Raw genomic sequence first — 144,179 nt, 5'->3', positions numbered from 1 at the left:
TTTAAATAACTGTTTTCTATTTAAATATATATTTTTAAAATGTAATTTATTTATGTGATTTCAAAGCTGAATTTTAGCATTATTCCTCCAGTCACATGATCCTTTAGAAATCATTCTAATATTCTTATTTGCTGCTTAAAATTTAGCTTTGATCATAGGAATAAATTACATTTTAAAATATATTCAAATAGAAAACAGTTATTTTAAATAGTACATATATTTCACTGTTTTTGCTGTACTTTGGATCAAATAAATGGAGGCTTGGTAAGAAGAAGAGACTAAAAAAACATTAAAAATCTTACTGTTCAAAAACTTTTGACTGATAGTGTAACAAATAATAAAAATGGATGATCTTACCAGTGACTTTGTAGGAAATCTCTCTGTAATGGGTGAGATCTTCTCCTTTCACTAGCACCAGCTGTGGGCATTTCTCCACTGCATCAGTGACTGACATCAGTTTATTCACGCCATGCTCTCTTGCCACATAATTACATGTCACAATAATATATTTCTGCTGTATCCCTAAGAAACCAAAGATACAGCCAGAGAGGAGTGTGTATTGTCTTTGCAACTGCATTAGGATATACTGTATTTGTTGTATATCTTATTCTACGTGAACAACGTTGTACAATTTATATTCTGTAGTGTTTTACCAAGAGGTTTGGTCCGGAGGGCTGGATTTCGGATCATCTCAACTTGTGCATAGAAGCAGTCCAGGTCAAAGTGCAGGATTACCCTCTGAGATACGGATGTAACTCTGTTAGTGGAACTTTTTTCTGGAAAAAAAAAAGACACAAAAGTTCAGTTACTGTAGATACTGTATAACGTTACCTGACAGGCTGTTCAACAAACCTTGTTGCAGTCTATTCATATTGAGCATTTGGACTAAGCAAATGTAAGTATCACGAGTCAGCAGTCGATAATATTCTCGAAATAATTAAAAATATATATTTTATATTCAAGTTCACATTGTCGTCCAGTTATAAACCCACCTGTCTCCAGCATGTCTGACTCTAAACTGCGATCCCAGTCATTGTCTCCCTCCTCGTCTGTGTCCATCTTTACTACAACGCAAGGGACAATTATATGGCTATACGATACGTACAAAGAAATAAAATAACACTTTTAATCAACAACAGCAAAACATGTCGCCACCAAAATCAAAACATAAACCCGCTGCTTACAAGCAACGTTTTACTGCCACCTAAAGGTCTGGAGCAAAATACACGGATAATATACACAATAGTAATAATAAATATTTTTTCTTTACTGAGTCGGTTAAATTGAATGATACAATACAGAAACAATTATATCAATCATAAAATAAATATATAATTAATTCAATATCTTTATATTAATTAATTGAATAAAATAAAAAGAATATTATAAAACTGCTGATGTTATACACACATATACCAGTCAAAAGCTTTTGAACAGTAAGATTTGTAATGGTTTTTAAAGAAGCCTCTTCTGCTCACCGAGCCTGCAATTATTTGATCCAAAGTACAGCAAAAAAAATAAAATTGTGAAATATTTTTACTATATAAAATAGCAGTTTTCCATTTGAATATTTTTTTTGTTTGTTTAATCGGCATATTCATCAAAATAGACACAAGCTTAGGGTAGAGTGGGGGAAAACGCCCCCCTTAAGGAAAATGTGACATTACAGTGAAACAAAACATAAATGTGACTAGAACTGCCATCCCGGTTTTGAGTGACTATGGCAGGAGTTATTCACCAAATATTAAAATTGCTCAGCCTTCATAATTAATTAGTATTTTGACTGAACATATTTTTGTAAAAAGGGGGCGTTTTGCCCCAGCTGAGGGGTAAAATGCCCCCTTTCTTACCAACCAGTTTGCTTCATAGATCAACAGCAAAATGAACAGACTATAGTTTTTAATCTCTAAAAGTAAAAGGCAAGTAATGTATCAACATGTATATATATTAATATTTATTTGAGGAATGTCCAAAATATCCAAATTTTTTAACATTTATATTTATACATATAACTAAGCCATGCAAACAAATATGTTGAGGTGATTTTTTTATTGTGTTCAAATATTTTGATTTTACCACCTAGTTATACTGCATTAAGTGTAAAACAAAGGATTTGATGGACAGAAATATGTTATTATAGTAATTTTAATAGAGAGAAACTATGCCCTCTGGGGGGCGTTTTACCCCACAATCTATGTCTTTTTTTTAAAAAATACAATTATATTCATTATAAATAACATATCCTCTCAAACTACAGACTTCACTATTCATCTATCATACATCACTGTGGCATCCTACAGAACAATATTCTCACACTTGTTTACTAATATCTGAAAATTATAGCATTTTCCATGAAATCCTCTTATCTTCAAACACGTCGCTGGTGTCAGCTTTTTCAAGGAGATTTGTTTATCCCCGTTGTCAACGTAGTGCATAGCAACAGTGAAAATGTATCTTGATTTTCTCTAGTGGTTATTTTGGGAAAAACAGGTAGGGGGGCATTTTCCCCCCACACGAGCCCGACGGGTGTCACGTATCTGGTCGATCCTGTCATCATGAACTCTTGCACAACACATATTGGACTTCATTCCCCACAAGCCACTGCAGACTGCACCAATCACTGCACACACCTGCTCCTCGTTTTCCACTGCACTGATTGCTGCACACACCTGTTTCACATTTACCCACATGCATTTAAGCCACAGACACACACACTTCCGGGCGATATTGTTCCATCTGGTCATTATTTCCGAGCGTTTCTTTCCGTGTTTGTTTTCCCTGTGTTTGATTCCTTGACTCCTTCCCGTGTTTTATTCTCGCTGCCAGCCCCGACCTTCTGCCTGCCCCTTTGTGTTTGTTTATTTTGTGTTACCTAATAAATGCTGCGAATGGATCCGCACGTTTCTGACCTTCCCTGTGACAACGGGCAGCATCGAGCTTGCCTTCAGCGCAGTTTGAAGAGTTGCGCGATCATGCGCACGCAATAAAGCTTGCCACAAAACAAACTCAGCCTTCCAGAGCCTCCGCTGGTTCAGCCCAGCCTTCCAGAGCCTCTGGTCAGTCGTCGCCCCACCTTCGCCTCTGGACTCTACTCCTCCGGCTGCGCCTCGTCACTCCGTCCTACCGGCTCTGTGGACCTCCTCCCTCCCGTGGGCACAGCCTCGATCCTCTGTCACTCCGGCTCCGCTGCGTACCTCCGGACCTCCATCTCCGCCGGGGTCGCCAGAGCCTTGGGTTCCGCCTTGGCCCTCCGGATCCTCTGTGTCACCTAGGACCGTCGACTCTCCGGTTCTCCCTCGGGCTCCACCTCCGTCGGTCGGCCCCATGCAGGAGCCAACCCTTCCTCCACCATGGCTTCTCCCTCCATCGGCTCTGCCTCAGTCCGTACTTCCAGTACCCCTACATGGACCTGGCCCTCCATCCCTCCCCCTGTTCCGCCTCCGCTCCACCCCCCTCCAGGTTGTATTAGGTGGTTAGAGCGTCTTGAAGCCGCTCCTTGGGGGGGGGGGGGGGGGGGGGCTCTGTCACGTATCTGGTCGATCCTGTCATCATGAACTCTTGCACAACACATATTGGACTTCATTCCCCACAAGCCACTTCACCAATCACTGCACACACCTGCTCCTCGTTTTCCACTGCACTGATTGCTGCACACACCTGTTTCACATTTACCCACATGCATTTAAGCCACAGACACACACACTTCCGGGGTGAAGTCTTATTGTTCCATCTGGTCATTATTTCCGAGCGTTTCTTTCCGTGTTTGTTTTCCCTGTGTTTGATTCCTGGACTCCTTCCCGTGTTTGATTCTCGCTGCCAGCCCCGACCTTCTGCCTGTTTTTTGACGACGATTTCTGCCTGCCCCTTTGTGTTTGTTTGTTTTGTGTTACCTAATAAATGCTGCGAATGGATCCGCACGTCTCTGACCTTCCCTGTGACAACGGGCAGCATCGAGCTTGCCTTCAGCGCAGTTTGAAGAGTTGCGCGATCATGCGCACGCAATAAAGCTTGCCACAAAACACAGGCAGAGGTAATTACCATGAATGTGTCGGGGGAAATAGTAAGGTAATATTAAAAAAAAAATTAAGCTTACGATCCTGACATGCCATTTCCTCATTGGACGCTCTTTAGAGAGAATTGCATTTTTAAGGATTTCATAGCCTAAAAGATTTTGCTTTTGGTTTCGGTTCATTATTGTAATACGCTTCTGTTCAAGACCAAGATGACAGAAGCTCATCTTCTATGCAAGTGTGTCGGACAGGGGGTAATAGTAGAACAGATTAAGGCCCCGATCACACCGAACGCGTCTTTTAATTCTAAAAACGCGAGGCGCACAGCACTGCCTTTTTTTGGTGACTTTTAATAAAAGAGCAGTGTGCTGCGGTTTTTTTATGTTGCTAAGCAACGACCAAAACAGCTGTCCTGTCAGTCAAATCAAAGGATTATAGCGCTAGCGCTCTAAAATCTTAGTTTTTTGCTGTTAAGTAAACTATCATATTAGCAGAAACCCTAAATAATACAGCTCCGGGTTACCCACGACAGACACCAAAGGTTTCTCCTCTAATTCTTGCAGTCTCCGGACTTTTTAAGCAACGGTAAACTTTCGTCACCACAACAGAAGGCCCGCCTCTCCATTCATTCGATTGGACAATGGAAAAGAACGCGAATGACGTTGGGCGTTTTTCCCATAGATATATATACACGTATATATATCTATGGTTTTTCCGCTCAGAGTTGATTTTTTTTCAACTTCAGGCGCTCAGAGCGCTCCTGCAAAAACGCGAGGCGCAGCAGGCGGCGAAAACGTGAGGCGCCGGGGGCGCATAAACAGCGCGCAGAACGCTCACTGCCAACAGAAAACCATTCAAAAGAGGCGCCTCCAACTGCAAAAACGCATTCGGTGTGATCGCGGCCTAACAGGGGCCCTTGGCGACGGGGAGCCCATCGCGAACCCCTCCCCTCCCACTGAACGTGGTCTTCTATGTTTTCTTTTTTTATAAAGTCACACAGTTTTGTTGATATTGTGAGTGCACACAAATAAACGTAGACCTAAGCTTTACAGGTCCGAATAATGTATTACTCTTACCTTTATGAGCAAAAATTATGCAGTATTTTAAGTTGTTTCCAGTGCAAGTGATCCTGTAAGCCCAAAATTAGCTTTCACTTTCCGCATGCACAAACGATTGGATATGGGTCTAACAGCGTACAATTATATAGGTTAGCCTAAATGTTTAAACTAACATGTATAATATGATTGAACAGTTTAATATCCAGAGATTTTATTTCAGACAAGTCGTGATTATTTGAGAAGGCTAAATTGATCAAACATAGGCTATGTTCGACTCGCTGGTCGTTTTGAAAATCAAAAACTAACATTTAACGAACAAACAAATGCTCCAAACACTTTTCTAAATTAACTTAAAATAATAACGAAACGAAATATAATATAATCTCTTTGTCATTGCATACAAAACTGAACTATTTATGCATGCTTCGCGTTGCGGCTGCGCTTGTGAGAGTGCTTGAAGTCGCCGCAACTCAAAGAGGTGGAGGGGTTGAGAGCGTATTCTACATTACACATCATAGAAGTTTATTATATTTATTTCTAATATTGTGTTTTGTCAATGTCCGTGTTAATTTATAAAATAAAATTATTATTATAAAAAACTCCACTCTTGCTGGTTGGGGGGGCCAATGGGGTGGCCAGTGTCATTTTAGGGGTGGCCGCGGCCCCCCCTGGCCCCCCCCTTGGAGGCGCCACTGGGGAGCATAACCAGAAAAAAAGTTCTCCATGAAATGTAACAACAAATGTATTCATTTGTTTTAAAGACTTTTTCAAAACTTTTATTTCTGATAAAAATAAATTACATTTTGATATGCATTTAGCAAATTTCTGTTTATGAATATAGCCTAATATTTGCCTTGCAAAATGTATCAAGGGCAGGGTCAATGCAGCTAGCTATCAGGAGATTTCGGAGCACTTCATGCTTCCATCTGCTGAAAAGCTTTATGGAGATGAAGATTTCATTTTTCAGCACGACCTGGCACCTGCTCACAGTGCCAAAACCACTTGGCCTGCCAACTCTCCTGACCTGAACCCCATAGAGAATCTGTGGGATATTGTGAAGAGAAAGTTGAGAGACGCAAGACCCAACACTCTGGATGAGCTTAAGGCTGCTATCGAAGCATCCTGGGCCTCCATAACACCTCAGCAGTGCCACAGGCTGATTGCCTCCATGCCACGCCGCATTGAAGCAGTCATTTCTGTAAAAGGATTCCCGACCAAGTATTGAGTGCATAACTGAACATAATTATTTGAAGGTTGACTTTTTTTGTATTAAAAACACTTTTCTTTTATTGGTCGGATGAAATATGCTAATTTTTTGAGATAGGAATTTTGGGTTTTCATGAGCTGTATGCCAAAATCATCAATATTAAAACAATAAAAGGCTAGAACTACTTTCAAATGTGTGTAATGAATCTAAAATATATTAAAATCTAATGGTTATCAGTACATTACAGAAAATGATGAACTTTATCACAATATGCTAATTTTTTGAGAAGGACCTGTACATTCTATTAATCTGTTGAAACGCATCGATGTGAAGGTTCGACAAAGACACGATCAGTGAACTGTCAGTGCGCACCTGATGCTCATAAACACCGATCCATGGGTGAGCATTCATTATAAAACACTCACAGGACAGTAATTTGGACAACTAGGCAAATGTTTTGAAATTTCATGCAAAAATACGAGAGCGCGCATAGCTTGTGAATCAATAGCGGACTTATGCGAGCAGCGTGCCTAATGTACGACTATGATATACACGAATGTTATACATTAGGCACGCGCAAGTTTGCTATTACCTTTAGATTAGCGCGACGGTTTACTTCATGCATGCAGCCGAGAGATGTAATTCTGCAAAACTGTGTCTTGTCCGTCTCCATCTTTGTGTTTGTTCTCCCACTCACCAAGCAATCAGTAGTTTCCGGTGCGCGATGGATTAGGCTATGGTTAGACGTCTATTAGACGTATATATGTAGTCGTTTAATAGCGGTCTAATTGATGACTAGTCTATTCTTGGGCTATGGTTAGACGTCTATTAGACATATACATATAGTCATTCAATAGCTGTCTGATTGTGTATTCTTGGGCTATAGTTAGACATCTATTAGACGTATATATGTAGTCGTTTAATAGCGGTCTAATTGACGACTAGTCTATTCTTGGGCTATGGTTAGACGTCTATTAGACGTATATATGTAGTCGTTTAATAGCGGTCTAATTGATGACTAGTCTATTCTTGGGCTATGGTTAGACGTCTATTAGACGTATATATGTAGTCGTTTAATAGCGGTCTAATTGATGACTACACTGTAAAAAAAAAGCCGTAAAATTTACGGGAAAAACCTGGCAGCTGTGGTTACCAGAGTTTTCCCGTAAAAAATAGTAGCAATGTTTACGGTAACATGTTTTACATTTTATGGTTTTCAGGTAAGTAAATTTACAGGTAAATACCGTCATTTCTAGAGTTGTGACGTTCGTCGTTCGCGAACGAACCGATTCTTTTGAACGGCTCATAAACATGAACGATGGGAGCCGGTTCGCGGCTGGGTGGGAGCCGTTCTTTCTGTCGTTCTTTTTTCCTATGCGTGTTTCACACAGATGCACACAAATTATTCCCGGATGGTCTACTACTTAATTTAAGATTACGAAGTGTGGATCAATGCACACTCTAACGGCTAATATTGCCCACAACACATTGCCCGGTGAACGAGGATCCGATTAGGACTACAAACACACATAAAAAGTGTTAAAAAACTACAAACATGGCGGATAAGCGCGACCAACTGACAGGTAGAGAAAGGGGTTTTAGTGATAAATATCAATGTGTAACCTAATGAAAAATATTTATTTAATGTTATCCATGGTATATTTCATGTGCAGCAACATTATGAACTTTTATAATGATAGGTTTGGTCATTAACTTTTAAATGCATCATTATGCATACACGAGCAAAGTTCTCGGCCTAAAAGACTCGTACAAGAATGTGCCTTTTAATTTCTCTCTAATACGGTAGGAAATCAAATTAAACGAAATGTAGATAATATTAACTGACAGGGCAGTTTAAACAGTGACAGGATTTAGGTAACTAAGCAACAGACGAAGTAGTATGTCCCAAAGCTTGCCTACTATTCTGCTACATACTCAAAAGTATGTACTTTTTCCTCACAAAAAGAGTACATACTTTAAGGGCATAGTATAATTATGCGAATTGGGGCGCAGCAACACACTTTGTACTAAAGGTAGATCCAAAATAGTGATGTCACTGTCTAAGCAGAGGGATGTTGTGCAACCCTATATAGTCCACACATGACAAATGAGGTAATAATCAATATTTCAGAATAATTCAAACTCAGATATTGGTGTGTGATATCTGAGTTTTAATTATTTGACTACAAATCTCACCTCATCATTCCTCCCAGTGATTATTTCAAGGATAAACTGAGATGCCCCCAAGCTGGCTTCATAAAACTGACTTAATATTTAAAAAGAGCCAAAAGAGCCGTTCTTTTGAACGGCTCTTTGAAAGGAACGGATCACAAAGATCCGGATCCCCTCAAAGAGCCATAAATCCCATCACTAGTCATTTCACTGATATAATGGTAACATACCAACTTTTTGAAATACTGAAATCTGTTTTGTACCTTTGTAATACACTGATAACCACCAAAAGCAGGTGGTGATGACAACATCACATGATGAACTAAAGCCCATCACAAGGAGGTTTTAAATAATAACTTATATAGAAGGTACACAGTGTCATTCACACAAACACTAAACACCATCATGGTAACACACATAAAACTGAAATAATGCAAAAAACATTAATTTAACAACATTAGATGTAACATACAACCCTAATGTACAAAACGGCCAAGAAAAAACTAAGAAGAAAAAGTTATTTCAACAAAAAACATCAAATAAAAAAAATTAAAAACAGGGAATTCTGGGAATGTCAATTTACGGTTATTCACTGTAAATTTTACGTTCTTTTTAATTTTCAAAAACGGTATACTCCCGTAAAATTACATGCAGTTTTTCACCGTATATACAAAGGGAACTTACCGTTAACCATTTCACAGGTTTTTACCGTAGCATTTTTACAGTTTTTTACCGTTAAATTCACAGTCATTTTTTACAGTGTAGTCTATTCTTGGGCTATGGTTAGACGTCTATTAGACGTATAAATATAGTCATTCAATAGCTGTCTGATTGTCTATTCTTGGGCTATGGTTAGACGTCTATTAGACGTATATATGTAGTCGTTTAATAGCGGTCTAATTGATGACTAGTCTATTCTTGGGCTATGGTTAGACGTCTATTAGACGTATAAATATAGTCATTCAATAGCTGTCTGATTGTCTATTCTTGGGCTATGGTTAGACGTCTATTAGACGTATATATGTAGTCGTTTAATAGCGGTCTAATTGATGACTAGTCTATTCTTGGGCTATGGTTAGACGTCTATTAGACGTATATATGTAGTCGTTTAATAGCGGTCTAATTGATGACTAGTCTATTCTTGGGCTATGGTTAGACGTCTATTAGACGTATATATGTAGTCGTTTAATAGCGGTCTAATTGATGACTAGTCTATTCTTGGGCTATGGTTAGACGTCTATTAGACGTATAAATATAGTCATTCAATAGCTGTCTGATTGTCTATTCTTGGGCTATGGTTAGACGTCTATTAGACGTATATATGTAGTCGTTTAATAGCGGTCTAATTGATGACTAGTCTATTCTTGGGCTATGGTTAGACGTCTATTAGACGTATAAATATAGTCATTCAATAGCTGTCTGATTGTCTATTCTTGGGCTATGGTTAGACGTCTATTAGACGTATATATGTAGTCGTTTAATAGCGGTCTAATTGATGACTAGTCTATTCTTGGGCTATGGTTAGACGTCTATTAGACATATAAATATAGTCATTCAATAGCTGTCTGATTGTGTATCCTTGGGCTATGGTTAGACGTCTATTAGACGTATATATGTAGTCGTTTAATAGCGGTCTAATTGATGATAGTCTATTCTTGGGCTATGGTTAGACGTCTACTAGACATAAATATAGTCATTCAATAGCTGTCTGATTGTGTATTCTTGGGCTATGGTTAGACGTCTATTAGACGTATATATGTAGTCGTTTAATAGCGGTCTAATTGACGACTAGTCTATCCTTGGGCTATGGTTAGACGTCTATTAGACGTATATATGTAGTCGTTTAATAGCGGTCTAATTGACGACTAGTCTATTCTTGGGCTATGGTTAGACGTCTATTAGACGTATATATGTAGTCGTTTAATAGCGGTCTAATTGACGACTAGTCTATTCTTGGGCTATGGTTAGACGTCTATTAGACGTATATATGTAGTCGTTTAATAGCGGTCTAATTGACGACTAGTCTATTCTTGGGCTATGGTTAGACGTCTATTAGACGTATATATGTAGTTGTTTAATAGCGGTCTAATTGATGACTAGTCTATTCTTGGGCTATGGTTAGCCGTCTATTAGACGTATAAATATAGTCATTCAATAGCTGTCTGATTGTATATTCTTGGGCTATGGTTAGACGTCTATTAGACGTATATATGTAGTCATTTAATAGCGGTCTAATTGATGACTAGTCTATTCTTGGGCTATGGTTAGACGTCTATTAGACGTATATATGTAGTCGTTTAATAGCGGTCTAATTGACGACTAGTCTATTCTTGGGCTATGGTTAGACGTCTATTAGACGTATATATGCAGTTGTTTAATAGCGGTCTAATTGATGACTAGTCTATTCTTGGGCTATGGTTAGACGTCTATTAGACGTATAAATATAGTCATTCAATAGCTGTCTGATTGTCTATTCTTGGGCAATGGTTAGACGTCTATTAGACGTATATATGTAGTCGTTTAATAGCGGTCTAATTGATGACTAGTCTATTCTTGGGCTATGGTTAGACGTCTATTAGACGTATATATGTAGTCGTTTAATAGCGGTCTAATTGATGACTAGTCTATTCTTGGGCTATGGTTAGACGTCTATTAGACGTATAAATATAGTCATTCAATAGCTGTCTGATTGTCTATTATTGGGCTATGGTTAGACGTCTATTAGATGTATATATGTAGTCGTTTAATAGCGGTCTAATTGATGACTAGTCTATTCTTGGGCTATGGTTAGACGTCTATTAGACGTATAAATATAGTTATTCAATAGCTGTCTGATTGTCTATTCTTGGGCTATGGTTAGACGTCTATTAGACGTATATATGTAGTTGTTTAATAGCGGTCTAATTGATGACTAGTCTATTCTTGGGCTATGGTTAGACGTCTATTAGACGTATATATGTAGTCGTTTAATAGCGGTCTAATTGATGACTAGTCTATTCTTGGGCTATGGTTAGACGTCTATTAGACGTATAAATATAGTCATTCAATAGCTGTCTGATTGTCTATTCTTGGGCTATGGTTAGACGTCTATTAGACGTATATATGTAGTCGTTTAATAGCGGTCTAATTGATGACTAGTCTATTCTTGGGCTATGGTTAGACGTCTATTAGACGTATAAATATAGTCATTCAATAGCTGTCTGATTGTCTATTCTTGGGCTATGGTTAGACGTCTATTAGACGTATATATGTAGTTGTTTAATAGCGGTCTAATTGATGACTAGTCTATTCTTGGGCTATGGTTAGACGTCTATTAGACGTATATATGTAGTCGTTTAATAGCGGTCTAATTGATGACTAGTCTATTCTTGGGCTATGGTTAGACGTCTATTAGACGTATATATGTAGTCGTTTAATAGCGGTCTAATTGATGACTAGTCTATTCTTGGGCTATGGTTAGACGTCTATTAGACGTATAAATATAGTCATTCAATAGCTGTCTGATTGTATATTCTTGGGCTATGGTTAGACGTCTATTAGACGTATATATGTAGTCATTTAATAGCGGTCTAATTGATGACTAGTCTATTCTTGGGCTATGGTTAGACGTCTATTAGACGTATATATGTAGTTGTTTAATAGCGGTCTAATTGATGACTAGTCTATTCTTGGGCTATGGTTAGACGTCTATTAGACGTATATATGTAGTCGTTTAATAGCGGTCTAATTGATGACTAGTCTATTCTTGGGCTATGGTTAGACGTCTATTAGACGTATATATGTAGTCGTTTAATAGCAGTCTAATTGATGACTAGTCTATTCTTGGGCTATGGTTAGACGTCTATTAGACGTATAAATATAGTCATTCAATAGCTGTCTGATTGTCTATTCTTGGGCTATGGTTAGACGTCTATTAGACGTATATATGTAGTCGTTTAATAGCGGTCTAATTGATGACTAGTCTATTCTTGGGCTATGGTTAGACGTCTATTAGACGTATAAATATAGTCATTCAATAGCTGTCTGATTGTCTATTCTTGGGCTATGGTTAGACGTCTATTAGACGTATATATGTAGTCGTTTAATAGCGGTCTAATTGACGACTAGTCTATTCTTGGGCTATGGTTAGACGTCTATTAGACGTATATATGTAGTTGTTTAATAGCGGTCTAATTGATGACTAGTCTATTCTTGGGCTATGGTTAGCCGTCTATTAGACGTATAAATATAGTCATTCAATAGCTGTCTGATTGTATATTCTTGGGCTATGGTTAGACGTCTATTAGACGTATATATGTAGTCATTTAATAGCGGTCTAATTGATGACTAGTCTATTCTTGGGCTATGGTTAGACGTCTATTAGACGTATATATGTAGTTGTTTAATAGCGGTCTAATTGATGACTAGTCTATTCTTGGGCTATGGTTAGACGTCTATTAGACGTATATATGTAGTCGTTTAATAGCGGTCTAATTGATGACTAGTCTATTCTTGGGCTATGGTTAGACGTCTATTAGACGTATAAATATAGTCATTCAATAGCTGTCTGATTGTCTATTATTGGGCTATGGTTAGACGTCTATTAGATGTATATATGTAGTCGTTTAATAGCGGTCTAATTGATGACTAGTCTATTCTTGGGCTATGGTTAGACGTCTATTAGACGTATATATGTAGTTGTTTAATAGCGGTCTAATTGATGACTAGTCTATTCTTGGGCTATGGTTAGACGTCTATTAGACGTATAAATATAGTCATTCAATAGCTGTCTGATTGTCTATTCTTGGGCTATGGTTAGACGTCTATTAGACGTATATATGTAGTCGTTTAATAGCGGTCTAATTGATGACTAGTCTATTCTTGGGCTATGGTTAGACGTCTATTAGACGTATAAATATAGTCATTCAATAGCTGTCTGATTGTCTATTCTTGGGCTATGGTTAGACGTCTATTAGACGTATATATGTAGTCGTTTAATAGCGGTCTAATTGATGACTAGTCTATTCTTGGGCTATGGTTAGACGTCTATTAGACGTATAAATATAGTCATTCAATAGCTGTCTGATTGTCTATTCTTGGGCTATGGTTAGACGTCTATTAGACGTATATATGTAGTTGTTTAATAGCGGTCTAATTGATGACTAGTCTATTCTTGGGCTATGGTTAGACGTCTATTAGACGTATAAATATAGTCATTCAATAGCTGTCTGATTGTCTATTCTTGGGCTATGGTTAGACGTCTATTAGACGTATATATGTAGTCGTTTAATAGCGGTCTAATTGACGACTAGTCTATTCTTGGGCTATGGTTAGACGTCTATTAGACGTATATATGTAGTTGTTTAATAGCGGTCTAATTGATGACTAGTCTATTCTTGGGCTATGGTTAGCCGTCTATTAGACGTATAAATATAGTCATTCAATAGCTGTCTGATTGTATATTCTTGGGCTATGGTTAGACGTCTATTAGACGTATATATGTAGTCATTTAATAGCGGTCTAATTGATGACTAGTCTATTCTTGGGCTATGGTTAGACGTCTATTAGACGTATATATGTAGTCGTTTAATAGCGGTCTAATTGACGACTAGTCTATTCTTGGGCTATGGTTAGACGTCTATTAGACGTATATATGTAGTTGTTTAATAGCGGTCTAATTGATGACTAGTCTATTCTTGGGCTATGGTTAGACGTCTATTAGACGTATATATGTAGTTGTTTAATAGCGGTCTAATTGATGACTAGTCTATTCTTGGGCTATGGTTAGACGTCTATTAGACGTATAAATATAGTCATTCAATAGCTGTCTGATTGTCTATTCTTGGGCAATGGTTAGACGTCTATTAGACGTATATATGTAGTCGTTTAATAGCGGTCTAATTGATGACTAGTCTATTCTTGGGCTATGGTTAGACGTCTATTAGACGTATATATGTAGTCGTTTAATAGCGGTCTAATTGATGACTAGTCTATTCTTGGGCTATGGTTAGACGTCTATTAGACGTATAAATATAGTTATTCAATAGCTGTCTGATTGTCTATTCTTGGGCTATGGTTAGACGTCTATTAGACGTATATATGTAGTCGTTTAATAGCGGTCTAATTGATGACTAGTCTATTCTTGGGCTATGGTTAGACGTCTATTAGACGTATAAATATAGTCATTCAATAGCTGTCTGATTGTCTATTATTGGGCTATGGTTAGACGTCTATTAGATGTATATATGTAGTCGTTTAATAGCGGTCTAATTGATGACTAGTCTATTCTTGGGCTATGGTTAGACGTCTATTAGACGTATATATGCAGTTGTTTAATAGCGGTCTAATTGATGACTAGTCTATTCTTGGGCTATGGTTAGACGTCTATTAGACGTATAAATATAGTCATTCAATAGCTGTCTGATTGTCTATTCTTGGGCTATGGTTAGACGTCTATTAGACGTATATATGTAGTCGTTTTAATAGCGGTCTAATTGATGACTAGTCTATTCTTGGGCTATGGTTAGACGTCTATTAGACGTATATATGTAGTCGTTTAATAGCGGTCTAATTGATGACTAGTCTATTCTTGGGCTATGGTTAGACGTCTATTAGACGTATATATGTAGTCGTTTAATAGCGGTCTAATTGATGACTAGTCTATTCTTGGGCTATGGTTAGACGTCTATTAGACGTATAAATATAGTCATTCAATAGCTGTCTGATTGTCTATTCTTGGGCTATGGTTAGACGTCTATTAGACGTATATATGTAGTCGTTTAATAGCGGTCTAATTGATGACTAGTCTATTCTTGGGCTATGGTTAGACGTCTATTAGACGTATATATGTAGTCATTCAATAGCTGTCTATTCTTGGGCTGTGTTTAGACGTCTATTAGATTTTCACTGACAGCCCAAAATTAGCCTCGATTTAGCTTAGACGTCTGGGCTGTGTTTAGACGGCTATTAGAGGTCTATTAGACACGAAATTTCTTGCTGGGGCTGCTTGTTCACTACGGAGGTGCTAAAATAAACACGTACGTATGTTAATAATGTTTACATGTATATCATTATTATAATTTTTAATGTATTAATTTATATATAATTATTAATTATAAATAATAAAAAATTTATATATAAAACACTGCATCACCGACGGTAGTAAAATTCTGCCACCGTCATAGCCATATTCAAACTGAGACGATTTCACCCGAGCTCCTCTTTCTCCTTACGGTTGTGGTACGTTTTCAACACATTATACAGACAGACAGTGTTAACTCCAGAAGCAGTTTCCTCCATTTCCACTATCCAACGGACCATATCAGCTGTTTTGCGGTCGCGCATTGGCTCTTGTGAAAGTACTCATCCCGATTTAACATCTTAATGTAATATTCATATAGTGTTTCTTCAACTTATTAAAATACCTTTACCGTCTCTATCTGTTTCTGCTTCTCTATCATATTTATAGTGTGTGATTTGCAAAATTCCTATCATAGCCTACACCGTTATGGTTGCGCTTTTGTCCAAAGTGACATAAATACAAAACAATATAGCTAATACTTAAATTTAACAGGGAACAGATTGAGATGTTGGTCAGATTATAGCTAATAAGGAGAATAGCAAAAATGAACAACGTCAATTCAGTCAATATAATGAAATAAACAATGAAAATGAAGGAAACAGCAATAAATAATGTCAATTCAAGCAAAATATAATAACAGCATGGTAAGACTAGATTAAGGAGAATATCAGCAATGAACAACAATGTCAAATTAATAAATAGCCAAATGAAAATAGAATAAAACTATACAAACCATAATGCATCAGAAGTGCTTAATGAACTAAGTCCATGTTGTAAGTCTTTAGTTTAGACCCTATTAAAAGACCCAATACTATCACAGGAACGGAGATATTACTGTTAAGCTCACTATCAGTATTAAAATATGCCAAACCATGTGTCATGTATCACAGCTACATTTATGACCTTTGCAGCAAAAAAAAAAAAAAAAAAAAAAAAAAAAAACAAACACGTGAAAATCAGTTCGGTATTCCGTGAGGTATAATTAATTAAATGCGTTGACAGCTCATTACACCTGCCAAACAGATTACACTGAGTGGAGCGGGTGACCGGTCCAAGATGGCGGCCCCACGTCTCGTCAGCGCCAGTAGGGAGTATCGGTCGATGGGGCGTCTTCTCTCTATATACAGGGTTCGTACGGGTGCTTGAATTCCTTGAAAATGCTTGAATTTTAATGTAGTGTTTTCAAGGTTTGAAAAATGCTTGGATTTTGGATGAAGTGCTTGAAAGTGCTTGAATATGCAGTTGCATCGGTTTAATATTAATTCGCTTTCATAATAAATAGTTATTTTTTGTTATGCTTATAATATGTAAAAGAAAGAAAAGAAAAAAAAAACAGCTCCGCTCGAGTGTGCACGTGTTGCTGTAGTCTATGAGTGTGATCCGCCGGTCTTTCTTGCTGCGCGCCCTCTGATGGAACAGAGCGGTAGATAAAACATGCCAGTTATCAGGAGGTTGTGGCATCAGTCCTCGATGGCTTGAAAACAACTAATAAGAATTATGTTTAAAACGAGAATTTGGGGATCGCAAAATTGCCAGCCCGATGTCCCGGGGCTATTGTGTTTTCCAGTCGGGCTACCAAAATGTTTCACCGGACTATCTTAAAGTAGAGGGCTCGTGCTGGTCATTACAAACTCATCAATTTAGCCTTATCAAAGTTAAGGCCATACAAAGTTTTAAATGTATTAAATAGTATAAAAAAAGGCTTAAGTTTAAGAGTAAGGGGCGGATATACGAGAATCGCGATAGGGCTGGATAAAACTTAAAAAGGCAATGATGTCATATTGAATAAATATGCATGCTGCAGGTTTCAAAGTCATAACGCGGCACGGATGTCTTTATATGAATGTATCTGAAGGGAACCGACTGTCCTCAGAAACGTGTCGTTGGTATTTTCATTTCATGTCTGATAAAACTGCGTCAATGCTGATTTGTGTACAGCCATTACCAGGAAACCGTAGAATTTCAGCACTCCTAAAGCGCCCCCTCGTGACAAAGAATGCATTTGCGAATATTCAGCTGTTTAGTAAGATTATTACCAATTTTGGCCCATGTTTTTATGCAGCAAACACATAAGAGTTGTAAATGTAAAAGTTATGTGCTTTCTAAAAATCTAAACAATTAAGACAGTAATATTTATGTTTTAAATAAATTATACTTGATATATCAATTTTAAAGGTATAAAGGCTGAAATGCCATTGTTTTAGATGTTTTGTTTTTGTGAAAATCTGAATTATAAATCATGTCATTTTATGGCTTAACGTTACTGTACATTGTTCAACCCCACTACGGCGTTCATTTTACTTGTGCAGCTCTTAAAATGGGTCATAAATTGCCTTAAATTGATATTTAAAAATTCTGCAGATACACTGTAAATAGTGAAAAAAATACCTTGATATTTGTTAATAGGAAATCAGATAGGAGTCTAAATGTCAATCAAAAATATTTTCAATGTTTAAAAAATTGTCTTTTTTCATTTGGGCCAGTTAAATTTTATTATTAATTTTATAGTGTATTTTTGACTACCTTTTAGTACTTTAAGGCTGGAATGTGAAATGTATTTGTGAAAATCCTTCAAGTTTTAGAAAGTTTTCAAGTTTTAGAATTTTAGTTTATCATATTTTTTTACAGTCATTTTATAGCAGTCATTAATGTGTTACCATAGACATTGCCCTACTCCACTCATACAGTATTACTTTTATTTGTGCAGGTCTTAAAAAGCCTTTAAATTTTATTTTTAAAATACTACAGATACTCAGTAAATTATATTAATTATATATTTTAAATTATATAATTTGTATACTGAATGTTGACTATTTATATGGGGCAATGTTATATGCAATCTAGACAGTTGTTTTTTTTAATTAGCACAATAACATCTGATTTAAAATTTAGAACTCATATGTAATTTACCACGGTGCTGGAAAATCTTGAAAATGCACCTTGAAAGTGCTTAAAAAGTGCTTGAATTTTACTTTGGAAAAGGTGTAAGAACCCTGTATATATGTCTATGGTATTTATACAGTAAAAAGTATTTACAGGATCATTTTATTTAGAAGAGATACTGCTTATTTTCTACGTTTAATATTTATTATTATTTTATAAATAATTTATTTTGTTTCCAAAAGTGCAAGTTATTTATTTTCACTAATTTAAGAAAAATGTGACTTTTCATTTTAAGCAATGTGTGCTTTAATTTCAGTTGTTCAACACTGATGTTCAATAAATAATCATAGATAGTAGATATAGTGTGTGCACCCTTTATTCAAAAATCTCTCACTTGTAATATGTGCGCATATTTACTGTACAAAACTTGTCAGTGAACTATGAGGGCAAAAAAATAAATATTATTAAAATATAATTAAATATAATTTTATTAATGAATAAAATAATCGTTCATTAATCGTAATCGGGTTAAAATGTTCAATTAATCGAGATTTTGATTTTAGGCCAAATCGCCCAGCCCTAATTTAAATTATTTAATAACTAATTTATTGAAGAATAATACTGACAACTTGTAAACTGTTATTTTGTATGCTGACTTTGCTGAGGGCTTTTATTTTCATAAATGATGTGAGTGTTTTTGTCGCTGTCTTCACACGTGTTGTCGTGACTCTGCTTTTGGAAGTTTATTTTGTATGAAAACCATATATTTCTGGAGTCCAAATACATTCTCTCACACATGGTTTAGAAAGAAAAGCATATTTGTCATGACAAGGCACCAGTGATGGTTTATTATTTCGCTTGACGTTGTGAGAAAGGAGGAAACAGTGGCACTTCCTCACTAAGAGTGACTCATTGTGCGTCATACAGCCGAAGAGCAGCCGTTACTCTCCATTGACTCCAGTCTTTTCGAGTCATGTCGTTTCGGAGAGCGATCAGTCTTGCGTGCGGGTTCGCCGGTGGATCCGCGGTGCTTGTGTGCGCGGCGGTCGCGGCAGATAAGCAAGGGTACTTTGGAGAACGATGCCGGTTGAAAGAGACTCTGGCTGCCGTGCACGCAGCGCAACCTGCGACATGGCCCACTGTGAACGGATGGGATAATAACTGGGACAAGTAAGCAATATAAACGTATTTCTGATTAACTTGCCATTCTATTTACATAGCAATACCTCGAGGAATACCATGGTACATGTTTAGAAAACCATTGGGGCTGCCATGGCACCATGTACAATAACCGTAATGTAGCCTGAGTTCTAATACCTTGATGAGTGCTGATAATTAATGGATCACCCAGTTTAAGGTTTGACCCTAAAACCCTGGATTCAATCCCACTAAGCCACACCACATTAGTCAGTGATTAAAATTATGGCAGGGATCTTTTTTTTGGCTCAGAAAGGTTTAGTATTGGACCTGGTTAAGCAATGTTGTCATCAGTTACTGAATTGAGTTCAGTCAGTGGGACTTCTTTGTGAATAGCCAGTTTGAACACTTTTTGATACTTTCAGGCGTGATCCCTCCTCTCTGGTGAACGGGAAGAGAAAGGAGAGTGCTGGTGACAGTGGAAGTCCAGATGCAGAGAACAACAAACCCAAAGCCACACGCTACATTTGCCTCATCAGACACTCTCAATACAACCTCAAGGGGGAAGGAGATAAAGAGAGGATCCTGACACCTTTAGGTACTGATCCATCAGCATACAGTTGAAGTCAAAAGTTTACTTACACCTTAGTTATTTTACCAAAATAAAAGGGATCATACAAAATGCATGTTGTTTTTTATTTAGTACTGACCTGAATAAGGTATTTCACATAAAAGACATTTACATATGTGACCCTGGAGCACAAAACCAGTCATAAGGTTAAATTTTTACAAAACTGAGATATATACATCATATGAAAGCTCAATAAATAAGCTTTCTATTGATGTATAGTTTGTTAGGATAGGACAATATTTGGCCGAGATACATCTATTTGAAAATCTGGAATCTGAGGGTGCAAAAAAATCAAAATACTGAGAAAATCATCTTTAAAGTTGTCCAAATTAAGTTCTTAACAATGCATATTACTAATCAAAAATTACATTTTGATAGGTTTACAGTAGGAATTTTACAAAAAATCTTAATGTAACATGATCTTTACTTAATTACCTAATGATTTTTGACATAAAAGAAAAATCAATAATTTTGACCCATACAATGTATTTTTGGCTATTGCTTCAAATATACCCCAGCGACTTAAGACTGGTTTTGTGGTCCAGGGTCACGTATAGTCCACATGAGACAATAATAGTTGAATTTATAAAAAGCGACCCTGTTCAAAAGTTTACATACACTTGATTTTTAGTACTGAGTTACAACCTAAATGATCCACAGCTGTGTTTTTTTTTTTTTTTGTTTAGTGATAGTTGTTCTTCATGAGTCCTTTGTTTGTCCTGAACAGTTAAACTGCCTGCTGTTCTTCAGAAAAAATGTCATGTCCCATATAATAAGGGTAAATTTAACTTGTTTTGTCTTCTGGGGAACATGGGGAACAAGTATCTTTATTTGCTTCTGAAGGGCAGTACTAAATGGAAAAAATATGATATTTAGGCAAAATAAGGAAAATGTACACCTCTTCATTCTGTTTAAAAGTTTACACCCCTGGCTCTTAATGCATTGATTTTCATTCTGGAGCAGCAGTGAGCATTTGAACCTTTTGTAATAGACAGTTGCATATGAGTTGAAAGGGTTTGAATACACAAATGCTGAAAAAACACTATTCAGTATTCACTATTAACTATTCAGGACAAACAATGGACTTCTAAACAACTATTACTAAACAAACAAAAAAAAAACAGCTGTGGATCATTCAGGTAACAACACAGTATTAAGAATCAAGTGTATGTAAACTTTTGAACGAATGTAAATGTCTTTTATGTGAAATATCTTATTTAGGTCAGTACTAAGTAAAAAATAACATGCATTTTTTATGAACCCTCGTATTTTGGTAAAATAATGAACATTTTGCTGATTCTGCGAGGTGTATGTAAACTTTTGACTTCAAATGCTGGTTTCTGTCTTCGCTGTAGGACGTGAACAAGCTGAGTATACAGGACAGAGATTAGCAGCGCTTGGACTGAAGTACAACGTTCTCATCCACTCCTCCATGACCAGAGCTACAGAGACAGCCAACATCATCAGCAAGTACCTGCCAGGTACAGACTTTTTCTAGAAAGAGTTGATCTAAGGATAAGTTGACGTCCAGAATAAAAATTTCCTGATCATTTTCTCACCCTCATGTAATCCAAAATGTTCATGTCTTTCTGTCTTCAGTCGCAAAGATATTAAGCTTTTTTTAAGGAAAACATTCCAGGATTTTCCTCCATATAGTAGACTATCCAACGCGTTAAAGTTCCAAACTGCAATTTCAGTGCAGCTTCAAAGGAATAAGGGTCTTATCTAGCAAAATGATCAGCCATTTTCTTAAAACAATAAACATGTATATACTTTTTAACCACAAATGCTTGTCTTACACTAGCTCAACTTCACATACGTTGGAAAAGTAACGCGTAACATAGGCGGCAATACCGACGGTGTACAAAGCGAACTTGCAAGAAAGTCAGACGCCCTAAAAGAATAATGTTAGACAATTTTGAAGTTTGAGGAGAAAATAAGATGGAGTTTTTCCTACCCTACCTTTTTGACCCCAAGTACACAGACAAAGAACAAACCACATAATCCATGAAGTCGTAGACGTGCATCGCAGAGCTAGTGCCAAACAAGCATTTGTGGTTAAAAAGTATATAAATGTAAATTTTTTAAAGAAAACAGCAGATTGTTTCAATAGAGAAGACCCCTATTCCTCGGCTGGGATCGTGTAGAGCCCTTTGAAGCTGCATTGAAACTGCAATTTGAACCTTCAACCCATTGATCCTCATTGAAGTCCACTATATAGAGAAAAATCCTGTAATGTTTTCTTTAAAAACCTTAATTTCTTTGCAACCAAAGATAGAATGACATAAACATTTTGGATGACATGGGGGTGAGTAAAATCGTAATTTAAAAAATTAAAAAAATCTCAATAGTAGTGTAAAAAACACTTTCAAACCTTCATTTTATTGCATGGGCCCTTTAAATGCAAATGAGCTCTGCTCGCCCCGCCCCTCTCTACTGTGGAATTATGAGATGTAATGTTTACTTTAGCCGCATTTAGCTGCGTTTATCGGCTAAACTTGCCAACAAGCACATTATTAAGAAAGGCCATTTGCAAAGATACGTAAAAAACCCTTATGCTCACTTCTGCTGTGGGTGAAGCTGCATCACGAATGATTCACACAAACATAGACGCATATGTAGATTAGGATCGGTGCTTTCCTTTTAACAAGATGTACAGTTAGTTTTGCATCCGGTGACCTCTTTAAACGTACTGGTTTACAGTGTTGGGCAAGTTACTTTCAAATGGTAATACATTATATATTACTAGTTACTGTCTTTAAAAGTAATTAGTTACATTACAATATTACTGTCTCTGAATTGTAATGAGTTACACTACTTCTAGTTACTTTTGAGTTACTTTCACGAAAATATCCACAGAAGTATGGGCAGACATTGTAAATGCCTAAAGTTGTTTGCTGCTCATTATAGATACAGTGGAGGGTAATTTGGTAGAATTAAATAATAAAATCATTAATAACATCGGTAAATAAAGCGAAATGTTATAATGTACAAACAATAAACACCTAGCATTTGAGCTATTTAAAACATTTTTTAACAGGAAAAGTATGAAGAATATAAGTTGCTAAACAAGCCAAAACTAATTAAGCTACTTTAAAGCGAAACTGAAAGCAAACGGTAATGTCCTCACGCAGCCTCTAAGTCGGCACGAAACCAATTGAATGTGACTATATTCGCGATGTATTAGAATGACAAACTAGTATGTAAACCAGGCTTTGCAATTAACATGCTTAAAAATATTCTCATCACAGGAGCAAATAATGTGTTTCCCAATGGCTCAGGCTGAATGGCACAGATTGTATTACGCAGTACGCACTATTTAAATGAACAAGTTGATCTACATTATATTTGGTTGTTTGCATTTAATCATCAAAATGATCAACAGGCTGCAATGTTTGCAATTCTGTATGTGTGTGTGTGACACGCCGGCGCGATCGCAAAACCGAAAACAACAACAACAAAATCATTTTTGGTCATACGGATCATTCGAAACTGCAATGTGTTTACTTTTATTTTCTGTCATCTTGGTTTCCTTTCCATTAACTTTCGTAGAGCACGCCACTCATAAATTATCCAAATAACTCCGCAGCATATGTGACTCATTTGTTTTTCTTTCGTTTGGTTAATCTGTTAATTAGGCTATTTAAGTCAAATATATTCCGTGTATTTATTCGTTTTATATATAGACGATGATAAAACACCTTTTGTTGTTGTTGTTGTTGTTTGTCTGTGCTCGTCCGCAGCTTTCTTTCTCTTCTCCGACCCCGCAGCACTCTCCTTTAGTTTAGTGTTAGTGGCACCAGTCCTGGTGTTTCCATGAGTTACTCGTGCTATTTGAGAGTTTGCTGTTGGAAGATTGCACCTATGCATTCTTGTCCTTTTCTCTGATGAACTGATAAGTGCCTCCATCTCACAAATGTAGCGTTCGCCTCCGTCATCTTAACCATCAAATTTCAGCAGCAGTTGATAAACTATTTTACACACAGATTTGTTTTGAAATGAAATAAGCAGAAATAAAAAAAAAAAATGGATCCTTTATTCGTTTTTTCATTTGTTCAGAAAACGAAAAAACGAGATTTCGGCTCGATTTTTCGTTTTTTTTTAGTTCATGGGTAGAAAACGAATTTTGAAGTCGTTTATCCGTTTTCTACCCGTGAACCAAAAAACGAAAAATCGAGCCGAAATCTCGTTTTTTCGTTTTCTGGACAAATGAAAAAAAAACGAATAAAGGAGCCGTTTTCTTATTTCTGCTTATTTCATTTTAAATTGAAAATCAAACGAATAAAACGTGCACGGACCGTTTCTCTGGTGCAGTTTTGCGGTGTTGGTAAATTGACCACATAATTTTGAGTTAAAATATGTCATTGTAACTTGCGTTACTCAGAATGTAACGAGTACAATATTACCCAAATTTTATTAGTAATGCGGTATATTACTGCATTACAGCAAAAAGTAATATACTACTGTAATATTATTACTTTTGTAATGCGTTACTCCCAACACTCCTGGTTTATCATGTCATTGCACACCCCAAAAACTGACTATGCAAATTTAATCTTTTAGTTTAGTTTGAACCTACATTGTATACTAATTATTATGAAGTGATATTTCATGTTGTAAATGTTGCCATTGCAGAGATTCAGAATGCCTATTTTCTTGTGTGTGCTGTAGGTGTGGAGCTAGTAAGCTGTGATCTACTGCGAGAGGGTGCGCCCATAGAGCCCGTCCCACCTGTCACTCACTGGAAACCTGAGGCAGTGGTCAGTGCAAGTCTCACTTAGCCAATCTGAAAGCACTGTCTGTTAGTCCCCACATTTAGCGCCACTTTTGATCATCTTTGTGTGTTGAGTTTCTGTTGATGACGCAAGTCATAACAGAACAAACTGTTACTGTTGCTGTTAGCGTACAAAACCCACCATGAAACCATCCCAAATCTCTTCAACAAACATCAAATGCTCTCATTTCAAATGAATTTTTTTTTTGTTTGCTGGAGAATGTTGAGTTTGGTTTTGTCGTGGGTGCGCTGTGGAGTCCTTCCTCTCCTTACGTGGGTGGTTGTGAAACTCTTGTGCTGGTTTCAGCAGTACCACGAGGACGGCGCACGGATCGAGGCAGCGTTCCGCCGCTACATCCACCGAGCTGACCCCAAGCAGAAGGAGGACAGCTACGAGATTATCGTCTGTCATGCTAATGTCATCCGCTATTTTGTGTGCAGGTTTGTGTTCACTTGCTACTCAGTGCAGTCTTTTATCTTCCTTTTTGTGCTCTTTGAAGCAGTCCGTCCGTGAAAAACAAATGTAATCGTAAGTATGCTCTGATCACTTCAAAATCTGTGTGTGGTTGCAAAAGTTTCATAGAAGCCCATTTCCACCACATAAGAAAAAATAATGCTTTGGTAATTCAGAATTATGACTATGATTCATAAGTCATAAGAGTAAATTGAAATTATGAGATACCAACAAGTCATAACTATGAGATAAAGACCTTTGTCTTATAATTATGAGTTTTATTTCAATTTAATTTTCTTATTGAATATATGGAATTCATGAAAACTGTTTGCAACCTTTTATCCGTGGTGCTTGCTGAGCCAAACATCACTATTGCTGTTGCTCATACCCCTCATGCAAGAGTTATAGTGTGTGCACACCAAAAACAAAGCGAATATTTGAATTGCATTACTTGATCTAGATTACTCAGGGTTTCACGTCACTCGCGTGAATAAAATACGCTTTCTGATTCAACTGGACATGTCTGCTTGGTTTGCACGACAATGTGGCATGCAAATTTTCCACTCGAGTTAGAAGACTTGCGTAGAAAACGTTGCCTAATTCTCGTCATTTGTTTCGCCTGATGCGAATTTGCGTCTGTGCATTGACCTAATGTACTTGTGCAAATAAATAGATCCGCTTACTGTATGCACACACAATTAAGCTTTAGAGAATAGACACATAAATAAATATATATATTTTTTTAATTAATTTAGTTTATTATTATATTGTGTGGCTCTGACTCAAAAATTGATTGTTGATTTTAACATTTACTAATGCATTAATAAAATCACAAGTTGTGTTTGTTAACATTAGTTAATGCACTGTGAACTAACATGAACTAACAATGAATGACTGACTGTATTTTTATGAACTAACATTAACAAATATTAATAGTGTAATAAATGTATTGTTCGTTCATGTTAGTACATTAACTAATGTTAACAAATGACACCTTATTGTAAAGTCGTACCATTAATTGTGTTATATTATTCATTTTTAGTCTTTTTAGTTAATAAATACTTAATATAATTGATTAATTTTGTGTTGTGGTTATGACCATTTTTTTTATTCTGGATTGTAAAATACACTACCAGATTATTAATGTTTTGTTGCTCACCAAGCCTGCATTTATTTGTTTTCTATTTTAATATATTTTAAAATGCGATTTATTCCTGTGATCAAAGCTAAATTGCCAGCACCATTACTCCAGTCTTCAGTGTCACATGATCCTTTAGAAATCAGTCTTATATGCTGATTTGCTGTTCAAGAAACATTTTAGTATTATTATTATTATTATTATCAATTATTATTATTATTATTAAAGCAGTTGAGTACTTTTTTCTGGATTTTTTGATGAATAGAGATCCAAAGATCAGCATTTATCTGAAATAAAAAGCTTTTGTAACATTATATGCAATACCATTCAAAAGCTTGGAGTCAGTAAAAAAATATTTGAAAGAAATTATAGAAATTAATACTTGTATTTTGCAAGGATGCTTTAAATTGATCAAAAGTGATGATAAAGACATGTATAATGTTACGAAATATTTCTATTTCAGATTCTTCTGAACTTTTGATTCATCATAGAAACCTGAAAAAATCTACTCTGTTGTTTTCAACAATAATAATAATGTTTTTTTGAGCAGCAAATCAGAATATTAGAATGATTTCTGAAGGATCATGTGACTGGAGTAATGATGCTAAAAATTCAGCTTTGTAATCACATTAATAAATTACATTTTATAATATATTCAAATAGAAATTTGTTATTTTAAATAGTAAAAATATTTCCAAATTGTACTGTTTTTGCTGTACTTTGAATCAAATAAATGCAGGTTTAGCAGAAGAGACTTCTTTAAAAAAACATTACCAATCTTACTGTTCAAAAACTTTTGACTGGTAGTGTATATTGAATATTTTAGACATGAGCAAACTTGACTTTTCAGACACATTCCAAGGTATTTGTTACACTCTTTCAAAGAAAGTGTGTCGGAAGTATGAAATAATTGAAATGTTTGTTCCAGGGCTCTGCAGTTTCCTCCAGAGGGCTGGCTGAGGATGGGCCTGAACAACGGGAGCATCACCTGGCTGACGATTCGGCCCAATGGCCGAGTGGCTCTGAGATCGCTGGGAGACTCAGGCTTCATGCCTCCAGATAAACTCAGCCGGACCTGACGTTCTCAAGCTAGACCAGCATGCCTCATTACAGCCTAGAACCGAAGGAACATTGAGATGGACAGATGTTAGAGTTGCAAAGGGTCGAAACATTTCCTTAAATGTTCATCCAAACATTTTCTGAAATGCAGTGAAATCCCCAAATACATAATGTGATTTCATACTCACCAACTCCTCTAGCTTGTTTAATAATAGTCATACATAGCTGCAATTTAGAAGAAGATTGCTGTGAGAAATTCATTTGCAACTCTACCATCTGTTGCGATCAGTTACTCCACAAGTGTCTTGTGTAATAATTTTGTATTTTTTAAATCAAGTTAAAAATGATTCATATTTCTTCAATTAGACACTCCTGTGCCATGCTTTGTCTGATCTATGATGGTAATGGAAAGGTGGAATTAACCAGCAAGCATACTTTTTTATGTTTATGACGAGGTGTCTTTTTCCAGGAGCTTTATGCAAACTCTGGAGGCCTTGTTGAGGCAGTTGGTGTGTGTTTGCACTGTTAACGTGGAATTGTTCATGACTGTTTTAGAGGCAAGATGTGAGTTTACTAAAATGTGAGAATCTTGCCATTGACAGGTTGAAGATGACTCTGTATTAATGTTTGTATGTCGTTTATGGCAGTAAAAAATACATTTGAGTTTAGTAGTGTCATTCATTGTTTCAGATAATTGTTAATATATATATACAGAAAGAGAGAGACAGAGAAATATATAGATCGATACACGGTGCCTTTTCACGTTGTAGCCTTATGTTAAACTGTTTTAAATAACTTTTTTCCACATTAATCTACACTCCATAGAACACCATAATAATAAAGCAAAAGACAACTTTGCAAAACACTTAAATTAAAAAACTGAAATAAGTACATTGCATAAGTATTCATACCCTTAACGCATACTCACCCTTACAGCCTCAAGTCTTTTGGGTATGATGCAGCAAGCTTTGCACATCTGCATTTGGCAATTATCTGCCATTCTTCACCTCACCTCTTCACTCAAGCTCTGTCAGCTTGGATGGGGCAGACACACATTTTCAGCTTTCTCCAGATTGACTGAGGTTCTGAAGGCTCTTAACTGTGTTTTTATTAAGGCTATTTCAATAGTTTAGTGCACTGAGCTTTCTTTCTACTCCGACGAGGACGCTGCTACCTCCATACCGGACTTTTGGGATGGTATTGTGCAATTGGTGAGCAGTCCCTGGTTTCCTCCAAACATGATGCTTGGAATTGAAGTTAATCATACCAGAAAATCTTGTTTCTCACTATGAGTTATTTAGGTTGCAAATTCCAAGTTGGTTTCATGTGTCATAGTTTAACAAAAATAAATTACTACTAAAAAAGATGTACGATTAGGACACCAAGCCTATTTTAGCACCATAAATCATTTTTACAATATGACTTGCTCATTTTTTGACTGTAACTGTGACCAAATATTATTGTAAATTGGACACTTCATGCAAAATTCAAGCAGACTTTTTTTTGTTATTCATTTTTTTAGATTAATACTTAAACACATTAAATTAATAAAAACTGACCAATTTATGATCATTAAGTTTATATTTCAAATAAAAGCTGTTATTTTGAACTTCAGAATCCTGAAAAAAAAAGTGTCATGATTTTTCAGCAAAAATATTAAACATTTATAATAAGAAATATTTCTTGAGCTCCAGATCAGCATATCAGAATTTCTGAAGGATCATGTGAAACTGAATACTGGAGGAACAATGCTGAAATTTTAGCTATGTCATCACAAATTACATTTTAAAATTTATAATAAAATTGTAATAATGTTTTACAATATTACTGTACATTCAGAGAAAGTCAGTAAAGTTACAAGACTGTGCACTTTATTTATCGTTCGTCAATAGAACATCAAATACTTTCCTTTAACGTATACTGTAATAAAATAGGACTAGAAATGCATGCAACGTAAAGGCCAGGACAACAAAAATAATTCAATTCTCAACAATAAACTGCAACTCATTTTCAATTCACCAGTGTTGGCACTACAAAGCATTGTTTAACAAAAAAAGTAAGGCTGGCATTGATACAACACTAGCAAGAACTAAACTGTAAAACTTTTTTTCTTCTCATACAATCGTATTTAGGAGGTATTCAGACACTGCATATGCCAATGCTACTGTACTGGATTTTATACTCGGTAACAGAACGAAAAAAGGTCTATTCAGCTCGTATGTGGTCAGTGCATCCGTCATACACTGAGGAGCCACAGGCCCTTCCAAACAGATCATAATCAAAGGCACTAAAGCTTGACAAAGCAAAGATCAACAGGCCAGCACTACACTGAGAATGATGGGCACCAAAGAAATAGCACACATGATCTGAACATACTTGATTCCTTGAGATATTCATCAGATAAAACTTTGTTGCTTCTAGTCATGTAGGTTTGACTCCAAAAAAACAGCAAATGGATCCATTTCAGTAGCCTGCGAGAATCGCATTGACATGATCAAGCGGTCAGACTAAAATATTGGCTGTTTATGATGGCATGAAGGACAATGATCTTTTCCGAACACATTTAAAGTGCACTTACAACACTCCAGATCCACAATCATCAAGTCTTACAGCTATTATGACATGAATGTAACAAAACGGTACCGACTCATCGTCAACTTTGCATGTGCTTGAACGTGGCACGGCTCAAACTATGCAGATTCACGTCTTTTCTCATCTGTTGTTCACGGTGAACTGTGTCAAACTCCAAAAAGAATTAAAAGTGCAAACAAATGCGTACTTAGAAATGATAAATCACATTTATTGAACGTAAAAATAAAAAGGGGAATATTCACACGTTATAGACCTCTTGCTTTTTTTTTTCCCCAACACCTAAGGCTGCTATTAACAAAGCATGATAAACACCTGCTTTTGAAATTCAGAAGTTGGTCTTTCTTTTAGAAATTTAAGGCAGTTCTCCAATTAAAGAATAAAAATAACTTCTGGCAGTCAGCTGACTTTTTTTTTTTTTTTCCTTAAAAACCATTAAATACCCAATAAAATGAGCATTTTGTGCTACTGACAGTTAACTAGCAAAAATAATTTAATAATTTACTACTTTATTATTTTAATTTAGCTCTGGGTTTGTGTGTTTATATACTGACATCCTCCCCCCCCCCAATTTAAATGACTGTGTTAAGTAGGAAATTGTTAATTTCCATTACAGCCACCGTTTTGTAAATCCCCCCCCCCCCCCACACACACACACTCACACACATAGATAAGAAAGAAAATAGAAAACAAAACGGTTAGAAAAATCTATACGACCATCACAGATCAACACACTGGGTGTCATACACAAGTACCGAATATATATATTTATATATATGTACTATGAGTCGGGAACCCCCGGGAGATGTGCATATTATTATCTGAGCTGTGTTCTACGAACCTAGGAGCATACAAACTGAAGGACGAGATCCTATCTGCGGTTTGCACGGCACTAGGAGCCCAATTTGAGCATTTCATGGCTTCCGTTATGACACTGTTCTCCTCGGCGACGTTCCATCCCATATTAGGCTTGTTATTTCAGTTACTAATTGATAGAAATTGGGCTGAGAGTCTTTGTTAAATGGGGGCGTCGCCGAAATGTTTGAGTCGGATACGTTGGATGTAGCTCACAGGACTGTAGTTTGAATGAGCGGGGCTGTAGTTGGAGTGTGCTGGGCTGTAGCGTCCGGGGCTGCAGACATCTGGTGAACCCATGTGACGGGCCGGGCTGAAGCGGCTCGCGGGGGACATCATACCGCTCGCTGGAGAGCCAGGGGTGGCCGAGTAAGCCCTGAAATGGCTCTTGTAGACTGCAGGAGTCTGCCAGCTGAAAACATAAATACAGACCTCTTAGTGTACATAAATATTTGTCACAAGATGTTCTCAAGAAAAGAAAAAAAAGCCTATCATTGTTTTGTTTCTTTGTTTCTTTTGGTAAAAAAAAAAAAAATCGTTTTGAAATCTATTCAGCCGTTCTCCTGTTCTGGCGATATCACTTTTAGCATAGCTTAGCATAGATCATTGAATCCTATTAGACCAATAGCATCGCATTCAAAAATAACCAATGAGTTTCGGTATTTGTCCTATTTAAAACTTGACTCTTCTGCAGTTATAGACGTTTTTCCTGAACACGGAAGTAAGTCCGGCTCTTAACTGAAAGAATGCTTTGCATTTCCGGTCTGCATTGTTTCTAGTCAAATTAGGGTATATTCCGAGCTAATAAACTAATGTTAAACCTATTAAAATGTTTTTAAAAAGCACATGGCTCCATAGCGCCATCACTTGGCAATGTCGCAATGACCGTCATTTGTCAGTGCCTCACTTTAATGAGTATGTAGATGACACGAAGCAGCGGACGTTAGCTACATTAAAAACAGATGGACGCTATTTGAATGGGTTCCTATGGAAACCGGAACAGAAAAGCATTCAATCTGACGTTAGAATTCGTAATGGCGGCGCTCATCGTTTACTCAGGAAAAAGGTCTATATCGTGTACCAAGACCGGCGGAAAATGTAAAGATGCGATTTTCTAGGCCGATAAGATTAGGAACAACACCCCCATTCCGGTATAATAGTCAAGGAAGTTTGCTGCCGTAATATGGATGCAGCAGGCGCAGTAATATCATGCAGCGCCTGAAATTAGTTCCCAGCTAGGTAACTTCTAGTCTCGCGTAGCCAGACCTTCAGACTGACGGCTGAAGGTCTGGTATTCATGGCAGCTTTAGTTGGCCAAGGCCCGCCCATAAGACCGTTTGATCGACATGTCAAACAACCAATCACAGTTCGTTTCGTTCAGCGTCACGTTCGGTGCGTCGAAATGCCCCCACAACAACAATCTGGCGTGCAACAAGTCAGTCATTGAAATAACCAGCATTGAAAGATAACGAAGAAGAGGGAGAACAAGCAGTAAGTCAGCAATTTGTTCGCGAACGTCGCAAATGTGTATAACAACAATGGCGTCTGCATAAGCACCTTTTAGCAAAACACTGAGTTAATCAGCCTGCGCTTTGTTTCCCGGCGGACCGAATATAAACGCGACACTCGCGTCTTCTGGAAATCCGGTCAAATTCAACGAATCAGATGACGACTTCGACATCCCTGAAGTGTTTCCAGTTAAGTGTACCATATGCATCAGACGTTTAGCCAACGTTCCGTGGGCGTGACGTCTGAGGCTGAGACTAGGTAACTTCCAACGAGGAAAGCTCCCTGTGCATTCAGTTGGTCACGTTGTGCTGCGATGTGCTGCGTGATATTACTACGCCTGCTTCGGCCATGTTACGGCAGCAAACTTCCTTGACTATTACGCCGGAATGGGAGTGTAGTTCCTAACCTTATCGGCCTAGAAAATCGCATCTTTACATTTTCCGCCGGTCTTAGTACACGATGTAACTACAGAAGAGTCATGTTTTAAATAGGACAAATACCGAAACTCGTTGGTCATTTTTGAACGCGATGCTGTGTTGGTCACATAGGATTCAAAGATCTATGCTAAGCTATGCTAAAAGTGATATCGCCAGAACAGGAGAACGGCTGAATGGATTTCAAAATGGTAAAAATCAACTTATTAACTCGGGGGGAGTTGGAGAATGAGCCTATTTCCAAAAAAATGTGCATTTTGTGCCGCAGGTGTAAAATAGACGCTTTTTGTCAGGGTAAATTTGCATTCCAGAGGCTAAATATGACGTTATTTGGGGTCGCTTCAACTTGCGACATCAAAAACAACCGCAGACTAGACAAGACAGATGGTAGCACTCGCTAACTTGCTAAAGTACTCCTCTCTGTGCCAATCACAACAGGCTTGGCCAGCTAACCAATCAGAGCAAAGGGAAGGGAGGGGTTTACAGACATTACGCTCAAAACTGATTTGAACGAACCGTTTCGAAATCATGGACAAATGACTATGTATAAATGTATATTCTGGGAAAATGACAATGTTTTCTGACCTTAGATGCATTTGCACCTTTTTAGGGGACTCCAACACAATATTAGGACACTTAAAAAAAAACCATATGACCTGCTTGTTTAGAAAATTAGAAAAGTCGTACAAACTTTTGAATAGTAGTATCATGTAACTCTTACCAGTGAGCTACACACATGCCTACCTTTGCATTTCTAAGTGGGAGTATGCCTGAATTGTGCTCTTCCATTTGTGAATGCTGGGATACTTCAGAGACTCGATGTCTGCCCCTCCTAAAGCTGACAAAACCTCTCTGTCCAACTTGGTGGGCGAATCCCTGAAAAAAGAAATAAAGAGTGAAGGATTAAAGCCAAAAGCGAATGATGATTCGCAAAATGAGATTTGAAATCTAAAAGCTGAATTGAAAAATTGCCTTTAAAGTTGTCCAAATTAATCTCTTAGTAATTCATATTACTAAAAAAAAATAATTTTGATATTTACAGTAAGAAATTTACAAAATATCTTAATATCCTAATGATTTCGACCCATACTATGTATTTTTGGCTATTGCTACAAATATACCTGTGCTACTTAAGACTGGTTTTGTGGTCCAGGGTCACATATGCTGATTAAATGTAATTCATATTTTATAAATATATTAACCAATTTAAAAAAAATGTCAGAATGGCTAACAGGGTTGCAAGTTTAACTTGTAAATTAATCACTCAGAAAAGGCTGTCTAGGTTTAGGACAAATTTCTTTTCACTATAACAACTTAATCAACAGACTATAGTCAAGGTAGCAACATATTTAATTTTTGACAAGAATAAAAACAAGGCTGAAGAGTTGAAAGTTTTGGATGTGATCCTGGACCTTTATATACAACATTCCATTGTAAAGTCTCAAAAATCTGTCCCTCACAGCCTCGTTTTCATTTGCGTAAAATTCAATATGGCAACTATAGTGACTAAAGTCCTTAAAAGGAAAGTTCACCCAAAAATGAAAATTCTGTCATTAATTACCCTCATGTCGCCCCAAACCCGTAAGACCTTCGTTCATCTTCAGAACACAAATTAAGATATTTTATGAAATCTGAGAGCTTTCTGACTCTGCATAGACAGCAACGCAACTGAAATGTTCCCAGACCCAGAAACATAGTAAGGACATTGGAAAAACAGTCCATGTGACATCAGTGGTTCAACTGTAATTTTATGAAGCCACGAGAATACATTTTGTGCACAAAGAAAACTAAAATAATGACTTTATTCAACAATTCTTCTCCTCCAAATCTTCCTCCATTATCAACAGTACCTCTGCATGTAAACACATGGTCAAGCTCTCGAATTTCATCAAAAATATCTTACTTTGTATTCTGAAGATGAATGAAAGTCTTACGAGTTTGGAACAACATAAAGTCGAATAATTAATGGCAGAATTTTTTGTAATTCTAGGAAACATGACTTTTCCTAGCCTAAATATTAAAATTCTCAGCATCACAGTGATCATATTTTCTTCTCACCCTTCAATGAAGAGTCTTTTCGTCACTCTAGGAGGAGTCCGCAGTATGAAGTCCTGAGAACTGTCAAGTGATCTGTAGGAGCTGGAAGACCCTGAGGAGCTGAGGTCTCTACCCCCATGATCCCAGGACTTTGATCTGGCGCAGATCGTGCGCTCGCCTCCTGGAGTCTCTATAGTCCGTTGGTTCATAGGTTCTAACCTCTCACTGGCCAGAAAGTATTCATCTGAGCTTGCACTGGATCTCGCATCTACTTCGTTTCTTCTCTCCAATCCATCATTCTCTGCTGCTCGTAACACAGACGTCCTGTCCTTATCAAACACAGAGTCGTCTTCCGAGGACAAAGAGAGGCGTCCCAGTCCTGAGGTGAGTTCTGTGGCCTGGGGGTCTCGGTGACGCTTTCCTCCACTTCTTCTTCTCTCCCTGTTTGTCCTATCTGGCTCATCCAGCAAAGACATCCTCTCAAATTCAGCCATTAGGTTTGAGATTGGCGACAAAATGCAGGAATTTGATGAACTGCAGATGCGAGGGGACATTTTGTCCCCGTTTGGAGTCCTGTCCCCAGGGCCCTGCTCGCACAGGCCATTTTTACTGCTAGAGAGCAGAAGATCCTGCTCTGCTGCCACCTCTATGAGGTCAGCACTGTGGGAAACTGGTAGGATGTGAAATTCAAGCCCCCCTACTGCCCCCTGCAGGCCTTCTTTGGAACACACAGAAGAAATACTGGTGAGGGCAGCATTCTGCCTGTTCTTGATCTCCTCCAGGCTGATATCATCACCCTCATCCAAAAATGCCCCGACAGAGATGGAGTTACAGAACTTCTTCAGTTTGCCTGAAATTTAAAAGGGGAAATCTAATGTAGTGAAAGTTTTTCCTTGATCTTGGAAATCAAACAGTTATCATTTACAGGTGTCTCAAACTTCATCTCTGCATATTCCTGTGAGTTTGGGTTTATTATACAGTTCATCTGAGAACGCAACGTGCACCATTTCATCAGATTTGTAAGGTAAATCATTTATAAAACTATGCCAACACAGGAAAATACATCAGTATCTTTCTAATATGTTAACTGTTCATCACAATTTTCAAAATAAAGTTCGAAAACCCTCACTCGTTTATACGTTTTGATGTCCACATATTCAAAGAAATTACAGTGGCTGTGGCATTTCATTGTGAAGTGTAAAAACAATCGTCAGGCCGTTGGTGCCCTCTGCAGGCCTTTGATATAATGCACAATGAACATTAGTTCGATTGTTTATAATACTTTATGTATTTTCACATTTCTATTCAATATAACCATATGATTATTTGCTTTTGACACTTTATTTAAACCAATTATTACCTCATTGCTATTATGTTTGACCCTGGACCACAAAACCAGTCATTAGGGTCAGTTTTTTTAAATTGACATTTATACATAATTTGAAAGCAATAAATAATATTTTCATTGATGTATGGTTTGTTAGGATAATATTTGGTTGAGATACAACTATTTAAAAATAAAAAAAGTGCAAAAAAATAAAAATCACCTTTAAAGTTGTTCAAAAGATGTTCTTAGGACATGATCAAAAATTAAGACATTTACAGTGATTTACAAAATATCTTCATTCTAAAATAATCGTTAGTGACAGCCCTGCTTATTATATATCGCTAATCGATAAAAAAGTCAGTGGTCTTACCCGGAGATGGTGTTTTAAACCTGTTGCTGGTTTCATTCTCTCCAGCCTCCTCGTGAGCTCGCTCCCTGAAGTCTTTTTTACTGAGGTATTCTTCAAGCATTTTCAGGCCTTCGGTTGACTGCAGATCCACAAAACTGTCCAGGAAATCCCAGTACTCTGCCCAGGGGTGACCGAGCTCATGGGCCAGATCTCTGCTCACACACAGGGCACCATTATCTAATCAATGCTTAATAGCACTATTTTAATGGCCAAAAACATGAATAAGTGTCTATGATAATAGATGTCCAGCCTCCTTAAATTCTATCTTAGCACTGACCTGCCAACTCTTTCTGCTCCACGGTCTGGATCAGACTTTAGGATGTTGTGGAAATGGTCTGCCCGTTCTCTGGGAGGAGTCTTCCACGCTCGTCTGAACTCATCAGCCTATTACAAATTTATAGACAAATTTGATTAGGTCATAATTCATGACTAAACATATTACCACAATTTGATATATTCTATCCACCTTTTCTTTCATGTAAGAGTGAGTGCAGCCATTTGTAAATTTTATGGGTCTGGCTCCCAGTCTCATTCACATCCAACTATTTTTAGCTGCTTGATATTGTATTATCTTAATTATGAGCACACTGATTTGTTATTTGTTGTTATTCTTCTCGTTAGCAGCTAATGAACCACAAGTCTTACCCATAGACTTACTTCCGCATTAAAGAAGAAGGTGGATATAAAACTCACCTTAGATGGACTTAAAGGTCCAGCAAAGGCTCTGACTGCCATAACTGGATCCTTTGGGCTTCTGGGTAACCGTGGTGACAAGTTTTCCATTGGCTCAGGAGACCAAGGTGCACCAATCACAGGTTGGGAGGAGTTATCAGTAGCTCTCAATAAGGGGATGTATAATCGATCTGTAGCCAATCAGAAATCAGTGTTAGAATATTACATTTTGAAAGTATAATAAATTAATACAAAACTATATATCACTGACTTACCTTCTAAATATTCATTTATCTTCTGTTTGACCTCCTGAACTTTACACTTTTCTCTCATTCTTTCACAAATGACCTAAATTAAGGGAATACATTAGATGACTGATGAATAAGCTTTGATAAATTCTGAAATCCTCAGAATGAAATCCAAGGTGTCATAGTTGCTGTACCTCAGAGGGTTTCTGGTTGTACTTGTTCTTGCATATCTTGTCGACGTCTGGATGAGAACAGAGTATGTTCACCACCTCTGGACAGCCAAACTTGCATGCAAAGTGAAGAGGCGTCTCGAATCCCTATGAAACACAGAACAGAGCATTCAGGTGGGTCTGTTGAAAATCATTGTACGTCATTCTAGGCATAATATGAAAGTGCCAGACACAATAGATGTTTCAAACAGTGTCATCAAAATAATACTGGCTTATGATATTGTCTTGTCATATTCTGAGACTGCAATTAATGTATCCTACAAAGCATTTTGCACATTTTTAAAGTTTCTTTTTTTTTGGGTTGTAAATGTGCTATGCCCTGCATTTGACTGCTGAAGCAGGTACCATTTTCAGCGCTTCTGCATGACAGTGCAGCAAACAGGTGTTACAAGGCAAAACTCTCTGAAAAAGCTGCAATTACACTCAATGAGGACTCACATGTATTTAAGTAGTTTAAGTTGGAATCTTATAATTATGATAAATCCAACAGGGCATAAATGCAACTATAGTATATAGTGACTATTAATAGACTTGCTGGCCATTTCACTCACTTCAGTTTCATTTTAGCTAGAATGCTGCCTTTAAAGGCAGCCAGCATTTCAACATTCATGTTTCCTATATCTGAAGAGTTAAATAAAGACAGAAAGCTTAAAAAGCACCACTTACAGCTTTATCTGGTGTATTGAGGTACAAGTCTACGATATAACGGATGCGTTTCTGCAGCATGCTCTCCTGGTCATCTGGGTACATAAGCCGCATGAAATCTGGGTTCTCGAGAGTGTCCAGCAGGATTTGAACAATGCCTGGCTGGTTCTCTTTAGCAGCCACATGCATCACATTATACCTGCAGCCCTCCTGCAGTCAAATTAACAGTAGAGAAAGATTAAAAATAACAGCATTTAAAGATAGATGTGTTTAGATAAACTGTCGTGAATAAGCAGAACAACACATCTCAAAGTACACTACCGTTCAAACCGTTTTTTTTTTTTTTCATACAAGTTTCTTATGCTTATCAAGGGTGCATTTATTTAATCAGAAATACAGAAAAAAACATCAATATTGCAAAATATTATTACAATTTTAAATGTTCTATTTTAAAGGATTAGTTCACTTCCAGAACATAAATTTACAGATAATTTACTCACCCTCTTGTCATCCAAGATGTTCATGTCTTTCTTTCTTTAGTAGTAAAGAAACTATGTTTTTTGAGGAAAACATTTCAGGAATTTTCTCCATATAGTGGACTTGAATGGTGCCTGTGAGTTTAAATTTCCAAAATGCTGTAAACGATCCCAGCCGAGCAGTGGCGTACCGCACATCTTAGAGGCCCCCCCGCAAAAAACGAGATGGGGCCCCTCCCACCAGCAGTGATGTCATGCATGAAAATTTATTGTGCACCTGAGTCAGTCTCTCCCATTTACAATTGATTTATCAGTAATGAATGTGGTGAATTATCGTTGCATTGATGCATTTGACGTTATTATTAATAGCATATATCATATACTGTGCGTATTTAATTTCAGACTGAAATCCATGCAGGAATAAATATTTAGTCTATATTTATATTGCGAGCGTTTCGGTGTGCAAAGACTTTGACTAACGATTTTATGTTGATGTTGCGAGCGCGGGCATTCTCAATAATTAGAAGAGCTAAACTGGACAGTCTTTCTTGTAACATTGTGCTCCGGAGAAATGTCTTGTTAATTTCAATTTCGAGAACGAACGATACATTGTATGGAAAAAGTCTGGTGACAAATCGTCAGTGAACCGCTGACAGGTTATTGTCAGAGAAGCGCAGCAGCGGACCACAGCACAAAAACATATAAATGTATTTCACTTAAATCATTAACATTAACATCGATTCATTTTGACACAATCCAAAGTTCATGTAAAGGAAAACGAGGTGGAAAGCCGTTTTCTTTATTTCTTTTCTTTCCTTTTTTGCCGAAGCGTACAGTGATGAATGATAGGCTATATTGGCTTCTATCAGCTGCAACATTGGTATGAAAAAACAATGCAGTGATCGCACTGGCGCCTCACGCGCACACACATTTTTGCTATAACATTGCAGCTTGTTCATTACCAAAATAAAATACATTTTAAGAAAAATATAAAGGTTACAATTCTTAATTTAAATAGTCCGTTTAGCGTGACCAGCGCCCCACTGTGCTGTTATAGGCTTTGTGAAGGATACTTTTGTGGATAATTTGTTGTGGAGATATAGGAATAAAACAGCCTAGTTGTGTTTATAATGTTTGTAAGCATTTTGATTTAGGCTACCGGTATTTTAGCCTACATTAGCTATTTCTGAATGTAATTAAATGCGACGTATGTTTTCTCCTCTCAAAACGCAATTTTACACAAGTAGCGTGGTTTACCTATATAGCAAACATTTTAAATATATTGAAAAAAATATTTTAATATCTTTAAAGCGTTTAAAGTTTTTTTCTTTTGTTTAAAACATTTGGCTAAAATCTAGAAAAGATGATGCTCTATTGGCTATGACTAAGCGCAAGGTAGGTTACCAGATCAAGACTCTCTTCGTTTTTTGAGTAGCCTAAAGAAAACGCTGAACGGTAATAATACAGAAAAACACATAAACAGAAACGGAAAGATACAGATTCCGCTCAGAATGAACCACTTTTTTTTTAAGCCCTGCTTAAATCATACAGAGCCCCTGCACATGACATGCAGGGGGAAAAAAATCGTCCGCACGAATTCGTATTTTCTCATGTTACTAAATTATGCATGACATTAAAATCTATTAAATAGTGACCAGGATTTAGTTCAATCAAATCAACAACCAAATTATTATATCGTGCACTCAAATTACTTAATACAAGGGAACGAGTTACTAGGCCTAAGTTGTGCATATGATTTAGTAAAATGAGGGAGGGAAATATACTATTGTGCGCACACTTAAATTTTTCCCCTGGGGCTCCGTAAGCCACATTAAGCGTAGCCTAACTTATCCTCTTTGAGTACGACTCGTTTGTTTTAGAAGTATAGTGTTAAAGTAAAATGTGAGAAATTTTTTTTCCCCGGTTGTTATTATAGAACATTAAACTCGCTCCACTGCACTACCTTTGCGCTCACGTCTCGCGTCTATTTCAGCGTATCGAAGCACTGCCTTTTAGAATGTTCTGCGACGGGGCCCCCCAAAGGGTCGGGGCCCCCACGCACCGCGGGGGCTGCGGGGGTGTCCGGTACGCCACTGCAGCCGAGGAAGAAGGGTCTTATCTAGTGAAACGATCGGTTATTTTCTAAAGAAAATTTACAATGAATACACTTTTTAACCACAAATGCCCATCTTGTCTAGCTCTGCTAAGCTTATGTGCGGTTTGGTTTATAATAGTTAGGGTAGGTTGTAAAACTCACCTCATTTTCTCCTCCTGTCATAAAATTTACATCGCTGGTTTACCTTTTTTTTGTAGGGCGTTTGACCTTCTTTGCACGTTCACTTTGTAAACACTGGGTCGGTACTTCTGCAGCGATGTAGGACAATTTTAAAGTTGAAGAAGAAAATGAGATGGGAGTTTTTTAAACTACCCTAACTGTCTTGGACCGGAATACACAGAGTTCATGCAGAGCTAGACAAGACGAGCATTTGAGGTTAAAAAGTATATAAATTGTTTTACTAGATAAGACCCTTCTTCCTAAGCTGGGATCATTTAAACCCCTTTGAATCTGCATTTTGGAAGTTCAAACTCAAGGGCAACATAGAAGTTCACTATATGGAGAAAATTCCTGAAATGTTTTCCTCAAAAAACACAATCTCTTTACGATTGATGAGAGAAAGACATGAACATCTTGGATGACAAGGGGGTGAGTAAATTATCTGTAGATTTTTGTTCTAGAAGTGAACTGATCCTTTAATATACTATATTCCTATGATGTGAGCATAAGAGACTCATTAAAAAGCGTCAAAAGTCTTACTGATCTCCAACTTCTGAATAGCAGTGTATATGAGACCCTGGACCACAAAACCAGTCATAAGGTAAAATTTTACAAAACTGAGATGTATACATCATATGAAAGCTCAATAAATAAGCTTTCTACTGATGTATGGTTTGTTAGGATTTGACAATATTTGGCCGAGATACATCTATTTGAAATCTGGAATCTGAGGGTGCAAAAAAATCAAAATACTGAGAAAATCACCTTTAAAGTTGTCCAAATTAAGCTCTTAACAATGCATATTACTAATCAAAAATTACATTTTGAAATATTTACAGTAGGAATTTTACAAAAAATCTTCATGGAACATGATCTTTACTTAATTTTCTAATGATTTTTGGCATAAAAGAAAAAACAATGATTTTGACCCATACAATGTATTGTTGGCTATTGCTACAATCATACCCCAGCGACTTAAGACCGGTTTTGTGGTCCAGGGTCACATATAGTGGAATACACATGGGAAAAATGGTGCATGTGAAAATATTTGGGATTTGTAAATAAATAACTTAATATAAAGATACCAGGCTAGTTTGGAAAGAGACTTTGAACTTTGTAAATAAGTCAAAAGCTCACCATTTCAAGATGAAAAATAGCCAAAACAACTTAATACAAACAAATCATGGTACAAAAGCTTTCACCTGGACTACAGTTGGGTTGTCCCCTGACCCAATGAGGTAACGAGGGTTGCTCCAGACCAGCTCAGTAAAAGCCATCTCGTCTCCCTTCTCCACAGCCTTCCTTAGCTTGGCTGTCAAGTCTTGAGTCCGAGGGCTCTTAAAACTGTTTGCCTTCTCCCTGTTGATTGTGTCTGCCTCCATCATAGACGGGTGGTCTGGTTTGGGGAATTAAACAGGAAAAAAAAGGTTACATTTACAATAGGCCATTTTTTTAATACGTGATTATCTTAGCTTAATATAAATTTATTTTCAGACATTTTAAAGTATATCTACAGTGGTGTCCAAAAATTTTAGAACACTAGTATTTTCATTTTATTATGAGTGTGTCAGTCAGAAATATCAGTTTACATTTCCAAACATTCATTTTGCCATTAATTGTAATAATCCAGTGAGATTTTTGTTTGCACAGCACAAGGAGTCTGACGAGAGCCAGTGCTCCATACAGAGATCTGATCTCATCATCATCCAGTCTGTCTGGAATGACATGAAGAAACTAAACAAACTGAGACAGACTAAATCCAGAAGAACTGTGGCAACGTCTCCAAGACGCTTCAATAAACCTACCTGCAAAGCTACAGTACTGTTAGGCACTTGTGTAAAAATGCTGTAAAATGAGGACGCTGTCAATAATAACTCAATTTAATTAACATTCGGTGTGACCATCCTCTGTGTTTAAAGCAGCTTTTGCTCTAGGTGCACTTGTGCATAGTTTTTCAGGTAGCTTTGGAGGTAGGTCTATTCCTCTATCTTCCTTAGGAGATATTCCTCACCTTTGTTAAACACCAGGCCAGGTTTGACAGGAGAAACACAGGGCGCGCTTTTACTAGGCGAAGGGTAGTAGTCACATATGCCTTTGGCAAACTTCTCAGCATCCTCACGATTGGAGAAAGCTTTAAACCGAGCCCCCTTCATCATTTTAACAGCCTGCAAAGCTTCTTTCTTATCCGTGTAGACATGGGCTCTTTCTAAAGAGGAAGAGGAAAATAACATCTCACACTAACATAACAAGTTGAGTCATCTGCACAGTATAAGCATGTAAATGGCTATTGAACTAACAACAACTAACACTAATGTTCAAAAGTTCTTAATTCAGCAAGGATGCTTTAAATCGATCAAAAGTGACATTGTTACAAAACATTTTATTTTGACTACATGCTTGTATAAAAAGAATCCTGAGAAAACGTATCAAAGTTTCCACAAAAATATTAAGCAGCACAGTTTTTAACATTGATGATAATAAGAAATGTTTCTAGAGCACCAAATGAGCATATTAGAATAAATTCTGAAGGATCACATGACACTGAAAACTGGAGTAAATACTGCTGAAAATTCAGCTTTCCCATCAGAGATAAATGACATTTTAAAATATATTAAAATAGTTATTTTAAATTGTAATAGTATTTTTCAAAGCTACTGTATTTTTGATCCAATAAATGTAGACTTATGTCAGGGAACATAGACTTCTTCCAAAAGATGTCTAAAGTAAAGCTAAAAGCTCTTACCATTCCTAGCCAGTACATCCTCCCACAACGGACACACTCCGTAGAAGAAGGAGGGCGACACCTGCGCAGTTTTAGAGGGAGTTTGTGCCTGTGAATTCTCCACATTACAAGGGCACGTCGTTCCACTCAGAGCCTCCTCCTCAGGAGGGTTAAGACCCATGCCATACCCAAAATCCCCATCCTCGCCTGTGACCGAATCTGAGGTTGTTGATGTGGCACTGGGTGGCATTACACTTCCAGAGCTGTCCAACGAGGCACTATTACCACCGTTGCTGTCGGGTTCAGTAAGTCCAGCATTCTCCACTAGAGCCCTGGCGAGCTTCCGCTCAAATATGGCTCTTGTCGTGGCAGTGATGGGGCCACATTTCAAATTGGCTTTGATGATCTCCTCCCTCAACTCGTCAGCAGTGAGACCTTTCAACCTGCTCAGGACTGCGTCCATGCTTCTGCTGCTACGGCTACCTGACCAGAAAAAAAACAACAACATTTGGGGTCACAAAAAGATACTAAAACTAAAATGGAAGTATAACCTGGGAAAAAAAACACATATGTATCCTTGGACCACAAAACCAGTCTTAAGTAGCACAAGTATATTTGTAGCAATAACCAAAAATACACTATGGGTCAAAATGATCAATTTTTCTTCTTTTATGCCAAAAAAAAAAAAATGAATATTTTCTAAACGTCCTATCATAAATATAACAAAACATAGTCTGAATAGTAACAAGCTAAGAACTTCATTTGGACAACTTTTCTCTATTTAATTTTTTTGCACCCTCAGATTTCTAAATTTTAAATATTGTCCTATCCGCCATACATCAATGGAAAGCTTATTTATTCAGCATGAAAAAAAACTCTTATGACTGCTTTTGTGGTCCAGGGTCACATTTAGGGTTACAAAAAGAAACTGAAATTAAACGAAGTATAACATGGCAAAAACCCCTTAATGTCTCATGCTGATACCTGCATCAGCTGGGACTGTTAACAAAGGTAGTACAAAACAGATAGGGTATTTTACATGTTCTGCCACACTACTGATGATTTTGTGAAACAATATACTTCCTTTTTTATCATCAAGGCATCACAAAAAATACACATGAAGAACAAATGCAAATGTACAGACTTAATATAGTACATATAACTAGGAATGAAAAGCACCAATTAAAACATAAATATTAAAACATTATATAATGCATATATATAAAATGACAAGATATGACTGTTTAGCAAAATTAATATATGAAAGGGTATCTTTCACACAAAGATGAAAATCCTGTCAGCTTACCCTCATGTCATTTCAAACCCGTAAGACCTTCGTTTATCTTCAGAACACAAATTAAGACATATCTGAAAACGAGCAATGCAACTGAAATGTTCCCAGGCCCAGAAATGTAGTAAGGACATAAAATAGCCCATGTGACATCAGTGGTTTAACTGTAATTTCACGAAGCTACGAGAATGCTTTCTGCATGCAAAAAACATACTTTTCTAGGCCTTGAACGTGTCAGTTGCATTGCTGTTTACGTAGGGTCATAAAGCTCTTGGATTTTATCAATAATATCTCAATTTGTGTTCCGAAGATGAACAAAGGTCTTACGGGTTTGTCATTAGTGTCACTCATTTTTGGATGAACAATCCCTTTAATTTTTCTTTGATGAAGAAATAGCTTGGATATATAGAGTGTTTTCACAACACACTATCAATCGCCATATTGGCAGCACTGAACTTAAACAATGCCACTGAAACCTGAACAAATCTAGCATATTTTGCTGATTATTGCTGCTGAAAATTATCAATTATAGTCATGTTTTGGGCTGTACTAATAGGTTGGAAAGGGTAAAACATTTAGTGTACTAGAGACTGCCAAAAGTAGCAAATCAAGGAGAAGAGTGCAAAAAATTGTCTGAGGGACAAAAGGCATTTGTGGTTGGCCAAACTAAACCATGATTTCCAGGGCAAGAACCTTGACAACATTCGTGTTTGTTCTTATTATTACCAGTCAGGTAGGTAAAATATTAGGCTAATATCTTAATACTGCTCAGACGTATCTTTACCACCTATTAACTTTAGTTTGTCAAAATATTGCGCCCTTTCCTGCTTACTAAGTCCTTCTCTATAAGATTTAGCAGCTTCCACATATTTTTTCCATGGTTTAGACAGCATAAATTAGCAGAACAACGTATTCAGTAGTACAGTAACTGTGGCCGCGCATTCGGGTAACTGACCAAATCGTGACAAGTGCAAACCCTCTTGATATCCTTTTCAAAGACAATAAAAATGAGCTTTTGATGACTGAATTTCCAACTAAATTTGGCAAAGAGCAATAAAAGATTAACATTAAAACACTCATTCTTTTTGTTTGTTCACATCAGCGCTGAGAAACGAAAAACAAGTTGGTTACTAAACAAAACAGAAACCAATACAAAATCATTTTGTATAAGAAAAATCCCAAAAATACAAGTTACATTTTTACTAGAGGACTCACAAAAACAACAATTTGTATCTGTATCTAACTCTTTTTAAATATACTTTTGTAGTAATTTAATAGGACATTCCTTACTTTATTAGATATAATGTATTCAAGTAGGCACTGTCCATAGTTTTTTCCAGTCAACACGAAAATAAAGTTCTCTCAGTATGACAAAATATGTGACCCTGGACCACAAAACCACAGATATATTTGTAGCAATAGCCAGCAATACATTGTATGGGTCAAAATTATCGATTTTTCGATAATGCCAAAAATCATAAGGCGATCAAGTAAAAATCATGTTCCATGAAGATATTTTGTACATTTCCTACCGGATTGTAAATATATCAATACTTAATTTCTGATATGCATTGCTAAGAACTTCATGTGGACAACTTTAAAGGGGATTTTCTCAATATTTAGATTTTTTTTGCACCCTCAGATTTTCAAACAGTTCAAATATCCTACCCTAACAAACTATACATCAATGGAAAGCTTACTTATTCAACTTTCAGGTGAAGCATACATCTACATTTCAGAAAATGTACCCTTATGACTGGTTTTGTGGTCCAGAGTCACAAATATAGAACTGTTCAGATAATTTACTTCCTTTACGTTTATAAAACACGGTTCGACGTCACGGCGCGTCATCGCGGCAGTTAAACTGACAGCATCAAGCTCCTTTTGCATTGTTAAGGATCAAAAACGTGCAACATGAAGTGGGGCTGCACAAATCGTGGCACCGGTCGCATCTAAATCTCATCCCCTGTGAGGCAAGCATGCATCTGCAACATATAAAAAGTTTATTGAAACCGAGGTGTCACGCCCAAACTACCAACCATTGTAGTTTTTTTTTGTCTGTATATTACATGATCCTGATTAATGGAGATGACATATTAAAACATGGGGGATGAAAATTTCACCCGTCATTTTGCACCACTTACCATCTATCAGCTCAACAATGATGCCGTACGTGCTGTGAACGCGCAGATGTACATGTGTGATTTATTAAACGTTTATATGAGTGTGAATCGCACGGACGCTCTGGAAGGGTCGCATTGTTTACAGCTCGGTTTGCGCATGCGCGTGGTACGGTCTGCGCCTGCTCAGTACGCCGGGCAGGGTTCATGTGTTTCAAACGCCGGGTGCAGGTCTTGTGAGTCGAATCTTTTCAATGAATTGAGTGACAGGCTCGAGAAAAATTATTCGTTCGTTTATTTTGGGATGAAATATGGTACTTTTCCCAAGTATTACATACAAAATTAGTTTAAAGAGATGCATTTGAACTTGTGACTCTGGAGAACAAAACCAGTCATAAGGGTCAAGTTTTTGAAATTGAGATTTATACATCTTAAAAGATGAAAAATAAGCTAAATATTGAGAAAATCGCCTTTAAAGTGGTCCAAATGAAGTTCTTAGCAACGCATATTACTAAATAAAATTTTTGTTATATTCTAAAAAAAAAGTTTTGATACATTTACGGTAGGAAATTCACAAAATATCTTAATGGAACATGATCGATCTTTACTTAATATCCTGATGATTTTTGATATAAAAGAAAAATAGATCATTTTAACCCAGACAATGGTTCAGGGTCATATATAATATCTATGCAGAACTGAAAGAAACATAAATACAAACTATTTTTATAAACGACAGCGCGATATTACGTAATTACGTAATGGAATGACAGAATTGTTCAAAACGAACTGTTCAAAAGAACCGATTCGCCAAAGAGTCGGGCTAGGCATCAGTCATGCTTAAACCCACATATTAAAAGTCAACACTTTGACAATGGCATCCCACAATATAGCAAATAATAATGCTATTATAAGATCTCATCACGTCATATTTAACAATTACAGTTATTTTTTTGCTATTGAAGACAAATAGTGAGGCAAGCTAGAAGTGAGTGATTAAAAACTCAGCCAGATAAGAGAGTCTAGATTTTACCTCTGCTTCTGTCTGCAAACGTACGAAGGCTGCAGGTGGAGATGGGTTGCACACCAAGAGCTCCTTACATGCTTAGTTTCCATACAGCCATGCCTGTTGACACTTATTGTGACAAAACAGGAGTTAAATATCACACGCTCGATAACAGCTCCTTCCGTGCCAGAACAGTTATAATCATGTAGAACTGAGAATAGGGGGTTCACAGAGATCACGCCAGTTGTTTCAAGTTAACGTCTGAGCAAAATGTGCCTCCCGGAAGTCTCTCTTGCTCGGTGGGACTTTGCTTATTTTTGAACGGGTTTTAGCAGCGCTGACTAGTGGCTTCCTTGTGTATTAACTGATGAGTACATTTTGAGATTAATAAAAAGTTGTTTTCAAACAAATGCGTATGAAGCAGTACACACTATGTAACAACAAACGTTTTAAACTGTATTGTGCGATATTGTTTCGCATTAATTACGTTTAATTTGGCGTGGCTTCCAGTTGTCATATCAATAATGTTTGTCGACTTTTAGCTAAATTGTGTGTAAAAGTCTTAGTAGTATTAAATAATCAAAAGTCATTCATGAGAACGCATAATTGACACCTGCTTACTGTGCAAACTCTACAATACAGTTGCAAACAAAATGATTCAATGAACCCTCGACCTGCAATACATTTCCCTGCTGAAAAAAAAAACAGTTAAAGCAGCCTAGGCTGGTTGGCTGGTACCAGCAAGCAATTTTTGGTCTAAAAGACGTCTATTAGCCGTGAAAACATAGCCCAGACGTCTAGGCTAAAACAAGTTTGTATTTGGGCTGTCAGTGAAAATTTAATAGACGTCTAACATATCCCAATATTAGACTAGTCATCAATTAAAAAATTAAAAAAAAAATTAAACCATAAAACCTTGTAAACGTTGCTAAGTTTGCTTACAGGATGGAATATCATACATCTAACTAGTTATTTTGCCAAAAAATGCATGCAACCAAATTCAAGGTTATTTGGGCTGGAAGTGGATTACATATAGCCGGACTATATCGGGTTTATAGTTAACCCAGACTGTGAAATTACGACTATTGCTTGCTGGGGTCTTAGCTGGTTTAAGCTATGGTTTTAGCTGGTCTCCCAGCCTGGCCAGGTTGGTCAGGCTGGTTTTAGCTGGTGGTTTCCCAGCCTGACCGGGAAAGTGGCCAAAACCCCTCTAAAACCAGCCTGCTGACCAGCTAAAACAAGGCTGGTTGACCAGCTAAAACCTGCCAACCAGCCTAGGCTGGTTTTAGCTAGTCTTTTCACCAGGGTTTGCTGCAGAGAACACAATTTTGTGAAAACAATTCAACAAAGGCATCAGTACTATTAGAGAAAGTTTATTAATAGGATTTGAGTAATTCTGAGAAGACTAGTTGATGAATAATGAAGAAGAAAAATCGAATTGGCTGTAAACGTTCATGTTCACAATTATTCAACCCCCCCAAAATTCGGTGCAGTATATTTTATTCTTTAAAGCCACCAATAAATGCTGCTTGGAAGTGCTTAGAAGCTTTTGTCACCTCTCTACTGCAATCTTGGCCCATTCCTTGCCTGAAAAAGCTTTCAGATCACTGATAATCTTTGGTTTTCACTTTGCCACTGCTTTCTTCAAATTCAACCGAATATTTTAATGAGAATAAAATCTGGAGACTGAACAGGCCACTCAAGAACATTCTATGACTGATCCCTGAACCAAGCTTAAGTTTGGATTTAGATGTGTACTTTGGGATGATGGTCCTGCAGGAAAGTCCATTGATCTTCAGCTTCAGTCTTTTGCACCAAAGGCATCACAATTTTTACCAAAATGGCCTGATACTTTAAGGAATCGATGATGTCTTTCATACAGTCATGATTTCCACTTCCTGCTACAGTAAAACACCCCCATAACAGGACTGGTCCACCTCAATGTTTGACAATGGAGATGGTGTTCTTCTGCTTATAAGCTTTGCCTTTTTTGCACCAGACATACCGCTGATCCATAGGTACAAAAAGTTCTAGTTTGGTCACATCACTCCATAAAACATTCTTCCAGAACACCACAGGTCTTTCCAAATTAATTTTAGCATGTTCAAGTTGGCCTTTTTGTTCTTGGTCAAGAGTGGTATTTGGCAAGATGCCTCAACGTGAAAGCCATACATGTCATAGTGTTCTTATTTTCTGCACTGAAATGCTTTCCTCCTTTTGTCGGGTCATCTTGCAAGTCTTTGGCTGTACATTGAGGGTTTTTCCTCAGTTGTTCTAATCAAACATTTTATAATATAGTGCTTTTTCTTCACCCTCAAAGGCTTTCTGGTACAACACATTTTTAGCTAAGGAATAAGGCTGACAGCTGTGTTTCTAGGAACTTTTGATGTCTTGAAAATCTTCATATAGTGTCTAAAGCTTTAACTGTGTTTTAAGACAATTTTGTTCCCCACCATACAAATATGTGACTAAAAATGTTGAATCGGGGTTGAATAATTATGACATAGCTGTGTTATTAAAAAATCTTGATATTGACATTATCACTTATATGCCAGTGATATGTTATAGATGCAAAAGCTTGCATTTGTAACGTACTGCAGTCGCTAGGGGGGTTGAATAATTCTGATTGCAACTGTAGCTTATAGTGTATTACTATATAAACCTTACATTATATTTTACCAATTAAATCAAACAAAAAAAAAAAAGCAGAATGTGTCTATTAGCAACAGTATTTGCTATAATAATATGAAGAACATTAAATAGGAACAAAAGACAACATGTGAGCATTTTACAGAATTATTTATATTTTACACTCAATATGGTACATCCCATAAAAATGCTGAGCAAGCAAAGATTTAAAAGTCAAACTTTTTTCCTTGTTTATAAACACTGAACAGAAACTCGTGCTTTTAGTCAGTACAGTGATGAACACAGTATATTTTCAGTTAATTAAAAACAGTTCCCTCCCTTTCACAGAATATGTATTAATCCTTTGAAGACAAATGTACATGTTAGTGTGTAAAGCTTCATTTCCCATTATGTCTTAATGATTTAAAGCAGTCTAAAGGTTATTACCGTACACTGAGATCAAAAACAGTTCAAGCCAATTACATGGTTAAGTCCAGCTCCACAGACACAACCGACAAATGGAGTTCGCGAAATAAAGACATCAGGGGAAAGACAGAAATATTACACCCAATTAAAATACATCATTCAAAATATATCTGCACACATTTTTAGAATTAAGGCTTAATGACAAAGCATCCATGAGAGTTTCAGGAAGTGAAATCGTTTTTAAATAAGTGAATATAGTAACGGGCAAAAAATGGCAAGATGTTTCCATCAAAAAAAGTCATATTTTACATCTGTCCATACCTGAAAGTCAGTAAGCTTGCTTTCTTTTATCAATTGTGCAATATACGTCAACACCTTTCATATATATTATAAATATATATATACGTTCAACACACTCAACAGCGCTTTCAACAGCACATTCAGCCTATTTTACATTATTTCCCAAAATCTCTCAACAGAAAAATTCATTCAAGCTATACATTTTTAGTAGTATTTAAAGGTTTCATTATTGGATTCATTTTAAGGCGCAGCCCTAAAGAGAACTAGTCTAATTCTGTCAGCCATTATCAAGACCTTTTGTATGAGATCTCACATTTGCAAACCGTAGACACTAGCTGATATTGGATGATCTGATCTGTAATACATTACCCTGTACAAAAGGGCCACTATTTTCTCCCAGTCTCACACTTACATTCCTAGGTCCTGAGTTTCAATCAGAAAGAGGCCGTAGTGCGAAGTATAACATTGTAAGCGCATCCTCAAGGCTGCTTTATGTGTTACAGAACAGTGGATCTAAACTCTGAGACTTATGGGTAAAGCGGTACACAGTGTGTATGTAGACAAAGTTGTCAGCATCGCTTTAGACTTGATTTGAGGCCTGGGAAAACTAAGAATGCTGTTTTTGGGGAAAACCTGTGCTCTAAAACGTTTGATTGATATGGGGCCTCGTATTTAGCTGATAATATTTGCATTATATTGCAGGGAACAGCTCTAGATCAGGCATCTGTCCAGTGATGGAATGAGAGGTCAGCTCATTCACAGGCACAGAGGAATGGAAGAACAGTTCAGCTGCTGAATTCTCCATGCAGGACGTGAGAACTACCATCAGACGGATATGTAGAATATACATCTGACCATTTAGGTCAATAGGTCACTAGTAACTATAACACTGGAGTCTGGTGCCCTGGATGGTTGTTGTAGATCACATTTGTTTTTTCACTCCTGCAGGACTAAGCAGCCTAGCAGTAGCCCTCACAAACCTCTTTCTGCACCTCTTATGAGATGAGAAAGAAAACAAAATCAAAGCTGAATGTCAGGTGGGCGACTGTGAAACTGCGAGCGAGATAAGCAAATCAGATAGACAGAGAGAGCAGCTCTATTCGTTAAACTGAAAATAAATAGTGATAACACAAACAAACAAACACCAAAATGACCCCCACCGAAATAAAGCTGTGGTCTAAAGAAACACTTTGTTTCACCCGAACAATCTTGGTTAGGAAGGGATAAAGCCAAATATTGGCAGTTGATAAGAAACGACGAAAACGTAAAAGTGCCCATAAAGATAAAACAGAACAATCTCCCCAGATAATGTCTTTTAAAGGATTCTTTGTGCATTACGAGGGCTGCATCTCTCCCTTTATCTTATCGTTCTCTTCTTTATTAGGTAAATCGTTGCTACTGTTGTCATTAAGCCCCAGTTTTTGGAGCTCCTCCTCTGCGCTGGCCAACGACGTCACTGTGACCGTGTGTTCCTCCATCTGCTTCTGAAGGCTGTCCATCTCCTGCCTACAAGAAATGACCATCAGATGAGTGAGAAAGGAGACGCCCACAAGGCGAATGCCATCTGTTGTGTGGTTGTGGTATTTATGTGAAAGATGTGGAAGAGAGCAGGTTTGTGTATTTGAACTTTTTTAGAAATACAATTCTGTTCACATGATGCTTTAGAAATCATTCTAATATGCTGATTTGGTGCGGAGGGAAAAAATCCTGTTGCAATCATATAATCATGTTATAATACAGTTGAGGTCAAAAGTTTACATACACCTTGTGGAATCTGTAAAATGGTAATTATTTTACCAAAATAAGACAGATCATACAAAATGCATGTTTTTTTTTAGTACTGACCTGAATTTTTCACATATTTTTTTTTCAGGTCCCAAGAAAAAATAATAGTTGAATTTATAAAAATGTCCCCATTCAAAAGTTTACATATGCTTGATTCTTAACACTATGTTGTTACCTGAATGATCCACAGCTTTTTTTTTTTTTTTTTTAGTTCATGAGTCCCTTGTTTGTCCTGAACAGTTAAACTGCCCGCTGCTCTTCAGAAAAAATCCTTTAAGTCCCACAAATGTTTTTTTTTCGGCATTTTTGTGTATTTGAACTCTTTCCAACAATGACTGTATGATTTTGAGATCCATCTTTTTACACTGAGGACAACTGAGGGATTCATATGCAACCATTACAGAAGGTTCAAACGCTCACTGATGCTTCAGAAGAAAACACAATGTGCTAAAAGCCCGGTGAACACTTTGTGAATTTGAAGATCAGGGTAAATTTTACTTGTTTTGTCTTCCGGGAAACATGCAAGTATCTTCTGTAGCTTCTGAAAGGCAGTACTAAATGAAAAAAATATGATATTTAGGCAAAATAAGAAAAATGTACACATCTTTATTCTGTTCAAAAGTTTTCACCCCTGGCTCTTAATGCATTGTGTCTCCTTCTGAAGCATCAGTGAGCATTTGCACCTTCTGTAATAGTTGCATATGAGCTCTTCAGTTGTCCTCAGTGTGAAAAGATGGATCTCAAAATCATACAGCCATTGTTGGAAAGCGTTTAAATAGTTTTCTGAAGAACAGTGGACAGTTTAACTGTTTAGGACAAACATGAACATGAACAACTATCACTAAAAAACTAAAAAACAAAAACACAACAGGACAGTATTATGAATTAAGTGTATGTAAACTTTTGAATGGGTTCATTTTTATAAATTCAACTATTAATTTCTCTTGTGGACTATATGTAAACATCTTTTATGTTAAATATCCTATTCAGGTCAGTACTAAATAATAATAACATGCATTTTGTATGATCCCTCTTATTTTGGTAAAATAATTAACATTTTGCAGGACTTTTGACCTCAACTGTATGTTGAAAATAGTTGTGTTGCTTAGTAATTTTTATTAAAACTAACATTTGTTTCAAGATTTCTTGATGAATAAAAAGATTTTAAAAAACAGCATTTCTTTGAAACAGATTTTTAAAAAATATTGTTTTCACTTTTTATCAATTTCATCTGTTCTTGCTTGAATAACAGCATTAATCACTGTAAAAACATACACATTACAGCATTTTTTTAATAGTACCATATTTTAATAAATGAAAGGGATAGTTTACCCAAAAATGAAAATTCTGTCATTAATTACACACCCTCATGCGGTTCCAAACCTGTAAGTCCATCGTATATCTTCAGAACACAAATTAAGATAGTTTTGATGAAACCCAAAAGCTTTTTGACCCTGCATAGACATCAACACAACTGACATGTCCAAGGCCCAGTAAGGTAATAAGGACATCTATGAAATAGTCCATGTGACTAATGTTATGAAGCTACAAGAATACTTTGTGTGCAAAGAAAAAAAAAAAAAAAAAATGACTTTATTCAACAATTTCCTCTCTTTCGTGTCTTCTGACGTAGAACCCGGGTGCACTGTGCCTTGTTTACAAGCAGAAGACGATGCACACTGTACATAAACATGTCTTAAGATTTCGACAGAGAGGAATGCTTGCAGTTTTTAATTATCTGAACCAGAAAATACAGACGATGAATTAAAGAGATGAACGCCGGCTCCTGCATCAGCAGCATCATGTATGTGTCACAGTTCTCTCATGAACACGCATCAAAGACGAAAGAGAAGAAACTGTTAAATTAAAGTCATTATTTTTGCTTTCTTTGCACACAAAAAGTATTCTCGTAGCTTCATAACATTACATTTACACCACTGATGTCACATGGACTATTTTATCAATTTCTTTACTACCTTTCTGGGGCTTGAATGTGGTAGTTACTTTACTGTCTGTGCAGGGTCAGAAAGCTCTCAGAATTCATCAAAAATATCTTCGTGTTCCAAAGATGAACAAAGGATTTGAAACGACATGAGGGTGAGTAATTAATGACAGAATTTTCATTTTTGGGTGAACTATACCTTTAACTAACTTTGTCACTTGAAAATGAAAACAACAGACAAGTAGAAGATGAAGTTCACATTAGAGAAATAAGTCAAATAGATAGGTATGGCAAGATGCATGCAAGTCTTACTTCAGCTGTTTCAGACAGTTGTGGAGGTTATTGAGAGGTTCTTTATTGACAGATGTTGAGGGCTTCAACAGTTCGTCCAAAAGTGAAGCAGGAACAGGGCAGTCTGGGATTTTTACTGGCGTCACTGGGGTCGAATCCCCCTTTAGATCCATCCGCTGGTGTGGGGGAGAGAAATATGGATAAAAAAAAAATTTAATTACACACTTACAAACGTACATGTCTATATTTAAAATAAAAATGAGCATTAGTCGTACCTTTCTGATCCTGCTGTTTTTGAGGTCCTGTTTGAGTTGGTTGTTCTGCTGAAGAACAGTCTTCATGCTGTTCCTCAGCTCTCCTACTTTAGCTTGCAGCATGAATTTATCCTTCCGTGTGCCATTGAGCTCTTCCTGCACCATCTCCAGCTCCACCTTTATCCTCTACACATCATATCAAACAAATAAAAGCCAGAATTCAGGAAAAAAATCTATAATACATGTTCTGACAACAGAAACTGACTGAAGTAGTGTGTCTGACCTGTAGAGTGTCCTGCAGGGTGTCCATCTCTCTCTGGTGACACTGTTCCACCATCTCCAGCTGCTGTTTCTGCGTCTCAATCTCCCGCTGCCTTTGCTCCACCTCCCACTTCAGATCCTCCACCTACAGGAAGACAGGAACACAGCATATATGATATACAGTGATTCTGAATGGGATTGAGGGGATATACAGTGGTGGCCAAAATTATTAGAACACCAGTATTTTCACCAGCTAAAAGATGGTTTTAATTCAGGTATTTCTATCTTTTGCTGTAGTGTGTCAGTAGGACATATCAATTTACATTTTCAAACATTTTTAAATTGTAACAAATGAACATTTGGTGTGACCATCCTTTGCGTTTAATGCAGCTTTTGCCCTAGGTGCATTTGCACATAGTTTTACAGTACCGAGCGATACTGTACCTCTTGGTTGGTGAGGGGCTTTTTGCTGAGCTCATCATCAAGTTGTTTTTGAAGGACCTGGAGTTGATCGTGAGCATCAGCTAATTCCTCCTGGAAACGAGAAACCTCTTCAGAGTGCTTCTCATCTTGAGCCCTGACAAAGAGGAAAAATAAATAAATCTCACAATTTGAGGAGTCACAAACCTCTGCTCATTATGAGAGAAGTTAATTAAGAAGCTTAAGCATTGAACAAGGTTGCATTTATGGCTCCCCTCTTTCTCCATGTTAGCTCACAACCATCAGTTCATCACTCTAGAATAGCTGGACCTCGTAAAGATCTTTTAAAGTGTGATGGTACTATTGTATTATGAGTTTTAGAGGCAGCTGTGATCCTACAACTCAGAGCGACAAGAAAACAAAGACTTACGCAAGTGTTTTAGCCTCTTTCTGCAGGGTTTTGATCAGCTCCTCTTTGGCCTGCAGATCTTTCTTGATCTCGCTGAGTTCCAGCATGGCTGCTCTGTAATGCCTGCGGTTATGGGCCGCCTCCAGCTTGGCCTCCGCCACCTGAACAAAGCGTGCAGACACACAGGTCACACACATGCACGTAACAAAACAAACCAAAGCCTTCGGGAGTTCCAAAGGGGAATTGGAAATCATGCAGCTGTTAAACCACAAACTAACCTGCTCAGTCAGATCCTTGACTTTTATTTTCTCTTTCTCCAGAGCAGACTGCAGCGTCTGCACCAACTGTCTCATCTGTTGGTCCTCTTCTTCTTTACGCTTTAACACTGCCTGAACCTGAAGTGGAAGATTACTGAGATGTTAAAACAAAGCAAAAAATGAAAAAACAAATCAAAAAGGTAATTATGATATGTAGTATCACACCTGTAAGTTGAGCTGGACAAGATCTGCTTCTCTCTTTGCCAATGCAGCCTCTAAAATATTGGCATGTTCCCGCAATGCACTGTGGGATTTCCCAAGCCCAGAGAGCTTCCCTTTCTCATGCTCTAGCTCAAGCGCAAGCTTCTTATTAGCATCCTCCAGTCGACGAATTCTCTTTTTAAAGTTTCTTGACTCTTGAAGCTGTGTGCAAAACAACATTTTTGATTTAAATGCTTGAAACCACTCATTCCACAAATTAAACTCATAAATGCACATGAGAACATTTAAACATAAATGGTCAGTGTATCAGTGAAACAAAAATTAAATTAAATAAATTGAACAAATCAGTAATCTGAGTTAATTAAATGCAAGGAATAATGGGGAAAACGTACATGTACACAATCTTTCAAAAGTCTTTCAAAAGTTGTAATACTTTTATTCTGCTAGAATGCATTAAATTGATCAAAAGTGACAGTAAAGACTTTTAAATTGGTGCAAAAGAGGAAAATACAAATGTTTTTTATCATTGATAATAATAATAATTCTTTATGAACAATAAAAAATTGCATATTTTAATAATTAATGAAGGATTGATTACTTGACACAGAAGACTAGAGTAATGGGTGCCGAAAATTCGGCTTTGCCAGTAAAAGAAAAAATTTCAAAACATTAAAAGAGAAAACAGTTGTTTTAACTTTTAATAATAGTTCACAATATTAGTTTTTACTGTTTTTGATCAAATAAAGTTAAGACTTGGTGAGCATTAAAAGAGACTTCTTTCAAAAATCTCACAGACTCCAAACTGATTTTCTAAGCTCAGAAAATGATGTGCATGTAAATGTGTTAATTATTAAAGGAGAAGTTGACTTCCAGAACACACATTTACAGATAATTTACACACCCCCTTGTCATCCAAGATGTTCATGTCTTTGTTTCTTCAGTTTTAAAGAAATTATGTTTTTTGAGGAAAACATTTCAGGATTTCTCTCCATATAGTGGACGTCTATGGTGCCCCCGAGTTTGAACTTCCAAAATAGTAGTTTAAATACAGCTTGAAAGGGCTCTAAATGATCCCAGCCGAGGAAGAAGGGTCTTATCTAGCGTACATGCGGTAATTTTCAAAACAAAAATAAAAATTTAAATGCTTTTTAACTTTAAATGCTCGTCTTGTCTTGCTCTGCATGTACTCTGTGTATTCCGGTTCAATACAGTTAGGGTATGTCGAAAAACTCCCATCTCATTTTCTCCTCCAACTTCAAAATTGTCCTACATCGCCATTTTACCTTTTTTGTAAAGGTGTTTGATCTTCTTTGCCTGTTCACTTTGTAAACACTGGGTCGGTACTTCTGCAACGATGTAGGATGATTTTGAAGTTGGAGGAGAAAATGAGATAGGAGTTTTTCGACATACCCTAACTTTGTTGAACCGGAATACACAGTTGACGCAGAGCTAGACAATAATCGATCGTTTCAGCAGATGAGTGCCTTCTTCCTCGGTTGGGATCATTTAGAGACCTTTGAAGGTGCATTTAAACTGCAGTTCAAACCCGCGGACACCACAGAAGCCCACTATATGGAGAGAAATTCTGAAATGTTTTCCTCACAAAGCACAATTTCCTTACAACTGAAGAAAGAAAGACATGAACATCTTAAATGACTAGGAGGTAAGTAAACTATCTGTAAATGTTTGTTCTGTAAATGAACTTCTGCTTTAAAAGAACCATTCAAGTTGCTGTTTTGATAAAATTGTATCTTATTTGCCATTAAGAACAAGTTTTCTCTTACCTCATCTTCCAGTTCCATCACTTTCTCCTGATATTCCTCCAGCTCCGTGCTAGTAAGGTTGATAACCTCCTGTAGCTCTTTCTCCAGCATGGCTTTACTCTGGCTCACTGCCTTCAGCTCTCCCTGCAGGGACTCCACCTTGGCCTGAAGCAATAACAACAAAAACACATCAATTCATTATTGGAAAACAAGATAAACTGTAGTTTTACACTGCACCACTGGGGTCTGTGTAAGCCGTATAAGAATTCTAATCATTGTTTCTCAAATATTTTTAGGGTTTATGCATCTCTGTAGACCATCATTACAGTTTACCTGAAGTTCTTGGCTATTTCCACCCTCTGAAACCTGAGCTCTGAGTTTGACAAGTTCGGCCTCAGCTGTCTCTTTGGCGGTGAGGGTTTCCTGTAGCCTGCGGCTCAAAATGCCTACTGCATTCTCATAGGCCTTATGCTTGGCCTTCATCTCTTTCTGTGCACTGGTCAAATCTGTGCCAATACGCTTCATCCTCACCTTCTGCTCTGAGATAGCCCTGGAAGAGGAAAGATGAGTACACAACAGCAAGTTAGACAGGATTGTTTTTAGAATATACCATTAGACATTCCACTAAAGCCTTTTTTAATTTGGTTGATAAACAGTTGATACAGGAAAAAATGCATCAAGACTGCTCATAATTTAATTTTGAGATGCAAGATCTCAAGCAAACATGCACTATTGTCTATATGTCACATCGCATATTCATGATGTCAAAGACTGAGCAGCGATCACTATGGAAACCCTTATGGCAGGAGAGGCGGTGTGATTGTGACTCACTTTCTGGCTTCATCTTGCATTTGTTCTATCCTCTTTCTCAAATTTTCATTTTCTTCGGTCACTGACGCCAACTGGTTCTGGTCAAACTGAAGGGACTGAAGCAACAACATCAAAATATGCTATACACTATTGTTTAAACTTTTATTTTTAGTATCTTATGCTCATCAAGGCTGCATTTATTTGTTCAAAAACAACATATTGTGAAATATTATTAGAATTTTAAATAATTGTTTTCCATTGTAATATATTTTAAAAAGCTGAATTTTCAGCATCACTGCTCCAGTCTTCAGTGTCACATGATCCATCAGAAATCATTCTAATATGCTGATTTGGTGCTCAAGAAACTTTCTAGTTCAGTTTTGTAACATTACAAATATCTTTAGTGTCATTTTTGATCAATTTAATGCATCCTTGCTGAATAAAAGTATTAATTTGTTTTAAAAAAAAAGGCAACAGAGATGATCTTAGTAATGTAGTCGCTGTGTACCTGCAGTTGAGAGTCTAGTTGGTCTCTCTCTGTCTGTACGGATTGTAAATGGGCTTCCAGACCATTCATTTGCTGCTGGACTCTCTCTACTTCCTTCTGCAGGCGAGCCTGATTCTGTTCTGCGCTTTTCTTTTCTCCCTCCATTTTCAACAGCTCCTGCTTCAGGTCCTTCACCTCCGCCACCAGACGCTTTTTAGAAGCCTTCAACTCAGAGATCAACTGGTCTTTGGAGCTGGCATCTCTTCTGTAAGCTTCAACCATTACCTGCAAAAAAAAGAGTAGAGCAGATCTAGGATCTGGTCTACCAATTCCCATTTGGCAATTTTGTTGATTCCATAACATTAGTAGGGCCCTGTGAAATCAGTTTTATTTTTTTTCCCCTAAATTCTTTTTTAATTTTTTCCAAATTAATTTTTCTTGATTCAGTTTTTTCCCCATTTAAGTTTTAATGGATACATTTTAAAAATATATGAATGAAAAAGCATGTCTAATAAAATTTTTTTACACAATTCAGTGTTTTTAATTAATTTTCTGCATTCCATTTTAATAGTACTATTACATTTTATTAATCAAAAACATCTCTAATTCATTGATTTTATTAGTTTTCCAGAAATACTGTTATATTACTGTATTTCATACAAGCTTTTGTCCAACATCCATTTTTTAATTGATTTTATTACTTATTATTTTTAATTTATTACCATATTTTTTCCCAGAAATACTGTTGTATTACCGTATTCAATACAACTGTTTTTGTTCAAATTCCGTTTTTTTTTGTTTAAATTTTTCTTTTTTTAAAATACAATTTAACAGCAATTTATTTAAAGTTTAACAAAAATTACATTTTGAAGGCCTTATGAAATGCGTTTTTTTTTCTTAAATTCAGTTTTATTTTTTGTCCAATTGTGTTTCGATTTTAATAGTTTTATTAAATAGTAATAATCAAAAGCATCTTGAATTCTTTTTTAAATAAATAATAAAAAAAAAAATTTTTTTTTATTATTTTAAATGTTGTATTATTATTATTTTATTATTATAATTATTTCAGAAATACCATTGTATATTTAAAATTTTCTCGTTAATAATTTCTGGTAAACATTCCTTGGAAAAAAAAATTATTAGTAGTAGCAGTACTATCATTACATTAGGTACTGTTTTTCTGTCAGTTTCTTCAAGTTAAGCCAGAATTTTATTTCGAAGGGTTGCTGTGAAGACCCGTAAGTTTCTGTTTGTATATGATATGACAATAGTTTTTTTTCTCAAAAGAAATGATAAAATGCTCATGAAGTGACTCTCAGAGCAGCTCTAGATATTATGTTTATGGGTTCATGTACTCATATATTGAAGCGGCAGAGGCTGAACACTACGAGCATCACATGTGCTTTTAGATTTGTTTAGTAAACGAAACCGCGTGTCTGCACCATTCATTTTCAGAGACACACAGCATGTGCAGGATTCATATTTAAATAGTAGTTTAGCAGCTCAATATTCACAGACACTAGTCCATATTGTGTTTTAATTTAAGTGTACTGACCTACTTTTGATTTATTCATCCAAATTCGGAGACATTTCGCGTTATATAGTAAATTACATTTTTATGGATTATGGACTGGATTCTGCAATTAGTCTTCAGTTAACCAGTGAATTATGCCTTACTGAAACTGAAATGTTTTACAAACTGATAATAGTGATGTTTAGGAGCAACTGGAATGTCCTATGTTAAGTTAAGCTATATATGGAAGAGATATACTATATCACTTGATAATGACAAAACAGTAAAGCCGTAAATCCAATGGACTCCACTCTATACCCTTTTAAGCAACTGAGATCTTTGGGCCACGCACCTTTTGCTGCATGAACTGCTCTTTCAGTTTCTGTGCATGTTTTTTAAGGGTGCCATTCTCTTGCTGGAGAGCTTCAATCTTGTGGAGGGAAAAAAGAAAGGAAAAATGTACAAATTTGAACTCATTTTAAAATTCTTGATACAAAAAAAAAAAAAGAGCAAACCTCTCACCTGGGTTGCTTTAACCTGCACTTCCTGCCTAAGCTGGTCAAGAGTGTCTGACGCCACTAGCACTTCCTCTCCAAGCTTTTCGGCTCCTTCATCCAGTTCACTCTTATCAGCCCGTGCCGCCTGCAGAGCGACTTCCAGGACTATTTTTTCATTTTGGAGATACTGCAGGGTTTCCTCTTTAGTTGTGGCATCAGTTTGTAGTTCCTCCAGCTGGGCCTGGAGCTCCTGGTAACGTAGCTCCAGCTGATTAAGGGCCTGTTCTTTGGTTTGGAGGGTCTCCTGAGTAATGGTGAGCTGCTTCATCAGCTCTAAGTGCTCACGCTGAAGCGATTCCAGCTGGGCGTCTTTTTGGGAGAGAATGAGCTTGACCTGAATGGAGAAGAATCAATCATGTGTCATTATTAAGGATGCTTATATTCAAATGTGACCCTAGACCACAAAAGTAGTCTTAAGTAGCATGGGTATATTTGTAGCAATAGCCAAAAATACATTGTATGGGTCAAAATGCCAAAAATCATTAGAATATTAGGGAAAAGATCAGTTCCATGCAGACATTGTGTAAATTTCCTATCGTAAATATATCAAAACTTATTTTTTGATTAGTATTATGCATTGCTAAGAACAACTTTAAAGACGATTTTCTCAATATTTAGATTTTTTTTGCACCCTCAGATTTTCAAATAGTTGTATTGTCACCAAATATTGTCCTTACCTAACAAACCATTCATCAATGGAAAGCTTCAGATGATGTATAAATCTCAATTTCCAAAAAATTGACCCTTATGACTGCTTTCGTGGTCCAGGGTCACAAACGGGGTAGTGTGTGCACGCATGTTAGTTAGCTTTTAGTTACCTGCTCTAGCTCTCTCTCCAATGTTGTGGCTGTGTTGGCAAGTTTAATAAGATGCTCTCTCTCCTCTTCAAACTCATCTAGTTTGCGCTGAAGATCATCTTCCACCATTGACTTTGCCTCCTGGATTTGATGTATGGCTGCTTCTTGAGTCAACATGTCGGCCTGGATAACAATCAGTCTGTTATTATTATGTATGCTTTTTAGATTTAATCTTCATTAAACTTATTGCTTATTTACTGAAGTAAAAATGAACAAATAAAATACATTTCATTGATTTTTAGCCAGTTTAATGTAATAACATATCAAATTAAATTAAAAAATATATATAATTTCTTAAAGCACACTAAAGTGAAGTAGAATTAGTGCAGTATAATGACAGAATGAAAGGTCTGATTTCAGAGAATATATGTTATTAAATATGCCAACAACAACAAAAAAAAGAATATCAGATTGACAGATATACGGACAGATAAAAAGAGACGTCAGTGTGTCAAACCTCTATGCTCTGTAGCTGCACAGCAATCCGTTCCTTCTCTTTTATAGACTGATGTTTCGTCTCTGTGAGTTTGTGAGACAGAGTAACGTTCTCCATCTTTAGATTTTCCAGCACTCCGATCTGAGTCATCTGACCCGCCTGAATGTAAATATACAACAAATACATATTACAGATGGCCATTCTGCATTTAAATCGAAACACATGGGTCAATAAAAGCCTCCTGTAGCAAACTGATGTGTTTTTGTAAGAAAAATATCCATATTTCAAACATAAGAACCACTTTAATCTAGCTTGCGCAGTTGTACACGGAACTTGCTGCTTGGGGAAGGGGCGTGGCAGGACTGAAATGCCGTCTAAGCTGTTCGCCAATCGCAATGCAGTAGGACTGCTAACCAATCACAACACATTTGGTTTTTCGGAAGGCGGGTCTTCATCAAACCCGGAACTACTTGAGCCATATGTGCCAGGCTGGGGAGAAAGCTATTCATGTAAATTATGTGAAAAACTATGCGTTTTCTGAACCACCAAGCATGAGAGCATGTTCTAGTGCACCCCCAAAACAAAATAAAAACTTTGTAAAAGAGCATAATTGGACCCCTTTAAAATCTTACCGATCACAAACTGTGAATGGTAGTGTACATAACTATGGCCAACAAATTTACATTCAATTGCCATTTTCCTACAAAATATTTTCAAGATTTAAAACATCTTTAACCTTCTGTAAACATTATTACCTACTTGAGCTCAAAACATGACAATAGCGGACCATTATACCTGCATGTTTGCCATCTCTCCTTGCAGTCGCACACGTGCCTCCTGTGCCAGAGTCAGTTGCTGCTGGTACCACAAGCGGAGCTGCTGCAGGGAGTCCACTTCTGCCTGTGAAGTCTTCAGTCTGCTCTGCAGAGCGTTCCTCTCGCTCTGGACCCGCTGAAGCTGCGTCTGCAGGCCTCCCATCTGCTGCCGCAACTCAGAGACTAAGTGGAGAAATGATAAAAGGAGAAAGCTATGTAAACACTTTAATAATATTATATAATTACATACATTTACTTAATAATTCACTTAATTTTGTGAGGACTTCTGTTAATCAGTCAATTGGGCATAGTTATTTTTAAACTAGAAAAATGGACAAATAATGGCCACTCAATCATACATATTTTGATGTTTCAAACAGTAATTAAAATCATTTCCAATGCATTAGATTTACTAAAATATGGAACTATCCTGAGTAGCTATACACTAAGACTAGAGTATTCCAACTAATCAGGCTCAACCCTGATATTATCTTCCACTTTGTCCTCACCTGTGTTGTCCTTGGTATTCAGGCTCCGCTGCATCTCTTCCACTTTGACCATCAGCCTCTGGTACTGCTCTTCAGACAGCTGCAGGTCATTGCCCAGTGAGGCCAGGCTGGCGTTTTTCCCTTCCAGGTTGGTTTGGAGCTCCACCATTGCCTTCTCCAGAGCAGAGCAGTTGGAACGTAATGTGGTGACCTCAGAGGTGAGGGTGCTCTGCCTTTGCTGGGTGGCCTGGGTCTGCTCCACCTGGGCCTGCAGCTGAGCAGTTACTGTAGCCAACTGGGCCTGGAGCTCTGTTTTTTCTTTCAATGCCTGGAAATGGAGAAAAGTTTTATGATGATTAGCGTGGTTGCAGCCACATTTTAGAGATGTATATTCTTTAGAAGTATATGAAAAATAAATAAATAAATAAATGTTTGAAAGGTTGGAATTAATTTTTTTTTTCAGTAAATATTAATTAAATAAAAATTAAATTAAAGTGACCGTAATAAGTATATATATGGTACACATGTAATTTTTAAAATAGAATTTTAAAATTTGATTTTAAGTGAGAGTAATATTATATAAGCATATATATGGTAAATATGTAAAACTTTATAAAAATTAAAAATTTGAAATAAAATAACACTTTACAATAAAATATTAAAATGTAATACATTTTAAAAAGAAATACATTTTTAAAATACAATTTTAAGTGACAGTAATATTATATTACATTTTTAAATCAAATAAACAATAATACAAATTGTAAAACACATTATATTGAATAAAAAACATTTTTAAAATAAAAATGTCAAATGTTTTAAAATAAAAATTTAAAATACAATTAAATATTTTAAAACGAAATCAATTTAAAAAATAAATAAAAATTAATAGAATTTTAAAATAGATGTTTAAATAAAATAAACAAATTGTAAAAGAAAAATTAAATAAAAAATAAAATATTTTAAATAATTTATTTAAATAAAACAAAATGTTAATTTAAATAAATAATCAAATAATAAAATGATTTTTAAAGTAACTTAAGTAATTTTTTAAAATAAAATACTAAATAAAATAAAAATGTAAAATATAAAATTAAATAAAAAATAAATAAGCAAACAAACAAACAAATAAATAATGTTTGAAAGGTTGAGATTAGCATTTTTTTAAAGAAATTAAATTGTATTCAGCAAGTATGAATTAAATTAATCAAAAGTGACAATAATAATACAAAGCATTTATATGGTATATATGTAAGACATTTGTATCTTTATAAAAAAATTCTATTTTAAATATATTCTGTTCTATTAAACCTTTATTCAACAAAGAGTTCTGAAAAAAAGCCAAAAAGTCAGATCTGCCATCACAGAAATACATTTTATTTGAAAATATGTAATGCATTAACATAGGGGGGAAAAAAATCACTATTTCCTTTTTTTTTTTCAAATTTAATTTTCTAATTAATCATGCAAATATTAAACATTAATTATACTGCAGCAATACTGTGCATGATTTACAGGGGTTGGACAATAAAACTGAAACACCTGGTTTTAGACCACAGTTAGTATGGTGTTGGGCCTCCTTTTATGGCCAATAGAGCATTTCGTCTTTGGAATGACAAATACAAGTCCTGCACAGTAGCCAAAGGCATTTTGAGCCATTCTCCTCTTGCAGATCAGGGGTCAGGTCACTACATGATACTGGTGTAGGAAAATGTTATCTGACTCGCTCCTCCAAAACACCCCAAAGTGGCACAATAATATTCAGATCTGGTGACTATGCAGGCCATGGGAGATGTCCAACTTCACTTTCATGTTCATCAAACCACTCTGTCACCTGTCTTGCTGTGTGTACTGGTGCATTATCATCCTGATACATGGCACCACCTTCAGAGTACAATATCTGAACCATTGGGTGCACATAGTCAACCTTCACACCTGTTCTTACTGGTGGAATGTGCAATCAGTGAAGATTAGCCACCAGGCTGCAAAAATATAGCCATGAAACCTCCAACATTATATTGGCCAGTGTTTCAGTTTCATTGTCCAACCCCTGTATTTGCTATGTATAAATACATTTTGTAAAAATATAAAATAAATAACTATAACTATTTAAATCACTCTGCTCTCTAAACTATGAGCATCAGCCATTAAAACAAATCCATATCAGCTGACCACTAATAGATGTACATATTCTGTTGGCAGCAGCAGGTAGCATCTCTACTATATTAACTCACCTGACTGGCCTCGGAGGAAATAGACTCCAGTTGTCCTTCTAACCTCATTTTCTCTTTCAGCACTTGCAGCATTTCATCATGAGTCCCCATCACAGAACTCCCATATGACACACTGCAAACGCATAATTCAACAGTCATCATGGGGGTTTAATGGGCTCAGTTTATGACAGATAATGTATTTAGATTATGTATTCATACCTGCTGGAGAAGCTGTCTCTACGACTGCGAGGCTCCACACTGCCCTCTCTTTCCTGCTCCAGCTCTTCCATGTGCCTCTCTTCAGTAGCTGCCTGCAAGACTTCCTGCAGTGATGGAAAGTGGCCCATGGCTTCTGGAGCAATCTCTCTCCCTTCGACAGTATATGGAGCCTTTGGCCTATTCACTATTGAAGCTAACATATTATATGTCCCTGCAGCAGACACACTACTATAGGACGAGCTATCACTATCATTACCATCCACCTCAGAGATGTTGTCTCTGATTATATGAGATGATTCTAAATGGGTGTTGGTCTCGGAACTGATGCTGATTTCCGAAACTGTGGAGACTGAGCTGATGGTGGAATGCAGAGAGCTAAATGAAGAGTCGGCAGATGCAGAAACCACCCCACCAGACACATCTGTGCTTTTAGCGTCAGATTCGGGAGTTTTATAGTCAGCGAGGGAGTGGATCTTGCTGGAGCGAGATGATTTGGATTTCTTCTCCTTGCTGGAGGGGATTCCCAGGCTGCCTAGTTTGGGACCACGAGGAACGCTGGTGCGCAGGAAAGAGTATTCCTTAGTCATGGCAACAGTACTGGCCCGTGGGAGACCCTCGGGATGGAGCATGAGCTCTGGATCCAAAGTGCTAAATGGGCGGCTCTTAGGAGTGGAACGACGGGTCTGAATGGGACAAAGAAATGAAGATTAAATGCCATAAGACATGTAAAACAGGACAACAGTGGTAAACACTGGACAAACACACAACTGTACATCTATGTCTAACTTTAAGTCCAATACAAGTCTACCAATGCCAACATTCCAATCCAGTTTGACTTTTTTAAAAATAAAATAAAATATTAAAATAAAAAATGTAAATAAAATTTAAATTTAAAATGAAATAAAATGAAATTCATTTCAATTAAAAAATTTTTAAATAAATAAATTAAAATTAAATAAAAAATAAAATACAAATTAGAAATAACAAAAAAATGTAAAAATGAAATAAAACATTTAAATAAAATGTTAAAGTAAAATTACAAAAAATGTAAAAACAAATTTTAAAAATAAAATAATGAATTAAACTTAAAATAAAAAAATGAAATGAAATAAAATTAAAAGAAAAATTGAAAATTAAAATAAATTAAAATACAACTTAGAAATAAAAAAATAAATAAAATGAAAATGTACAATAAAAATTAAAATAAAATATATACTTTATGACATTAAAAATGTTAAAATAGTAAAAATGAAGTAACATTTTAAAATAAAATGTTAAAATGAAATAATTTAAATAAAATAACATTTTAAAATAAAATAAAAAAATATAAAAAATAAACATTAAATTAAATAAAAATGTAAATAAAATATAATTGTAAAATAAAAATTAATAATTTGACAATTTTTAACTTATTTAAATGTATTTTAATAAAATGTTAAAATTAATTTAAACAAAATATTAAATTAAAAATTTAAATTAAATTAAAGAAGAAATAAAATAAATAACAAAACTAAAAAAAGTAATTATTTAAAATAAAATATTAAAATAAAAATACTAAAATAAGACAATATAAAAAAAAAAAAAAAAAAATTAAATTAAATGGTGAATAACAAAGCAAAAACACAACAATAATAAACTAATGGTTTGCCATTCTTGAAGTCAAATTTAGTGTGATGTTTCTTCATGTACCACATTAAGTTAACTCAAGTTAAGCATTCAAGTTATGACAACTTTATTGTGCTTTATCGCCATTTTTGGAGATTGACAATGTCCATTCAATTTTACTGCAAGGAAAAAATTCCTTTTGGAAGTTGAATGAGGGTGAGTAAATAATGTCAATTTTCTGCTTTTGACCAACTATTCATTAAACTCAATATTAGTCATATTACAGAAACTGACAGTTCTCATTAGCTGACTCACTCTCTCTGTGTGCCTCTGTACTCTATATTGTTTGAGCTGTTCCTCCAGACGCCGACGAGCTTCCTGACGGATTTTTTCTTCATTTTCCATCTCCACAGAAGGCTCTTTCGATGCTACAAGACAGACACGGCCAATAAAAACACAAAAACTAATGCTATATAAAGTAGCCAGGTGAAAAATTGAGATATTGTCAACCAAGCTGTATTGGATTGAATGCAACAAGCTATTGATTATACAAGAAAACAATCCAGAAACAACTTGTTTGACAATGTCTTTTCTAGGGATAGGAATTGACAACTGGTTCCAAAATGCATCTTTTGGTGGTTTAGATTTTTGGGGAGAATAGACTGATAAAAGTAATTTTAAAGTAATTTAGTAGTATTTATTAGAAATCTGATGTTAGTACTGCTCTGAAAAATCTGAAAAGAATAATCCAGCTGCTAAGGGTCTTCCAGAGCAAAATTACTAGAAGAATCATTAACTGTAAAAGTGGAAATGGAACCAGAATTGTTCAAATGATTCTTATCCCTAGTTTTTAAAGAGTGAAGATTCATGCTAAACCTGGTACAGCAAACACCATGTGAGCTCTGCAACCAATAATGAGCCATTCCAGCTGCCTCAGTCAGAAAAAGTGAAAAGCGCACTTGAGTTTCTGCATCAGTTAGTTCTTATTAGTTCAGCCATATTTCACATCCAAGCCAAATTGACTTAACAAGATGCACGTTGTCTTGCCAGTATTCATTCCCAGAAATTCCCAAATCACCAACCAGCACCACAACCCCAGGATTGCTATTACAGAATTGTCACAAACGTCAGAAATCAAAGCACTCACGATCACAGGAGAGACTAAATAGCCGATTATTAATTAATTAGGGGACTTAATGCGATGAAGAGATTCCCACTAAAATCTCTCAGCAAGCCAAAACGGAGGAGCAGGCAAAAACAGGGTACACCAAATGGGGAGGGTTAGCCTAAATCAGCCTCGAAAGCCAAACCGGGGGAATTACAACACAACAGAAAGGGAAAGGGGGTGATTTGGGTGGGGTTATCCAGTATCGTATGCTTACACAATTCAGTCTCCTGCATAGGAATACTTAGTCTGAGCGATTGCAATGCGTCACCCGTGTGAACAGAACCCTCTGCAAGAGCTTCCTCAGACTTCTCTAGGCTTTCAGGGAAAGAGGCCACACCTGGATCCAGCTCTGTGCTCATAGGGGAATCGGCAAGGCGGCTACCCGGGGAAGGAGTTGCCAGAGGTGGGGTGCTGCCTCCACGAGTTTCTTGACCCTCCAACAAGGCCTCTCCGTTTGGCAACAGCTCTGCTTTGACATGACCTGAAACAAAGAGAACAGCTTCAGCAAAGAGCTTTATCCTTAAAGGGATAGTTCACCCAAAAATGAAAATTCTGTCATTAATTTTCCTCGGCTTGCAAACAAGGTGCAACACATCCATGTCCTACTTCAAATTGTTGCATAAACAATTTTTATTTTCTTTGTGCACAAAAAAATATTTTAGTAGCTTCATAAAAATTACCACTGATGTCACATGGACTATATTAACAATGTCCTTAATACCTTTCTGGGCCTTGAACATTGTAGTTGCGTTGCTGTCTATGCAAGTTTAAAATAAATGTCACAGATTTAAACAAAAATATCCTAATTTGCATTTCCCAAAGATGAACAAAGGTCGTATGGGTTTGGAACAACATAAGGGCGAATAATCAATAACAGAATTTAAATTTTTGGGTGAACTATCCCTTTAATAGTTTCTTTTTGGTAAGCATCAAGTAACAAACAATGACCAATACATTTAATACAGTATATATTAATCTTTCTTGAAATAAGTTAATAAAATTGGGCTCAAGCCCAATTCTAATGCAATTAACTTAAATTAAATATTATTGTACACATTCACAGGCATATTTGTCATCCGTAATTCACCTATTCCACAGACAGAAGCGTCCATTAATAAAATAAAGTTTTTTGCACTATTTTGTTGCATATTTGTCAAAAGCATTATTCTTTTTTATATGGGTAAAAACATTACTTTGCACACTTTTAAAGTACTAATTTAAAAAGCCTGCTGATATCAGAGTTTAAGCCCCTGGTTTCATAGACAAGGCTTAAAGGTCCACTGAAGTGCCTTGAAACACGCAGCGTTATTCTATGTGGTGACGTACATTTAACTGAAACAAAAACATATCGCCCAGCCCCGCCCACTTATTTTGAATATCTAATAGCGTTCCATTAATATCTGCTGGGCCAGAGCCGTGAGCTCGGTAAAGCCGCATTTGTAGCTTATGACAGCCACTGTCTAATAGGTAGGGGGCGGGACAATACGGACTCTAGAGAGCATTTGATTGGACAGAACGTTTGATGAGAAACTGAAGTGCACGGTGATATCATCAAAATCGTTGATTCATATTGGCGGAAGTGACGAGGCTGTAAGTTTTGAATGCTCATATCTTGTAAATGCGAATTTTGTCATTGTTTTGAAGCACACTAGCCTATAGATAATCTTAAGGATAATATATTCATACTAAAAGCCAAAAAACTTTAATTTTGATTTCAGGGGGACTTTAAGTCTAGTCCTACACTAAAATGTAAGTCTGAGGTGTTTCAGCTGAAAGGAACTTGCACTGACTGATCTTAAAATATATTAGTGCCTTTGTTTTGTCTCAAGATGCACACAAGTTTTTTTTCTAAAGGCATATTTAAAAAAAAAAATACTTAAATGTCTTAATTGAACCATGGCTTAATCCTGGTTTAGGCTAAGCCCTGTCTATGAAACTTTTTTTTATGAAAGGTTATAGCCCTTTTCACACATACAGTTGAGGTCAAAGCAGAGGTTTACATACACCTTGCAGAATCTGCAAAATGTTAATTCTTTTACCAAAATAAGAGGAATCATACAAAATGCATTATTTAGTTTGTACTATTGACCTGAATAAGATATTTCACATAAAAGACATTTAGATATAGTCCACAAGAGAAAGTAATAGTATTAAGAATCTGTAATTTTTATAAATTAAACTGAGTTGTTTCCTGAATAACCCACAGCTGTGTTTTTTGTTCATGAGTCCTTTGTTTGTCCTGAACAGTAAAAATCTTTCAGGTCCCACATATTCTTTTTTTTTTTTTTTTTATAGCTTTTTTGTGTATTTGAAGCCTTTCCAACAATGGCTGTATGATTTTGAGATTCATCTTTTCACACTGAGGACAACTGAGGGACTCATATGCAACTATTACAGGAGGTTCAAACGCTCAATGATGCTTCAGAAGAAAACACAATGCATTAAGAGCCGGGGGGTGTAAACTTTTGAACAGAATATTGACGTGTACATATCTCTTATTTTGCATAAATGTCTTTTTTTTTTCTTGTGGACTATAATGTAAACATCTTGTATGTGATATATCTTATTCAGGTCAGTACTAAATAAAAAATGCATTTTGTATAAATGTGAACGTTTGAGATAAATTACAACATGAACAAAAACACAGACCGCATATTACATGTTTACAAACACAAGACTGGTGCTTTTTGGTCACGTCTAACCTTTAAATGTGATTAGCAACCTGAAAGTTATCTTTTGTGCAAGTCTTGCAGAACAAGACAAACTGCCTAATCAAGCTACAGTGACAGTTTAGAAAACTGATACTAAAAAGCAGGTGGACCTTTGTGGTTATATCTAGAAAAAAAGAAACACTTAAAGTAACCAATGGCACTGGAAGAAGTGGGAAGAAAAACCATCTCAAAGCCAAATGACGCAGTAAACCGCAAATGTTCGCTTTGAAACCTAGCCAGGTTTTGAATAAGCACAACAAACAACTTTCAAGCACAAGCTTAACGGTGAACCCTAGTCTAAAACAGAAAGTATAAATGAACAGCCTTAAGGTTGATTACATCCACTATCTAATTGCAAAAACATTTATCAGATGTAATCTCTAAAGAACACTAACCATTAGGGATTTTCTCCATTACGAGTGATCTCTCCGGGTTCAGAGGCTCTGCAGTATTGCTGTTTGGATCTTTGCTGTGTTGTGCGTCCGGCTGCTGAGGTTTGGCCTCGATTGAAGCTGTTTCATTATTTCCATTTTCCATATCTCTTGCAATACAGATGCTGCTCTAGCATCCATGAACATGAGCTGGGTCTAACTAGTGCACTTCACCTTTACTTCATGCTCCGTAAATTTTGGTTGAGATTACAGGCTGGCCTGGATGGTGCAGACAGCTTCAGTCCTTGGTGATCCTGAGGAATGGGAACATTAGTTTAAATTATCCAAACTGTGAGAAAAATTCAAGATTGAATGTTCAGTTAAAGCAAAATCACCAACAATGATTACTTAACTAATTTATCACTTACTCACAATGCTGATACTTCTAACTCATCTAACTGCACAATAATTACAGGGACATTGTCCCTGAAGCAATGTGCGAATAAAAACTTTGATCAAGGGTGCAATGTTGACATAATTATGTCATGGTTATTGCATGTGGCATTAGCTGATTAATTCTTACTTTGTTGACAAGCTCCAATGAAACTCCCACAACCCAAACAAAGTATTTGTGACCCTGGAGCCTGGGCCACAAAAGCAGTCTCAAGTAGCATGGGTATATTTGTAGCAATAGCCAAAACTACACTGTATGGGTCAAAATGATCATTAGGATATTAAGTGAAGATCATGTTCCATGAAGATATTTTGTAAATTTCCTACCATAAATATATCAAAACTTAATTTTTGATTAGTAATATGCAATGCTAAGAACTTCATTTGGTCAACTTTAAAAAGAATTTTCTCAAGATTTTTATACTTGTGCAGATTTTCTAATATGTGACCCTGAACCACTAAACCAGTCTTAAGTCGCACGGGTATGTTTGTAGCAATAGCCAAAAATACATTGTATGGGTCAAAATGATCGATTTTTCTTTTATGCCAAAAATCATTAGCATATTAAGTAAAGATCATGTTCCATGAAGATATTTTGTAAATTTTCTACCAAAATATATATAAAAACTTGCTTTTTGATTAGTAATATGCATTGCTAAGAACTTCATTTGAACAACTCTTAAGGCGATTTTCTCAATATTTAGATTTTTTTGCACCCTCAGATTCCAGGTTTTTAAATAGTTGTATCTCAGACAAACATTGTCCTATTTTTAACAAACAATATATCAGTGGAAAGCTTATTTACTCAGCTTTAAGATGACGTAAGAATCTCAATTTCGACAAATTTACACTTACGACTGGTTTTGTGGTCCAGGGTCACATATATGCATCCCTATCCTAACAAACCATTCATCAATGGAAATCTTATTTATTCACATAAATCTCCCTTATGACTGTTTTTTTGGTCCAGGGTCACATTGATCTTTTATTAGGTTTCCAATGCACTGGTAACACTTCAAGATGTCAGCACTAATGTTTTCCGTCCTACTATTAAGTGAATTAAATAAATAAATTCGTCCTTTAGTCCCATTCATTCACTGAAGTGAATGCTTTATTTGTCCATATTTAAGTAAGTGAGAGGTGGTGATGACTCATACTGAGCTGTAAGCAAGGAAAAAACAGTTTTGTGAGAAAATGAACGAAGGAGGATATTGAACAATTCTCTATTATATAAACGTTTATCAGTATTTTGTTCTAGTACTCTGAACTAAGTCAGTTGTTGTAATAGTGTCATAATATACTAGTAACTGACAAGACATGCTAATACTTATTTTTTCTGCTTCTTTTTGGTTCTCCTTGCACAATGTAACACATAAGTGAGTTGAAGTAATAAGATTTCTGTGTCATTTAAGGCTGGATGATTAGACTGACCATCAACACGAGTCTAACTATAGTCTGGTACGATTTAAGACACTTAGCAGACATCTGGCATGCAACCGAAACTGACATGACTGTAAAATCAACCCAAATATGCTCATGTTAAAAATCACATATGGCTGTCAACAGCGTTTTCTGATGAACGTTAACTGTCACTTTCAACAGAGACAAAGTCTCTGACTGGTAATGAGCTGAAAATGAAAGCACAGTGACAAACATGTCAATCTTAATAAATAATAAACGGCACGGAAACGACAAAAAAAAAAAATCACAGGAGAAACAATGTCAACGTAAATTTATAATAAATCACTGATCTCATTAGCATCAGCCTTTAGCCACTTAGCCATATCGCACGATATCAAAAACCTTAAGCAACTGATGCGTGACAACGACTGCGCTTCTGCTAAGCAATTAACAAGTGAAATAGTGACTAATTAGCGTGGTGAATAGAAGAAATGCTAAAAAGTAATTAAGGACCAACCTCAGACGTGCTCCTGCCTATACTACGTGGCTGTTTAGGTTCCGTCCCTCAAACAGATCCTACTGGCTACGGTTTCCTCAACAATAAAGGTTCCGCATAGAGCTACTGCGTAGTAGCAAAAACATCATATATTTTGAAATTCCCCTGTGACTCTGTTTTTACAAGTATCTCATTTTACAGTAATCAGTAAATAACCGCACATATATTATATATGTGACCTTGAACCACAAAACTAGTCATAAGGATGTTTTTTTATTGAGATGTATACAACATCTGCAATAAATAAGCTTTTCATTTATGTATTGTTTGTTAGGATAGGACAATATTTGACTGAGATACAACTATTTGAAAATCTGCAATCTGAGGGTGCAAAAGAATCTAAATATTGAGAAAATAGCCTTTAAAGTTGTTCAAATTAAGTTCTTAGCAATGCCTATGACTCATCTAAAATTAATCTTGATATTTTTATGGTAGGAAATTTACAAAATATCTTCATGGAAAATGAACTTATATACTTAATGCCCTAATGATTTTTGGTATAAAATGAAAATAGATCATTCTGACCCATACAATGTATTTTCGGCTATTGCTAAAATACACCTGTGCTTCTTACGACTGGGTTTGTGGTCCAGGGCAGGGGCGCCGCTAAGGGGGGGAAAGTTAGGACAATTCTAAGGGCCCACGCCATTTAGGGGCCCCCAGAGATCTGCTTTGGTGTGGTCGGGGGGGCCCAACCTCATATTTTGTCATAGGGCCCAAAATTGCGAGCGGCACGGCACCCCTGGTCCAGGGTCACCTATTTGTATCTTTAAATACCAAAATTGCTAACTTCTGACCAATTGTGGATACATACAATATGCCTTTTTCTTTTCTATCAAAATCTGTATAATTTTAATCCCCATTTTAAATTGGTTTAACATCTCGGATTCTACTGTCAATTGAAACAGCTGTCTCATGGTCTCTATATAAGCTATTAACCAAGAACAACAATATTATTTGTTCCATTAGGCTTGTAAACGGAAGCCAAAGAGACACTGATGTATGACAAAGCATCAGTCTTTAATTTGGTTTGATCACAATCCTTTTACATGATGTATAATTAGTCACCACTATAAAATGTGAGATTTCAAGTCAATCATCAAATGCCAAATGTGATTGAAGGAACCCTGCTGCTTTTATCAAAAATGCTCAAAAACCAGGAATGTTGAAAATTTGCTGTTCGTCAAGCACAATATCAAAACCGCAATTCCTAAAACATACATTCAAAATAAAAATAAATAAAAGAGCAAAACAATGCCTAAGAGCCCAAATTATTGTGCACGCAACCATTGTAAGATTATATAGGATAAACCTCAGATAGATAAGCTCTCTAAAGCTTGATCAGTGCTGTTTTATGGAATTTAAGTTCTAACAACCTTTATGGAATGAAAACCATATTTATTTATACAGTACCAATGTATTTCATTTATCTTCCTAGATATATTTTTTAAAGCATTCATTGTGCATCACAGCAGTTTCCCTCAACATTTTAAATCCTTGTTTTTCCACACTCAGTTGACGGTCAACCATTTTTTATTTTCTTGATTACCATTTGAAAACAGAAGAGGGTCACACTCATAACAGATTGAAAATTTCCTACAGTTATTCACGACAGAGCTGACATTGTTTTGCCAGATGCAGCCCTCCACAGATAATGAGTCACCTAATAGTAAAATCAAAGCCACAGAGAAGTCAAATGTTCCTCGTGTGACTTTATTATAAGGAAAAGTCGAAGATCTCAGATACTCATTCTCCCTATCAACTCATACAGCCCGCTCTCTTATCAGACACTGCTCATCTAGACACTCGCAATAGAACTCTTTAAAGTACAAAAGAAAAACAACAAAAAAGGTTACCCAATGTGGGAATCAATCAATAGCACAAGCCTTGTATCATAGCATGTCGTGTGAATACACAAATACATGATGACTGACGACTGGTCCACAATGTATGAGAAAAATGAAGGGCGATATGAGAGTTTGTGAATGGGACAAAAGCTCACAACATCTTAATGATTGAGAAATGGACGCATTAAGAGTGGCACCAAGGTCTTGTGAAGTCGAGGCCAAAAAGAAAACACAAGTGTCCAATTTTTCAATTTCAGAGTCTGTTGTAGAAAAGGGGAAAATGGCAAGTGGAGGATCCGTATGAAGCAACGTTCCTGGGCTCATTTCTTCTCCTCGTCTCCACCAGCCTTCTCCTCTTTTTTTTCTTCCTTCACCTCTTCCTTCTTGTCCTCTGAACTCTTTGTCTTGTCATCATTCACAGACAGCTCCTCCAGCTTCTCTGCCACTTTATTAGCGCTGTTCATGTCACCTGTGAAAAAAAATTAAAAAGGTTCAGTTTAAGGAGTACTCCAATACAAGCCTAACGGAGATTAAAGATTGTCTGAGAAGATACGGCCACCTCCCAAATAAATGGCAAGGCAGATTGTAGCATTCTTCATGTTACTATCGCAGACATTAAAAGTTTAAGACTGGATGTGACAGTCCTAAACAGAGTGAGTCTGCATGGTGACATACAATACCAGTCCAAAGCTTTTGAACAGTAAGATTAACGTTTTTTTAAAAGTCGTCTCTTCTGCTCACCAAGCCTGCATTTATTGGATTCAAAGCACAGCAAAAAAAATTAAAATAGTGGTTTTCTATTTGAATACATTTAAAATTAAAAAATCCTGTGATCAAATGTATATTTTTAGCATCATTACTCCAGTCTTTAGTGTCACGTGATCCTTCAGAAATCATTCTAATATGCTGATTTGCTTTTCAAGAAACATTTCATTTTATCATCAATATTTAAAACAGTGGAGTATATTTTTTCAGGATTCTTAGATGGATAGAAAGATTAGCATTTATCTGAAATCAAATCTTTTGTCACATTATACACTGCACCATTTAAAAACATAGTTTTGGGAAAGAAATTATAGAAATTAATACTCTTAACTGAGGATGCTTTAAATTGATCAAAAGTGATGAAAGACATTTATAATGTTATTTAAAAAATCTATTTCAGATTAATTCTTTTTAATTTTTCTAAACTTTCTATTCATCCAAGAAACCTGAAATTCTACTCAGCTGTTTATATCATAATATTTTTTGAGCAGCAAATCAGTATACAAATGATTTCTGAAGGATCATGTGACTGGAGTAATAATGCTAAAAACTCAGCTTTGAACATTTTAAGATATATTCAAATACAAAACATTTTTTTATAAATAGTAAAAATAGTTAAAATATTTTACTACTTTTGCAGTACTTTGGATCAAATAAATGCAGGCTTGGTGAGTAGAAGACACTTCTTTAAAAAATATACATATTAAAAACTTACTGTTCAAAACCATTTGACTGATAGTGTAGTAGAAAATCCCATCAATCTTACCTTCTAGAGACTTTCTGACCTCCTCTTTGCATTCATCAAACTTCATCTTGAACTTCTGTGCATCTGCAAGTCAAAGGAAAACATTGATTTGGTTAAGCTAAAAAATTAAAACAAAAATATTTTAAAATGCACTGTAATAACCCCCCCCCCCCCCCGTTTCAATGTTTCACTCAGGTGTACATTACAATGCAGAAGCAAAGATCTGGTAACATACGCCATTCCATCAAGAAATTTTGTTGCGCTTCAATTCATTTTAATAGTTGATAAGCAGTTTTACTTTCATATTTTTCCTTCTTCAATAGAAAAGTTTAGCATTTAGTTTCAATTTTAGTTTTAAATACTACAATAAAAGTCTGAGTCTTATGCCTACATCTCTAATTTCATCTCTAAATGGTATTTGTTGTTTTTTGACAATGAGCAGTGTCATTGCTGCAACACTTAGCAACAAACTAAACAAATGACTTCAAAATATTTAACGATTCCTGAGATTTATTATGGAGATTGTGTTCAATTATACTCACTCTCTGCATTGAGAAACCGAATAGCCAGCAGCTCTGGTTTGGGTTTTTCATCTGCGAAGTCAGCATGTGTATTCCACACCCATGCCCTGTCACTGCCTGCATTGGGCTTCAGCTCCATCAGGGGCATAACTAAAGCAAAGGATTTCAATAAAACAGTTAAAGCCATCACATGATTAGAAAATAATTAACAGGAGCTGAATGGATAAACCGCTGCACTCACTGAGATGGTTGGCACAGATTTTGAGAGTGCGGTCTCTCCTCATGAGCAGGCGGATGGAACCCTTCTCTTTGTGTCGCAGGAGTTTGACATCACCTGTCCCACGCTCCTTCCACTCAGGGGGATCGTTCTCACTGGCAAAACGATATAGCTTTGCCCTCCTACGTGAAAATCAAGTTGAATTCGTCAGAAGTCAAATACATTTTTCAGTTTATATAAAAGAACAGAACCCATGATCACTTAATATATTAATACTTGAGCAGAGCTCAATGATAAGGACTGCCTGATGGCCCAGAGTGAGCGTGAAAGTAGTTCAAAGTTCAGGAGAGTGATGAAGGATGACTGTGTCATCAATAAGAGTTATCATTTGCGCATTTTAAGTTAAAATGTTTATTTAAACTAGTCAAGTACAAGATCATGTGAAAGAACTCTTCCTCCACTTCTTATTATGCTTCAATGCACAAAATTGTCAATGTGTCCATATTTTTGAGTATCCTCATAAAAACAGTCAGTTATGTCTTAAGTAAATGTAAACAGTGAGGAGATCACCAGAAGTATGATTATATCAGATCTGCATATTCTCTTAAAGTGAACTCTGTCTAATATACCTGCTGCAGTTTGGGTCCTCAATGTTACAAGACAAAAAAAAAAAAAAAAAAAAAAAAAAAAAGAATCATTTACTGCCTTTGAATATTTTTTTTGTAGACTTAATTTGCAATCTGTAACTTATCCACCTAAAACTTCAATGCGGAAGTAAGCCTATGGCTTCCGGTTCATTAGCTGCTATAGGGAAATAAGAAGAACAACAAAGTGCAGTAAATGGTAAAACTCTTTGTACTACAAATCAATGTGTTCATTATTAAGATAATATATTAAAATAATATAGTAAGACACAGCAAGCAGCAAAAAAAAAAAGTTTTTGTACAGCTAAAAATAGCCAGATGCGGATGAGACTAAAAGCCAAACCCATAAAAATTTCAAATGGAAAAAATAAGATGGATAGAGTGATGATTATTTTACATTTTATTACCTGAACACTACTGTCAGACCTACCCAAAAAACTTGAAGCACTTTAATTTGTATCTTTGCTCTACTGTGTTTATTTACAATATTGCTTGTAATCTGTTTGTTTTTTTATTTCATTACTGACTAATAATGTTTGACGTTTACATTAGTCAGTCTAATAGTTTTTAATGTGGCATCATGAATCAATTGTATTTCAGAATCACTGTTTTGGTTTTGTAACAATGTTATTAGAATGCAAGGTCACATGGGTCAAATACTACGAAAACCAACATTTTTTTTTCACTAATCTGACCAACAGGCCTGACTATGTTGGCAATCTGAAGATTTTGCATTATGATCACTCTTGAAGACATCCAGAACATACACCTTTTCAATTTACAAATAATGTGGGCATTTGTATATTGTCTGGCTTCCGGTCTTATCTATGTCCATCTATTTTTAGCTGTACGAAACAGCTTGTTTTGCTGCTTGATATTGCAAAATGGTGTGTCTTACCACATTTTATTGTATTATCTTAATTATGAACACACTGGTTTGAACAATTATGAACAAACCCTATAACGGCTAACGAACCGGAAGTCTCACCAATAGGCTTACTTCCATTGAAGAAAAAGTACTTTCAAACAAATTATAGTGATCGTTTACGTCCTTTAAATGTGTCCTATATTTACATAAAGTTATAAATATCTGCATAGCTTTCAGTAAGTGAAAAAAAAAAAGACTGAGACACACTTGATATTAAAATGAGTCATTAAAAGCGCAATACACAAGAAAGGAAAACCTAATTTGGTAATAACATTGATGGAGAGGAATGCGGACACACAAAGTGTATTTTAGGTTGCACCTGCACACCTAAAATCAGTGTTGCCAAGTCTGCGGTTTTCCCACAGGATTGGGCTACTTTAACACTGTTGCCGCAGGTTATCGTTTTAATGCGGGTTGAACCGAACTGATATTTGGACCCTGGATTGCAAAAATCTGTACCACCTTTGAAACTCAACTAGGCTAGTTTTGGGCTAGATTTAGTAGCAATTGGGTGGGTTTTGTCATCAAAATGACCACCTTTGCGAGTATTCATGGAAACACAATCAGTTTGGAGAAAACGGTATAAAATTAATGGTTTGGAGAAAATAGTATGCGTCTGTATAATAGGTTGGTGCATTAGTTCTTAATGGCAGCAGCCTGCTGTCTGTGCCAATAATGTTAATAAAACCAACAAAAGAAAAATGAAAACGTAACTAATTTTGACAGAATATTTGTAGCGTAAAGGGATAGTCCTCAAAAAACGAAAATTCTGTCATTAATTACTCACTCTCATGTAGTTTCAAACCCGTAAGACCTTTGTTTATCTTTGGAACACAAATTAAGATATTTTTGATGAATCCAAAAGTTTTCTGACCCTATCACCATGTCCAAGGATCTTATATATTAAAATATCCTAATTAGTGTTCCGAAGATTAACAAAAGTCTTACAGGTTTACAGAATTTTCATTTTTTGGTGAACTATTCCTTTATAATAATAATAATTATAATAATAATAATAATAATAATAATAATAATAATAATAATAATAAATGAAGCATACATTTCATTCATACCAAGTTGTATTATATGTTTGATTACTTTATTTAATTTCTGTAATATTTCTTACCTGAATACTATTAGACTTAACAATAAAATAAACAAAATACAAATAGAACTCATACAAATGGAATAAACATTGCTTTTTTTAATGTTTTTGTTTTGACTGTTTATTCGTTTTCAAAAACGTTTTACTTGGCAGGAAGGCTACTAGTTTCTACTGCTCAGCAACTTTCAAAACAAACATGAAAAAGAATTGATGAGACTGTGGAACATGATCCTACTTGAAAAGATATTGATATGATTGTCATATCACCCACGCCTAATTGGCATTGAGCCCCGTTTACTATTAGTTAGTGACTTACATCTTGAAAAGTTCTTCCTCATCCTCCTCTAGGGTCTTGACGTCCTGCTCAGGTAATGAGACAATGGGTTCAAAATGAGGGTCATGGTTGGAGTCCTCTACAGTTTCTGTAGGTGGTTCGTGATCGTCTTGTGCCTCCTGGAGGGAGAAATTATAACAGCAGATTTTGTAAATCCAACTGAAACGCAACATGAACAGGCAAAACTAATATCTAATGCAGTCGGTAAATGACCCAGGATCTGATTTCTTTCTTTTTTTTTTTTTTTGGGAGAATTACATCATATTTGCTACAGCATTTGTTCTGCTGAGCTTCACAATGTCCTGATCCCATCTGTAGGGATCCTGCTTCCACATTACTCATCAGATCAGTGAAGTGAAAGGCTGTGGGATTTGGAGGGATCATTCTCTGGAGTTTGGCCTATTGTCTCTGAATGTGCTGCTGCAACCAAACTTACGCCCACCGGTGCTGAGCCGTGAACTTGAACTCGCATGCTATGATGCTGGAGAATTCATGCACTTGCGATTTACTGATCACCAGTCTATCATCCATGAAGGCCTTGTAGCTTAAATTATTCAAATGCTTACTGACAAACTCTGGCAGCAGATCTTATACAGATGTGAACTGGTTCAACCACTTTTAGCTAAGTTTTGTTTAGTCAGCATTTTACAATATCTACGCAATCTATTTTGCTAAACAACTGAATTCACTCCAGAACAGATATAGGATGTTTATGCCTAAATGCGTGAGTTACATCAGTTTCTCAAAAGTGGAGAGTCAGTTAGCATCCAGGCTAACAGAAGCTAATAAGCGGCCTATAGGCGTCTAAGTGTTTAAATCTCCGTCTCACCTCAGAGTTTTGACAACATTGGGCAAATACAGTTAAAAGACGCAGATGAACCCGGAAGGGTGTTAATAAACCGGCTTTGAACTTCACATGTGCTGCAGGTTAGCAATGCTAACGCACACAGGCTAGCAGTGTCTTAGCATGACAAATTTAAAATTTAAATCATCATGCGTATATACGTAGAACATACCGTGGATATTTTTATCACGTCCATAAAAGCACAAATATCCATTGTCTATTATGTTTAAGGAAGTGACGAAAAGAAATACACATACAATTATGAATTTAAAAACGCCTTACAGCTGCTACTGACAATTTAGCGTGATTTTAAATAAATAAACAACTTTGACAGAGTATAATAACGCGATATTAAAAGCAGAATGTAGAAAAATGCATTTTTAACGCATAATATTAAAGCGACGTAGGACGAGGACAAAACACCTGTTTTTTTTACTCTCTGTTAAATAAAACCCTCATAAAACATTTATCGCCCGCAAAACACCCAAAATAACCGTCTCTAGCGATCCGAAAGGGACAGATGATGAAGATGGTGCTATTCTTACCTTTGGGTCCGCCATTGTTTTTGCAGATGTTTGGAGATTAGGGAGAGTTTCTGTTAGGTTTGATCAGCGATAGCTCGTGAGATTTCACTCCGCTACTTTCGCGCGCGCCTAACCGGAGAAGAGAGACGGTGACGTCAGCGCACCCCCAGCAACCGTGCGACGTCAACACGTCCTTCGGCTACGCACAAATTCTGCGGGATTATTAAAGCTCTAGTTGAGATTGCTTTTATGTTTGTTTCTTTATCCGTTTATCGAGTACATAATATCTTTTTTACTTCAGTCTTCCCGCCAATAGAAAAAGAAAATGACAGGTAATTACATTCAACGTCTGAGCATTTGACACCCTGTAAAGTTTTATGATCTCATTGACCCTCTGTAGAGCACCTGCGTAGTGATGGGATTTATGGCTCTTTGAGGGGATCCGGATCTTGGCGAACCGTTCCTTTCAAAGAGCCGTTCAAAAGAACGGCTCTTTTGGCTCTTTTTAAATATTTAGTCAGTTTTAAGAAGCCACCTTGGGGGCATCTCAGTTTATCCTGGAAATAATCACTGGGATGAAATGATGAGCTGAGATTTGTAGTCAAATAATTAAAAATCAGGTATCACACACCAATATCTGAGTTTGAATTATTCTGAAATATTGATTATTACCTAATTTGTGGACTATATTCCATAGGGTTGCACAACATCCCTCTGCTTAGACAGTGACATCACTATTTTGGATTTACCTTTAGTACAAAGTGTGTTGCTGCGTCCCAATTTGCATACTTATACTATGCCCTTAAAGTATGTACTCTTTTTGTGAAGAAAAAGTACATACTTTTGAGTATGTAGCAGAGTAGTAGGCAAGCTTTGGGACATACTATTTCGTCTGTTGCTTTAGTTGCCTAAATCCTGTCACTGTTTAAACTGCCCTGTCAGTTAATATCATCTACATTTCGTTTAATTTGATTTCCTACCGTATTAGAGAGAAATGAAGAGGCACATTCTTATACGAGTCTTTTATGCCGAGAACTTTGCTCGTGTTTGCATAATGATGCATTTAAAAGTTAATGACCAAACCTATCATTACAAAAGTTCATAATGTTGCTGCACATGAAATATACCATGGATAACATTAATTAATTTTTTTTTTATTTGGTTACACATTGATTTATCACAAAAACACCTTTCTCTACCTGTCCGTTGGTCGCGCGTATCCGCCATGTTTGTAGTTTTTAAAACAATTTTTATGCGTGTTTGTAGTTCTAATCGGATCCTCGTTCACCGTGCAATGTGTTGTGGGCAATATTAGCCGTTATTAGAGTGTGCATTGATCCGCACTTCGAATTCTTAAGTTAAGTAGTAGACCATCCGGGAATAATTTGTGTGCATCTGTGTGAAACACGCATAGGAAAAAAGAACGACAGAAAGAACGGCTCCCCCCCAGCCGCGACTCGGCTCCCATCGTTCATGTTTATGAGCCGTTCAAAAGAATCGGTTCGTTCGCGAACGTCACAACTCTACACCTGCGTATGTAAATGCATTTTAGAGGCCTGCAATGCAGCGGTTTTGACCTCTATTAAAGTTTGCCCTGTAAGGTAGAATTCTGAATCTTCAGCATGTTCTGACACTGACAATTTCACTTTATAGGCCAATGTGAAAGGGAGAGATTATGTATATTTTCTCAACTGGCTGTATTGTATTAATAGCCTAAAGAAGAATGTTGACAGCAAGGAAGGCCCACTGTTGCACGAATTGCCCTAAAATGTATGTAGGCCTATATATTTATGCAGTCAAACCAAAATTTATTCAGACACCTTCAACATTTCTCATATTATCACATTTTATGTGCTAGAGTTTAGTAATAAATATGACAAGAACTCACCTTAAACTGTGTCAGAACAAATTCATCTTGATGAATTCAGATGACTTTGATTGAAAAAGGTATGTAATGATTACAATCAACCAAAAATGTAGACAACTGTTTGTATGACAATATTTACACAACTATCAATACTTTGTTGACCAATTACCCTGCAATGCTTAATTTTGTTTAGTCTGTAGTGTGAAAGCTCATGTTAGCAATTAAAGAAAAAAACACTTGCAAAACATGGTCAGGTCAAAGAGTTTTGATAACTGATAGTCCACTGTATAAAGATTTTTTGGGTATAATATGTCACACTCACAGTTTACTTTATTTTGCTATCCTCACATACATAAACTATAATGTCCTGCATTCACTAGAAAAAAAATATATCAGAAATAATATCTGGTGTCTGAATAATTTTTGGTTTGATTTTTTTTGACTCTCTTATGCTCATCAAGGCTGTATTCATTTAATCAGAAAAAACAGTAATATTGTGAAATATTATTGCAATTTCTAGCATTGGTTTCCTATTATAATATGGTTTCTCTATTTTAGTATGTTTCAATTTGATTAATTAAAAGTTAAAAAGAACAGAATTTATTTAAGATAGAAATCTTTTCTTACAGTTTAAGTCTTTACTATAACTTTTTACCAATTTAACACATTGCTGAATAAAAGTATTAATTTGTCTGAACAAAGAAAGAAAAAAATGACCCTCATTAGTTAAAAAAATATATATTTTAAATAAATGCTGTTCTTTTTAACATTTTATTGATCAAAGAATCCTGAAAAAAATAATCACAGGTTTCCAACATTGATAGTGTATAAATATATGATAGAATGATTTCTGAAGGATCATGTGACACTGAAGACTGGAATAATGATGCTGAAAATTCAGCTTTTTATCACAGGAATAAATTCTGTTTTAAAGTATATTATAATAGGTAATCACTATTTTAAATGGCAATAATATTTCACAATATTACTGTTTTTTCTGTATTTTTATTCAAATATACACAGCCTTGATGAAAAAAAAAAAAACATTAAAAATCTTACTGATCCCAAAGTTTTGAATGGCAAATCCTGTTATCATTTTTAGTTTTTGCAGTTTTTAAATGATTTATTTTGTTAAAGGAAATAAAGCAGTCCAAACCTACCTGGCCCTATGTGAAAACGTAATTGCCCCCTAATAAACCTAATAACTGGTTGTGCCACCCTTGGTGGCAACAAATGCAATCAAGCATTTGCAATAACTGGCAAAGAGTCTTTAATCATTTAAATACTTTTATGCATTTTGTATTTACTCTGGTTACCTTTGTGTAATAGGAAACAAATTAAACAGACTGTGCAACAGAAAACTAATTCTAATTATAGCTGCATAATTGCAAAATGTCTATTTCTATCATTTTGGACAGAATATGCGGCTAATCAGGACTCCCTGAATTATACATAATTTAATTTGTTTAGGTGTTATGGAGTGTTTAAACAAACGTGCCTTGTAAAGGCCCTTTAGGGCTTGGGGTGGGATAAAATAGATTTATTTAGTTATTGTTCAGCATAACAAAATATATATTTGAAAATCACATTAGGAATATGGTAATTTAGTATTGTTTGATTGTTTTCATTAATTAAAAAATATTTAATGACACAAATTTAGTGCCTCAACATAGAATGGCAGAGATTATTTATTAATCCAAACTAATTTCTAATATCTCAAGAACAAATCAGTACTGTAACAGTATCACAATAATACAAACCCTGCTAACTATACCACCATCTGTGCAAATTTCATATAATAAGCTACTTGCATGTTGTAGCTCAAACACTCTTGCAAATCTGATTTCATGCTGATGAATCATATTGCTTAATGCCAATCATCTTTAAAAAACTCTGTGCCATTTTAAGGTAGACAGTATTTACAAGGCAGTCTGAGATTCTATTACTATAGCCAAAGAGAATTTTTTTTCATGCCCAAGCCCAAAAGCTAGTTTGTATCCACAAATCTCTAAGGGAGCCGTGTGGGCTGTGGTTGAGCCCTCTTGGCGTGAAACGCTAGAGGTGTTTTTATTTAATCTACACAAGCTTGTTTTTTAATACGTTGTAAGTGAATGTATTTTATTGATCATACACAAGACTTACAGGAACAAACCTTGGCATTGCTTCTCAAGCATCCCTTGGCAAATTACGGTCAAACACTGGTTTCACCCGCAAGTCGCAGAGTTTAATCAATTTTTTTAAAATATACATAAACAACATTTTCTGATTTTTAAATACCCCGAATTCCCTCCCGTTCCCTCCTTTTTACGTCCCTCCCTCATCACTCACTTGGCAATCTCTTCCCTCAATCCTAACAGAGAGGGCACCTACTACCTCCACGAAAATGAAATCACTCTAGTTGTGCAGCATATTGCTTTTTTTTTAAGACATTTGCGAACATAAATACTACAGTTTGTTTTCTGCTCTGATGCTGGACTGTTGAGAAGAAGATGAAACAGCAATGTCCTCCAAACTGCCCGTCCAAAAAAGAGAAAATGTCCAAAATAATGAGCTGTTCTCCTCTTTGCGACCCATGCTTTACGAACACAATGCAGATACTGAATGGATGTACTTTCAGTCCTGGTCTCTTTCTTTCTAGAACCTTCTTATCCCCTCCAATAGGCAAGTTACAGGTGGTGTCCATTGTTTAAACTCCAATCTGGTTTTCAGAAGTCTCTTTTTTTTCTCCATTTGCATTCCTGTTGGTCTCATTCAACACCTCTTTGTACGTCCAATCATTCCTCTTTAATCGAGGAAGTCCGTATCTACTGATGGTCACCAACGTTTTAGAATAGATGGGGTTGGTGGGCATGGTTACAGCTGGTCCACAGTGGGCAGGTGCAGGCAGAGTGAAGGGCAAAGCTTAACTGTTTTAACGGCACTAGAGGAAAAACTCAATTTAGTCACAAGGCATGCATGTTACACACTCAGTTCTAGAGTTTGCCCTCGAGAGGGTGTGATATCTGTGTGTATGTACATACATCTGTCTGCGTATGCATGTATGAGTGCAAGTGTGTCTGTGTTCAAGTGTATAGGGGTGTCTTGTCTTGCAGTCTTTATTAATGCAGTCTTTCTGCCCCACTGCAGCAGGGCATCACGATCTCACACTCTGGGGGAGTATTTGGGGTTTCTTGGCACCTCGGTGAAAGATTTCAGCTCGTAAGGAATCCCAGTGTCCACCTCGATGGACTTGCGGGAGAATAGCAGCCGGATATCATTGTGCAAGTAGATTTTCCCAGATTTGGAACTCTGGAATCTAAGATATGCAAACACAGAGGAGAGGAAAAACAGGTTTGTTAGGCTTCATTGCTTCCATTTTGAATTTACCACATAGAGGAGAGATACTTTTATGATCCTCCTAAAATAGAATACACTACCAGTTAAAAGCTTTTTTTTTTTTTTTTCATTTATTTGATATAAAATACAGCGAACGCAGTAATATTGTGAAATATGTTTACTATTTAAAATGACTGCTTTCTATTTGAATATATTTTCAAATGTAATTTATTCCTGTAATCAAAGCTAAATTTTCAGCATCATTACTCCAGATTAAAGTGTCACATGATCCTTCAGAAATAATTCAAGAAACATTTTTTTATTATTATGATCAACATTTAAAACAGTTGAGTAAATCTTTTCAGGATTCTCTGATGAATAGAAAGATCCAAAGATCAGTATTTATCTGAAATAAAAAGTCACTATAATAGCTTTTTGGGGAAATAATAGAAATTAATACTTTTATTTAGCAAGGACGCTTTAAATTGATCAAAAGTGTTGATAAAGACATTTATAATGTTACAAAAGATTTCCATTTTAGATAAATGTTCTAAGAAATTTGAACAATTCTACATTTTTTGAGCAGCAAATCAGAATATTAGAATGATTTCTGAAGGATCTTGTGACTGGACTAATGATGCTAAAAATTCAGCTTTGAAATCACAGGAATACATTACATTTTCAAATATAAAAAATATTTACTATTTTACATAGTAAAAATATTTCAAAATGTAACTTTTTGCTGTACTTTGAATTAAATGAATGCAGGCTTGGTGAGCAGAAGAGAAGTCTTTGAAAACATTAAAAATCTGACTGGTAGTGTATATAAAACGGTTGTTTGTCATTTAAGTTGCAGACTAGCCTAAAAATACACACTTAAAAGTATAACTAATAGAGATTCAAAAGTCTGATCAATTTGGAACTATTTGAGCGCAACTATGTCTAGTTATGAGAGTTATATCTAAGACAACTACACTGCATTCAAGAATTTAGGGTCAGATTTTTTTAAAATTAAAATAAATTACTTTTACTTACAGAATTTATGCTGTTCTTGTGAACATTCTATTCATCAAAAAATCCTGAAAGGTCTTGTTTCCCAAAAAATGTTAATGAAATTAAATGAAATTTTCTTGAGCACCAAATAAGCATATTAGAATGATTTCTAACACATTCTGTGATACTGAAGACTGGAGTAATGGCTGCTGAAAATTCAGCTTTGCCAAAAAAAAAAAAAATGAAAATAGAAAACGGTTTGAACAGTAATAATATTTCACAATAGTACTATTTTTACTCTTTTTTTAATCAAATAATTATAGCTTTGGTGAGCATAAGAGGCTTCTTTAAAATAAAAATGTAAAAAATAAAATCTTACGGACCCCCAAATTTTGAGCAGTAGAGTACATCCTGTCAAAATTTACCTGAGGTGTATCAAGTAGCAGAGAATTTTCTTCCTGTCAGACAAGGAGCCTTCCTTCCCCTCTCCTGACCCCTCCGCCTCATCCACAGGCACCAGGAAGATACGATGGCGCAAGAAGGTCATGTGATTAACGGGCATGTCCCCAAAATTATACGTCACCAAAAACATTTTAACCACAGTCTTATTAGGGTTAAATAAGGTCTGCAAAATATAAACAAACAAAAAAGACAGTTCAAACAAAGGATTGAAATTAGTTATAAAAATGATATAAAAGCACAAACATATATAAATTAAAAAATATACATAAACAAAAGAAATAGGAAGCCCACCACTTGAATGGTCCCTGCTTTGGGTACGCTGTATCCTTTTTTTCCAAGTGGTTCTAGCAAGATCACCCCCTAAACATTGCACAGAAATATGACAGTTAATATGTATTTTACAATCAAGCATGGGTAAAAACAAATATAAATCTCAATAGCTTTAGAAAAACAAACAAACAAAAAAAAGTACTAAGAATCTTGTACTGTAATAGGAGGCAGTAAGTATATACCAGGAAGGGAGAAGGGGCACTGTGCTCTGAGGTGTCATAATAAGTCACTTGCACAGGTAAGGTGGCATGCTGCGGGCAATAGGAGCCGCTAGCCCCAATCTCTGCTGTGAAGCCCTCTATCCGCCCAGATGGAGTAAAACGCCCCTTCAGAATCGACTCCTGCAGACAGATGCACACAACAACCAAGATTAAGGATGGAATAAATGACACAACTTGTTAAATATGAACAAATTCTAGAACTCTAGTCATCATACAACTGTAGACTACTTTTATTTAGTTAATCCTAAGAGTTTTTTTTTATGTCAAATGAGGGTTTGGACTGGTGCAAGATGTAAGTAAATCTGGCCCATAGATAAAAATTCAGCAAAATCTGCAGACTAGTGTTGTTACCTCTAGACTGTGAACCAGGGCAAAAGTATGTGAAAAGGGTGAAATCTATTCTAGCCTTCAGTCTGTTCTTAAATTTGTATACTATGGTTTTTATTGGCTTCAATGACAAACAATATACAATTGTAGTTAAAAGTTTTTGATCAGTAAGATTTTTAATGTTTTTATTTATTTATTTTTTTTAAAGAATTCTCTTCTGCTCACCAAGCCTACAGTTATACAGCCGTAATATTGTGAAATATTTGTACTATTTAAAATAACTGCTTTCTATTTTAATATATTTTCAAATGTAATTTATTCCTGTGATCAAAGCTAAATATTCAGCATCATTACTTCAGTCTTCAGTGTCACATTTCCTTTAGAAATCATTGATCACATGAAATCACTGATTTGTTGATCTGCTGTTATATTTATTTATTCAATATAATTGATCAAAAGTGATTTTAAAGACATTTATAATGTTACAAAAGATTTCTGTTTCAGATAAATGGTGTTCTTAATTTTCTATTCATCAAAGAAACCTGAAAAAATTTGACTCAGCTATTATGTTTTCAACATAATATATTTGTTTTTGAGCAGCAAATCAGAATATTATAATGATTGCTAAGGATCATGTAACTGGAGTATTAATGCTAAAAATTCAGCTTTGAAATCACATGAATAAATTACATTTTAAAATTCAAATAGAAAACATATTAAAGTGTAAATGTATTTTTAAATTTTGCTGTACTTTGGATCAAATAAATGCAGGCTTGGTGAGCAGAAGAGACTTCTTTAAAAAACAAAATCTTACTGTTCAAAAACTTTTGACTGGTAGTGTATATAAAACAGGTGCTGTGTGTTCATTTATATTAATTTACTATTTTATTTCTTCATAGATTGTGTACCTCAAAGTTGCCAAGAAGAGGTCTGCTAATGGAGGATAACGAGGAGATTGAACTACAAGAGCGACTGGTGTCTGTTCGGCGTCCACTGCGTAACTGCCGTCTATTAAAACAAAAAATAACATGCCTTATATATTTAATACAATATAATATAATTTGAAACAAAAAGATGACTTACGATTTGAGTCGACTCCCCACTTTGAGCCTTCTCCCTGATCGTGAACAGTCTGTAGCAGTCTGAAAAAAAGAAGTTTGAACAGATGTTACGACTGATACCGTTTTATTCCAATAGTATTTTTAAGCCTTACAAAAAAAAAAAAAGCCTTACGTCAGTAAATAACTTTGAAATAAATTTAAGGTCCATTTTATGATCATGTAAAACTAGGCTGCTGATAAATGTTTAAAGTAGATTTTAATCTCCATAATGGAAATGAGCATAAGTAAAATAGAACCATTTTAATGATTGGAAAAATGTCCATTATGACATCACACTTGAAGAATTTAAAGTCAATTCCAAATTTTTTAACTTCAATTCTGATTAAAAGGTACTTACAGATGAAGATGTGGCTGCAATATCACAGTAGTCCATAGTATCATTCTGATAACAGTTATTAGACATCAGCTAGACTTAACTATAGAATCTGTATCAAACTTGTACATTTTCTGCTAGTCTGAACCTTTATTTCAGCCTATTCATCTCTTTCTTTTTTCTAAGCCTGTGTTCACTCTTTTCTCTTTGTGATTGTCTCTTCGTTGGCCTGTTTCTATGATCATCTCTCTGTCCTTCACTTTCTCTTTTATTTTTCCCTTCTTAGCCTTGCTCAGCCTTTGAACATTGACACCGCCGTGATGAAAGTGACAGTATATGAGCTTCTGTAGTCCATGTAACCCCTCTCACCCCAAATTCACTCATTCTGGAACTGAATTTGGCCAGAACCTGTATGAGTGTATTTGTTAGGGTCAGGTGAGGCAGGTCTCACCTCTTGAACAATGGCTGTCAATGGGCTTTGTTCTGGAGTCCCAATGCTTATTGTGCTGCAATGGAAAATTAAGCATGCATATTCTAAAAATTTTTTGCATCTTCCACTTTCTCACTCCCAATATGTCTTTTTTCCATCTGACTATTCACCTTTAGTCAGTGATGGTTTGAAATGTTTGTCCTTAAAGCGATAGTTCACACAAAAAATAAAATTCTGTCATTAATTACTCAGCCTTATGTTTTACCAAACCTGTAAGATGTATGTTTATCTTCGGAACATAAATTAAGATATTTTTGATGAAATCTGAGAGCTTTCTGACACTGAATAGACAGCAACTGAACTGACAAGCCCATAAATGTAGTAAGGACACTGATAAAATAGTCCATGTGACATCAGTGGTTTAACCTTAAATTTTATGAAGCTACAAGAATACTTTGTGTGTGCAAAAAACAAAACAAAAATAACTTTATTAAACAATTCCTAAATTGTAAGGTCTTATGGGTTTGGAACGACATGAGAGTGAGTAAGTAATGACAGAATTTTTTTTTTTTTTGGGTGAACTATCCCTTAAAACTAACCCTCACCTTCCCATTTCCACATGTTTTCCCCCCTGGATTAAGGTCCTTTCACATGACTCACATTCAATGCATCTTTCACATGCCGCTTTGTCAAGTCAAGTCAAGTCAAGTCACCTTTATTTATATAGCGCTTGTAACAATACAGATTGTGTCAAAGCAACTGCACAGTATTTAAACAGAACAATAGTGTGTAAGTAACGCATAATTGTAGATAATTAATTTTCAGTTAAAGGCAGTTCATCAATAAATTCAGTGATATCATCATCCAGTTCAGTTCAAATAGTATAGCTTTGTCCTTTCCATGAAAAGCATTGCTAACATAGTCTCAAAAGTCTGATTTATTAATTCACAGAGACTTTATAATGTGAATTCTAACAATAAAATGTCTACAATATGCTTTCACTCTCTAAAAACATTTTGTTTTCCATTTTATTGAGTTCAAGACTTTGAGAGTTGCATTACTAGATCCCCTCCCCCAGGGGGAGTCTTCAAAGTTAGCTCAAAACTGCATTATGTTGCAGGATCCCAAATGGGGACCAGAGGATGTTTTGTTTGAAGTCAATGGAGGAGAGGCCACAGTATGGTGAATGCACTTGGCTGTGTTTCTCGTTTCTCAAAAGCATCTTAAGCGAAGTTGATGGTAGAGACCATAAGGTCTACGATCTACTTTGGCTTACGAAACACTGCCCTGGTTGTGTATAGAAAAAAGTAGAGTGCTTTGCATAATAATCTTCAACATGTCTGCCACATGATAAATATCCTTTACTGTACCCCAATTTTTTGAACAGCAGTGTATATATGAAGTCAGCTATGAAAAAATTGTGAAAAGAGAAAAATTAGACAAAAATAGGAACAAAATAGATTTTTATGCTTGTTGCCAAAGTGGAACTCATTCTTAATTCATTCATTGGAAGTATTGTAGGCATTTATATAACTACCGTAGTTCTCATGATCCAAGGCTGTTAAAATTTAAAAGGATAGTTCACCCAAAAATGAAAATTCTGTCATTAATTACTAACCCTCATGTCGTTCCAAACCTGTAAGACGTTCATCTTCGGAACACAAATTAAGATATTACTGATGAAATCCAAGAGCTTTTTGACTCTGCATAGACAGCAATGGAACTATCATGTTCAAGGGCCAGAAAGGTAGTAATGACATCGATAAAATAGTCTATGTGACATGGACTTGTGAAAGTGCATCGAAGACTGACAGGGAAGAGAAGAAATAGTTTCCTTTGCACATAAAAAGTATTCTTGTAGCTTCATAAAATTACGGTTGAACCACTGATGTCACATGGACTATTTTATCAATGTCCTGACTACCCTTCTGGGTCTTGAACGTGGTAGTTGCGTTACTGTCTATGCAGGGTCAGAAAGTTTTCGGATTTCACCTAAATTATCTTTTTTTTTTTTTTTTTGAAGATGAACGAGGGTCTTAGGGGTTTGGAACGTCATGAGGGTGAGTAAGTAATGACAGAGTTTTAATTTTTGAAGGAACTATCCGCTTTAAGTTTGTACGTTATCTCTAGCTGCATTGTAAAGTCATGTGAAGGGGCCTTCGGTTTAATTTCTACTTTATTTGCATCTCACCTTGGTGTGCTCCCTTGCTGAGGGTAGTAGATGGTTCCAGAAGGGTGCACCCTTGGCGTCAGTGCTGCGACAGGATGCTAATCCAAGCCCTGGTGCCAACAGTGCCAGCCGACTACGTTTTGATGTAGATGGACCCTCATCTTCTGAGCAGGACTCTCCTGTATCACTGGAGGAGAGAAGTCTTTTCTTCACTGGGCAGGAATTGGATGATCCTGATGCCACGCCATTTCCTTCCACTGGTGTTTTCTCAAGAGAGCTCAGTCCGTTAGAGGACGACGAAGAGGAGGAGGTCTTTGTCTCCGATGGTGGAGGAGAAGATTCAAAAGTTGTCCCCCACTCGACAGCTTCAGCTGGTGTTGAAAACGGGACAGGTGCCCAACTGCTCTCTGTGCCGCACAACATGCCCTTGACGTCAGCAGATTTATGGCCTTCGTCCCGTGGACCTTCGCTGGAGGCAGCTGGGACGTTTCCTGCTGTGGAGGCCTCAGTTCTGGGAGTAAGGGTAGGAGGACTCCCTTCACAGTGGCCCCAGGTGGAGTGAGGGCCCTGGGGGTCCACCATAGGTGGAGATTTTGGGGACAGTGGGGCGAAGGCGTCCGGGATGGGCCTGTCATGGTTGTGCTGAGCTGGGCGGCGACCAGGAATTGGTGGATGCGAGGGGGAAAGAGGTGGCGACCTAGGGATTTCTGAGTTGGAAAAGAGTGGTTCCACCCCAGACCCACACAGCACCTCCCCATCAGGCTCATCATCATCGTCATCCTCATCCTGTTGGAAAAGACGCTTGTGGGCGACGGGTACAGACGTCCCCTCAAGGCTACGTTTCATACCTACTCGGATAGGCCGAAGAGTCTCTTGGTTTTCCCCAAAACCACCTCTTTGGGAGAGGATGGATAGCTGGTAGACCTTTTGCAGCCTGATCTCTTCTTCTCCAAAAGGTCTGGGAACAACTCGGCGCACTTCAGATTCAGGGCTCTCGCTCCGAGTGCTAGGCAGAGGTAGATCCCCGTCCTGGGCTGGAAGCTCAACGGCCGGCTCTTTACGAGCCAGTTCCACGTGGATGTGACGCATAGTGACTTTGTTTGTGCTGGGTGATTGTTTCAGGGGAAGTTGTGCAGTGTTAAATAATAAAGACACAAGTTCTAGAATGTCTTAACAAGTGCAACAAGGCTGTGAAAGTGAAAGTAAGCTTTCCGTCTCATAGATGGAAGGCTTTAGTTTCCAGGGGTCAGCTGTGGAGTTAGGACAAGCTGATTTCCACAGTGCACACAGCTTCTGAAGTAAAACAAATAGAATACGAAGTTTAAGTAAATATTGATATTAAACGCATAATAATGATTACACCGTAGAATGAACACTATTTCAAATGTGTATCTTTAACAACACATTGTTATTTAGACAAAATATTATTTATTTTGATATGGACATCAATAAATTTAATCAAGTCGCTATTTAAACAGTTAAAAACGTCTAATTAAGGAATCAAACTATACAATTTGTGCTGTATGTTTTTGATTCATTAACATAAACCATAACATTTATTTCTTATGAAATAAGACTATTAAAGTCACATTGTATGTTTCTGATTTAGAAAAAAGACCTTCCTCATGACAGTACTTATTTGGGAATCAAACTACACTGATTGTTCTGTCCATTATTGATACAACAAAAAGAAGAACTGGTTTATACAGTTGAACTCAAAAGTTTACATACATCTTGCAGAATCTGGAAAATGTTAATTCTTTTACCAAAATGTTATTTTTAACTGTTCAGGCCAAGGAAGGAACTCACGAACAACTATCACTAAACAAAAAAACAGCTATGGATCATTCAGGTAACAATACAGTTACAGTTTTAAGAACCAAGTGTATGAAAACTTTTGAACAGGGCCATTTATATAAATTCAACTATTATTTTCTCATGTGGACTATTTGTAATGTCCTTTATGTGAAATATCTTATTCAGGTCAGTACTAAATAAAAATAACATGCATTTTGTATGATCCCTCTTCTTTTGGTTAAATAATTAACATTTTGCAGATTCAAGGTGTATGTAAACATTTGACTTCAACTGTATTTGTGATTTAGACAGTACTGAGTGCAATTTGTTTGTTTTTGCTAGTAGCCTGCAAGAACAACTTAACGTTTAATGCAAACTCGCATTTACAGCTTGTGTAAAATATGATTTATTTTGCTGTGGCGCAGAAGATTCTGCATTGAGGGAGCATCACTGCTGTAAATTGGAGCAGGAAGGTGTCATAAAATATATTTACTGAATGAGTGTGGTGCCTGCAGCTTGGCTTCAGGTCCTTCCACATCCACCCCTGTAGCCTCTGAGTTGTGTTGACCCTTGAATCTTGACCCTGACCTTAGCCCCTGAGTTCGGCCATCTCCAACACTGCCCCTCTGATGCAACAACAGCATTCCCAGATACACAGGCGGCTGACAGGGGCCTAACAAAAGAATAAAAAAAAAAGAGAAAATATCAGAGACAATCGACAAGGTTTTTTTTTTATGTTTTTGAAAGAATCCTCACCAAGGCTGCATTTATTTATGATTACAGCGATATGGTGAAATGTTACAATTTACTATTACTGTTTAAAAGACAATTGTATTGTCTAATGATGGCAAGTTACACCATTATTCCAAACTTGAGTGTTATTGTTTTTCAGAAATGATTCAACATGCTTATTTGGGGGCTAAGAAATATTTCTTTTGAGGAAAACACAGGATTTTTCTCAGTAGTGGACTTCAGTGGGAGCCAATGGGTTGAAGGTCCAAATTGCAGTTTCAACGCAGCTTCAAAGGGCTCTACACAATCCCAGCCGAGAAACAAGGGTCTTATCTAGTGAAAAAAATGGTCATTTTCCTTAAAACAAAAAAGACAATTTCAAACCACAAATGCTCGCCTTGAACTAGCTCTGCGATGTATGTTGGAATGGTCACGTGTGGTTAGTTCATTGTCTGTGTACTGTCTACTAGGGTAGGGCGAAAAACGGCATCTCATTTTCTCCTCCAACTTCAAAATTGCCCAACATCATTGTTTTACCTTTTTTTGTTTGCTTTGTAAACACTTGGTCGGTACTTCCGCCTACGTCACGTGTGACCTTTCCAATGTGACTGCGTAATGCATGGAATCAAGCTAGTGCAAGACAAGCATTTGTGGTTAAAAAGTATATACATTTTAATAATTTTTTTTTGTTTTGAAAATGACAGATCATTTCGCTAGATAAGACCTAAGGGTCTTACTGTTGTTCCTCGGCTGGGAAGCTGCACTGAAACTGCAATTTGGATCTTCAACCGACTGGCTCCCATTGAAGTCCACTATGCGGTGAAAAACCCTGGAATGTTTTCCTCAAAAAACGTATTTTCTATTTATTTTTTCGACTGAAGAAAGAAAGACACGAACATTTTAATTCTGAAAGTGAACTAATCTTTTAAATTTAGCATTAGGACTAGCAAACTTTGACCACAGATCAAGCCAGCTAAACAATCACTTGGTCAACAGTCCCATAGTACATGCTTACAGTATACTTACCAAGGGCAGAGCGTCAGTGAGGTGGGAGGGGCCCAGCAGAACGTGCCAATGAATAAGTAATATCCCTCCTACAGCTCCACCCAGATAAGGCCAGCGGCCAATCACGCCTCCCCTTGGCTCCTAAAAGGAGTGGACTGCTTAACGGCTGCATCCTGAGCCAGGCATTCCAGAGACACAACCTATCGAAGAACAATAGTTAATCAACAACAAATTGACTTGATCAAATCAGTAACCATGCCACACAGTTCAACCTCCTGTACGTGATCCTGAATCAGTCCTTGTAAACAGATTCAAAAATCAAGTTATCTGGTAAACTGCTGTCAACAAAGAGGCAAGAACAAACTCAGATTGATCAGTCATTTAATAGCTTTTTAATCAAGACAACATTTTACTAGTCAATAGATCAACCAAGCAAATTGCACTAACAGGGAGGAGACACAAAGAGCAATCTTATGACTCACTACACTCATTTTATACCATCTGATTAGGACACATGCTTGAACAGACTGTGTACTGCATAGCTCTGACTGGCTCTCTGTCTCTAGAGCTCAGGCCTGCTTGGGATCAAGACTGGCAGACAAAACAACAGACACACAACAGAACCTTTGTACTGTCTTGCATCAGAGAACGAGCAGTCCTTCTCATTAAAAGGACAAAAACAGGAACATACAAGCACTAACACACTAACTTGTGTAGACCTAAGTAATGGCTTTCGGAAAAACATGAAACAAGTGAGCTTTATCTACTGCAGCGTAGCTGAATATTTGCAAATAGTATAGTATGAATGTATACTAACTAAATCTTTTTGTCCTTTTCCATATTGTAATAAACCTGTATGGCTTTGTCTGTGAAACGCAAAATAGATTGAAGAAAGTTTTAGATTTCTCATTTTTAGATCGAATGTAGGCCAATATTTACACTCTTGTTTTCGTGATGATATATCTTGATGGTTAAGCTGTTTGCAGCTATTCTAAAGGAGAAGTTCACTTCCAGAACAAAAATCTACAGATAATTCACTCACCTCCTTGTCATCCAAGATGTTCATGTCATTCTTTCTTCAGTCATAGGGAAATTATATTTTTTGAGGAAAACATTTCAGGATTTCTCTCCATATAGTGGACTTCTATGGTGTCCCCAAGTTTAAACTTCAAAAATGCAGCTTCAAAGGGATCTAAATGACCCCAGCCGAGGGAGAAGGGTCTAACCTAGCTAAACGAGCAGTTATTTTCTAAAAGAAAAATTGACAATTTATATACTTTTTAACCTAGCTCTGCGTGTACTCTGTGTATTCGGGTTCACTTAGGGTAGGTCAAAAAACTCCCAGGTCATTTTCTCCTCCAACATTGCTGCAGAAGTACCGATCCAGAGTTTACAAAGTGAACGTGCAAAGAGGATCAAACGTCCTTTACCAAAAAAGGTAAAACAGTGATGTAGGACAATTTTGAAGTTGGAGGAGAAAATGATATGGGAGCTTTTCGACATACCTCAACTGCTTTTTACCAGAATACACAGAGTACATGCAGAGCTAGACAAGATGAGCATACAAGGTTAAAAAGTATATAAATTGTAATTTTATTTTAGAAACTAACCAATCGTTTCACTAGGTAAGACCCTTCTTCCTTGGCTGGGACTGTTTAGAGCTCTTTTAAGCTGCATTTTGGAAGTTCAAACTCCACTATCATGGAGGGAAATCCTGAAATGTTTTCCTCAGAAAACATCATTTCTTTACGACTGAAGAAAGAAAGACATGAGTATCTTGGATGACAAGGGGGTGAGTAAATTATCTGTTCATTTTTGTTCTGGAAGTGAACTTCTCTTTTAAGGATGCAGACATCACATCCATTGGGGAGAAGAGATTAGAAGATGACACATCCTCTATATTATGAAAATTATAATCTGCTCATCAGTTTAAGGCAGTGAAAATTATGAATGCCACAAAAAGACTAATAAAATGGAGCCTGATTACACATTTTGCAGATCACATACCATTCAAAATGTCAGTTTTATTTTTGAATTCTTTTAAAAGAAGCCTCTTATGCTTACCAAGGATTCATCAATTTCAAAGCAACCCATAATACATTTTCTTCTGGATTCTTAGATTAATTGAAAGTTCAAAAGAACAGCATTTATTTGTAAAAATAGATATATTTTTGCAACATTACAAATGCTCTCACTGTTGATTCGTTTGATGCATTCAATGAATCCCTGCTGAATAAGCATTCATTTCTTTTTAAAAAATTGTACTGACCTCAAAGTTTTGAACAGTAGTGAATGGGTCACATCTTGGATGCATTGAGCACAATCTAATGAAGGTCAAGTATGCCAGCCTGAGGGCTATAAATGCAGAAAATATGAAAAGACAGAATGTTGAGGATCTGGCCTTTCTAAGAGATAGATTTGCATTACACTGCTTGAATTCCATGGCCTCTCAAGGGAGGAGCTTATACTCTAAGAAAAGTCTAAGAAAAATAGGGCACAAAGTAGTGTGCTAATATGAAGAACTTTTTTATATTAAAGGAATTTTTTTATTGATTTTTCAGACGTTTTACCTATATTTTAAAATATGTGGTTAGTGTTGTGTTTTAAAGTTAAAGGAAATGTCCGTAAACTTAACAGTCCTGTCCTGGCAGAAAATTACTAGGACTTGGACCAGAGGGTCTTTGAGTTCACTTGCAAAATACGGGCCTATGCAGCCAGTCGAATCAAACCACAAAGAGACGGAAAAAGACACAGAGACAGAAATAAACACTGAATGAGAGTGTCTGTTGTGCCACATAACTGTTTTTGTGACATCTCACATCATAACTCCACCATCAGACTTAAACGTACACAGAAGGCTTGAGGTTGAGAGTATTTTTAGGCAATGCTATGACAAACAGCTAATGGGGAAGACCTCACACTGATATAAGATCTGAAATAACAGTCAAAAGGTCTAGACGTACATAAAGGGCACCTAAAAACACCATCAGTAACCCAACAGCATTCCAGGACCTGATACACAACCAGACAGATATAAAACATCAATTCTTTGCCATCACAGGAATGAAAATATATTAAAATAGAAAATAGACATTTTAAATTGTAATAAGATTCTACTGTATACTGTGTTTTTACTGTATTTTTTAAGTGAAGTGTAAGTGTTTTAAGAAGTTTTTATATTTTGCCAATCATGTGGGGTTCTGTTACACATGATGTAAGATCCTTAGAGTGTTGCTGTGAATCTTTCAGACTCAGCATGAATAGAACCCTGAACCCCAGGTCAATTACAGCTGACAACACACACACACACACACACACACACACACACACACACACACACACACACACACACACACACACACACACACACACAGGTTTACATGTTTTATGGGGACATTCCATAGGCGTAATGGTTTTTATACTGTACAAACCGTATTTTCTATCGCCCTACACCTACCCTACACCTAAACCTAGCCCTCACAGGAGATTGTGCAAACTTTTACTTCCTCAAAAAAACTCATTGTGCATGATTTATAAGCCTGTTTCCTCATGGGGACCTGAGAAATGTCCCCACAAGGTCAAAATTTACTGGTATTCCTATCCTTGTGGGCACATTTGGTCCCCACAACATAATGAATACCACACACACACACACACACACACACACACACATTTTGCCCACAGAGTAAAATGAGATATGTAATATATGTTTATTCTAAGAACATGATGCCAGTGATATGACTACACACTCTCATAAATATAATGCACTTTTCAGCTATGCAATCAGAGACTGTATGATTTCATTATCAGCTTAGTCCTATTTCTGAAAATCTCTTCATATGGTTGCTTCACACAATTTACAAATCTACATATTTTATTACCATTGAATTGGAATGATTTGTTCTCTAGCTTAAATTAACAAGTCAAGGACACACTGAGAGTTCAGTTTATCCACTCTGGCTGTAAAAAAAAAAGCAAGAATGTTCATCCCCACCCCCAGAGAATTCAATACGGAGTGGAAGAAAATAGATGGGGAAACCAAACATCCACTAGCATGGGCAGCTGTCAGCTGTATGGTGTTTTTCTGGTTACTAGGTGTTATTTATAAGGAAGAAGTCAGTTAAGAATTAGTCAAGCCAGTTTCATTTGTATAGTGCATAATACAGTTCATTTCCAATCAGCTTTAGATAAAACAGTGTCTTAGCAACTGAGCCATGGAAAACTCCCTAAGATTAATTAGTAGTAAATTAAGGGGATATAAAGAACAAATGTTTTTTTTATAATCACACTGCAATAGAAGACATCTGTGCTTGTTTTCAGTTATTGCAATCTGTTTGATGATTATGAAGTGGTAGCTGATGATTACTGAATGAAGCAAAAATATTTCCTTTGACACATTCCGTTTTTTTTATTTTATTTTATTTTTTTTTCAATTCAAGAACACAACAACATAGAAGGATGTAAAGAAACCAAGGGGTAACCTCAAGGCCAAACAATCTAAAATTACTTTGGAGCTTCAGTTAAGCATGGTTGACCACTGAGCCCAAAAAACAGTCTAGTAATACTAGTTAAACCCAAGCTTTATTAACAAGACATTCTTCCTATAGAGTCACCAGCTTGTTCATCATAGGTATGAACCTATATATTTGCAGAACCTATATATCTAATGTTTACATCACCCTTTCAGAATAATTACCAAAATAGGAGGCATCTCACAAAATGCATGTTATTGTTTATTTAGTACTGACCTGAATAAGATATTTCACATAAAAGATGTTTACATATAGTCCACAGGAGAAAATAATAGTTGAATTTATAAAAATGACAACATTCAAAAGTTTACATACACTTGATTCTTTATACTGTGTTACCTGAATGATCCACAGCTGGTCCTTCAGGTCCAAATTTTTTTTAGTTTTCTAGCATTTTTGTGTATTTGAAAGATCCATCTTTTCAAACTGAGGACAACTGAGGGACTCACATGCAACTATTACAGAAGGTTCAAACGCTCACTGATGCTCCAGAAGGAAAAACGATTCATTAAGAGTCAGGGGGTGACAACTTTTTGAAATTTTTAAGCTGGTAAATTAACTTATTTTGTCTTCTGGGAAACAAATAACTATATTCTGTAGCATCTGAAGGGCAGTACTAAATTAAAAAATATGATAGTTAGGCAGAAAAATAATAATTTTTACACATCCCCATTCAGTTCAAAAGTTTTCACCCCCAATTCTTAATGCATGTTTTTTTTTTTCTACTGAAGCATCAGTGAGCATTTGAACCTTCTGTTATAGTTGCATATGAGTCCCTCAGTTGTCCTCAGTGTGAAAAGATGGATCTCAAAATCATACAGTCATTTTCGGAAAGGGTCCAAATACACAAAAATGCTGAAAAACCAAAGAATTTGTGGGACCTAACAGATTTTTCTGAAGAAGAACAGCAGGCAGTTTAACCATTCAGGACACACAAGGGACTCATGAACAACTATCACTAAACAACAAAAAAACATAGCTGTGGATCATTCAGGCAACATAGTATTAAGAATCAAGGGGATGTTAACTTTTACATTATTGTTTTCTCTTAAGGACTATATGTAAATATCTGATCCCTCTTATTTTGGTAAATAATTTACATTTTGCAGATTCTGAAAGGGGGATGTAAACTTTTGACCTCAACTGTATAATGTTTTGTTTGTTTGTTTTCACTATGGGCATATTTTTGGATTATCTAGATGCCAAAACTCATTTACAGCTTCTACCTTGGCAAGAGAGTATTAAGCCACTTTCTTCTTGGGCTTTAATGGAAACATGAAAGTATTTTTAAACAAACCTGATTCAAGCAAGCTAAAATACAGCTGAAATACACTAGATACAGTACACATATACCAAACAGGTGTTGTTACTCAAACAATAAAGGCAATGATTCATTTATAGTCACCATGCATGTAAGAGTGAGTCAGCGAGAAAGAACATTTAATGGGCGTGAGTGTAGACGTCTACCCCTAAGTCTACAGTCATGATGTGTGCAGCCCTTGAGGTTTTTGCAAAACACCTGGCTTTCACATCTGAGGAAGTCACAAAATGTCAATACAAACTACAGCAGGAACAAAGACTGAACACTCACAAGCTCACCTCTGACTAATCTTATCTCTTCGCAACTTAAAGCCTGCCAGTTTGTAAAACCAAGGGCTGAAATAGTATCTCTATATGCAGCAAGGGCCATGATGTCATGATTCATTTGTGCATTGACAGATTTGACAAGAGCGAGAGAGAGAGATAAAACAGCTGTCTCACTCTTTGAAAAAAGTTCTCTTTGAAGCTACTTCCTTTTCCACTTCCAACCACCAATGTTCATAAATGGGCGGTTGACAAATGGCATATACATGAAAATAAACATATTAGATTAAAATCCAGATGATTTAAGTATATTTTTGGTAGCTGCTTAACTAGTCAGTGTTTTTTAAAGCTATTCCCCGTTTGCACCAATATGCCTTGTAGTCAACTACACTCTTAAAAATAAAGATGCTTCATAATGCCATAGAAGAACCTTTTTTGTTTAAATGGTTCCATAAAAAACATCTGAAGAACATTTCTTTTTCACAAAAGGTTCTTTGTGGCGAAAGAAGGATCTTCAGATTATAAACAGGTAAGAAAGAGATGGTTCTTTAAAGAGCCTTTGACTGAATGCTTCTTTGTGGAAGCAAAAATGGTTCTTCTATGGCATCGCTGTGAAGAACCTTTTAAATAGAAGAACATAAAAAATGAACAGAAGTGTTAGTTGTTTACACAATATCAATAAACAAACGTATCAAAATTTGTAGGTTCAAATCTACACGAATATAAAGGAAAAGGTACAATTTACAGTCAAACCAAAATTTATTAGGACATCTTCAACATTTCTCACATTATCACAGTTTATTCGCTATAGTTTAGAAAATGGTAATAACATATGAGAAGAGCCCAAGAGTTAAACTGTGTCAGAACAAATTCATCTTGATAATGTCAGATAACTTTGATGGAAATGTATGGAACAAAACATGATCAGGACAAAGTGTCAAATCACATTTTTGGTCCAATTGTTTTATTTATTTTTTAGAATTTTTGGGTATAATATGTCCAAGTTTGCTTTATTTTGCCATCCTCACTTACATAAATTAACTATAGTGTCCTGTACCTACTAGTAAAATTATCATAAATTATATCTGGTGTCTGTATAATTTTTAGTTTGACTGTAGATCTTTTAACATTTAACCAATTAATAAACATTTTTAGCTTATTAAACATGAATTTGTCCAACAACAGGCCTATTTAAAAGTACAAATATTCAAAATGTAACCTCAAATAATACAAGGGCATTAAAACGAAATAGGAAAGCTAAAAATAATACACAAATTAGAAAAATATTGTTTAAAATAGTTTTAGACTAAAGGACATGTCACACAGCAAGAAACTTTTAGATTAACATTTTTGATCTATATACAGTAAAGCATATAATTGTGGTGTTTTAACTCTTTTTCAACATTTTAAACAGATAATGACTATTTTGCAGTTCATATAAATAGCCTTTGGTGTGACAAATATCCCAAATGCAGACTGTCATTTATTACAAGGTCATAAAAACAGCATGTACAATGCTTAGACAGTGTGTTTGCAATAGTTTAGGTATGCCATGTCACACTGTTGTCATTGCTAGACACTTCATGTCAACCATCCGTAAACACACTACAAAATTCATGTTAGCCTTGTGACTCACCTCTCTAAGAACTCTTGGCCTTTCCTCCTCTGTTTCTCCGTCCTCTCAGTCGGAGCTCTGAAGTCGTGCTTGTTGTTGCTTCAAGACTGTGAGGAGTTGAAAGGTTACTTGCATGGAATGAGGGAGTGCAGGCCTTTATTTCTGTTCCTCCCCTGAGAGGAGTGAGAAAGAGAGAGAAGCATGCAAAACGTAAGTCCAATCAAGTTTTCTTGTTCAAGCAGTCTGTAAAAACACATCTCGCTGCTTATGCTCTCTGTGCACTGCTATTCTGGTATGCCCAACTGTGAATCTCTCTTTCCACCCTCCCGAACTCCCCCTCTCTTTCAATAACTCACACACAAAACCTCTCTCAGGCTCCCTTTGGCACATGCATATAAACTCTCTAACCCCCCTACTTTTTGCTTCTAACTCCACCCACCATCTCACACACATCTTTCCCCCCCTCAAATAACTTGAACACAATGAAAGCAGCTTTGGTATACCGCCTTTAGTGCCCCCTCCCTTCTTGTGCTCTCTCTTTCTTGCTAAATTTCTCACCACTTGTCTCTCTCTCTCTCTTCTCTGCTTTGCCTTTCAGCCTACTTCCTCTCAGCTGGTTACTGAAGGCGTGCTCGCTTGCTCAGTCAGCACACAACTCATGTAAGAGTGGGGCCGGCTGTGCTGTCATCTCATTGGCCGGGGGGAGGGGGATCGGATGCCATAGCGACCTTCCTGATAGGTGTGAAGGTAAAGGGAAACCTCAAAAGTCCCGCCCACCTGTTCTGCTTGTTTTGCAGAGGCAATGTATTCCCTCATAGTGCTTCAGTGAGTTATTGTGTGCATTAGTGTCAGCTTGTGTATATGTGTGTGTGTGTGTGTGTGTGTGTGTGTTTGACTAATAGAGGCATTCCAGAGCAACCCAACTTGTTACTTTGGAGGCATATACACTGCTGTTCAAAAGTTTGGGATCAGTAAGATTTTTCATGTTGTTTTTTTTTTTTAAATAAGTCTTTTATGTAGGGCTGGGCAATTTGGCTTAGAATCAAAATCTCGATTAATTGAACATTTTAACCCGATTACGATTAATGAACGATTATTTTATTTATTAATAAAATTATATTTAATTATATTTATATAATAATTATTTTTTTGCCCTCATAGTTCACTGACAAGTTTTGTACAGTAAATATGTTCACATATTACAAGCGAGAGATTTTCGGATGAAGGGTGCATTACTTGATTTTAAAATAATTGAAGGAAACACACTATCTACGATCTATGATTATTAATTGAACATCAGTGTTGAACAACTGAAATTAAAGCAAGCATTGCTTAAAACGAAAAGTCACATTTTTCTTAAATTAGTGAAAATAAATAGCTTGCACTATTGGAAACAAAATAAATAATTTTCAATGTTTTTCATATTAAAAGTAGAAAATAAGCAGTATCTCCTCTAAATAAAATTACCCTTGAATATCCTGTAAATACTTTTTACTGTATAAATACTGTTTAAGCTCTCCATCGACATGTCGGCGGAATAACGGAACGGAGCGCTTGTGTTTTTTAAAGGGAAAGTAATTGAAATAATCTTCCTGGAAAAATTTTAACGATTATAGGTTCTGAATGTCGATTTCGATTATTTTTCGATTAATCGCCCAGCCCTACTTTTATGTTTATAAAAGTGTCATTTACTTGATTAAGAATACAGAAAAAAAATATTAGTAGGAAATATTATTGCAATTTAAAATAACAGTTTTCTATTTGAATATTCTTTAAAATATAATTTATTTCTGTGATACAAAGCTGAATTTTCAGCATCTTTACTCCAGTCCTCAGTCTTCAGAAATCATTCTAATATGCCAATTTATTATCAGTTTTGGAAACAGTAATATTTTTTTGGAAACTGTGATACTTTTTTTTAGGATACTTTGAAGAATAAAAAGTTAAAAACACCAGCATTTATTCAAAATGTAAATATTTTCTGACAACATAAATATTTACTATTACTTTTTATCAATTTAACACATCCTTGCTAAATAAAAGTATCAATTTCTTTCGAAGAAAAAAAAAAAAAGAAAAAAAAGTACTGACCTCAAACTTTGAATGGTAGTGTATATTGTTACAAAAGATTTCTACTTTAAATAAATGCTGTTCTTTTTATGTTTTATTCATCAAATAATCCTGAAAAAAGTATCACAAAAACAAAATTAAGCAGCACAACTGTTTCCAACATTGATAATAAATCCGCATATTAGAATAATTTCTGAAGGATCGTGTGACACTAAAGACTGGAGTAAGACTGCTGAAAATTCAGCTTTGCATCACAGGAATAAATTATATTTTTAAGTATATTAAAATAGAAAACTGGTATTTTAAACTGCAATAATATTTCACAATATTACATTTTTTTCTGTATTTTTAAATCAAATAAATGCAGCCTTTGATAAGCAGAAAAGTCCTTTTTAAAAAACAAAACCAAACATTTAAAATGGCATTGGACAGATCCACATTACTTCTAGTGACAACTTTTACAAGTTTGGAGTAAGGAAGATGTTTTGTTTTATAGAAATTAATAATTTGAAACAGCATTTATGCATTAAATTGATCAAAAGTGAGAGCAAATAAGACATTTATAATGTTGAAAAAGATTTCCATTTCAAATAAATGCTGGACTTTTGAACTTTGCATTCATCAAAGAATGGAAAAAAAGTACCATGGTTTCCATAAAAATATGGTAAGAAGACTATTCACTAATTTCACTATTCGAATGAAAGATTTGAGTATACTGGCTGGTGAAAATTCAACTTCGCCATCAAAGGAATAAATTATATTTTAAATGATATAGAACAGAAAATAATAATTTTAAATTGTAATAGTATTTTACAATATTACTGTTTTTACTGTATTTTTCATTATTAGTGTGATTTGACAAAGACTGGAGTAATGGTTGGTAAAAATTAAATTTGGCCATCACCGGAATAAATTACATTTTAAATGATATGAAATAGAAATTAATCACTTTAATTGTAATAATATTTTACAATATTACTGTTTTTACCGTGTTTTTCATTATTACAGTGATTTGACAAAGACTGGAGTAATGGCTAGTGAAAATTAAACGTTGCCATCACAGGAATAAATTATATTTTAAATTATATAAAATGGAAAATAATAATTTTAGCTTGAAAAATATTGCACAATATACTACTATAAAATAGAAAATAATAATTTTAAATTGTAATGTTTCACAATATTACTGTTTAGCTGTATTTTCTTTAAGTAAATGCAGGCCTGATGAGCATAAGAGACTTTGCAGTGTACACAAATATAAGCACAGTTCAGTGTTCATTCAAATGCATAAGAGCGTGCTAATTTCATTTACTCAAATACATTAAAAAAAGAAGGAAAAGGAAAAAAATTAAAAGCTAAAAGGGGAAGTGCACAGCTGAGCGGATACGTCTCTGCATGAAAGTGTGTTATCTGCCCTTCCACAGAAACAGAGATTCTGAGGGGTGTGAAGGGATGGGTGTGTGTACGTTTGTGTAAGTGTGTCTGCAGGCGACGTGCCACAGACCTCTTTCAAACGCATGCAGCATCTTCCAAATAAGGAGAGGTAATGCCGCATGCACTTAAACGAAAGCATTAACACATGTAGACGCAGATTAATTTCATCTCTTTAGATGCAGTAAGAGTGAGGTGGAGGGGGAGGTGTGGAACGCTTACACTGAGAGGGTAATATGGGTGTAAACGGGGAGATGTTACAAATGATAAAGTTCTGATGTCTTGCATTGGTTGTGGAGTTTAGACGGGCTTAAATTGAAAACATCCCTTGCGGAGACACACAAAGCTACTTCTCCTTTAAGAGCTCACGTTCCGTAGCCATATAAGGAATGCTTGGGGGCGTGGCTTGAGACATAAGCCAGCCCTCAACAAGCCTCAGAGAATTCAGCTATACAAAGCAAAACAGTACATGCAAATACAAAAGTGTATAAAAGACACACAAACACACATATATACACACTCAGTGGTGCTCCAGCATTGGTCTATGATGCTGACAAAACACTGAAGGAGGCAGCACTGCTCTTAGCTTCTACTCCAAAACAAGTTTTATTCTCTTACAAAACACTTTCCTGGCAGCTATTCTGAGCTGTAGCTGGGATCAACTGGTCTATGAGGGACTGTTAAAGCTCACAGCTACGTTCTAACCCTTCCCTTCCTGCATGTTTGAGTGTGTGTGTCGTATCCTTTTTCAGTCAAACACACTCAAACTGTCAAATTTGACACTAGCGACTTGACTTTTACACTTTTTTTCCTGTAGAAAATCTGGTGCTTGCCTGTTTATATTAATCGGAGGTGACAGTGAAGACATTTGCACATTTATAAATGCAGTTCTTTTGCACTTTTTCATCAAAGAATGCTAAAAAAAAATCATGCTTTTCACAAAAATATTAGGCAGTGCAACGGTTTATAAGAGCTAATAATAAGAAATGTTTCTTGAGCACCAAATCAGCATATTAGAAGAATTTCTGAAGGATCATGTGACACTGAAAATGGTTACATTTTAGTTATATTAAGTCATGTATTAAATAAATAAAAAAACACTTATTTTAAATTACAATAATATTAGTTTTTGTCAGCATTTTTAAATGCACAAATACAGCCTGGGTGAGTATAAAATACTTTTTTTTAATGTATACAATAAAGATTATCAATATATTTTAAACAAAAAAGCCTACATGCAAAGCATTCAGCCTTAAACCATAACTAAAGTCCCACCAGACAGACGCTATTATAGTCAGCTGCTCAACTTCCTGTTTTCCACTTCAATGAGCCAAGTGAGAACACACAAAAGGTGCAATCCTCTGCTCTCTGAACTGGTGATGTAAACACACAGGATGTGATTTCTGCTGGTCACACCTTCAGTTTACTCACTTTTATACTTTCTCACTGCATAATTCTTTCTTTTATGTTGCAAAGAGCAAGAGAAACAGACTGAATGTGCTTTAGAATGTTCCATTTGGAGCAACCTTGTACTTGCACAATCCGTGAATGATGTGTGCGTCTGTCAGATACACATCTCTAGAACAAACCATATGCCAAAGTATGTACTCTATAAATAGATCAATAAAATTATACTCCCCAACAAAAGGCGCTGAAACACTATAAAGCCTTTATAAGGAATCAGCTGTGGGAGTCTGTAAATGTCGCTTCAATAACAAAAACATAGCTGACGCTAGATATTAAGGCTAGTCCCTCTGTAGAGATTAGCACCTGACACTGATGAATGAGGACGATAACTAACATGCCCTTGGTAACACGCTCTCCAAGGTGGGGGTGGCGGGTGACAAATTTACTTCTCTGTAACAGAGTAAGGGCGTAATGAGAGAAAGGCAATAGATGGTGGAAGGTGGATATGAGGGCAAAGGTGAAATGAAAGATAACTGCAGGGAAAAAGGGAGCTTGGATATGATGATGAAAAGATATGTTAATGTGTTATTATAGTACAAAGAGTACGCACACACACACACACAATCCACACAAACTCATGCTAACCTGCAATTAGCCAAGCAAAAAAAAAAACTATATAGGCACTGCTAAAAATAGTCTGGGCTGCGTTTCCCAAAAGCATCGTAAGCTTAAGTTGATCGTAGCTCCATTGGATTCAATGGGTCTACGATGTACTTAAGCTTACGATGCTTTTGGGAAACGCAGCCCAGTTCTGTGACAATACAGCAGGATCTAAGCATTTTATAGAACAATAAGAGTTAAAACGATATTCTAGCCAAATTTGGGGTGAGAATATAATTTACTTAAATGATTGATTTTATATACATTTGAAGTCAAAAGTTTACATACAGTCGTGGCCAAAAGTTTTGAGAATTACATAAATATTGGAAATTGGAAAAGTTGCTGCTTAAGTTTTTATAATAGCAATTTGCATATACTCCAGAATGTTATGAAGAGTGATCAGATGAATTGCATAGTCCTTCTTTGCCATGAAAATTAACTTAATCCCGAAAAAAACTTTCCAACGCATTGTTAAGAAGGCTTCAGGGCGTCCAAGAAAGTCCAGCAAGTGCCAGGATCGTCTCCTAAAGAGGATTCAGCTGCGGGATCGGAGTGCCACCAGTGCAGAGCTTGCTCAGGAATGGCAGCAGGCAGGTGTGAGCGCATCTGCACGCACAGTGAGGCCAAGACTTTTGGAAGATGGCCTGGTGTCAAGAAGGGCAATAAAGAAGTCACTTCTCTCCAAAAAAAACATCAGGGACAGACTGATCTTCTGCAAAAAGTATGGCGAATGGACTGCTGAGGACTAGGGCAAAGTCATATTCTCCGATGAAGCCTCTTTCCGATTGTTTGGGGCATCTGGAAAAAGGCTTGTCCGGAGAAGAAAAGGTGAGCGCTTCCATCAGTCATCTGCCAACAGTAAAGCATCCTGAGACCATTAATGTGTGGGGTTGCTCTCATCCAAGGGAGTGGGCTCACTCACAATTTTGCCCTAAAACACAGCCATGAATAAAGAATGGCACCAAAACACCCTCCAACTGCAACTTCTTCCAACAATCCAACAACAGTTTGGCGAAGAACAATGCATTTTCCAGCACGATGGAGCACCATGCCATAAGGCAAAAGTGATTACTAAGTGGCTCAGGGTCCAAAACATTGACATTTTGGGTCCACGGTCTGGAAACTGCCCAGATCTTAAAACTTGTGGTCAATCCTCAACATGCGGGTGGACAAACAAAAACCTACTAATTCTGACAAACTCCAAGAATTGATTATGAAAGAATGGGTTGCTATCAGTCAGGATTTGGCCCAGAAGTTAATTGAGAGCATGCCCAGTCGAATTGCAGAGGTCCTGAAAAAGAAGGGCCAACACTGCAAATACTGACTCTTTGCATAAATGTCATGTAATTGTCGATAAAAGCCTTTGAAACGTATGAAGTGCTTGTAATTATATTTCAGTACATCACAGAAACAACTGAAACAAAGATCTAAAAGCAGTTGAGCAGCAAACTTTGTGAAAACTAATATTTGTGTCATTCTCAAAACTTTTGGCCACGACTGTACACCTTGCTGAATCTGCAAAAGGTATTTTTTTTACCAAAATAAGAGGGATCATACAAAATGCATGTTGTTTTTTGTCTTAGTACTGACCTGAATAAGATATTCAACATAAAAGACATTTATATATAGTCCACAAGAGAAAATAATAGTTGAATTTATAAAAATGACTCTGTTCAAAAGTTTACATACACTTGATACTTCATACTGTGTTGTTACCTGAATGATCCACAGCTGTGTGTTTTTTTTTTTAGTGATAGTCGTTCATGAGTCCCTTGTTTGTCCTGAATAGTTAAACTGACCGCTGTTCTTCAGAAAAATCCTTCAGGTCTTACAAATTCTTTGGTTTTTCAGCATTTTAGTGTACTGTATGATTCTGAGATCAATTTTTCACACTGAGGACAACTGAGGCACTCATATGCAACTATTACAAAAGTTTTAAATGCTCACTGATTGAATTTGAATTTGAAGATCAGGGTACATTTTACTTATTTTGTCTTCTGGGAAATGTAAGTATCTTCTGTAGCTTCTGAAAGGCAGTACTAAAAAAAATGATATTTAGGCAAAATAAGAAAATGTAATGTAATCTTCATTCTGTTCAAAAGTTTACACCCCTGGCTCTTAATGCATTGTGTTTTCTTCTGAAGCATCAGTGAGCATTTGAACCTTCTGTAATAGTTGCATATAAGTTGTCCTTAGTGTAAAAAGATGGATCTCAAAATTATACAGTTATTGCTGGAAAGGGTTCAAATACGCAAAGATTTGTGGGACCTGAAGGATTTTTCTGAAGAGCAGCGGGCGGTTTAACTGTTTAGGACGAACAAAGTACTTATGAACAACAACAACAAAACAAAAAACACAGCTGTGGATAATTCAGGTAACAACACAGTATTAAGAATCAAGCGTATGTAAACTTTTGAACGGGGGCTATTATTTTCTTTTGGGGACTATATATATAAACATCTTTCATATAAATATCTTATTCAGGTCAGTGCTAAATAAAAAAAAAAATAACATGGATTTTGTATGATCCCTCCTATTTTGGTAAAATAATTAACATTTTGCAGATTCTGCAAGGTGTATGTAAACTTTTGACTTCAACTGTATACACACACACCAGAGCTACAGCCTATGGCAATTCTCAAACTACTACTAATTCTGTTAAGTGGCTAGTCTAATTTAAATAAATTATAAACAGCTTAGCAGGTTCTCATGCTGGCTTTCTTGTATCACACGTGTGCACACACATAGCTGTATAAAAGCAAATGCACACATTTATCCCTGTGATACTGATATGGGACAAGCTTCTATTATTGAAATCCTTATCTAAGCCACTATGGGACAAATCCTAAAACTGATCTCAGATCATGATCAAGTGTGAGGTGGATCTTAGACAAAAATGCCCAGACAGATGACCAGTAGAGTGGGTTTGGCTATTGTGGTTAAGCATCCATGGCATCTCCATGGCTATTTAAAGAAGTCAAGGTGCAAGTCAAGGTTTTTCTAAAGGCGAGAGAAAATCAAATGCACACAGAGAAACATACTATACAGTGGTGGCCAAAATTATTAGAACAGTAGTATTTTCCCTTCCTAAAAAAAGGTTAAATGTCAGTTATTTCTATCTTCTGCTGTAGTGTGTCAGTAGGAAATATCAGTTTACATTTCCAACCATTCCTTTTGCCACTAATTGTAATAATCCAGGGAGATTTTTGTTTGCACAAGGAGTCTGACAACAGCCAGTGCTCCACACAGAGATCTGATCTCATTATCATCCAGTCTGACTGGAATGATATGAAGAAACGACAAACTGAGACAGACTAAATTCAGAAGAACTGTGGCAACGTCTCCAAGATGCTTCAAGAGACCTACAACCTACAGTTTGCAAAGCTACATTACTGTTAAAAGTTTTAGGCACTTGTGTAAAAATGCTGTAAAATGAGGATACTGTCAAAAATAGTGTCATAAATCGATTTTCTTTATCAATTACCTAAATTAAACTAACATTTGGTGTGACCATCCTTTGCGTTTAAAGCAGCTTTTGCCCTAGGTGCACTTGCGCATAGTTTTTCCATGTAGCTCTTGAAGCATCTTGAGGATGTTGCCACAGTTCTTCTGGATTTAGTCTGTCTCAGTTTGTTCTGTTTCTTCATGTCATTCCAGACAGACTGGATGAAGATGATGAGATCAGATCTCTGTGTGGAGCACTGGCTGTCAGACTCCTTGTGCAAACAAAAAACTCACTGGATTATTACTATTAATGGCAAAATGAATGTTTGGAAATGTAAATTTCCGACTGACACACTACAGCAAAAGATAGAAATAACTGATTTGAAACCATTTTTAGCTGATGAAAATACTAGTGTTCTAATCATTTTGGACACCAATGTATATACAAATGCATCAGAATCAAGAACCACTGTGTTATTTTAAAGCATTTATATACTATTACAATATTTTGGATTGGCTTTATTTGATTTTTGAAAATCAAATAAAGCTAATCCAAAATACTGTATGGTTTTAAGTCAGTTATTTCTTTTGCTGTAGTGTGTCAGTCGGAAATATCAGTTTACATTTCCAAACATTCATTTTGCCATTAATAGTAAAAATCCAGTGAGTTTTTGTTTGCACAAGGAAAAAATGTTTGCACTGAAAATTTTAGTTTAAAATATAGTCATTTTATTGTGATTTTCTCATTAACATTAGCTTTTTTTAGATTTCTGTTGTGCTTTAATTTGTACTTGTGTTAGTTAATTTATTAATTCAATAATAAATATATACAGTTAGTTGCATTTTTAATTTAATTTAATTTTTTTATTTAATTGCATCTTTATTTAGAACACCTCAAACAGGATCCAATTCAAACAGCTCAAGCCCAGTAGTAGCGGGACCAATCTGTAAAAAAGACCGATTTTCAAGCAACGCCAGAGGAACAGTGTTAATGAATCAGCACCACCCTCAATCTCATCAAGATGAGAGAAAGACAATACATTGTATTTAGGGGAGATGTTGAACTAAAACCCCTCATTCAACATTTACACATATCAGTTGCAGAAAGAGAGTCGCAACAGGCCTTGACGCCGCATACTAAGCCACCTCACAGTGAACACGCATTTGCTTCCTACACCGGCTTGACATGCTTATCTTCAGATTTGCTGCAGCTATTCCTACCATGCATTTCCCTAACCCAGTGATGTAATACATACTTCTGCTGACGGCCACACAGAAAGAGGTCACACAGCAAGGGCATTAAGAAGCTCATCTGAAGCTCTTAATATTCAGGCTTCAATCTGATGATAAAGGGCACATTCTACCTGCAGCTCTTTTGGGACATCTGAGTCCTTTACAAAGAGCCCACTTTGGGTCACTGCGGATTCTCTGTTCGCTTTTTGGACAATGGAAATGGCTCTGCAGCTCTCCATTGTGCCTTTCCATTGACGTCCTGTCTGGCATCAGTAATGAGCAGGATGGATGCCTCTTACATATTCTGCAACCTGTGCGAACACACACCCACCTACTGATAAAACTCTGACGCCTTGAAATATTGGTATTATTGATAATATTTAGGCTACAGGAACAACACAACATCCTCGCAGTGTTTAGTCAACAGCAGTCTCTTGTGAACCTTTTAAAATAAACTGTGCTGCTACTAAGCCGGGCATGATTCATATGGGCCCATGGCTAGGGGTGTAACATTACAGAAACAGAATCATGCACACTTCAAGCACAAAGAATGTAATACATCAAAAAGGGAACAAAAGAATAAAACTCAAACATAAAGAAAAGGAGAAATGCATGTGCCTTATGCACTGATGAAAGTTGCCTTCAGTGGATGAAATAGCATGAATCAGACAAAGCAGAAACGCCCCCCTGCGCATGAACATACAGAAGCTCTTGTATGCATTGTGTGTGAAGGCTATGGTTAATCTGCCATTATCAAACACACGTGAAATCATTACAAATACAATAGGTGGAAAAGACCCCGGGGGTCTTTACATCTCACAGGGGGGTTATTTCATCCTTAAATCTTAGATTTAAAGCCAGTTTAGATTATTAAGGCACAGTATATACACGATTGATTAGTGAGATTGTTAAGGTATCTTCTAATTTACATATTAAGAATCTAGCTTTCATTATTATAATCTCTAATCCTAGAGATTGATATAAATAAACGGTGAAATGAGAATGAGAGTGATCTAAAGGAGGATGGCAGCACAAAGAGAACTCACCCACAGCAAACATATAACGATGACAATGACAAGGGCTGCAGCAGTCAGCAAACTAACATTCCCTTCATAGCTGGAAGGAAGAGTCTGATCATATTTTAGACAGCAGACAGGATCTCTAGATCTTCAGTGTAATCGACGTCAAACTATCAGCGTTGAAATCCCACAGTGTAGATATTTCTAACCGATGAGGATACAAGATCCTAGTTTCCAAATGTCGACAAAGCTGTTTTGGTTTGCTTTCTTCTCCTTTCCACGTCCTATAGGCAGCTCTGCCAACGGGCCTTTGCTATTTTCTGCTTGGCTCTTGGTCTAAAGCCCTCGCCCATGAAATTATTCTGTCCCTTTAAAACCAATACTTCCGGGATTTGCTGAAAAATAACTAGGGGGAGGGACGTGCGAACAGCTGAAGGGCTGTCATTTAAGCGATTGGTTGCTTTCTCGGAAATGAACCAATAACAATTGCGTATTAATGCAATATTTGAATATATTTGAATAATAGTAATATATTTCGACGAAAAGCGTTCCTATTGGTTGCGTGGTAGGCAACGTCTTATCAAGCCACGCCCCCGTACACGTGCAAGTTGTTCCTCTGCTTTGGTGGGGAAACGTATAGATAACGACAGGACGGGACAAAAATAGGTTTTATGTAACGCTGTACTAATAATATTTCGGTTCATTTGTAAAGTAATATTTTGTAGAAGAATTTAAGCAACCAAAATATATGAATCGAAAATAAATACCTTTAAAAATTAACTTTATTTTATTTTATTTATTTTATATTTATTTTTAAACAAGCAAGCAAACAAAATTAGTGCTAAATCAAAATATTTTTTGTACTTTTCCCTAAGAACTCTACAAAATAATATTTCCAGTTCACTTTTTTAAAACGTTCAAATAAGGCTACAAGGGGAAAGTTTTTGTCCTATGGAATGGAAGTATGCTTGCTTGTTTTTTTAACAAGCAAGCAAACAAAATCCATTTATAATATTTAGAATATTTTCCATATTTCTTTTTTTTTTTTTTTTTTTTTTATAAATACATGTAACATCAATGGGTTTGAACCATATGTTATGATAACTAAGCGCTTAGTGCCTTTTTAATATATTCTATACAAGCATTTGCATCTTTAAATGTAATCCTGGACCACAAAAAAAAGCAAAAAAAAAATCACCTTTAAAGTTGTTCAAATTAAGTTATTAGCAATGCATATTACTAATCAGAAACTAAGTTTTGATATATCAACGGTAGGAAATTTACAAAATATCTGATTTTTGGCATAAAATTAAAAAATATAATTTTGACCCATACAATGTATTTTTGACTATTGCTACAAACATACCTGTGCTACTTAAGACTGATTTTGTGGTCCAGGGTCACATATGCTGTTGATTGTGTCGCTTATGTGAAGCTTTATTTTAAATGAGCAATATCAGAGTGTTTATGTTCACTATTACTTTGAAAAATGTGAATGTAAATTCATTTGTAGACATTTATTTATGAAGCAGCACATGCTTACCACTAGATGGCGCGAATGTTTCACAGAAGCATCAGGCATAAATCAAGACTGCACTACAGATTAATGTTAGAATTTACTACAGTTAAGATTCGATCAAATAAGTGCAAATTAAATATTACTGTTGGTTTTGGTGTAATTTCTTTATTTTTATATAATTTTAAGAAGCTGCACCATTTCTTATCTTACACAATTAAATTTAATACAATTTGTTTGTTAAAAACATAGGGTATTTCATATTTTATATAATCAAACTAATACAGATGTTGTAAATTATACAGGTTAAAGAACGATTTACACACCTGTGCGCGTACAAAACGCTATTCGACGCATCATCTTTTAGGCCCGCCTAGATTCTCCGTTTCTTGAAGATGATTGGATCACGCCCATGTCACTAACGCCATGGGGATGCCGAACAGTTCTCCTGGCGCGTTGCAAACACAGTCGGTACTTCACTCTTATTTTTATGATGAATTTAAACAACTACGATTGTTTCCCGCAACTTCAAATACCATCTTGAAAGAGGAGGAAATAAAGTGGCAAATGCCACAGGTGGTGACCAAAACATAATAGTGCTGTGTTGGAATAAAATCTCAGCAATGTCGCTTCTGTGCGTACGAGGTAAGAGACCTTTAAATATTTTTCTTAAATATTTTTTGTTATTGCACTGTCTTCCATTTAGTGCATTCCTGTTTATAGATGCTTCTGTTTTGAAAATAGCGTGTAATTGCTAAACTTGAAGTTCATCTGAAACCGGTTAAAGCAACAGGTAACAGGTTATGATGTTAAGCTATAATTGAAAAACAGGTGTACAGTAACTTTTGATAAACAAGTAAGTGTAACATGGACTTGTATGTGTGTTATTGTGGATTGGAGGCGACTCATCTTCCCGGTTAATGAGCTTAACGGGTTTTCCCGCTGTTGAGATGTTATGGCACCGCATATGCTTTGATCACCTGCTGATTGTCTTACTGTACGCTATGATTATGTATGACAACAAGCACACATTATTCTTTGGATTTTATCCTGACTGTACTGTGGTTGTGTTATTGTGACTTATGTGCTCTGTAGATATCTGCACTGCAAAACTATGTCAACTGTATCTGTGCACCTGTTGTTTAGTGGAGATACCCGTGAAACCATCCAAGTTGATATACTCCGTTTTTGTAACATTGCGTAAAATACTCGATTGAAATTCTGCAACAATTTGCCATACTGTCATAACTGATAGGCTACCTTAAACTTTGATGCTTTTTAAGGAAATGTGTTCCTTTACTTTTATTAGCAGTCAGAAAAATTAAATCGTCTACCCATTGGTGAAGGAACTTGATGCATATCTGAAGATGTGAATATAATAGACTTGAATGGGCTCTTTTGACTTGAGCCTGTAAGTAACAACCCAGTAACCACCCAAAAAACCCTAATAACTGCATGTTTAAAGATGGCATGACATAAAAATTCATATATTATAATACAGTTGAAGTCAAAAGTTTGCATACACCTTGCAGAATTTGCAATTATTTTACCAAAATAAGAGGATCATACAAAATGCATGTTGCTTTTTATTAAGTACTGACCTGAATAAGGCATTTCACATAAAAGACATTTACATATGTGACCCTGGACCACGAAACCAGTCATAAGGTTAAATTTTACAAAACTGAGATGTATGCATCATATGAAAGTTCAATAAATAAGCTTTCTATTGATATATGGTTTGTTAGGATAGGACAATATTTGGCCGAGATACATCTTTTAAAGATCTGGGCCCACATTCTTAAAGATTTCAAGAATCTTCTCAGAAAGCTTTTAATTTAGCTTAAAAATTCCTACGTAGGAGTCTTAGCTTAAGAGTGATTCAGGATCAATCTAAGAGCAACTCTGAGTAAAGAAAAGACAAAAACTTTTATCTTAGTGTGGGGGCGGGGTTGACCCCGTTGCTAGCTATGACACAGCCTTTTGAAGACTGTGATTGGTTGGTTGTCCAAGAAGGAAATAAAAGAGCACTTTTAAGTGTAGGGTCTAGTTTAAGCCTTCACTTTGAAATTATAGGCATCATTTTTCCTGATCTACCGCACACACACATTATATAAGTTTATATATTTTATACGTTTATATATATTTTTATTTACCACGCTGTTAATGTTGTATTTAATGTATTTGATAGGTAATGAACAACAGCACATTAAGGTTGTGAAAGTGCTGTAATTGTTTGTGTGATCTCTTTGCTTATAGAAGGTTGTGAACATACCCAAATCATCACTGCTGCATAGTTGCATTGTTTCCAGTTGCCAAATAAGTTCATGTAATAAATCTAGTGATTTCTTCCATTTCTGCACTATGTCAGAGATGTTAGCATGTCTCTAATAAAATCAGTCACAAACATATCTGCACAGTCTCATGTGTGGCATCTTATGAAATCACTGTCATGCATTGTGTGCAAAATATTGCATTGCCCTCCTCATGTTTTGTCAATGTTCTCCAATGCTAAAGAAACTCTTAAGCCTCTTAAAAGTCCTCGTCCCTACTCCTAACAATTTGGACCTTAAGACCTCTTTTAAAGGTTAAGAATCTTTCTGAATTACTTTTTTCTTTACTAGGATTTTTTCTTTAATTTTAAGAGGAAACACCCACATTTCTAAGAATTTTCTTAGAATTTTGTCACTAGGAGCAACTCTTTGCACTAAGATTTTTTATGAATACGGGCCCAGGGGCCGTATGTATAAAACTTCTAAGAAATGCTCTTAAGAGTAGTCTTAAACTTTGACTTAAGTGTCAAAAAATTCTTAGTAAGAAGTAGGACTTTTTTAAGAGTAGGAGACTTTTATAAAGAATCTAAAAGCAACTTTCAGTAAAGTTTGAGACTGATTCTTAAGTTCTCACTTAAGTGTTGTAAATTAAGGACTACAATGATTGAAACACAAAATGCCCGCCCTTGACCTCTGAATCAGCCAATAGTGAGCCTGCTCATGTGAGTCACAGCAGCACAACACCAATTATTTGATGGAACTTCAATACAAACATTTAATTAAGACACTATTTAATATTTCAGTGTATTTAAACAAATGCTTTGCATTGTGGAAAATTATCACAAATTATTATTAGTGCTTTGAAAACCATGTCTCCTCATTTACAGTTGGAGCAATGAGCTCCAAGAACTCAAAGAAAGCCCACAAACTTAAAAGTTTCTTGTTTTGCAGCTTGGTTTGACGGTCAGTTGGAAAGTCAATAAACTGCCAAGAGAGTTGTGTCCAAGAGAGAGAAAAAAGTGTTACTGATTTTTTAAAGCATATTGCATATTTGCTTGGAGTCAGTTGTTTTACTTTTATTTTTTTGATAATAATGCAGTAAATTTGTCATATTTTTTGGCATTGCTGTCCTACAAAGAAATTATGAACACATGCAAAAACAAGAGAGGTCCAACACAACATTAATAACTGATTATGTTGTATTCAATGCCAATGTTGACAGTTTAGTGATTTTGTCACCAGATTTGTTGACGTCCTTCCCCCTTTTGAGACTTTGAGACTAAACCTTATTTAGATTACAACACTCTCCCACTGATATATTTATATTATATAGATCAGTGAACTCACCATTATGTCCTCATCCTCATCAGCTACATTGTGTGACTGTTTTAACTACTTTCAATTGAAAGCAGTTAGCAACATTGATCAGTGTTTTTTATTTCATATTTTGATGGTTTAAGTGAAATGTGAGGTCATTAAAACCCTCCACACATCACTTTTGGTCACTGATGTGTTTGGTGAGGTTAGTGTCACAATATTTAAGACCCTGCTTACTGTGTCATCACCAGTGCTTTGCTGCATTTTTACAATCTTTCAAATTTTCCAGTGAAAATAAATAAACAAACAAACATATTATTGCAGCTAGAGCATTGATTTGTAGAGTGGATTAAGTTATTATGCTTATTACTTGGTCAATTACAAAAATAAATACATTAAAGAATGCCTGATGGTCACGATTGTATCATTTTATCAACTCCATATCATCATATAACTCCAATATGTCATATGTGTATTGTAAAGTGTGTGTTTCTTCCTTTTTGCTGCCATTGTGTTACTCCTAACTAGGTTAGGAGACCTCTCCAACTCTCTTAAATAATTTAGGAGCTGAGACCTAGTCTTAACACTTAAGAACTTTTATGAATCACTCTTTATCTTAAGTCCAGAAATAAGAGTAAAATTACGTCACTCTTAGAATTTTGAAACACTTAAGACTAAAATTTGACTCTGAGAAGCTTTATAAATACGGCCCCTGGAATCTGAGGGTGCAAAAAAAATCTAAATACTGAGAAAATCACCTTTAAAGTTCTCCAAATTAAGTTCTTAACAATGCATATTACTAATCAAAAATTACATTTTTATATATTTATAGTTATTAAATCTTCATGGAACATGATCTTTACTCAATTTCCTAATGATTTTTGGCATAAAAGAAAAATCTATAATTTTGACCCATGCAATGTATTTTTGGCTATTGCTACAAATATACCCCAGCGACTTAAGGTTTTGTGGTCCAAGGTCACATATAGTAAAAAATAATAGTTGAATTTATAAAAATGACCCCATTCAAAAGTTTACATGCACTTGATTCTTAATACTGTGTTGTTACCTGAATGATCCACAGCTGTATTTTTTGTTTAGTTTTGTGATAGCTGTTCATGAGTCCCTTGTTTGTCCTGAACAGTTAAACTGCCCACTATTCTTCAGAAAAATCCTTCAGGTCCCACAAATTCTTTGGTTTTCTAGCATTTCCGTGTATTTGAACCCTTTCCGACAATGGTACTCATATGCAACTATTAAGGAAGGTTTTAAACGCTCACAGATGCTCCAGAAGGAAACACCGGGAGTGAAAACTTCAGGTAAATCAGGGTAAATTTGACTTATTTTGTCCTCCGGGAAACATGTAAGTAGCTTCTGAAGGGCAGTACTAAATGCAAAAAGAATATGATATTTAGGCAAAATAAGAAAAATGTACACATTTTCATTCTATTCAAAAGTTTACACCCCTGGCTCTTAACGGATTGTTTTACCTTCTGAAGTACCAGTGGGCGTTTGAACCTTCTGTAATAGTTGCATATAAGTCCCTCAGTTGTCCTCAGTGTGAAAAGATGGATCTCAAAACCATGCAGTCATTGTTGGAAAGGGTTCAATTACACAAAAAGAATTTGTGGGACCTGAAGGACTTTTCTGAAGAACAGCAAGCAGTTTAACTGTTCGGATGAACAAGGGGCTCATGAAATTATTACAAAAAAATAAAAAATAAAAAAAACACAGCTGTGGTTCGTTACAACACAGTATTAAGACTAAAGCGTATATGCAAACTTTTGAACAGGGTATTTTGATTTCATGTATAATGTGACAATGTGGAAGAACATACTTATGTATGTCATATACATCATGGCTAGAGCACCAAAAAATAGTGGTGTTTTTTTTTTTGCATGTGCAAGCACCACTTACATTTCTTCAAATGTCTAAAAGTTTTGTTATTTTTTCATTTCCTTTGAGCTTTTGACTATTGAAATCATTTACATTCTGCTCCTAGAAATAAGTGGTATGCAAACTGAATATTTACAGTGACTGTATGCATGTATATGAGCATGCCAGCAATTGTCTATAGGAGTTTCCTCTCTTTATAAATCTAATACAATTGATTTTAGTTTGTCTGGACTCGAGTAAATTGCTGTTCTGTGAGGTCTTTTGTGTCACAAAGATCTGTCATGCTGTCAGCAGTTGTGAGAGAGGAAGCATGTACAGAAAATCAAAAGAGACTGACATCTCGATGATGAATAGAGGGATATTCTGGGATAAAAGAACAAAATAAATATGATTTGGTCTCACGGTGACTGTAACAGCGGATTATTATGTTTTGCCTTTTTCTTTCAGCGTTTTGCTCCAGACCATGTTTTACAGATGAGTATTACAAAATGCATGAGAAAGTGTATACAAAGAGCTGCATGGTAATGTTTAAGCAGATTTGATTTGAAGTGTTTTTTGTGTTGCTGTGGATTGTTAAAGAAGAAGTTCACTTCCAGAACAAAGATTTACAGGTAATTTACCCCCTTCACATTTCAGGATTTCTTTCCATATAGTGGACTTCTATGGTTCCCCCGAGTTTGAACTTCCAAAATGCAGTTTGAATGCAGCTTCAAAGGGCTCTAAACGATTCCAAGGAAGAAGGGTCTTAGCGAAACAATCAAAAATTGACAATTTATATACTTTTTTTAACCTAAAAAGCTCTGTCTAGCTCTGTGTAAACTCTGTGTATTCTGGTTCAGGACAGTTTGGGTAGGTCGAAAAACCATCTCATTTACTCCTCCAACTTCAAAATCGCCCTACATCGCTGCAGAAGTACCGACCCAGTGTTTACAAAGTGAACATGCAAAGAAGATCAGACGCCCTTTGCAAAAAAAAAGGTAAAACAGCGATGTAGGAAGATTTGAAGTTGGAGAAGAAAATGAGATGGGAGTTTTTCGACCTACCATAACTGTCATGAACCAGAAAACAGAGTCCATGCAACTATAGACAAGATGAGCATGTGAGGTTAAAAAATACATAAGGTGTATTTTTTTTTAGACCCTTCTTTCTTGGCTGGGATCATTTAGAGCAGTGGTTCTCAACTCCAGTCCTCGGGGCCCACTGCTCTACACATTTTGTATGTCTCCCTCATTTAACGCACCTGATTCAGATCATCAGATTGTTAGGAGAAAGATTCATGAACTGAACTGAGTGTGTCAGATTCAGAAACATACAAAATGTGTAGAGCAGTGGGCCCCGAGGACTGGAGTTGAGGACCACTGATTTAGAGCACTTTGAAGCTGCATTTAAACTGCATTTTGGAAGTTTAAACTCGCAGGGCATAAAAGTACAGTATATGGAGAGAAATCCTGAAATGTTTTTCTCAAAAAACATAATTTCTTCACGACTGAAGAAAGAAAGACTTGAACATCTTGGATGACAAGGGGGTGAGTAAATTTTCAGAAAGTGAACTTCTTTAAGGAGTTTGTTCTCCCCATGTAGAGAGGAAGCACAGGGGGAAAGTGATAAGTTAGAGGGATGTATATAGCACGGTGCTGGTGTTGGGGGAGGGACAGAGCTTTGGTGTAATCCTCCAGCCATCTGGTGCTGTGTGGGTCTGCGTTTATGTGGCCGCAGCATCACATGTGTGCATGACAGTGGTAAATGCTCTGCAGCCTCTGTTTATCCAGTCTGACCAAAAGAATGCATCTATAACTTGCTGGATTTATTCGATTTCATTTTTAAGACATGTGCAAGTCTTTTCCACTTTCCTGAAAAGATTGTGATAGTCAGGTTCAGGTTATGGCATGTCGTGATCATAAGGGTAGTTCTGACACATTGCTTTAGATGTTGTTCTTTAAGACAGGGGTTTTCAAACTTATTATTTATTATATTATATGTAAAAACATGCTGACCATTGTACTGTCACTTTAAAATTGTGTTATTTTACTAATATTTATATACTTAGTATTTATTAATATTGATGTTTTATTTACATATTTTTAGTTTTCATTTAAATGTTAGTTTAAGTTTTAGTAATTTTAATTTTAATTTTAATTAGTTATTCACCCTCATGTCGTTCCAAACCCGTAAGACTTGCATTCATCTTCAGGAAACAAATTAAGATATTTTTGATGAAATCGGAAAGATTTCTGACCCTGCATAGACAGCAACACAACTAACACGTTCAAGGCCCAGAAAGGTAGTAAAGACATTGTTAAAATAGTCCATGTGACATCAGTGCTTCAACCTAATGTTATGAAGCTACCAGAATACTTTTTGTGCACACAGGAAAAAAAAAAACTACTTAATTCAACATTTCTTCTCTTCCGTGTCAGTCTTTGACGTGCGTTCACATAAGTAAGACTGGGCAAAAAATGTCCTCCTCTCAGTTGAAATCTTCAGAGTTATTTACGAAGACATATTTATGTACAGCGTAGGTCATCTTTTGCTTGTAAACAAGGCACACATTAGCACCACTGGCACTAAAGCCAAAGTAGATTTATTTAAAAATACTGTGAATTTTTCCTTTGCATTGTATCAACAATTTTTTTTTTGTTATTTACTGCAGATACATAAATCTATAATAATTATAATTTTTTTTTTTTTTTTTATCCCTTACTGTTTTAAGCTCGGGCTGTCAAAGGAATAAAGTAAATGTGGTTAATTTTTTGTTTTTTATTTCTGACTTGACATATTGCATTAAACTCAATTTCTCCAGTTGTCATGGACTCTCTAGCACCCCCATATGGCCCACATGTTTTTGATGTCCATAGGTGTGGATAAAAACCCTTGTTTGACACTAATGGTTTGGGATTGTCATGTTCTTGTGGAGCTATCAGCCAGTCAATGTTTTCAAGATGTAATTTTTCTGCTGCTCCAGAGTAATTAGTCACATGGCAATTATAATTATGTCAAAGATGATTAGCTCCACATTTTTTGTATCACAAAGATTGCCTATTTTGGAGTCTTGTGTCAGCTGAACAGCTGCCATTAATAGGATAGTTCACAAAAAAAACATGATTTACTCACCTTCAAGCCATTCTAGGTGTATATGACTTTAGGTGTATAATACAATCTGAGCTATATTAAAATAAAAAATACGAATTTCCTGGCTCTTCCAAGCTTTACAATGGTCATGAATGGCTGTTGAGAATTTGAAGTCCAGTGAAGTGTATCTATCCATTATAAAAAGTACTCCACATGGCTCTGTGGGTTAATAAAGGTCTTTCCCCAGGTAGACCTAGTGAAAATCATTTGGGAGAGGGTTGAAACTTTACTGGCTATGGGCCAGCAAATGATGGGTTTGATGTTGGGACTGAACCCTGTTCTTTGTTTGAACTTTCTTGACTTGTGATTAAATCCTCTGTTAGCAGAATTTTGCCTGTATCTGTATCTTTCCCCTTTTATCAGTATTCCATTATTGCAAAAAAAAAAAAAAAAACACCTTTCCTGCAATTTGTGGTTTTCACTTACTTTGTCTTTTTTTCTTTCCTTTTCAGTGAAAAAGGCCAAGCTACAAGGACCTCCAGGTAATGGACTGTTTGCGTCATGCATGAAACAGTTGTGGCTCCACAATTACCCTAGACTCAAAGAGGAAAAAATAACACATCATTCAGTCAATTGTCATTCACATGAGTGTTTGGTGCTAAAATGAGGTGCTTGAATCAGACTCATGCTGCGGCCCAGTTTGGCTTGGACTGGAAAGACGGAGTGAACTGGTTTATTTGTTAGCCAGCAGGCAAGCACTAGACTGTCAGGGGGTTTTCACTCTACTATAACACATATTACACTCTTTACCCAGGAGAGACACAAACACACAGGCATGTAAGAGTATATCTTTTAATGACTGAAACTTAGAATTAGAACAAGCTTAATAGAAGAGCAATGAATTAATATTATGCGAAAAATAGGGATGATTGTTTTCTGCTTATCAGACTCTTCAAATATTTTGCATGGTCATTTGACATATGACATAAAATATTCTAACCACCTATTATTTGCTTGTGTTTTTCTCATTTCCAAAGTCACTTTGGATAAAAATTCCTGATAAAATGTTTGAAAGCAAATGTTTAAGGTGGTGATATTGAAAGGCTGGTAGAATAGGTATAGATTGTGAGGACAAATTTACAGTAAATAAATCTATGGGCACATGAGTATCTTTCAGTCCAACCGATGAATCTATTTGTGAAGCTAATGAGCTAGTGTTTTTGTCTCTGTCTGGCATTCTGTGTTCTTATTGACTGTGTCTGGATGTTCTCATGCTATGTGTCACCCACACCATGAATGTCTACTTCTACTTTATCCTGCATCATCCATCCTTATGCTAATTTCCTTAAAGGTGAACTCTGTGTTGGAATATGCATACTTCCATACTATGTAGTATGGGAAAAACAGTACGCCAAACATGTTGAATGTCGGATTTAGTATTTGAAAAACAGTAGGGCAAAGTATCCGGATGACCAGTTATTTCTAAATTGCGTATTTGATGGACACTTTACTATCCCATGAAGCCACGGGAGAGGATTGTGAATAGCAGTGATTTGCCGATAAAATAATCTAAAAGCATTTAAAGAGTTTTTGACAGAGCCCTTGTTATGCTTGTCTGATATTAATTTTAAGTTTTAAAGTTAGCTATAAGATAGCGTGTTTCAAAACAATGACAAAATTGCATTTACAAGATATAAGCATTCAAAACTTACAGTCTCTAACTTCCGCCAATATGGATCAACAATTTTGAAGACATTACCCTGCACTTCAGCTTCTCATCAAACTTTCAGTCCAATCAAATGCTCTCTAAAATCCGAAGTGTCCCACCCCCTACACTAATACTACAGTATTTTCTGTATGGTGAATGGCACGTAGTGTAATAAATGGAAAATAGGGAACGATTCAGACAGTGTAAATATGCTTTCCTTTGGGACAAAAGAAGTCTGGTTTCAGACTTTTTTACACAAACTGTCGCAGCGTGAATGCAGTCTGCTCCGGTCCAGAGACGTGATAGCAAGGAGTGGATCATATCACGAGTTGGCGCCGATCATAAAATGTATTGGACCCATTTGAATTCTACAGTCGTGGCCAAAAGTTTTGAGAATTACATAAATATTGGAAATTGGAAAAGTTGCTGCTTGAGTTTTTATAATAGCAATTTGCATATACTCCAGAATGTTATGAAGAGTGATCAGATGAATTGCATAGTCCTTCTTTGCCATGAAAATTAACTTAATCCTGAAAAAAACTTTCCACTGCATTTCATTGCTGTCATTAAAGGACCTGCTGAGATCATTTCAGTAATCGTCTTGTTAACTCAGGTGAGAATGTTGACGAGCACAAAGCTGGAGATCATTATGTCAGGCTGATTGGGTTAGAATGGCAGACTTGACATGTTAAAAGGAGGGTGATGCTTGAAATCATTGTTCTTCCATTGTTAACCATGGTGACCTGCAAAGAAACGCGTGCAGCCATCATTGCGTTGCATAAAAATGGCTTCACAGGCAAGAATATTGTAGCTACTAAGATTGCACCTAAATCAACAATTTATAGGATCATCAAGAACTTCAAGGAAAGAGGTTCAATTCTTGTTAAGAAGGCTTCAGGGCGTCCAAGAAAGTCCAGCAAGCGCCAGGATCGTCTCCTAAAGAGGATTCAGCTGCGGGATCGGAGTGCCACCAGTGCAGAGCTTGCTCAGGAATGGCAGCAGGCAGGTGTGAGCGCATCTGCACGCACAGTGAGGCCAAGACTTTTGGAAGATGGCCTGGTGACAAGAAGGGCAGCAAAGAAGCCACTTCTCTCCAAAAAAACATCAGGGACAGATTGATCTTCTGCAAAAAGTATGGCGAATGGACTGCTGAGGACTGGGGCAAAGTCATATTCTCAGATGAAGCCTCTTTCCGATTGTTTGGGGCATCTGGAAAAAGGTTTGTCCGGAGAAGAACAGGTGAGCGCTACCATCAGTCCTGTGTCATGCCAACATTAAAGCATCCTGAGACCATTCATGTGTGGGGTTGCTTCTCATCCAAGGGAGTGGGCTCACTCACAAGTTTGCCCAAAAACACAGCCATGAATAAAGAATGGTACCAAAACACCGTCCAACAGCAACTTCTTCCAACAATCCAACAAAAGTTTGGTGAAGAACAATGCATTTTCCAGCATGATGGAGCACCGTGCCATAAGGCAAAAGTGATAACTAAGTGGCTCGGGGACCAAAACGTTGAAATTTTGGGTCCATGGCCTGGAAACTCCCCAGATCTTAATCCCATTGAGAACTTGTGGTCAATCCTCAAGAGGCGGGTGGACAAACAAAAACCCACTAATTCTGACAAAGTCCAAGAATTGATTATGAAAGAATGGGTTGCTATCAGTCAGGATTTGGCCCAGAAGTTGATTGAGAGCATGCCCAGTCGAATTGCAGAGGTCCTGAAAAAGAAGGGCCAACACTGCAAATACTGATTCTTTGCATAAATGTCATGTAATTGTCGATAAAAGCCTTTGAAATGTATGAAGTGCTTGTAATTATATTTCAGTACATCACAGAAACAACTGAAACAAAGATCTAAAAGCAGTTTAGCAGCAAACTTTGTGAAAACTAATATTTGTGTCATTCTCAAAACTTTTGGCCATGACTGTACACAAAATGGTATATTTTATAGCAATATAGATGCAATTGTGGCTGTCATACACTGTCAAATGTGGCTTTACTGAGCTCAACGGCTCTAGCCCAAGCTGTGATATAAATGAAACAGCTTAAAAAGGGGCCACTGCGTCCCTGTTTTCCTCTTTCAGTTTAAATTACGTCAACACATAAAATAACGCTGCCTATTTCAAAGCACAATAGTGGACCTTTAAATGTGAACTCTGTGTTGGAATATGCTTAATTCCATAAAGTATAGTATGTGAAAAACAGTACGCCAAAAGTGTTGTATGTCCGATTTAGTATTTAAAAAACAGTAGGGGAAAGTATCCGGATGAAAATTTATTTCGTATTCGATGGACACTTTAGTATTCCATGAAGCCACGCAACTGATGGTAGTATGTCATGTGACTAGGGGTAGACCGATGTTCGGCACCAATATAAAGCATTTTTGTGTTTATCGTATCAGTCATTTTCAAAACCGATTTGCCGATGAAATAATTGAAAAACATTTAAAGAGTTTTTGTCAGACCCTTGTTATTCTTAATTTTGACATTTATTTTCATTTATACACCAGACATATTGGTCCAAAACATTGATTATCAGACCACTTGATTTGTAGTAATCGGTATCTGCATCGGCCCAGAAAAACACACATTGGTCGATCTTTACATGTGAACAGTAGCTGCGTTTCCATTACCCTTCAAACTGCACAAATTAAAATTGCATATTGAAAATATGCCTAATGGAAAGACATCAATTTGCAAAAACTTCCATATATTGCATAAAAGTTTGGCTTTTTCGAATTTACAGGTCACCTTGCGTACATAAAGTCACATGATCTTTAATGTACTATAACCTTAAAAAAACACCTCACATGTGGACGCAAGTGCCATTAAAGCTGGGATTACCCCTTATTTACACTGCACAAGTATCAAGGCCTCTCTAGTCAATGCTTGTTTATACCAGGTGCCCCACGGCTTGTTTCAGTTTCAGAAGCATGCCAGAAGCGGCTCTCCACACTGCTTTTGTAAAGATAGATGCCTACATCTCCAACAATTAAAATTATGGCTAGTGCGGTGGCTTCAACATACATAAGCCTACCAGCATCCATCTCCATGATTTATTGCAAGTTTTTAGTCGCATAACTGTTAATAAAAAAGTGTCATTTCGCAACAGTTTTGCGCATATGTAGTATGTCTGAATTTCATCCATACTACCCATATTCATACTATATAGAACATACTTTCCTAAGAGTCGCAAAGTAAGTTTCAAACCAAATGTAGTACAAGTGAGTATGCTATTTCGGACACAGCTGAAGTTGCGTAATACTTACAGCATCAGAAAGAATTGTTTGCTTGAACATCCTGAACATAACTCAATTAATCAACTCTAACAATGGCATGAGTTTGGGGCAGAGCTACCTGTCTAGCCATTGGCAGATGGGGAGTATAAATACTTGTTTGAGGACAGTCTGTGTTTCTCTTTGGTGCTGTTAGAAATTACATGCTTCATTCATCTGAATGTGTATATATATACTTTATGTATGCATATATGGTGTGTTTCAATTACCGGATGAGAACATCATAACTGCATAATTCATGATCTCTTGATTGACCTCATGGAGTGTGACTATTCCATAAATGAGACTAAGATCACTGAGAGAGAGTGGGCCCGCAGCAGCAGAGCATCAGTCTGTGTCTGACTCCCAAATGAACAGAGGTCTGTCTGAGTGACAGAGAAGCCCATAGAAATCTAATCTATTGCTAATAACAGAAAAAGCCTTTTCAGGCTCTTCTCAGAATGTCCCACCCACAGCACAGAATTCAATACTGTGCTAGAATCAAATGCAGTTTGACTCCTAATAAGATTCTATTATCTTTGCCGCAGAGGGATTCTTATTGAAAAGTGAAAGTGGCTCAGTTTAGTTTAACAGCTGGTGATGCTTAATTGCATCAAATGAGGAAGCGTATTATTGAGACAGGGTGTCTAAATTTCTGTTTCTGGTCTTCTAACCTCTTCTAAACATGCATTTGTTTTTCGCCTGAAGATATTTACATTGATGGCTTGCATAATGTATATCATGATGTGCACACTGCCATTCAAATGTTAGAAGTCGGATTTCTAAGATTATTATTATGATTATTAAAGAAGTCTCTTATACTTGCCTATGCATTTATTTGACCAAATATACAGTATAACAGTGAAATATTATTCCAATTTAAAATATTAAAATGTGTTCTAATATTTCTAACATTCTAATATGTTGATTTGGTTTTTATTATTGAAAACAGTTGTTTCTTATTTTTGTGAAAACTATGCTTTTTCAGGACTATTTGTTAAATAGAATAGAAAAGAAGCATTTTTTATTTATTTGAACTTTTGTTTCATTATAAATATCTTTTTTTTTTCAGTTTACTTTATCCTTGCTGAATAAATGTCTTTCTTTCAAATAAAATAAAAAATCTTGCTGACCCCAAAGTCATTAAATAAGATTTGATTAACTGGTGCTCAATAATATGGACTAGCTTTATTGCTTGTACTTAGGTGTCTGTGTTTTTATTTTTAACATCACACGTGGGAGTATTTCTCCAAATAGCTCATAAATGTCAGCTGTACAGGACCAGGCGTGTGTGAATATGACTTATTTATTTTCGTAAGTCATCAAAAATTAAATATTCATCAGGTTAGGCATCCCTGGGAGCCCCTTTGCACTCTGGGACAGTTAGAGAGAGGGAGAGCATATAAAATATTCTTGTGAAAGGAAGTGGGTACAGATGTACCCACGAAAGAGTGAAAGAGTCTGACGTACATATGAGTAATTAGAGATTCAGAATGATATGAATATTTGATCATTCCCCTGCTTCACCCTAGGCCCGGATACGAACATTAATCACAAAAATCACACCTCGTTTCTATATTTCCATTTAATGCGGAGATATTTTTTCCTTCAAACGTGTTTCAGCTGTTCCTTAGGACTGAATGTTGCATGGTCCGAAAATTTGAACGCAAATGTTTAAACTTTTCTGTTGCTTTTGGTTTTTGAAACAATAGATTTCAGTGCATATTTCCTTCCTGTACCTGAATCCTCAGTTTTTAATTTTGTGAAATGTAGATTTCAAGGTGGACAGCAAAATAATTTTTTTGATTTTTAAAAAGATTAAGTGATTCTGTTTAAAAATATATTTAAAAATTACAGAAACTATGAACAAAATTATTTGTTGCACATCAATGCACATGCTTGTTATTTTCATTTTACTTCTTTGTTGGGAGTCTTTCTACTGTAAGTGATGGCCACCAATTTTGATGCAAAAACATTTGGGCCATCAAGGTTAAGAGGGCCATTTAAGCTTGATTGTAGGGTGCTCAGTGGGTTTACATTTTCATTACAATGGTTCTTAATCAAAGGGACATTTCTTTAGATTATAAAGTGGTTTTGGCGGATGCTACACTTCCTCACTACAGTTCCTCACTAAATCTAAAATATTATTGTGACAATATCTGTATTATTTGTTACAGCAGTTAACATGCTAACTGTTCTTTTCAGCTGGGATGGGTTTGTTTTTTGGTTTGGGATTTTTGAGGACATAAGAAAAATGTGACCCTGGACCACAAAACCTCATTTATACATCACTGGAAGCTGAATAAATAAGCTTTCCATTGATGTGTGTTTTTATGATAAGACAATATTTGGCCAAGATAGAACTATCTGAAAATCTGAGGGTGCAAAAAACCTAAATACTGAGAAAATTGCCTTTAAACTTGTCCAAATGAAGTTGTCAACAATGCATATTACTAATCAAAAAATAAGTTTTGATATATTTACAGTAGTGATTTTACAATAAATGTTCACAAACAATGTATTTTTGGCTATTGCTAGTTTGCTACAAATATACCCCAGCGACTTAAGACTGGTTCGTGCTCCAGGGTCACAAATATTAAGTGGACAAAACATGGCTCAAGCTTCTTCTGACTTAAACCAGCCATTAACTACACCTATTTTGCTTTCTGTTCTTTGTGTACCTGTTAACTTTTGATCTAAAGGGCTTTGTATCTAACTTGGCAAGGTCAGAGATATATTGTTATGAGAATCCAGTAATATTTGCTCTACCATTTCAGCTGAATCCCTTCTAACCCTTTAACAATGACAGACCCACACACACATACGGAACCAGCCCGGCTCTTACAAAGAATCAATTGCCCTTCACCGACTTTTTCTATCTTCTCCAGCTCTATCCTTCCATCTCTCTCTCATTCAGCCCCAATTCTGCTCTTCATTACGGTGGTCATATCAAGAGCGGGCCGTAGAAGCTGTGTCCCTCTCTGCAAGCTTTGGGATAAGGAGATTACACTGAGGGTCTTGCAGCCTGTCTGCAGAGAGAAATTGAAGGAATTCTCATTAAACTAGCATTACCTCTTGAGAAAAGCTGTCTAGTTCTCACCTAGACAAACACATGGCATTTGACCTTCCAGGATTACATTAGCACTAATGTATGCATACACACTCAGAGGACAGTTTTATTGCTCAACTGTTGCTCTTTTAAATCTCAGGCGATTTAGAGTTCACATTTGTGGTTCATTTTAAGTATCACTTGTCTCAGACAGATCAGAAACCCAGTTCTCCTGGATTTACTTAGATAGAAAATATATTTTTAAAAAGGGACCGTTGTTTATATGCAGTTAGACAATAAAATGAATGTGGATCGCATAGCCCAGATAGTTTGTTCTTGGGAAAAAAAAAAATTGAAATATTTTTGTAATTTGGCAAATTAGAGTACTATTTAGATTTCTTATAAAACTGTAATAGTTGTGGTCAAGTGATTTAATGTATTTTTGATCAATTTCCTTATTTTTGATAATACTGATTTTTTTTTTTTTTGGATTACAGAACTGAATCAGGAAGAATATTACTGATTACAGATTTATTTTGTTTTTAAGTTCAAATTATTTTTTTTTAAATTGATTCATTTTACTATTCAAGTTACTAGTAAAGTAACTCATTTTTTATGTACAAGAAAATATCTGAGTTACTTTTTCAAATAAATAATTCCAGTTACTTTGTTTTCCCATGTGTTGACACTTCTGAAGCTTATTCCTTTTTTATTGTCAGTGTGAAAGGGTCTTTACACTTGACAAAAATATATTTTTATACTTGAATAAAAACTTTTAGGTGACAAAATGTAACGCAAAAGCAATGTAATGCATTACTTTCCATAAAAAGTACACATGTAGCGCAATTATTTACTTTTTTCATGGAATTACATTACATTACAAAACTGTAATGCATTACTTTTAAAAGTAACTTTCCCCAACACTGCATATTGATATATAGGCATATTGATTTTCATGTTGTTTTATTGTAAACTATATTGCATATAAAGCATCAAATTGTAGTCCATGGGTGTGTTCACACTTGTAATTCGATTTTTTTGGTTTATTTGGTCCGGAACAAAAAGGAAAATTATACATTTGGTCCTGGTCCGCTTAGTGTTCACACTTTCATGTTTGCCAGCGAACCTAAAGATACCGAACCTAAAGCCATAGCGATACATTCACAACCTGATTGGTCGGGTTGAATGATGTATATTTCCAGGTGGAACTCACAGAACACTTCAAACAAAAGGAAAAGATGCGTTCGACTTAAATCGCTCATTGTTGTGTGTATATAATTTTATGTCCATCACCTGCAAACTCACAAAGGGCTCATTAAAGGCACTTTACCTCCTCGTTGCTCCATGTTTGCCCTCTGCTCATTTTGTTTTATATACACCGCTTGTTCGCATAACATCACGTTTTGTCATTACTTTCAGTTTTTTGATTCGTTTAGAAGTATTTGCTCCTTGTTGTGTTCATATTTCATTCGAACCGCACCAGAGTTAGTTTGGAAGTGGACCGAGTCCCATCTTTTTAGCTGTCTCGGTCCGCTTGTTTGGTGCGCACCAGGGTTTGGATGGCAGCGTTCACACTTACTCAGATGATCCGCATTAACGGAGAAATTGCACCAATTCATTTTAATCAAACCAAACATGACAAGTGTGAACACACCCCCATATGACTTGAGGATGAGTAAATGGTGATGCAAATGTAATTTTATGGTGATCTGTTACTTGAAGCAAAGCTCTCCATTTCTTATCCTACTGCTGACTGGGAGAAACAATTGCACTTGACAGAGATCTCTGTATTTTTGGGCGCTCCCTGTCTTTTTCTTTCTCTGTATTTCTCAAGACTGACAGTTGAGGTAAATTGCACCTGGGTAAGTGAAAGGTAGAGTATGGGAGGAAATAGAGATAGTTTTAAGGAAGGAGAATTGCAGAGTTAGGATCATGACTGTACTATTTGTTAGCTGTGCCAGATAATATTGGGTGGAAAGATTGAGACATCCTCTTCAGTGAAGGGCACATTTTCTCTGGGGCTTTCTACAGGATTCATTAGACACCGGACTGTTGAAATAAATCAAGAGTGAAGGACAGAAAGCCTTTCTTCAAGAGGTGGTCAGTGGACACCTCTTATATTCAGGTGATTTTATTGAGAAAAATCTCCTTGCAGGACTGTACAAAATGCAGGCTTTATTCCTGTGAGAGCTTCTCAGGCCAAACGCCTTGATTGGATGAATAATGCCACTGTAAATAGAAATGTCATTGAGCAATCGTCTGCTGATTAATTTCCGCAGATGAGAAGTTCAGCCCATGCTGATATTTATGAGCTAAATTTAGGGTAATCACAGGGTCATGAAAGCATTGTTTTTTTTTAGAAATAATATTCTCTGGAAACAAATGGTGTTTTCTGAAATGAAATCTGAAATGAGTACTGTTTGAAATAATCCCTTTTTTGTCCAATTTAATAATGCTGCCTCCCTGCCTCTTATTCTTTCTTTTTGCTTCTTTTTGCCATTTTCTTTAAAAAATCACCCCTGTGAAAATGAGGCTTGCTGTCTTTGTTAGTTTGGTAATCTGTTTTGACGTCTTCATAAGAACATGCACTTCAGTACATAGAGTCCTGGGTCAAATTGGATTTACTTTTATTTTGCTCAGTCTTAACAAACCAAGCTGGTTTCAAATGTTTATTGTAGACTGGAACACATATGTATTAGTTCAAAATATGCTTTTTTTATGTGCAGTTGAGGTCAAAAGTTTACATACACCTTGCAGACTCTTGCAGACCTTGCAAAATCGGGGATCATACAAAGGGATAATACAAAATGCATGTTATTTTTTTATTTAGTACTGACCTGAATAAGATATTTAACATAAGATATGTTTACATATAGTCCACAAAAATAATAGTTGAATTTAAGTGACCCAGTTAAAAAGTTGACACATGTTTGATTCTTAATACTTAGTTACTTGAATGATCCGCAGCTGTGTTTTTTTTGTTTTTGTTTTTTGTTTAGTGATAGTTGTTCATGAGTCCCTTGTTTGTCCTGAACAGTTAAACTGACAGCTGTTCCTCAGGTCCCACAAATTCATTTTTGTGTATTTGAACCCTTTCCAGCAATGACTATATGATTTTAAGATCCATCTTTTTATACTAAGGACAACTGAAGGACCCATATGCAACTATTACAGAAGGTTCAAACACTCACTGATGCTTCAGAAGGAAAAAGTATGCATTAAGAGCCAGCGGTGTAAACTTTTGAACAAAATGAAGATGTGTATATTTTCCCTATTTTGCCTGAATATAATTTTTTATTATTATTTAGTACTGCCCTTCAGAAGGTACAAGTTTCTCAGAAGACAAAATAAGTTTACCCTGATCTTCTGTAATAGTTGCATATGAGTCCCTGAGTTGTCCTCAGTGTGAAAAGGTGGATCTCACAATGTACAAGTATGTTTTAAATACACAAAAATGCTGAAAAACCAAATAATTTGTAGGACCTGAAGGATTTTTCTAAAGAACAGTGGGCAGTTTAACTGTTCAGGACAAACAAGGATCATTCAGGTAACAACACAGTATTAAGAACCAAGCGAATGTAAATTTTTTTAACAGGCTAATTTTTATAAAATAAACTATTATTTTCTCCTGTGTACTAAATGTAAATGTCTTTTTTGTGAAATATCTTATTCAGGTCAGTACTAAACAAAAAACAACATGCATTTTGTATGATCTCTTTTATTTGGTATTAATATTTTGCAGATTCTGCAAGGTGTATGTAAACTTTTGACCAACTGTAAATGACAATATTATGATTAACTAATTTATAGTAGATTAGGAAGCGGTTCATATAATTGACTCCAGAAGCTGCACAATATGGCATTGTATGAGTATTTGTATCAGTATACGAGTTTTCTACTGCATAATTCAGTAAGAGACATCATTTATATTGAGCCATACAAGTCTTAATACCCAGGGCTCCCTTTAAAGTAATGCTAGACATGTCTAATTTGTGAACATATAAGAGAACTAAAAGAAAGTAGGACAAAGTGTTTTTTTAAAGCAAAGTTTTGTATGTGTAAAAGGATAAATGAGGGTTGGCCCATTTGTGTTTTTTTTTTTTTTGTAAAGTCTGTTTCCCTAAGAAAGAAGGATTGATGGAGCCTTGAATTCCTCAACGTTAACCCACAAGCACAGATGCAGTGAAGCAAAGTCTTATGTACACAACTCATCCGCACCGAAATGACAAAGCAATCTTGTGAAATGTCTGTAAATAAGTAAGAAGTGTACTGTACCATCCCAGAGAACACTGCAGTCCTAAGGGTCTATCAGATGTGCAGAGCGGCAGGTGCTACACCACTTCTTGGAGATTGAACCTAAACTGCAGCTGATGGGTCAGGATACCAGCTGCCTGGCTGCTCACCCATTGTCGATAGTGACCCTGCTTCTTTTTCTAAGGGTACCAGACCAGATACCTTTAGTGCATTTTTCTTTTTGTAGCTTAGTTAAAGTAATATGTCTTTTTGGACTGAGGAAGAAGTTTTGAGTTCTGAAAGTTGCATTACGTTAACATTTCTCTTTTTACATTTCAGAAGATCAAGTGACATTTAACTACAGTAGTTTAAGTTTTATTTAATAATAATTGTACAAGGAAATGCAGCTTTGGAGACATGATAGAAGCACTCCCATTTGTCTTCATATTCATATTCCTCTGTACTTGTAGCTCTCGTGGTGCTCTTGTGGCACTTTATATCTAGGTTTAATTATGCCTGCTTGTTTTGACCTCTGACAGCCTATTTCAACCTGTCTGTGTCGCTGCACATAATAACTATTGCATTTACATAAAACCATGAATATTTAACACACACACTTAGAGGAAGATGTCACATCTCAATTTTCCATTACAATACTTGTCAGTTTGCCATGACATCACATGAGTTGGTTTGTTTAATATATAAAACCATGGATTCCTCAACTAAGTTCTCTATTCCTTTGCTTGATCATGTTTCATGAAGATATTTTGTACATTTCGTTCCGTAAATATATCAAAACTTAATTTTTGATTAGTAATATGCATTGCTAAGAGCTTTGTTTGGACAACTTTAAAGATGATTTTCTCAGTATTTTGATATTTTGCACCGTCAGATTCCACATTTTAAAATAGTTGTGTCTTGGCCAAATATTGTCCTATCCAAACAAACCATACATTAGTGGAAAGCTTATTTATGATGTATAAATCTCAATTTCAAAATTATTATGATTGGTTTTGTGGTCCAAGGTCACAAATATCTTCATTTTGTTGAAAGAAAGTCATACAAGTTTAGAATAAAACAAGGATGAGTAAATAATGACAGAATTTTAATTTAAGAGTGAACTATATGAAATTCATAGACTTAAATCTTCTAACCTGTTTACTTGTTTGTTGTTTTTTTGTTTTTTTTTTGCAGACAAGTTTAATGTGTATGTCACGCTGAAGGTCCAGAATGTTAAAAGCACAACCATCACAGTGCGAGGAGATCAGCCCTGCTGGGAACAGGATTTCATGTTGTGAGTATTGCCGTTTTTGTCATATGTTTCCATGCTTTTGGAAATGTCTCTACCACTGTAACACTCAAATGCGTGCCTAATGAAAGGGTTTGCTGAAGGACTTTAAAAACACTCAAAACTACTTTGCTGTGGAAAATGGAAGATTGTTTATGAGCACAGCAAACCGGATGTGCAAATGTATTCTTCGAACAAGAAATCATTGTTTTTTTTTTTTTTATAGATAAACAGCAATATTTATTTTAGGATAAAGTGTAAAATGTTTTATTTTATAAAAGTTAGACCTGTTATGTTCTGTATATCTTTTTTTTGGCTTTAAATTACGCACACACACCCTTCAGTTTCTCCTACCTTTGACCCTCTTGTCTTGTAATGGCAAATGTTAAATAGCTTTTTGATGGGCTCTCAGGAGGTTTTGTGCGCCCTAGAAATTGTCCCCGATTTTCAGATCGTTCCAGAGAGGATTTTGGCAATTCTTCAGGAAGAATTCTGAGAATCAGCTGCTGTTACAGTGATTACCAGAGAGAGAGAGCAGGACTGGGAGTTCACAAAATACAAGGACTGACATTTAAAGTTTTTCTATTCAAAAAGCACATTTGTTCATTCATCTCCAGAGATAGCCGGGTAACTTTCTTATTTTTTTCCCCAATATTGTCAGTAATCTCATCTAAATAGTGTTGAAAGTAACATAATATTTAGACATTATTAGAGATTACTTTTCACATTTAACTTGAGTGATAACGAGAGAAGGGTTCATGTCAGTCTGTTTCTCATACAAATCTATTGAAGCCAGAAGCACATGTATACTGTTGCATACTTTTTTAAAGATTGAAAGCCTCAGTACCCATTTATTGTAACTGCATTTCAAATATTGAACTTAAGAAAGAAAGTCACTAGTGTTTTGGGACAACTTGAAGAAATATTACGTAAAATTGCCAATAGTTTGATGTTACCTGGACCACAAAACCACTCATAGGCATCAGTATTTTTATTGAACTTAATAAATAAGCTTTCCATTGATGCATGGTTTGTTAGGGTAGAACAATATTTGGCTGAGATACAACTATCTGAAACGCTGGAATCTAAGGGTGCAAAAAAAGAAAAAGAAATATTGAGAAAATCAGCTTTTAAGTTGTCCAAATGTCCTTCTTAACAATGCATTTTACTACTCAGAAATTAAGTTTTGATATATTTATGGTAGGAAATTTACTAAAAATCTTCATGGAACATAATCTTTACTTAATATCTTAATGATTTTTGGCATAAAAAGAAAAATCTATAATTTGGCCCCATATCATGTACTGTTGGCTATTGCTACAAATATACCCGTGCCAATATACCCAAATATATGGTCAGTAAGAATGCAGTAAATTGATCAAAAGTGACCGTAAAGACAGTTATAACAACAAACATATTTATGTTTCAAAGGATTTATATTTTAAAGAAATTGTTCTTTTCAACATTCTATTTAAAAGTGTGCCTCTGAACATTCTATTCAAAGAATCTTGAAAAAAATGCATCACTGATTCCAAAACAGTATTAGGGGCCGTTCACATGTCGCGCCTAAAAACGCGTGGAAAACGCTAGGCGCGCTGCTTTCTTCCTTGTCAACAAAGCGCTCGGGCGCTTGCGCTCCGGAAGCGTCTGCCGTTTCTAAGCAACCATCAGCTGCGCTCTAGCTCCAAGCTGCGGTGCGCTTGCGACATTCTGAAAAGTTGAGATGTTTATATCTCGATGCGGCGCGGACGCGCCCGGAAAAAACGAGCGCGTCGCACTGCGTGCGCGTCGCAACCGCGTCGCTTCCAAAGTGCGCGCGCAAGCCGCGCGTCTCCATTTGAAATAACGAACTTGCGCGCGCAAAAGACGCTTCATGTGAACGGCCCCTTAAGCAGCACAACTGTTTTCAACGCTGATAATAAGAAATGTTTCTTAAGCAGCAAATCAGCATATTAGAA

General features: G+C 36.1%; 6 protein-coding genes and 1 non-coding gene across 11 annotated transcripts in view; 1 reads left to right on the top strand and 6 right to left on the bottom strand.

Annotated features, from left to right (window-relative positions):
* poli (polymerase (DNA directed) iota) overlaps positions 1 to 1,160 on the bottom strand; it is an 8,321-nt gene extending 7,161 nt beyond the window's left edge. The window contains exons 1-3 of the mRNA XM_073840985.1: positions 993 to 1,160; positions 654 to 776; positions 358 to 522 (exon numbers count right to left, since the gene is read on the bottom strand). Coding sequence (XP_073697086.1) covers positions 358 to 522; positions 654 to 776; positions 993 to 1,059 — 355 coding nt within the window. The 5' untranslated portion in view covers positions 1,060 to 1,160. The remainder of the gene's footprint in view (positions 1 to 357; positions 523 to 653; positions 777 to 992) is intronic.
* A 17,949-nt stretch (positions 1,161 to 19,109) lies between these two features.
* On the top strand, positions 19,110 to 28,246 carry pgam5 (PGAM family member 5, serine/threonine protein phosphatase, mitochondrial). 2 transcript variants are annotated; one of them, XM_073840376.1, is made up of 6 exons: positions 19,110 to 19,560; positions 19,953 to 20,125; positions 21,514 to 21,639; positions 24,830 to 24,918; positions 25,243 to 25,373; positions 27,453 to 28,246. In XM_073840376.1, the coding sequence occupies exons 1-6, from the start codon at positions 19,364 to 19,366 to the stop codon at positions 27,601 to 27,603; spliced, it is 867 nt and encodes a 288-aa protein (XP_073696477.1). In that variant the 5' UTR covers positions 19,110 to 19,363; the 3' UTR covers positions 27,604 to 28,246. The 2 variants fall into 2 exon arrangements, with proteins under 2 accessions (XP_073696477.1, XP_073696476.1); XM_073840375.1 differs by having other exon boundaries at positions 25,240 to 25,373.
* Positions 28,247 to 30,823: 2,577 nt separating this feature from the next.
* Positions 30,824 to 48,694, bottom strand: ankle2 (ankyrin repeat and LEM domain containing 2). 2 transcript variants are annotated; one of them, XM_073840779.1, is made up of 13 exons: positions 48,456 to 48,694; positions 44,033 to 44,494; positions 43,301 to 43,495; positions 42,492 to 42,685; positions 38,560 to 38,748; positions 37,858 to 37,980; positions 37,691 to 37,763; positions 37,437 to 37,606; positions 37,021 to 37,127; positions 36,705 to 36,895; positions 35,029 to 35,857; positions 33,715 to 33,846; positions 30,824 to 31,439 (listed from the first exon to the last, which is right to left on the bottom strand). In XM_073840779.1, exons 2-13 carry the CDS (start codon positions 44,472 to 44,474, stop codon positions 31,190 to 31,192), a joined length of 2,895 nt encoding a protein of 964 aa, XP_073696880.1. In that variant the 5' UTR covers positions 44,475 to 44,494; positions 48,456 to 48,694; the 3' UTR covers positions 30,824 to 31,189. The 2 variants fall into 2 exon arrangements, with proteins under 2 accessions (XP_073696880.1, XP_073696881.1); XM_073840780.1 differs by lacking the exon at positions 48,456 to 48,694 and adding an exon at positions 47,447 to 47,575.
* A 2,514-nt stretch (positions 48,695 to 51,208) lies between these two features.
* Positions 51,209 to 76,051, bottom strand: golga3 (golgin A3). 2 transcript variants are annotated; one of them, XM_073840569.1, is made up of 24 exons: positions 76,008 to 76,051; positions 73,661 to 73,950; positions 70,769 to 71,035; positions 69,702 to 69,814; positions 67,782 to 68,464; positions 67,584 to 67,695; positions 65,371 to 65,677; positions 64,842 to 65,044; positions 64,068 to 64,205; positions 63,572 to 63,733; positions 62,719 to 63,087; positions 62,549 to 62,626; positions 60,705 to 60,968; positions 60,218 to 60,312; positions 59,720 to 59,936; positions 59,408 to 59,551; positions 57,627 to 57,824; positions 57,423 to 57,539; positions 57,166 to 57,305; positions 56,760 to 56,892; positions 56,338 to 56,460; positions 56,076 to 56,240; positions 55,822 to 55,976; positions 51,209 to 53,288 (listed from the first exon to the last, which is right to left on the bottom strand). In XM_073840569.1, exons 2-24 carry the CDS (start codon positions 73,800 to 73,802, stop codon positions 53,117 to 53,119), a joined length of 4,497 nt encoding a protein of 1,498 aa, XP_073696670.1. In that variant the 5' UTR covers positions 73,803 to 73,950; positions 76,008 to 76,051; the 3' UTR covers positions 51,209 to 53,116. The 2 variants fall into 2 exon arrangements, with proteins under 2 accessions (XP_073696670.1, XP_073696671.1); XM_073840570.1 differs by having other exon boundaries at positions 70,892 to 71,035.
* Positions 76,052 to 77,561: 1,510 nt separating this feature from the next.
* Positions 77,562 to 84,682, bottom strand: ranbp1 (RAN binding protein 1). Its single transcript, XM_073840571.1, has 6 exons — positions 84,542 to 84,682; positions 83,135 to 83,271; positions 80,166 to 80,323; positions 79,946 to 80,074; positions 79,425 to 79,487; positions 77,562 to 78,362 (listed from the first exon to the last, which is right to left on the bottom strand). The coding sequence occupies exons 1-6, from the start codon at positions 84,554 to 84,556 to the stop codon at positions 78,214 to 78,216; spliced, it is 651 nt and encodes a 216-aa protein (XP_073696672.1). The 5' UTR covers positions 84,557 to 84,682; the 3' UTR covers positions 77,562 to 78,213.
* On the bottom strand, positions 78,427 to 78,556 carry LOC141335920 (small nucleolar RNA SNORA77). Its single transcript, XR_012355659.1, has one exon. It is a non-coding gene; the product is annotated as a small nucleolar RNA SNORA77 (small nucleolar RNA).
* A 3,254-nt stretch (positions 84,683 to 87,936) lies between the features above and the next one.
* atosb (atos homolog b) lies at positions 87,937 to 118,950 on the bottom strand. Of its 2 annotated transcripts, none has more exons than XM_073840847.1 (11): positions 118,626 to 118,950; positions 107,356 to 107,507; positions 99,625 to 99,803; positions 98,360 to 98,539; positions 96,091 to 97,362; positions 93,119 to 93,177; positions 92,944 to 93,043; positions 91,670 to 91,828; positions 91,449 to 91,517; positions 91,121 to 91,320; positions 87,937 to 89,682 (listed from the first exon to the last, which is right to left on the bottom strand). In XM_073840847.1, the coding sequence occupies exons 5-11, from the start codon at positions 97,156 to 97,158 to the stop codon at positions 89,529 to 89,531; spliced, it is 1,809 nt and encodes a 602-aa protein (XP_073696948.1). In that variant the 5' UTR covers positions 97,159 to 97,362; positions 98,360 to 98,539; positions 99,625 to 99,803; positions 107,356 to 107,507; positions 118,626 to 118,950; the 3' UTR covers positions 87,937 to 89,528. The 2 variants fall into 2 exon arrangements, with proteins under 2 accessions (XP_073696948.1, XP_073696949.1); XM_073840848.1 differs by lacking the exon at positions 118,626 to 118,950 and adding an exon at positions 107,893 to 107,963.
* Positions 118,951 to 144,179: the final 25,229 nt, after the last annotated feature.

The sequence above is a fragment of the Garra rufa genome, chromosome 5, assembly GCF_049309525.1.
Source record: "Garra rufa chromosome 5, GarRuf1.0, whole genome shotgun sequence".
Lineage (NCBI taxonomy): Eukaryota > Metazoa > Chordata > Actinopteri > Cypriniformes > Cyprinidae > Garra > Garra rufa.
This window is presented reverse-complemented; position numbering and strand designations above follow the sequence as displayed.

What these genes read in the sequence shown, in the direction of transcription:
- pgam5 (XM_073840375.1), top strand. Translation starts at nt 19,364, where the DNA reads ATGTCGTTTCGGAGAGCGATCAGTCTTGCGTGCGGGTTCGCCGGTGGA. An exon ending in TGGGATAATAACTGGGACAA is followed by an intron (nt 19,561 to 19,952) that starts GTAAGCAATATA and finishes TGATACTTTCAG; the next exon opens with GCGTGATCCCTCCTCTCTGG. An exon ending in ACTGGAAACCTGAGGCAGTG is followed by an intron (nt 24,919 to 25,239) that starts GTCAGTGCAAGT and finishes TGCTGGTTTCAG; the next exon opens with CAGTACCACGAGGACGGCGC.
- ankle2 (XM_073840779.1), bottom strand. Translation starts at nt 44,474, where the DNA reads ATGGACGCAGTCCTGAGCAGGTTGAAAGGTCTCACTGCTGACGAGTTG. An exon ending in GGAGCAGAAAGAGTTGGCAG is followed by an intron (nt 36,896 to 37,020) that starts GTCAGTGCTAAG and finishes GTGTGTGAGCAG; the next exon opens with AGATCTGGCCCATGAGCTCG. An exon ending in GTTTAAAACACCATCTCCGG is followed by an intron (nt 35,858 to 36,704) that starts GTAAGACCACTG and finishes TTTAAATTTCAG; the next exon opens with GCAAACTGAAGAAGTTCTGT.
- golga3 (XM_073840569.1), bottom strand. Translation starts at nt 73,802, where the DNA reads ATGGAAAATGGAAATAATGAAACAGCTTCAATCGAGGCCAAACCTCAG. An exon ending in TGCAGGTTAAAGCAACCCAG is followed by an intron (nt 62,627 to 62,718) that starts GTGAGAGGTTTG and finishes TCCCTCCACAAG; the next exon opens with ATTGAAGCTCTCCAGCAAGA. An exon ending in TGATGGAACTGGAAGATGAG is followed by an intron (nt 57,825 to 59,407) that starts GTAAGAGAAAAC and finishes TTTTGCACACAG; the next exon opens with CTTCAAGAGTCAAGAAACTT.
- ranbp1 (XM_073840571.1), bottom strand. An exon ending in AATCTGTGCCAACCATCTCA is followed by an intron (nt 80,075 to 80,165) that starts GTGAGTGCAGCG and finishes CCTTTGCTTTAG; the next exon opens with TTATGCCCCTGATGGAGCTG. An exon ending in TCGGTTTCTCAATGCAGAGA is followed by an intron (nt 79,488 to 79,945) that starts GTGAGTATAATT and finishes TTTGACTTGCAG; the next exon opens with ATGCACAGAAGTTCAAGATG.
- atosb (XM_073840847.1), bottom strand. Translation starts at nt 97,158, where the DNA reads ATGCGTCACATCCACGTGGAACTGGCTCGTAAAGAGCCGGCCGTTGAG. An exon ending in CAGCAAGGGAGCACACCAAG is followed by an intron (nt 93,178 to 96,090) that starts GTGAGATGCAAA and finishes TCTTTTTTTCAG; the next exon opens with ACTGCTACAGACTGTTCACG. An exon ending in GTGCCCCTTCTCCCTTCCTG is followed by an intron (nt 91,518 to 91,669) that starts GTATATACTTAC and finishes TGCAATGTTTAG; the next exon opens with GGGGTGATCTTGCTAGAACC.